Source organism: Phoenix dactylifera, chromosome 1, assembly GCF_009389715.1.
Source record: "Phoenix dactylifera cultivar Barhee BC4 chromosome 1, palm_55x_up_171113_PBpolish2nd_filt_p, whole genome shotgun sequence".
NCBI lineage: Eukaryota > Viridiplantae > Streptophyta > Magnoliopsida > Arecales > Arecaceae > Phoenix > Phoenix dactylifera.
The window spans coordinates 6,235,810-6,379,988 of NC_052392.1; the positions used below are offsets into that span (position 1 = coordinate 6,235,810).

The following is a 144,179-nucleotide window of genomic DNA, read 5'->3' on the forward strand; positions in this document are numbered from 1 at the left end:
CCTCCCACTGCCTCTATCAAGGATAAACTGGTTTTTCAGGAAGATGGCGTGACGGCTCACAAACACATTGTGATCCTCTGAGATGTAAAAATTGTATCCTAATGACTCTTTAGGATATCCTATAAAACGAGCACTTATGGTCCTAGCCTCTAACTTGTCTGCCTGTAGTCTCTTGACGTGGGCCGGACATCCCCAAATCTTGAGATGACCAAGACTTGGTTTCTTACCATGCCATATCTCATACAGTGTGGCAGGAACGGATTTAGAGGGAACTCTATTCAATAAATAAATCGCTGTGAGTAAGGCATCTCCCCAAAGGAACATAGGTAAATCAGTGAAGCTCATCATGGACCTGACCATATCCAATAGGGTCCGATTCCTCCTCTCTGACACCTCGTTGAGTTGAGGTGTACCCGGAGGTGTCCACTGTGAGACTATGCCGTTTTCCTTGAGATAGTCCCAGAATTCTCCACTAAGGTATTCTCCTCCTCGATCTGATCGAAGAGTCTTAAGAGGTTTTCCAGTTTGTTTTTCTACTTCATTCTTGAACTCTTTGAACTTTTCAAAAGATTCAGACTTGTGTCTCATAAGATACACATACCCATACCGTGAATAATCATCGGTAAAGGTAATGAAGTACGAATAACGTCCCCTGGCTAGCACATCGAATGGGCCACATACATCTGTATGTACTCGGGTAAGTATTTCAGTGGTCCTCTCCCCTTGTCCTACAAAGGGCAATCTAGCCATTTTTTCCTTGAAGACAGGACTCGCAAACTGGATATGACTCGGAAGTCAATGAGCCTAAAAGCCCATCTTTATCCATTTTGTTCATTCTGTCTTCTCCAATATGGCCAAGCCTGAGGTGCCACAAATATCTTTGGTTTATCTCATCCCTGGATCTTTTGGATCCTTTGGCACTCACTTCTTGCTCGGTAACATTCACAGATACATCCATATGTAAATGATAGAGACTGTCGATCATAAAACCACGTGCAACTATTTTATTTCTGAAATAAATAGAACATCAGTCTTTGTCAAAAGTAAAAACATGACCTTCCTGTGCTAGACATGAAACAGAAATCAAATTTCTGCTAGCAGCAGGTACATAATAGCAGTCTCTAAGTAATAAACTAAAACCAGACGGTAGTCGCAGATGGTAGGTGCCCACAGCCACAGCAGCAACTTTTGCCCCGTTGCCAACCCGAAGGGTTACCGCACCTTCCGCCAGCCTTCTACTTTCCTTTAGACCCTGCATGGTAGTGCATAGATGAGCACTAGAACCAGAATCTATAACCCAACTAGAAGTAGAAGAAACCGTTAGATTAGTTTCAATTATGAGCAAGTCTATACCTTCTGAAGGTGTGTCACCTTTCTTGTTCTTCAGGCTCTCGAGGTATGAAGGACAGTTTCTCTTCCAGTGGCTGTCGACATTGCAGTGGAAACATTTTCCTTTGTCGTTAGCCTTTTTCTTTTGAACTTCCTTCTTTGGCTTCTTGTCTTTCTTTCGCTTCTTAGCAGGCTTCTTTTTCTTCCAAGTAGACTTTCTCTTGGAACCAGAAGTCAACTCAGCAGCAAGGACATTGCCCCTTGAACTTTTCAAGGCTCCCTCAGCAGTTACCAACATGTTTATCAGTTCAGTCTTAGTGCATTCAATTTTATTCATGTGGTAGTTTACTATAAACTGACCAAATGAATCAGGAAGTGACTGTAGGATCAAATCCACTTGTAATTCCTTGTGCATGTTCATTCCGAGCTTCTCAAGCTCCTCTAGGTCCTTGATCATAGTCAGACCGTGATCATGGACAGACTGCCCTTCGCGCATCTTTGTCTTGAAGAGCCTCTTGGACACTTCAAAACGAGCTGTGCGACTCTGCTCACCATACAACTCTTGCAGGTGTGCCAGTATGTCCCTAGCAGTCTTCATATTTTCATGCTGGCATTGGAGTCCATTTGACATGGATGCCATCATATAGCATTTAACTCTAATGTCATCATCCATCCATTTTTGATGCATCTGACGCTGAACATCAGTAGGACGTGTTGGTAGTGTGGGGCTATCTGAATCGAGTATGTAGCCTATTTTCTCACAGTCCAAAACAATTTTGAGGTTTCTAAGCCAGTCCTTGTAATTGGTTCCGGTCAGTCGGTTGGTCTCAAGAATACGGGTCAAAGGGTTTGAAGCTGACATTGTATCTGCAGAGAGTAAAAATTCTAGTTAGACTTTTGTACTTGATCCTAATCTGTTCTAAGGTCTTTTAGAACAAATGTAACTCCCACTATTTTCTCGAATCCCTCACACTCCCCTGGTAGGGAAAACGGAAATCCCACACAACTAGGGTTTCTAGTGGGTACTGCGGTCCCACCGATTTACATGCCACCTCACCTAACAGTTATTGGTGACACATAGATTGATGAATGTACAACTCTTGTACAATGCTTCTCAAGCATGTTGCAGTGTAACTTGGTCTCTAAGCCATGAAAACCTCACCTAACAGTTATTGGTTCCATTTCTTAGTTAAGTCAGACCCACCGTATAACCGTAGGAATAAAGTCGTCATTGGGTCCTCACCTAACAGTTATTGGTGCCCAACCCCACCTTTACCCTACAACATCTCATGTCTATAGAGAGGTCTTGCCCCCCGATGCAACTTGACCACTGTGTCCAGCCGAGACAAATCAACATCAGAAAGACCTTAGCAGCTCTACTACAGTGGAAGACCTATTGACTTAATATTGGTTAATCAGGTCTTAGTGTTTGCAACTTGAGCTCTTCATAAGAGGTAATCGAACAATTGGCCCGGTAAGCAGGTGGGAGGCTCCCCTTACTCAGAGAGTAAGGTCCTAATTAAGTAACTACCTTTCATGCTTTTCTAGACACCAATTAATCAATTAATCTAATATGACTTGCTCATGTCGGTTCACTCTCGACTTGATTGAGGAGGTTTTGATTTAGGTCTCAATTGAGTTTGCTACATCACATGTAAACCTATCTACCCGACTCTCATTCACATCACATGCAAACGGCACATTGCAGGCAGTTATAATCGCAGCAATAATTAAAGCTAAACTTTAAATAGGTGATGATCATGGATTCTAGTTAGGTCGTATTACAAGCACATGCACGTCAATCGATCAACTGGTCTTCAACTCTTGAATTGGTTCCAAGCCTCCTTGATTCGATCCTTGACCAACTCTTGATCCAATCGCCATCAACCGCTTAGACCCCTGCTCATCTCATGCATCATCTTTGACTTGATCGTTGACGTACATCACATCACAGAAATACAACCAGATATAAAATAAAATAAAAATAAATTACATCTCCCTTTTAGGAGGCACGCAGGCCTCTCAAAACATCAAATAAGATGCATGCAAGCGTCTGAAAAATTACATGACATCACAGATCACATCGCAGGTCATTATATTTGATACCAAAAGGGTTTGAATCCTATGATCATCACCATATGCAACAATTATAATTTTCAGATCTGAAAACTAACTGATTATATCATGACATAGGTTGCTGATCATGCTAATCATGATTCTAAACTTTGTAATCTCATTAACAATGCAATTAGAATCATCATCTTATCACAAAAAAATCAACATGCAAAAATCAGCACCCCTGAAAAATCTGCATGCAGAAATTTTCAGCATGCATGATCATTCAATTTTCAGATCTAATAAGCCTTTAGATAATTAATTCTTATCTTAATCTACGAAGCCTAGGCTCTGATACCACTGTTGGGAACCCGCCCATGCCGCTGATATTTCAAAAAAATCAGATGGCAGCGGAAGAGGCATGTGCGGGATCGACGTTCATCGCATGAACGTTGTTTCATGAACCGTTCGTAGTTAGGCAAGAATTAAAAACTTTTAAAACCTTTAGGAAGATCAGATCTTCACCTTGTGCGGGTAGATGATCACCGCAAACTGATGATCGTGGTTTTGGATGAAGGTTCGCTTGAAGCCGTTCAAGTGCCCGGCCTCTACGGGTATCCACACGAAGCAGAGGACCGATCAAAGCTTTCTTGTCTTCCCGGGGTGCTAGCTCCCTTGCAAAGACTTCTTTTGATGGCTGATTTCCTCTCTTTCAATCAACCCTTGATTGTGCTTGAGAGGAGGAAGAAGAAGGATGAAGAAGAAGAATCCCCACGCAGCCTTCTTTTCTTCCTTGCGTTGGATGAAGGAAGGGAGGAAGAGGATGCCGCCAAGACACCTCTTGGCTTTTCCCTTTGCTTGCGGCTGAAACAAGAGGAGGAGAGGGGGCTCACGGGTGGAGAAGGAAGAGGGCTTCTCATGTTAGCCCTAGGGTGCCGCCCACATCCCCTTTTAAGCATGAAGGGCTCCTACAAGTTAGGAGCCCTTGATTGTTTTCCAAGAGGGGCGCCGGCCCCTCTTGTGTTGCCGCACCAATAAGGGAAAAGAGGAGGGGCGTGCGCCCCTCCCTCTTGGCTAACCCTAGTCCTCCTCTAAGGAGGATTAGGAGGTCTTCTAGTGGCTAAGTCCTAATCTAATTAGGCTTAGTCCAAGGTTCAACCAATTTGGATTTTATACAAGTCCTAATCCAATTAGAACTTGAATGAACCATGACTTAACTTGAACTCTTCAATCCTAACCCAATTAGGAGTCATCTTGATTCATTAGGTTGATGATTAATTATGACTTAAGAAATCCTAATCCAAATTAGGACATATTTGATTTTAGTCCTAATCTAATTAGGACTCTTATTTGAATCCGAAGTCCTAATCCGATTAGGACTCTAGGAATCCTATTCCAAGTAGGAATCCAATTTTAATTCAAAACTCCTAATCTCATTAGGATTGTAGGAATCCTATTCCAAGTAGGAATCCCAGTCCTACTCCAACTAGGATTCCCAGTCCTAATCCAATTAGGACTCTAGGAATCCTACTCGAAGTAGGACTCTTGTTTTAAGTCCAATTAATTCCCTTTGTTCCTTCTTCAACTGAATATCAATCGAATTGATTACTTGTGATTCCTAATCACGATTCAACCATCGGATCGGTCAATACTTCTAGTGTGTGTGACCCCATAGGTTCTATTCTGACTGGTAATGAGATATATTGCGATCTCTATCACAATATCATTGAAAACTCCTTTCAATGGATTGGAACGATTCCAACTCTGCTCATTAGGGTTTATCGATCATCGAGATAATCCCTGTGAGTCCCACCATCCACCAGTGACACCTAGCAGCATGTAGTGGCTACCCAGTAGAATAGAATGATGAACCTCTAGGTGCAGTTATCATGTGATACAGTCTTACTATCGTGGATCCCTACAGGACGGAGGTCATGGACAACTCGTCAAACCCCATCGTCTGTCATATGTGAAGATTTATTCGACTTAAGTTCGAGAGTGGAAAACTCTTTCTCCACTGTGCATACTGCCCCGGCCGAGGTCTTACGAACTCAGTCTTATAAATCACATAGGATCTCTCCTTATCTATCAAGGTCGATAGATTCCTTATAGGTGCATACCCTACTCCTACAGTGAACTTACTGCAGCCAATCTACACTACATGGACCCATATGGCTAGAGACCATGTATGTGTGCAGTCAAACTACAATAACCTCACCGTGAGTAGCCGACGCACCGCAGGTCAAAGGACCAGTCACACTACTGCAACATCAAGCAAGTCACTGACGAGTGGATAGACATCCAAGTGACTTCTTGTCTTGGTCACGCTCAGTACCCTTGTTCTCTAACAAGCACCTGCACTATCACTTCAGTGTCCCTACACTGTGGACTCAAGTCTCGTCCATCCAGAAGGAAAGTGATCTGTGCACTGATCGGATCGATCACCGTCCTCGTGATGATCCATTGATCAGGAGCATTTAGAAATTAATCACCAATGATATATGGCTCAAATTCTCAACTCTTGAGAATATGTATCATCATCTTATTAATTTCTTGGACGATTCATAGACACATAAATAATATGAATGAAAGATGCCTTTTATTTATTCAATAACAAATAGTCAAGTACAAAATTATGTCCCTAGAATTAATAATGTGTCAGCCAGATTGGCTTCTAGGGCATACATCTAACATATATTTGGTTATCAGGTTGGGCATTTTAGCCAGTCCCTCTCATAGCCAACATTGCTGCATTGATTGCAAGTCGGACAATGACAACAGCAACATTTTCATGCATAAAACAATCAACAGCACTTGGTTGTTTTCCTCGTCTCAAAATTATTCACACATCACGGAAGTTCATGGGTCAGATATATGTTCCGGTCATAAATTGGTTTCTGCTGGTCTTCTGCTTGGCATTTGTTGCCACCTTTGGAAGCATAACTGACATTGGCAATGCATATGGTAATGTAGAATCAATTCTGATTCCTTGATATTTCTTTTCCATTCAAACAATAAATTTCCATTTGTCATATTTGTTTCGCAAAGTTCCCTTAACAGAAATCTAAATTAGGCAGCCTTGAGAAACTAATGGCTGCTTTTCGAGGTTTTATATTTGAAAATCATGATTTTATTTTTTCAATGAATATCAAACGTGATATTGAATCCACATTTTGAATTGGGTCAAATTTTGAATCCAAGTCTAATTCATTTCATTTACCTCATATTCAATATTTATTTTATTGATCCATCAGTTTTTTTTTTTTTTTTTGGGGGGGGGGGGGGGGTCAAATCATGTACATGTTTGTTTTTTATATATCCTAAACATATTATTCAACAGAATAACAACTAAACAATGTATAGACATTATTAACAACCCATTCCACTTGGCTATATATTATCATCAAAAACACAGATTGATTATTACCTACATAACATTTATCACTATATACAAATCTGTTTCTTAATGTCGATGTGGATTGTGAAAAATATAATTCATGGTTTTGGGCTATTTGGGTTAAGACAAGTCACTTAATGATCCATAAATTGTCCATATTTGTGATTGGTCATATTTATCGGTCCAAGTGTAGTCCAACTGACTTTGGTTGAAACTAGATCAGATTCTTTTTGTGTAAGTTTTGGATTGCAAGTGGGTCAATGTAATCCATTTGCAGCGCTGACTGCATGGTCCATCATCTTGGAGTAAAATGGACGTTACTGGCAAGCCTTTGGGCTTGATTATGGTTACTGCATTGTGCATGCTGAGGTATCTTGCCTAAGTACTCCAGAAATGTATCTCTTTATTTCTAAACTTTGCACAGGAAATCAGATCCTTCTCTTGTAATGAAGATATTATTTCTTCCTGTACCTGTTGGTTGTACAGTGGCACTATGCTGATTCCCTAGCTCAATCAATATTACCTTATTTGCACGCAAACTTCTTTGATGATACTGTTAAGAAGCATAATTAAAGAAAAGATTAGTAAGAAATCAATGAAGAATATGGTAAAGAAGAAAACTCTTGCAATCTGAAATTATTTCAGCATATATAATACATTCTTTTAGCCATACTTACGTGCATTTCATGCTCTTCCAGCATACACCTTTCAGCCTGACCTGATGCTTATTTGGTTTTTTCTAAGATTCATATCTATTATTGTAATAGGCTATGTAAGATTTTTCCCTAGCTGGCTAAAGAGTCCTTCTGTTGAGGTACTGGAGTCCAATAAGACTTCTTAATTCTTATGATATACTCCATGAGTTAGTATTGAATATCTTTTCATCTTAGGTTATGCATTCGTAATTTTCAGACATGCTGCTGACTGTCAACTCAATGGCTGCAGTTGATGTGTGCTCTGATGTCTTTACTACATGTTCGTGTCTTATACTTCATTTGAACTAATATTTGGGCATGTGCAGTGCACGTGATACAAGGATGGATGTAATCCCATCTAATTCATGCGTTTTTATTAATACACTCCTCATTGTTTCATGCACTTTTCCCCCTCTCTTTCCCTTTAAGATAGCAGGCTGAACCAAGCAAAGCACAATTTTGAAGACGAGGGCATGTCTAGAATGAGACATGGACAGATACCTTAGAGTGAAATTAGACACGGTAATAGGCATTCATGGATGGATATGAACAGATGGAATGTTGTTCTTGTGTCCAAAGTGAATTGCTATAAGTACATCAAAGATTGACTAATGGAATTGGATGAAAAAATTGGAAGGGCTATTCGATTGACTTGGTGCTGAGTAAAGATCAAATGGATCTTCATGATCTCAAAAGAGAAATTGAGAGAATGGACAAGGATAGGCAGATGAGAGTTTATTTTGTTATTTTATATTAAGCAAACATGGCAGGTGGCTTGGAGAGAGAGATGGAGGGACCCAGAGATGGAGGCTCAAAGTGTGTAAAGGTGGACATAAAACTAGTTGTCAGAACCGGCTCAAAAGGAATTGGTGTTGTAAAAGTAGAAATAAGACTAATTTCTAGCACCAGCTACTTTGACACCAAAAATCATATTATAATTAGTGGATATATCTTTGAAACACTTGAGTGATGTAAGCTACAAGAAGAAATTCACAAAAGATGAAAATAATATTTAAACCTTAACTAACTAGCCTCCTCGCTTCTTAATGGGTTAAGTTTTTCAGACAAAGGCGGGGATGAAATTTTATAACATTTTACAGGCAAGTCCTAACCTGATGGCAACCAGCTAGTTGGTACTAAATTCTAGGCCATGGCAACTTCGGGCAAGAGAGGGCTTGCCATGAAGTGTAGGTGGTCAGTTGGCAAGTTGGTAGATCTACTGTATAGGTTTTATTAATATAAACCAAGAAGCCCAATTAGAATGTGATTACTGAAAGAAGAAAAGTAGTTATAGGTAAACTAAGGTATCACAATTTTCTTTTTTTTTTTTAATTTGTTTTCTTCAGTACTATTTTTTTCTTTTTATTGTGTTACATGCAGTTAAATTATATTTTTTACATGTGCTCTTCTTTTTTTCCTGTTTGGGTCTTTTATATATAGAATCTTTTTTTGCAGGCACTGCAGAACTTGGAATAATGATGATGACAACAATTCTAGTAACCATCATTATGCTTCTAATATGGCAGATTAACATCTTCATAGTGCTTTTGTTTGTCATATTCTTTCTGGGGCTGGAATTAGTTTTCTTCACTTCTGTTTTGGGTAGTGCGGAGGCTGGAAGTTGGGTTTTGTTGATTTTTGCAGCAATATTGTTTATGATAATGTACATATGGACTTATGGGAGCAAGCTAAAGTATGAATCTGAAGTTAAACAGAAGCTTTCAATGGATCTGATGATGGAGTTGGGCTGCAACCTTGGTTCCATTAGAGCCCCTGGTATTAGCTTAGTTTACAATGAGTTAGTGAAAGGAATTCCAGCAATATTTGGACACTTTCTGACCACCCTTCCAGCAATCCACTCTATGATCATATTTGTGTGCATAAAATATGTGCCAGTTCCTGTAGTTCCTCAGAGCGAAAGGTTTCTCTTCCGGCGTGTCTGCCCAAAGAGCTATCACATGTTTCGTTGCATCGCTAGGTATGTCGTATCCCAGTGTTTTGGACATGGACATGACTTAATTTTGTTGGAGCATTAGTTTGTGAAAACATAAGGTTATTTGGAGACAAGGTCATGCTTATTGATGTGGTCATATTCTGAAAATGATAATCATGCTGATTTCATATTTCTTGGGTTGGTGGTCTATCAAGCTCAGTTACTGCTGGCCCTAATAATTTATTTTAAGATAATATTAGCGTATGTACGGTCTCTATCACAACTTTAGCCTTGAGGTTGATTTGCTAAGTTGGAATTTTCTAATAGGGTTAAATAATGTAAAAATTTGGAAAAATAGAGAGTTTAACCAATTGATAAGAGATAGAGAGACATATTCGACAAAAAAAATAAGGTTAAATAATTAATTTATGATGTTCATATTATCAATTTTTTACATGTATTTATTTATAATTTGAATAAGTTTTGGGGTTATAATGCAAACAATTATATCTTGGAGCACCATGAAGTCCGAGTTGATTACTCTAGATACCACTACCTGTACTAAGGCAGAGTGAATTAAATTTTATTTCTTAGAGCTACCTTTAGTACCTAAGTCAGTTTCAGCCATATCAATCCATCGTGATAATAAAGCCGTGATAAACTGACAAATCAAAAAGAGTACTAATGAAAAGATGAACCGACATATCCGGATTCGTTATGTATTTGTAAGATAACTCAAAAGAGAAATGTCATTTTCTTGAAATTTGTCAAGTTTGAGAAAAAAAATGGCAGACCAATCAACTAATAGTTTGGTCACCGATAGTGGATACTCAACTCTATGATTAGAGATCCCATAAAGAAGGTTCAATATGGTAGAAACAAAGCTGATTGAGTGATCGAGTCAAATCACATTTCTCGAAGTATGTCTCATCCCATTCTATGAAGTGTACTCTTATTAGTAACAAAAATATATCGAAAATATTGGGTTATACTCTTAATGAGTTCAAGAAAGAAAATCTGTAGGGTATTAGGTCACAAATACTTTTAGAGGATTTATCGATGTGAGAATTGTTGTGCAGGCCGCGACTAGGAGTTTAAGCTAGCCCTAACAAAATTCTTATAAAAAATCAAGGTACTAAGAGCAAGGCATCAAGGTACTAAGTGCAAGGCATCAAGGTACTAAGTGCAAGGCCTTTAAATGGCCATGTGTGTGATACGTAGAAGTTCGAGTCAAACGACCTAGTTCAAGGTCAAATTTACTATGGTTCCTTCAGATAGATACTGTCACGACCCCCGCCCTACTTCCAGCGGGCCGCCACGACGGTCCTAGGGTGCGGGTAGGCATAAGGCTACCAGCCACCACGTAGAACCCTACTACCTATCAATCATCAATAAATTCTGAAAATTTTGGCATGATGCATGCACAAAATGATCACCTTTCCTATGGTGACTTGTCAGGATTATCTCAATACATACAACACACTACCTGTCAGAGCAGCAATCACATAATCTGTCACATAATAAACATGGACAATATATAGCCATACATTATCATAGGCACACAACTGATCTGCACACATATATATATACCTGCTTCCCAATCCATCCATGGTCAAACCCATATCCACAACAGGATCTATGACTGTAACTATACACTATATACAACAGAAGGTTTATAATACACCAAAAGGGTTTAAACCTCTATCTACATTATACTATACTATGGAGCGGCACAGCTAGCAGGCAACCACTAATCCTGCTCCTCTCTATACAATACCTGCCCTGCAATCAAAAACACCAAACTGGAGAGTGAGTATATGAATACTCAGTGAGTGGAGTAGAGAGTACTATGCACATAAGACCAGATATAATCATGGTTCGAGGTGAAATCTCAAGAGCATATGAGCAGTCATCAAGAACAGGATACGCATAACTCAACATAAGAAATATGGAGTAAATCATCACAATCCCAATCAACTCATCTGAAGCATATATAGAATAATCAAATAAGTATGTATGATAACATGAATATGCCCAACAGGTTATAGTACTAAAACATATAAATCGGGTGTCAATAGGCTGAATCATCAACAAGACAGCTATCGGGAGGTGGGTTTTACGCCTCAGGCGAACCAGCAACAACTCCCTACTGTCACATGCATATGCAGGATAAAACACCATACCGATAATATAAATGCTAGACAGCTATCGGGAGGTGGGTTTTACGCCCCAGGCGAACCAGCAACAACTCTCTACTGTCACATGCATATGCAGGATAAGACACCATACCGATAATGTAAATGCTAGACAGCTGTCGGGAGGTAGGTTTTACGCCCCAGGCGAACCAGCAACAACTCCCCACTATCACATGCATATGCAGAATAAGACAAATAGATTACAACACTGAAATATGCAAATCGGGTGTCAATATGCAAGGTCATCACTAGACAGCTGTCGGAAGGTGGGTTTTACGCCCCAAGGCGAACCACAACAACTTCCCTACTGTCACATGCATGCATAGAATATGACACCACACCAATATGTAAATTAGGGTGTCCATATGCAAAGTCCTCACTAGACAGCTGTCGGAAGGTGGGTCTTACGCCCCAAGCGAACCACAACAACTTCCTACTGTCACATGCATATGCAGGATAAGACACCATACTGATCATGTAAATGCTGGCCAGTATTCAGAACAGAAATCCATAGAAACATCTCACATCTATATACTAAACGGCACTTCGCGAGAATTCTACATCCGCGAAAAGCCGTACTGCACCTCGCGGGGTCTTACTATGCCCGGCGGCAAGCAAAATATAAGTCGTAGGACCGGCCGATCCTATGCTTAGGGCCGTGTCCCCCCTAGGAAGGGACTGGGCTCCGCCCACCCAGAAGGCTACTATGTGCACACAGGCTGATGTTCAACCCCATCGACTATAGGTGTCCTGCAGATACTGCCAAGCCATGCATGAATGTCATAATGCACCCTCCCAATACTCTACTAAAAAGGAGTATAATCAAGACTACCACTCACTCGGCCACGACCCAATCATAACTAACATCAGGGTTGGAAGTGAGGAATCACGAGAGTACAATGCAACTCAATATACCATAAGAAGGGCTCTACAAGTCTTTGAAATAGAGAAAATGAAATCAATTTACAAAAGAAGTCATTTCACAATTCGAAATCAATTTAATTACTCATCTACCCCTCGTAATTCTTTTCAATGTTCCCTCAAATGCATGTACAAAATAATCAAGCATAGAGAACAAAATATAGAGGAATCTACCACAACAATTAATCAATAAGCTCAGGTGGAATCAAGTCACACTTGGCAACATTCATGAAAATGAATAAAGAATGTGCTCATGGAGCAAAGTACATGACTCCCACTCACCTGTCAATCCGGCACAGCCTTGATACGCCTCCAAAAATCTACAGCAGGCAGGGGGAACTTCTTCCTCTTGTTCCCTATCTTCTTGCCCAACTGTGACATGTATTTACAATACATTTAGTCTTGTATCAAGGGTCATAATCTGCGTGCCAATTATAATATAGGAAACTTTAATTGATTCAACTCCCCCGTTTCCTAAATTTTTTCTTTTCTTTCTTTTTTTTTCTTTTTCTATTAATTAACTCATCATTTATGTATACTAGGAATTTCCTTGCATGAGTACAAGGTCTCCTTAGCTTAATCTAGGCTTAACACCCTATTATAGCATGAAATCCCCTATTTTTCCACCTGGATGAACAGTAACTCGGACCGACAGCCGGTTACTTCATCCCGGGTTTGATCTATTTTTCATACTCCAAATTTGATGAAATTTTTACCTAACATTCCACACTCATAGGGGATTCCAAAAAGGTAATCACCATCGGAGGCCGTTTGACCTCCGAAATAATTCGCCGAAGTTGGGACTTCAACACAATTTTTTTGTAGTGCCGAAAAAATTTGTCGAAATCCGATTCTTCCTCTTTTAACCACCTCTACAACCCTTATCCGACCCCTCTAGACTACATCCACCCTTTGTATAGCCTAATATCATCAAAAGACTAGATAGGGACGGATATTTACCTTTTTCTTTTTGAAAATCGAGGTCCTTGCGTAGAGGAAAAGGAGATCTACACTTTTTCTTGCAGCTGGCAGTGCAACCGGGATTTCCTTCCCTTCCTTTTTCTTCTTCTTCTTCCTCTTCTTTTCTTCCTTTCTTTTCCTCTTCTTTTTCTTCCTCTCTGTCGCCTGAGACTCCCCCCTCTCTGTTTCAATACAACGCCTCAGCCAGCTCAAACCCATGAATTAAGTCACATCAAACACTATTCACCCTTTGTTTAATTTTATTAAATTTTCATTTTGCCCCTAACACTTCAACAGATCTACTGTTATGCCATTAACTTTTGATTCCTTTCCAATTTTACACTTACCACTTCAACGCATTTATAACTATGCCATTATCTTTTGATTCCTTCCAATTTTATCCCTTATATCAATTTTAAAGGACTATTCTATCCCTTTTTATATAAATAAAAAAAAAATTTGGGGTTATTACATCCTCCCCCCTTATATAAAACTCGTCCTCGAATTTAAAAGAGTAAATTACCTGATTACTCAAAGAGGTGAGGGTATTTGCTCTTCATACTCTGCTCCAACTCCCAAGTGCATTCTTCAACATTATGCCGGTGCCATTGGACCTTCACCATACATATTTTCTTATTTCTTAGCTTCCTGATTTGAGTATCAAGGATAGCTACATGAATCTCTTCATAAGAAAGGTCTCCCTCTACTGTCACTTCCTGCACTGACAGCACATGGGATGGATCCGGCACATATTTTCGGAGCATAGATATGTGGAATACTGGATGCACATGGCTGAGGTTTGGAGGTAGTGCTAGTCTGTAAGATACAGTGCCAACCTTGTCTAATATCTCAAAGGGGCCAATGTATCTGGGACTAAGCTTGCCTCTCTTTCCAAACCTCATTACCCCTTTAATAGGGGAGATTTTTAGGAAGACATGATCCCCAATGCCAAACTGCACATCTCTCTTCCTGACATCTGCGTACTCTTCTACCTACTAAACACTGTCCTCAACCTTTCCTGTATCACTAACACTTTTTCTGATCAGTGCATCTACCACAATATTAGCTTTTTCCCGGAGGTGAGTATAGACAAGGCATAAATTTTATCAATTCCAATCATCTTCTCTGTCTCATATTGAGTTTCTTCTGGGTAAAAAGGTATTTTAGACTTTTATGATCCGTATACACCTTACAAGATTCATCAATCCGAAACAGAAGGTATTTGTTCTTTATTGTTACCTTGTCAATCCTCGATAACCAATACATAACCTCAAACTTCCATCCTTCTTCTTTACAAACAATAGTAGAGCTCTCCAAGGTGACACTCTAAGTCAAATGAAGCTTTTATCAAGCAGATCTTGCAACCGTTCCTTTAATTCTTTTATTTTAGTTGGAGCCATTCTATAGGGGGTTTTTGAAAGTTGGTGTGGTATTGGGAGTCAAATTAATTACAAATTCAATCTCTCTCTGGTGGCAAACCAGGAAGATCTTCCGAAAAAAACATCAAGATATTCATTTACTACTGGAATATTCTCCAATTTGGTCTCCTTTCAAGTATCCATTGCACAAACTAAATAAGTCTTACACTCCTTTCTTAATGCCTTCCTAACTTTCAGGGCAGAATTTAGATGTAATGATGAATTACATTACACAGATGCATCGCTTTGAAAGAAGAACCCTGGTTCTTCAAATATCTCGAATATCACTCTTTTACTGTAGCAATCAATATGCGTGTGGTACTGAGACATACAACCTATTCCCAAAATGATGTCAAAGTCTTGCATGTCAAGTTATATAAGATTTGTCACTAACTCTCCTACCTCTATTTGAATTATGCAATTCTTGCACTAATGTCAACAATTACTGTTTTCTATAGGGGTGTAGGAACATATAATGGTTCTTCTAGTTTCTCATCACAGTCAATATTTTTGACCAATTTAAATTGACTCGATCCACTATACTTTCGCTGCACAACTCTGATCAATATCCTCTGAATTTATTAATTGACTTTCTATCAAAATGCAAATTTTGATTGCAAACTGAATGATATAAAATTTTATGTCTCAAGTAGAGCTAAAAGAAGAACTCTTAAGTCTCATCCCGAAATATATCTTACTCAGTTGTAAATGACTCATAAAATAACATACAGAAAAACCCTATGCTCCATAGTGTAATCCTATACTTAATCCTGACTCACCCGATTGCTCTGACAGGACTCTTCTTAACCTTTGCTCTGATACCAAGTTTTGTCACGACCCCCGCCCTGCTTCCGGCGGGCCGCTGCGACGGTCCTAGGGTGCGGATAGGCATAAGGCCACCAGCCACCACGTAGAACCCTACTACCTATCAATCATCAATAAATTCTGAAATTTTGGCATGATGCATGCACAAAATGATCACCTTTCCTATGGTGACCTGTCAGGATTATCTCAGTACATACAAATACTACCTGTCAGAGCAGCAATCACATAATCTGTCATATAATAAACCTGGACAATATATAGCCATACATTATCACAGGCACACAACTGATCTGCACACATATATATATACCTGCTTCCCAATCCATCCATGGTCAAACCCATATCCACAACAGGATCTATGACTGTAACTATACACTATATACAACAGAAGGTTTATAATACACCAAAAGGGTTTAAACCTCTATCTACATTATACTATACTATGGAGCGGCACAGCTAGCAGGCAACCACTAATCCTGCTCCTCTCTATACAATACCTGCCCTGCAATCAAAAACACCAAACTGGGGAGTGAGTATATGAATACTCAGTGAGTGGAGTAAAGAGTACTATGCACATGAGACCAGATATAATCATGGTTCGAGGTGAAATCTCAAGAGCATATGAGCAGTCATCAAGAACAGGATACGCATAACTCAACATAAGATATATGGAGTAAATCATCACAATCCCAATCAACTCATCTGGAGCATATATAGAATAACCAAAATTCCTTTTTCTTCTTCTTCTTCCTCTTCTTTTCTTCTTTTCTTTTCCTCTTCTTTTTCTTCCTCTCTGTCGCCTGAGACTCCCCCCTCTCTGTTTCAATCCAACGCCTCAGCCAGCTCAAACCCATGAATTAAGTCACATCAAACACTATTCACCTTTTGTTTAATATTATTAAATTCCCATTTTGCCCCTAACACTTAAACAGATCTACTGTTATGCCATTAACTTTTGATTCCTTTCCAATTTTACCCTTACCACTTCAACGCATTTACAACTATACCATTATCTTTTGATTCCTTCCAATTTTACCCCTTATATCAATTTTAAAGGACTATTCTATCCCTTTTTATATAAATAAAATAAAAATTTTTTTTGGGGTTATTACAGATACTATCAGCACTAAGTGAAGTTCAAATTCACAGGATACCTCACCCATTGCATAGTATAAGGTACCCAAATATTCTACTTTATGATTTTTAAAATATTTAAATATTTTGTTGGAGATTGTTGGAGTTTTAATTTTAAAAAATAAATTTTCTTATCTCATAAATTTTAATTGTTTTAAATGCTTTAAAATACCTTTTTGTTAGATGTCTCTTTTAGAAGTATTGTGACTTTTAGAAAGAGAACATTAATTTCTGAAAAGATATAGTATTTCTGAAATATTACGTATATTCGGAACCATCACGTTATTCGGATAGAGTCTATAAATAGACTGCTCTGGGATTAATCCAATACAATGTGTTCTCTCTCGCTGTATCTGTGTTCGAAGAGTTTCTTCTACAGATAGAGTTCTTCCACTCTTTCAAATTTTCTTCTTTCCATCCTTCTCTTTTTTTAGGTATCTGAAGGAGTCGGTTGGATCAAGCTTCCCCAACAATCGTGCTCGTTAGAGGAGGATTGGGCTAAGCTGAATTATTGTATCTTGAGGACAAGATCACCATAGACCCACGTGTAGGGGCTGAATTACATTTGTAGGGCATTGTTTATCGCACCACTTTATCCAGGCAAAAATTTTTCAATCTTTTAAATTTATTTTAATAGATTATTCTTTTATAATAATATTTTATAATAATAATATAGCAATATTTAGGCAATATTTTTTTTTCAACAAACAAGAGGCTTTTTGATGAAATGGATAGAGTGGATTAAAGCTATTATTACTTCCAACGAAGTTGTTGTTTTGATTAATGGAAAAGCTAAGGTGATTATTCATGATTTTATTACTATGGATTCTAGTGATCTATTTAAAGTCATCTTGTTTGCTCATGTATAAATAGATTGTTTTGATTAATGGAAAAGTTGGAAATAGGAGCAGTTGACAGAGCTGTTGGGAACCACCACCATCTACTCAATTAAAATTATACAACTATAGCTCCAATCTTAATGACTATGGCCTTGTTTGGCAGAGCTGTTGGTAGTAGAGCTTTTGAAAATAGAGCTTTTTGAAGTAGACCTTTTATAAAAAACTATTTGCTGTTTGGTAACTATATTTTTAAAGTGATGTGTAACTTTAATATGTGTTTGGTAAACAAACAAAGAAAACACTTTTGGTATGACAAAATAACCATAAAAGATATTGCATATTATTATATAATAGTGCATAATAAAATATAATATATATTAATACATAAATATATGATATAGTATAATATTATTGTAATGTAATATAATATTATTATAATATAGTAATATAATATTGTATACTATACCATAATAATATAACATAATTTGATATTATATAACATAACATATCAATATATTATGATATAATATAATATAATATAATATTATATTCATAGTATAATATAATAATAAAAGTATAAAATATTATAAATTATATATTAAAAGATATTTAGGATTTTTTGTTTCCTTTTTTGGGACTTCTATATATTTCTGTAATATAAAAGGATATTTTCTACAATTATAATATTTTATTATGGGTATTTTGGTTTAACAAGAAAAAAATTATAAATTAAAACAACTTTCTAAAAGTGCCTTTCCGAAGAAGCTCCATTTTGGAGCTTCTTTGAAGAAGCTGTTTTAGTTTTTGGCAAAGCTAAAATAACTTTTCGATATTTTTACCACACCTCTATTCCATCCAAAAATACTTTTGAAAGGTCAAAAAGTGCTTTCTGACCCATCAAAAGCTCTGTCAAACGAGGCCTATATAGCTGGAGCTCCTATGTAATTGTAGAGGCATAGGCTGTGATAGAGTTTATAGGCATTCTTGCAACTTGTATATTGATTGATTGGGTCTATTTTTGAAGTGATTGCAGATTCTATTGACACTTTATAGTGGGATGGGTCCATTTTGTTATAGATTTGTATCTTTTTTTGCAAAGATTGTTCAAGCTGAGTTTTGAAATTCAAGTTTAATGTTTTCTAAGAAAGTAATAACATCGGTAGCTGGATCACAAGTCATTATTGAAAAGCCAAACAAAAATGGGCTAGAATAAACTTGTCATAGCTCATGGAGGCACTCCCACCACATTATAGAACCATGGGGCCCACCGCAGCAGCAACAATAATATTTTGATATAACTATCAATTAGACTTGGATAAATTGTATCAATGCTGCTACAACCCAATATTAAAATCTACCTAAGCTAGCAAAATGTTTGTACCAAAATCGCCAAGCCAAAACTTAGTAGATGATAAAGTCCAACATGGCCTTACACAACAGAGTTTCATGTTGTAAAAAAATTTATGGTCTACTTGCAACGTGATGCCCTTGAATACATACGCTTGCGACTCAAACCGTCATGCATAGCTTTGTGTCATTGACCCGTCTCTCTTCCGCAACCATGTGGGCCTACCACGAGCATTCCTTTCTCCAAAACCTATGCTTGCCGATGTCGACAGACCCCCAATTCGAATTCACAGACCCATATAGTTTCTATGCGGACATAAGCTCTACCGGTCCTACCCGCCCGTCGCCCTCCTGAACGCATCTAGTCCCGTCCATCAGCGGAATCTGATCCAGTTTTCAATAATGGACGGCAGATGTTGCTCCCAAGATCCATATAGCTAAGCGGGGAGAACTCCAACGATCGCAAATCGCAAATCCAATTTCTTTCTGCCGGCTGCGATTTCCTCCCCCCTCCCAAGAAAGAGCTCAGCGGTTCTCTCTCTTCGTCTTCGATCCCAGTTCTTGATTTCGGAATAGATCCTTTTTGAGGCGATCCCCTCTCCCAAGAAAGAGCTCGTCAGTTCTCTCTTTTGCTTTTCGACTTTGATTCCGGCTCTTGATTTCGGGATCGATCCTTTTTGAGGAGGATTTGGATGATTCCTCGAGATAGGTTTTCATCTGCCGGCTGGGAATTAGAAAACCCATCGGCGGATTTCCCTTCTCCAAAGCACTGATAGATAGCGGATGGGAACGCGATTTGGAATACAGAGAAGACGGATGGGGGGTTTTCTTGGTCGCTTCGTACTGCCTCTGCTACTCTTAGCAGGTATTGGTCTCTCTCTTTCTCTCGCATATCATCTTGGATGAATCTTTCGTAACTTCTGTGGTTCTTGAATGATACCTTCAACAAGGTTTCCAAATTTGAGGAGATACGATTCGTTCTTGAATGTTTTAAGGATCTAATAGTGGTTTCCTCTTTTGCAATCATGAGAACATTATCGTGTAATCTGTTCACGTTTTAGTCGGAAACAAGCTATCCAGGAGCAGGATGAATGTTCCTGGTGTACATGTTTAGTTGTCTTGATGGCGAAGTTTTTCATGTTGGTGTTTGTATTGTCGACTTATGGTTTGTATAGTATTAACAAAATTTCCAAGAAATATCCTAGGCTTTTGAGTGATGGAGGGGAAGCTTTTTCTTCAGGGTTTGGCCAATTTTGTGTATTTCTTTATCTGACACTCTCTTACTTAATCAAGACTCCTTTCATTGGGGCTCTGGACCTAACAATCTAGTATTACTGTTAGTTGCAATGAGTGGCAGGGAGAAATTTTGCGAAGCAAGAAACGTCAGCAAGATGAGATAAAATTTTTGAAATAATCTTGGAACGTTGAGTACCAACCTTGAGCTCATCAATAGCTTCTTAACAGGACTAACGGTACTGTTTCTTGGATCGATGTGGCAGTTTGGAGTGATCACATAGAATAGTTCTTTTTGTACCATGGCATCAAAGAGCAGTGGCTAGCACTTGCCTCGGTCCACCGGGAAGGTGATGCGCTCTGGTGTTTTCATTGTTTTCAAAGGGACCAAGTGAATATCTCATGGGTGAAGCTTATTCTCTTGATACTTTGTGCTGTCCAAATTGAATACGAAGATTCTACTCTTCCCAAGATAAGGCATATGGGTGGTTTTGAGTACCAAGGCTTCCTATCTGCTTTGCTTAGCTCCTGGAAGAGGATGTTGAAATTTAAGTCTAGATGTGATGTCCCTACTATATCATGGTTGCAGTTGATTCTCGCATCCATACGAGGAGAAATGAGATGTCTAGGTGATGGTTAACATGAGATAGTAGGCATTGACCATCCTTTGCTTGCTTTGTACAATGGGAACATTGCCTGGATATGGTTCTTTAGGACAGGGAATGCTTTTAAGGGCAGAATTTGTATACCTTCTAGCAATGCACAGAGAATTGACGGTGATATGGTGTGCTCCATCTCAAGGCTTACCTAGGCATGTGTCTTGTGGCATATTAAGATGAATTGACAGCTTGCGAGTTGATACAAGGGCATACCACATGCTGGTACATGACCGGTACACCCCGTACTGTGATATTTGAAACTTTGATCTCCAAGTTACGAGGTAACTAAACTCAATTGGGTTTATCGCCCATTGCTTACTCAGGTCGTTGGCTGCTTGTCACCTCTATATCAATGTGGTAAGATGGGTCCAAATTCCACAATCGAAGAGTCTGATTGCACGGTACATTGGAACAGCTCATAAAAAATAATTTTCTGTAATATAATATGTCCCATAAGGCCTTGTGTTGTTGGTTAGCTATGGGAGTCGATGCATGATAATGGTTTAGTAATCCTCATGTAGTAGGGAATCAAGAGGTTGCAATATGCTGGGCCTTTGGACAGGTTAGCCTTATTTATAGACTTGACCATGCAATTGCTACCCTAAAATCAGCCATCATTATGAAGATCAATGCATATAATGAAAAGATATTCAGGGTGCTTATAAAAATTGAGCATATCTAAGTGGAAGAAAATCTTTTTCTATAACTCATTCATGAGAACACTTATTAAACGTGTAACTAGCTCAATGCCTTCTATCTACATCCATTCTGAAACCTAGAGAGTGGAGGCCCAAGCTTCTCTTGAGCCTACATATGAATATTGTGTTGCTTGGCTTCGCCTTAGGGAGTGCAGATCTGACCTGCTATCAGGTTTATCTTTTTACTATCCAATCCTATAAAGTGTTCATTGCAGTGGGACTTGTATTTGTTATCTCTTTATATGTATATACACAAAAGAAATCTTGCTTCCTTTGTGCTAAAAATGCACTTACCATATGTATTCTTTCTCTCTCTTGAATGTTTTGCTTCCATTAGAAATTGGGAAGTCTTCTTCATTAGGCATGGAAGTCAAGATGCTTTGTAACTCTTCTAGCTAGTTAATACCTCTCACCCTAGTTTAGAGGGGCTGACCTGGCATGCCATGCACAAGCAAACTTACTATGTGGACATTAAGGTACCTCCTCATGGGAACCCATTTGCCACTCGCGATACCTTGACCATTGGAGATTTGACTCACCTAAAACACTTGTCAAATACACTAATTTTATTGATCCTATTGGAGGTTTTTAATTTAAAATCATGACATGATCCTTCTCTAGAATTTTAAAGTTTAGAATTTTGAGATTTTTTAGGAGTGTTGATTGGAGAAGCACGAGAGGATCAGGGGAGACAAATATGAATTTGGAAAGTTATACACAAAGTAGAAATCTCCAATTTCATATAGTAGGATTCTTACGAAATTTATTGCTTAACCAAACACCTCGTATGATAAAATCATAACTTGAAAATGATGAAATATTATGATTTTATAATACATCCAACATCCAGATACACCCTTCAAAACTGTTAAAGCATATCTTAGGTCTTAACCTGTGACTTAGCTTGTTCTGACTCCAAAAACTAAATCTTATAAAAATATTTGAATGATTTTAAAATGATGTAAAAAATAACGTGTGTCAAATGTCAGCACTTCAAAAAATTATATTTTTTAAATTCCATAACAATAGCGACTTGGCTCGTGCATGTGCAAGTTGCACCAAATTTGTATGGGTTACATGTTTTTAGTGCTTGATATACACCTGATTCATGGGCATGAATGGTAGGCCAATTCAGGAACTGCCACTTTCAAGGTTACGACTATCCTATTAATTTTGTTTTGACATATTTGCTCGACAACCTTAAGAGGAAGTGATTATATTAACCTATATGTATGCACACATACAATAGATGGTTGATTTGGACTTGAAGATATACGAAAACATGAATAAGCTGATTCAAATTTATTTGAGTAAGGATTGAATGATTCACGATGATTGAACTGAGCTCAGGACCACGTTGCCATGAATCTTTTTTCAGTTGGTCTCTTTTAAATCTGTTTCTAACTTATGAATTTTGTTCTTTTTATTGGTATTTAATATTTAATTATAATCATTGTCCACATATTGTAGTTCTAACTATGTAATTCTATCATGAATTGCTTTGTTATTTCTCATGTTTTCCTTTTAGCTATTGTTTCAGCAGGTTTCATGAGGGTAATTATTTTCCCTAAAATTTCTTTTGGTTTGTGAAATTATTATAGGCTTTTTGTTGCCCTTATGATTCTGCAGTTTCTAATTGTGAAGTGTAACTTATTAAATTGTGTTTGATATTTTTTCATCTAAATAATGTTATATGGATTGCCTGGTTCAAATTACATAGAAAAATGATTATTGTTTTCATTGAATTGAATCATGAAAGATAAATATTTCCTTTTGTGTGTGTGTGGATGGGGGGGGGGGGTGGCTAAGGTAGGGATTGGAGGGGACCAAATACGATGTATGACAAGGTTGACTAAGCTAAATAATCTTGCCTTGGGGCCTGTCGAGGAATCTAATGCCTTCTTCTTCTTCTTCTTCTTTTTTGAGTTTGGGGAAAAAAGGCGGTGAGAGGGGGGGGGGGGGACAATATCTTTTGCTGCCTAGAAGTTATGACATAATCTCTCACCATCAATGTTTGGAAGGTTAATTTTTGTAGAGCTTTATCATGTCAGTTTATGATCATTTACTACATGCAGAAGTTTATTTCGTTTTTTTCTTTGCAGGTTCTTTGCTCGACTGGAGCTTGATTTCTCTGGTCAATATGTTAATTTTTTTGGCCATTCAATTTACTGCTCCAAAAATAGGTATGCTTCTTGCAGTGTTGCATGTTATTTGCTTTTTTATTGACACTAGGTTGTCTGTTTTTCAATGAAAATTCTGCCATGCATGCTTTTATTTTCTCCTTAAGATGAATAATATTATGCTAACTTTCTTATTCTATTAATGTTTACATTCTCTAACTATATATGGATTTTCTTAGTTTCTTCAACCGTTTTCAGATATGTTGCTATAACATGTTGACTGTATCCATATGGATGTATGTGTATGCATTATGCATTATTGGCAATATAACTGGTGGTGATTGCATGATGCAATTAGTTCATGTTTTAGATTGAACATTTATTACTGTTGCCTTATCTTTGAAGTTCAGTTGATTTGTGAGCCAGTGCCCTACATTAAATATATACAGTAAGGTATGCCATATTGTATCGAACCGGACAATATAGAGCGTATCGTATCATGCTAGTTCGGTATATGTGCATGGTACGGAGCACGTACCGACACTTGGTACACGGAATTGGCCCCCGTACATGGCGTACCAATATAGTAGCAGGGTGGCACCAGTCCGGGGCCTAGTACCAATATGGCATACCTTGATGTAAAATATTTAGTAAAAATTGTCTTATCATCATGCCTTATAGGAACTTTTATTGTATGTCATTGTGTACCTATGTCATGGGTGCATCTGCATGTATTCAATTTTGATGGTTGTAAACTTTTTGTAAAGTTTTTTGTGGACCCTTTCAAAAGAAGATCATTAATGTTTCTTTCTGTAATTTCAATTTTTAATAATTGTTATTTTCAAGAAGTTAATGTATTAATCCTATAGTTATTATCATTAATATTGTAGAACTATGCTTATTTAGGATCATTCATGCATAAAACTTTAGACGTGCATCTTATATCAAGAAAAAAATGGTGAATCTGATCATGGTGCTAACACTATTGATTTTGAGTAACATCATGATAATATGCCATGGGAAATTGAAAAGTTAAATATAGTATGTAGAGTATAAAATTAATATTAGAAAGAAATAGCAAAATAGATCAAGTAACTCAACTACTTGGCTTGTACCTTTTCCTCAGACTCATCTCCCTTTGGTCCTTCTATGATCAAAAAGGAAATAAGGAACCAATCAGAGAAACGATGCTAGGAGTAATACATTAGCAAAACCAAAATAATAAAGGAGAAAAAGCACCTTAAAAGAAAACTTCTTCATCTTCTTGGGCTATGAGGCTTTTAAGCAGTCTTCTTGTGGAATGAGGAGAGCCATACCATGAAATCTGTCTCCATGTACAAGGCCTACTATGCATTAAAGATTGAGAAAGAGGCATAAAGGGATTAATAAAGTGATGGATAACCACCGAAGCTCAAACTAAAATCATGATTGCACCAAAAGTTATGTTAGTAGAAATTTGAAGGCCCATGCCTTTAGATTTATGTCAAGGTTAGTTGGTGGGGGTTGGGACATACCTAAACAAATTCTAGGCTTTATGGACACAAATTAGTGGGTGAATTTGTGATGGCACTTAATTTCTAGGGAAATAATGAACTTAGAAAAAAATGCATTGTTAGTCATGGGATAGGAGTCAGTTTCACAGCTAGGAGTGATGTGAAAACCACCGCCATTGCTGCCAATGTTTGATGGATAAACCAACTATATGAGACATTTGGACAATAAGAACCTATCTATCTAGTCTAAATAGTTGTATGTTGACTTCTAGGTTTAGGAATTGTTGGATGGCCACACGCATGTTGTAAGAGGCTTCAAGTGCGCCTAAGTGCCATTTGACTCCATGAAAGTTGTATGACCACCCTTTTGTGCCGAGTTAGCTAGGGGAAGTAGAATCAAATAATCAAGTTGAATTCCGGAGGCACCCATGACTCACAAATTCTGGTCAATATATAGGGTCTTGGAACACTTTAAGTGCAACCACCTAGGATCTCACCCAAAAAGACTAGCCAAAAGTTGTTATTTTTTTGATCCTTTACCTTGAATTAATGCCCAAAACCTTCCTAATGTATAGTAGATGGGGGACTAAACACAAGCTTGCACGGCTCCTGACACATTCCCCCTATTTAACATTGACCTCCTTGGCAGAGAAGGGTCGAATCAAAACAATCCAATCACATAAACCATGATTGGCTTGTGGTCAGCCCCAAAAGAGCTCATGCTTCAATGTTCCTAATCACACATGGCCGTTACAACTGGTATTGGAACTAACCCAACTTATGACCCATGTGTGACTAGGAGACATTGCAGCACAGGCCCTTTTGGAGCTGACCATGAGCTAATTATAGTGTATGTGATTGGACTGTTTTTGATGGGACCCTTCCTTAGTAAGGATGCTTAGGCTTAAACGAGAGGAGTGTGTGAGGACCTGGAAGACACATGCTTAATCCAATATTAGTTGTGCAGTGGGAAGGTCTTGTGTATTTAAGCAGGGCCAAGGACCCTAAATAACAGTTTCTATCTAGTCTTATTAGGAGATACTGGGTCATTACATTAAGTACCCCATCTACTCTTGTCTTTTGACGTAGTTGGTTAAAATTGATTTAAGCTCATTTGCTTTCCTCTTCTCTTGTTGGGGTGGTGATTTTCTACCAAACTTGTAGTGCTGATTTAGAGGGCATCTTGTTGATTTTAAAAGGCCGACAAGCAACCCTTTTGCAAGTCCAGGTGTCAATTCCACATGCAGGCAAATGTTTTGTGGTGTGTCATGCTTCAAATCCTTGTAGATTGATTCATCACTATCTGTTGCTTTGCTTATTTATTATTTATTATATTATGATATTTTTTACTTGTGCTTGAATGTTCATTTTATTTCAAAACTATAAACCTACTATGAGATCGATAAGGGCTTGTTTTATCTTGTTGGCATCTAGGCACTATTGGTAGGATTGTGGCTTGTTCTTTATTCATAAGCTTCCAAAATTAATGCAAGCTGCCTAATGTGCATTTTCTTCCACTTGTGCTTGCTTTGATCTTTTATAGCACACACCCTTTAGGTTTGAGCCAAGTCAAGTCTCCTTTTCCTCTTCTTAACATGAAAGGAACTCAAATCAGAAAAAAAGAAAAATAATATTACAAAAATGAGAAAACAGTTGATGAAACATAGACAGGAATTTGGGGAAAATTAAGGAAAAAATAAGGGAAAATAACCTCTATGTTGTTTCTCTATGTTGCTGGGTTCCTGTGAAAGCCTCATGAGCTTTAAGAATGTTGTATATATAACTCCTTCCATTCTTCCCTTCTCTCTCTATTTTTTTTTTGATAAAGATTTTGAATTTATTACTTTGTTTCTTGTTTCTTGAGTTTGTGAAGAGCTTTATTATGGACACCCCATAATTATCCTAGCTTTCCAACAATACACCTAAGTCCTAACTATGAAGGGCTAAGATTGAGTGGTTATACTTAGTTAAATCCAAAAGTGGCAAGCCGATATGGCGAAATGGTCAAGTTTAAAATTTTTTAATGGTTCCTCATGACTTGTCAAGCTATGATCTTTATAAAGAAGTAGAAAGCTCAAGAAAAAATGGTAAAGTTAAACCTAACTAGATATTTATCAAAAAATGTGCTGAAGAAAGAAAATCTAAGGAAAGAATTTGGATAAGGATATTCTACAAAATATATTATTGGTTACTCAAATCAGAATATGTGTGGCGGAGATGCCTTAAGTATGACCAATAATACAATGACAAGAAACTAAGATCCTCTAGATCTAATTTTGTAGATGGTGTTATATATGTGTGTGTGTCAGAGAATTTGGATAATGATATTCTACAAAATATATTATTGGTAACTCAAATCAGAATATGTGTGGCCGAGATTCCTTAAGTATGACCAATTATACAATTATGAGAAACTAAGATCCTCTAGATTTAGTTTTGAGGTGTGGGTGTGGGTGTGCATGCATACATGCATGCTTCAATCCTCATTTTCTTTCCTTTATGAACAGATATGTATGTACATATACATATCATTTGTCACATGATGTTCGATTCTTTTTGGTTGAATTTCATATTTCATGGTTGTTTGACACTAACTTTATGTTCGTCCATTGCCAATGCATATATAACTTGTATTCTCTAGTTCATTAACCAAACTTAACCTTTTTTTTTGGTATAAGACTTTCTTGTATGACAGATTAGAAGGATTAAAGACCTAGTCTTTGCAGTCCATCCCCATCTTTCATTATCGATCTATGAGATATTGGGCACTGGGACAATTCTAACCCTGATACATGAAAAACACGGTTCTCTTGTCCCATTTTTATTGGTAATTGGGATGAACATGGATGCTGACCAGGATGGCCGATGCCCACAATTCCAACACTTTGAATGCCTTGGCATTCTTCATTGGAAAGCTAATTCTTTATTATTATTGTTAGTAATATTTCTCTTGTTTGTTTGTTGAAAAGAGAGGAAGACAGGGAGAGAGCCCAAATCATGGGCATCAAACCCCATTCCAAGTTGGAACTGGAATTGGTTTCAACACCATAAATCTGATTGCAGGCTAAAATAATCTCTTGTAATGCTAATTTATGATACATAAACCCGAAAAGCCCTTGGAACAATCTTTAAAAACAAAAAACAAGAATAACAAACAAATCACCGGGATACCAGCCCATTCAAAGTGTCAGAATGGTGCTGTCCTAGTAGTGTCTCGCCTTACTGCCTTAGCCTTGGATCGATATTGAATCCTGGTAGTGGGGCTAGGATTTAAAACCTTGCACTAGTCTGTGTAAATGTATTGTGAAGCAAGAAATGCTGAACCAGCCCATACCGGCCGGTTCAACCCATATCGAACGGTCCAGTTCAGCGTTAAAAAATGGTATCGGCTCGTACCGGCCCGTACTGGTCCGAACCGGTCCAAACCAGCCTCCATACTGGTCTGTACCGGCCCGTACTGGTTGGGTCAACTTTTTTTGGATTTTTGGAGGCCGAACCAGTGGTACCAGTTTGGTACTAGTTTGAACCGATCCGAACCAGTACTGAACCGGTCTGGTGGCTGATTGGTACGCCTACCAGTACCGGTCGGCAATCCTTGTTGTGAAGCCAGAGGTTGCATGTTCTTGATCTTATTCGTAATACCATTTCGAGGTCCTCCATATTTGTTTTTATAGTGACATTGTTTTCTTAAGACCTTTTATTTGTCACCCTTTCCAACATTTCAACTTGGCAGATCATACGAACTTTTTCAACTTTTCTACTTTTTTGTAATACCATGGTCCTTTCCAATTATGTAGTTGAGTTCAAAATTTAATTTGGTTTGATTTACAGTGCATATAGGGGCTTATAAGCTTAGACTTCTTGGTTTGGTACACATATAGTTTACGAACTCATGGAGAGCACAAGATCTCTACTAGCATTATCAGGCAAAGTCTCTGTTTGGAACCGTTATAATATATTTTACATATGTGTTCCGCGATGTCGATGGCATCTTGTTGCATAGTGCATGTACTTGCATAAACAATTGGTTATAGTTTATCATCATGTGTACTGGTTGATATTGCAAGTTTCTTTCATAAGGACCACTGGATGGTTATCTCCTCTAGTTATGCTTTCTTAAGAGAAATCTTAAATTTCAGATTACAGTGAGGTGCAAGTTTGGAAGCACTCCAAGATTAGTTTCTAGATGGATGTTATGATAGGATATATTTATTTGCTGTCTCTCTTCAAGATTTTAAAACCAAGATGAAAGGTGATAGGCTGCTGGGTCATTTTCTAGCTCTTGCTGGGTCATTTGCTAGCTCTTGTTAGGTCCCATCTTTTCCTCTTTCTGTCGTTTTGAAAGGGCAAACTTGGAAGCAGCGTGGTTAAGAACAAGATCTTAATGTAATGTGTATAATGGAGCCTTTTTTGATTAAGGTCCTTCTATGACCTTGATTTTAACAATGGAACTCCTATTACGGTTATAAGTTGTCTTGTACTATTTCTCGTTAAAAATATCCTTTGTCTGGATGGTAGCCTTATTATGATAGCCCGTGATGGTGACAGAAGGAAGAAGATTTGGAACCTTATGATGATAGCCTGTAATAGCGTTTTTGAAATGACGTTCGCATAGTTTGTTACTTTGTTACTATTTTCAATGAATGATTTCTCCTTTCAGATGAATTGTACCTTCCCGCTGAAATGTTCGTATTCACTTTGCAGCTCACTCTGGAACTTGTGTTGCCTTGTGCTCATGTGAATTTTTCTCCTTGTTACCACAATGTATGTCAAAAACCTTAAACTGCTATTAAAAGAATATGTTTAAATGCTCTGAAAATGCTGGACCTTAAAGTCAATTAGGTAATCTCTTAGCCTACTTTTAGTCAAACATACTCTTTTTCATTCATGCTTGGTTTCTTTTTTATGATTGAAAGCTAACTGTATTGCAGAAGCCAAATGAAATGTGTTCCTTTTCTGACATAACAGTGCCATGTGAAAGTGAGCCATTGATTATTATGAACGATTCTTATATAAAGCAGCCATTGCAGGTGTGATATCATAAGTGACCCTTTTAAGTGAGATATTTCATTCAGACCTTGTATTTTTGAGAAATTGTTACAACACTTCTGGACTTCTTTGAAATACGTGTACCTTGCAGTGCCAGCTATGCATCATTTAAAAAATCTACTTTAGGGACTTTCACATGATATGTTGTGTGTATCTTTTTGACATCCTAAACATATATGAAGACCACTGCTTGTGTTGTACATGTAATTGATTGAGCTGCAAAATTAAATAACATAGCGAACCTTTTTTGCCTTCAATTTTCTGTAACTTGTTAGAATATTGTCTTTTAAAATCAAATTCATGAGTTCATTTTCCTTTCAGTGTTTAGAAATTTCTGTATTATAGCAAAATAATATTCAGTAATTTGAAATTGAATGGTTTCAAATGCCAGTATGCAGTTTATTTAATATTTAAACAATGTTTCTCTGACATGCTACTTGACAGGATCCCGTTCTTGGAAGTTACATCTAATATCGTGGTGTACAATCATTTTTTCTGTCCTTGCTATATTAGCACAAATCATATTTCATACTCTTTGGTGTATAGAGGGCCAAGGGTGGAGTGTAGCTGATGCTTGGTGGGCAAAGATGATTGGCTTTGTGAGGTGATATTTAAAGTCTGTTCTTTTATTTCTTGTATTCATGTATTTTTGGGTATGAAACAGAGCAATTGTATTTTATATTTTTCTTTTTTTGCCTATTTGGTCATCTCTGTCATGCTTGTTTGCAGCCACTGATAAACATGATCACCAACAATACATGGTCAAATATTCAAAACTTTTAATTAACCATCTTGGTTTGGCATTTCTTTGTTGGTGAAAAGCATAAGCAAATATGTTTTTCTTTTCTTTCTTTCTTTCCTTTTTTGCTTATATTATTTCAAAACAACAAAAGAACTTCATACCCTGTCCCGTACAATTACTGCAGAATGCCATGAACACGTACCACATCTTAAAGAAAAGAAAGCTTCATATGGTGTATGATATGTCACTTATGGTGCTAAAGTTATCTTGGAGATCATAACTGAGATAGAATGATCAGCTTTCCCTGCCTTTAACTATCTGAGAGTCTAAAGTATAATTATAAATCTTCCTGCAATGAAGGTTAAATAAGAGAATCAACATTGTTTTGCTCTGATATTAAGGTTATTTTATCTCTTGGTACATTTGGCCATACAGAATTATGGAGATTCAAATTTAATCATGTTTCATCTGCAAGCTTACTCTGCATAGAGATTGTTCTAGTTGACATACAATAAACATTTTGCAGTTTCCAGCCATGGGGATCAACATCTGTTATCTACTTTGTGATCATACAGCTATCAGCTGCTCTTGTTGCTTTAGTCGAAGTCGTTGGAAATAGACTTCATCAAGATTCCTGTTGGCTAAAATTCTTTTCTGCAGTTGATCATATAGGTCTGCATACTGACAAGCTTTACTTTCTTATTTTTCTGGATTTATCGTATATAACTGCATTTTATTAATATTACACTATTTTATAATGCTTTAAATTTGTCTGCCTTTAATTTGGGAAGGTGATTTTTTAAGGCTAATAGTTCTAGTGAGCCTACCTATATTGGGTTCCCTTGTAAATTCAGTTGCATTAATTGTCTTAATATGCTTGATCTGGTATATATTATCAGAGGATCATATGCTTGTAATTTTCTAGTTGTTATTATATGACAAGTGATTAGAATCACCGCAGCAATCATGTAGTTTTTACTTCTCTTACATGCAATTTATGATCATAAATTCATAATTATGCTTTATAACTTTCATGATTATTGATTGACCGTAACTTCACGTTGACATGGAACATTGCCTTTCTGTATGTGATACCTGAAACTTTCGTTATTTGTAGGTGGGTCTGGGAACTCGTGTTTGGCTGCCGTGTTGAACACCAAATATGCTTGTTTGAGTGGTGTGCCATGAGCCATCAGAGTGTGACTCCACACTAGCATATGAGTCATGAGTGTGTTTGTAATGAATGTAAAGAGCATAACATTTCTATCAAATAGGTTAAGACCCTGTTTGGGTACCCAAAAATACCAGTGTATTCGTTGATACTCTAGTACTTTTGGTCCCCAATATATAAATATCTTATAGTGGTGTTTGGAAGGTGATTTTGGAGTATGAATACTCTGGTATGCATTTCACATTTCCATTTTGTCATAAGTTATTCAGAATTTTTTTAGGATAAAAAAGAATGAATCAATGAAAGGTTGGTCCTTATTGGAACTTGAGTAAGGAGTAGCTCTTTGTAGGGTAGGGATTTATTAAGCAAAACAAATTTCAAGAATAAGAAAGAGAACCCCTTTTCATCCAATTCGGGAGTATTTTCTTACTCCACCAATACCCATGGAAATAAAAATACAAGGCTTATCAGGCTCTTTGGCTTCCTCCTTGATCCCCTTTTGGCAGCCCCCTTTGACGACCCCAATCCTTTCCGATGAACACGACTCTGATGAACTCCGATCCCTCATGATCGACCCTACAGATGACCCCAACCCACTCCGGCAACCCCAGCTGTCTCAAACGAACTTTGATCTCCTCTTGTTGCCCCTGTTTGGGACTCCAACTCTCTCCAGTGACCTTATCAACCCTGATCCCCTCCCTATCTCCCACTTTGGTGACTCCTATCAACTTTTTTCTCCTCCCTATGTCCCTCGTCGGCAACCCAGATCAGCTCCAATCGCTTCCCTATCGTCCCCTTAGGTGATGCCCTCCCCCAACACCCACAATCATCACCACCACTACAATCACAACCATTGCTGCCTCCCCCGCTGCTATCAACACTATCAGCACTGCCACAATCATCATAATCATCATCATCACCACATCCACCACTACTATCATGACCTTCATCGCCATCAACGCCACCACCATCACACTGTCACTACTGTCATCGCCATCGCCACCGTCATCTCTGTCACCACCACCTCTTTTGTGTCACCCTGACCCAAATTGACTTTGGGCTTCTTCAATCTACTGCAATTCTTGAGGATGAGATCGGTGAGGAAGGTTAGAAATCTGGAAGGAACAAAAGATAAAGGGGTTTAGGGGAGGGAGTTGCACGATGGGGAAAATTTCCTATAAAATTACTGTGAGAAGCCAAACCACTAATCAAGTTGTTACGGGGGAATTTAGCCACCTTGCCCCACGTGACCGGCACGCGCGCCCAGGAAGACTACGGCTGCTCCTTGATCCAGCAATCCGACCTCGGGTCGGATATCTTCGGCTCCGCAGCCCGACCCCGAGTCGGCTGCCCCTTGATCCAGCAATCCGACCTCGGGTCGGATATCTTCGGCTCCGCAGCCCGACCCCGAGTCGGCTGCCCCTTGATCCAGCAATCCGACCCCGAGTCGGCAAACTCTTGACAACAACAGACTGTTCCCCTGAGGCACGCCGCGGCCCCCTGCTCCACTACTCCCTGCAACGGCCGTATCCGGCGCTGTCCCACGATCCCCTGTAACAGCCGTACAAAGCGGAGCTCCACTACGCCCTGCCATAGCCGTACCCAGCGCTGCCCCACGACGCCCTGTAACGACCATGTCAGTGGCAACCCCATCGCGCCACACGATGACCAATCCCCGGAAAAACCTCCCAGCCTGATATATATGCGGCTGGGGGGGGAAGGGGGAGGGTAAGCAAGATTTTCCAGAGTATCATCTTACCTGCTACCTCTCCTTCTCCTTCGATCTCCCCTAACTTGATCGTCGGAGGGCCCCCACTACCCCGGTGGTGGTGCGAGGCTTGCTTGCAGGTTTTCCGGCGGAAGGTGGAGCGCAACCGAAGTAATTCCAAGGGAATCCCGTTCACACCGCTGTGCCAATCGTTCTTGGTTTGGACCCCCAGCAACAGTTGGCGCTAGAGGAAGGGCACCGGATCTCAGAGCGATCGTAATGGCACGGCGAGGTGGTCGTGGAGCTTCCAATGCTTCCGGTCGCGGGGCCTCTCGCGCCTCTGGCCGGAGGGCCGCTGCATCTCCAACACACTCTCAGCAACACTCCACCTCCCCACCGCCCGTTCAGACGGCCGAATGTCAAGCAGCGTTCGACCAGCTCAAGGAATACCTGGCGTCTCCTCCCCTGCTGTCCAAGCCGCAAGAAAGGGAGATGCTCTACCTCTATCTGGCGGTCTCCCCAACCGCGGTCAGTGCGGTGCTGGTTCGGGAAGAGGCAAAGCTCCAGAAGCCCGTGTACTACATCAGCCGGGTCCTACGGGATGCCGAGGCGCGGTATACGAAGGCTGAAAAGATCGCCTTCGCGCTGCTGACCGCGACCAGGAGGCTCCGCCCCTATTTCCAGGCCCATTCTGTCACCCTCTTAACTGATCAACCACTACGACAGATCTTCAGCAACCCCGAGAATGCGGGACGGTTGGTGAAGTGGGCAGTAGAACTCGGTGAGTTCGACATCCGCTACCAGCCTCGACCCGCCATTAAGGCCCAGGTGCTCGCGGACTTCCTCGCTGAGTGCACGGTGCAGGAGGCGGAACCTAGACCGCCGGAAACGCCCAGCCTCGACCTCCCGACCTGGACGCTTCACATCGATGGGTCGTCGAACCCCGAGGGTGGAGGAGCCGGGCTGGTCCTTACCAGTCCTGATGGAGTGATAGCCGAGTATGCCTTGAGGTTTGGATTTCCAGTGACCAACAACGAGGCGGAGTACGAGGCCCTAGTCGCGGGACTCAAACTCACCGGGGAGCTCGGCATCCGGCGTTTGAAGGTTTTCACTGACTCCCAGCTGGTGGTCGGGCAGGTCCGTGGGGAGTTCGAGGCCCGGAGCCCGACCATGCAGAACTACGTCCGGAAGGTGCAAGCACTCATTCCCGACCTCGGCAGCGTCGACCTCCAGCAGGTCCCCAGAAGCGAAAATGCCAGGGCCGACAGGTTGTCCCGCTTGGTGGGTGCAGAGGCGCACAACTTGTCGAGGGCAATCTACCTGGAGACCCTGGATGCCCCGAGCATCGGCGAGGCTGGAGCGGTGATGGCGATTGATCCGGAGCCGTCTTGGATGGACCCGCTCGTCGCCTACCTCGCCGAAGGGATCCTCCCTGAAGACGAAGATCAAGCTCGGCGACTTGTCAGGAAGTCCGCCCACTACGTACTCTATGAAGGGAGGCTGTATCGGACCTCGTTTACCGCCCCCCTCTTAAGGTGCCTCCGCCCCTCGGAGGCGGCCTACGTCCTCGGCGAAGTCCACGAGGGCGTCTGCGGATCGCACTCGGGGGGCTAGGTCCTTGGCGCACAAGATCATGAGGCAAGGCTATTATTGGCCTACCTTGTTGGAGGACTCAAAGGATCGCGTACGGAAATGCGACGCCTGCCAGCGCCACGCCAACGTCCAGAGAGTCCCTTCTGTCCCCTTGGCACCAATCACCGCACCCTGGCCCTTCGCACAATGGGGAATGGATATCCTCGGACCATTCCCCGTCGCTTCCGCCCAGCGGAAATTCTTGATTGTTGCAATCGACTACTTCACCAAGTGGGTGGAGGCAGAGCCGCTGGCCACTATCACGGAGGCGCAAGTCCGGAAGTTCGTGAAGAAAAACATCATTGTCCGATTTGGGGTACCCCGGGTCCTCATCTCGGATAATGGTCGACAGTTCGATAACAAGCATTTCCGTGACTTCTGCGAGGAGTTCGGGATCGAGCATCGGTTCACATCTGTGTCGCATCCCCAAACCAACGGTGAGGCCGAGGTGACAAATCGGACAATCCTCCAAGAAATTAAGGCGCGAATCGGTCGGACGGGGCAAGCTTGGGTCGAAGAACTCGAGAACGTCCTTTGGGCGTATCGGACCACGCATCGGACCCCTACCGGGGAGACGCCTTTCAGCCTAACCTATGGCACGGAAGCGGTTGTCCCCGTGGAGCTCGGACTCCCCTCGCCCCGGGTGGCCGCGCACCGACCCGAGGCCAATTCGGAGCAACTCCGAGGGAACCTGGACCTCTTGGAAGAAGCGAGGAAAATGGCGCAGGTCCGGATGGCGATGTATCAGCGGAGGGTGGCCCGATATTATAACTCCAAGGTCCGACCAAAACTTTTCAGAATCGGAGATCTGGTGCTAAGGCGAGCCAAAGCATCTTAACCCGCGGAAGGTGGGAAGCTGCGCCAAATTGGAAAGGCCCGTATAGGGTTCGCTGGGTAAACCGACCTGGCTCCTACCAGTTGGAGGCCCTAGATGGTCGAAAAATTCCAAGGAGCTGGAATTCCGCTAACCTGCGGGTGTATTACCAGTAGAAAGACAAAGCCAGAAAGACAGTTCGACAAAATATATAGTTCTTTTCATTTCAATAATTCCTGGTTACAATGGCGTGTTCGTGTGATCACAAAGAATTCCCAGAGGGGGATTGGGGAGTAAAGAAAGTAAGGAAGAGGTGGGAACTCCGTGGAGCTGAAGATCTGGGATCCCGAACCCTCCGCCCGAAGCAGCTACAATCCCACTGGCCGTGGGTGCTTCTCCCCGGAGGCGCCATCGACGCCTCACGCAAAAGACGAAGAGCCGGCGCGGACGAAGAAGAAGTTCACACTGCTTCTAGAGGAACGCCACCTCCAAGGGATATTCCGGTCTTCCCCAGGAGAAGGGAAGGAAAGGAATACAAGAGAGAAGAGCGCGAGGAGGCGCGATCCCGGATGAAGCGTCTGGCGCAGAGCTCAATCGGGAGGTGGGACTGAAAAGAGGGGGGATGTGATCCCGGATGAAACGCCTAGAGCGGAGTTCCACCGGGGAGAATCTTTCCGTTGATCCCAGATGAAACGGCTAGTTGGCGGAAGTCGCGAGGGGCGCGCCTCCCGTTCCTCCGGCAGGGATTTCCCAGCCACGCGCCGGAGAGGAGGTCCACGACCCATGACAACCTGAACAGCTCCGGCTTGGCAGGCTCCACCGCACCTACGCTTATATTTATAGCCAAACTGTGGCCCCCCGGTCGTTCCGATGCGGGTGGCTCCAATAAATGCGGGCACATCGAATCCGGAGCCGTTCCGGCTCTCGAGGCTTATCCCCCCACGATCTCCTAAGCGTCGTTCTCCTTAATTGCATTCTTCGTGCAGGACACTCCGGGCGGCGTGTATCCCGCGGCCCCCGTATCTCCGCATGCGCCCAGGCCGCATCCGCCTCGAAGAACGCGCGTATCGCGGCCGCTTAACTGGCACTCCTCGCAAGCAGCAACTGGCCGGTCCGATTTTCCAGGTAACGCCTCAATTAGCATTTAATGGCCTTCTGGTGTTCCCCAGGTGACACTTCGAGAGGAGGAGAAACACGATCGCAGCTGGCCACGGAGAAACCCCGTCGAGCGGCAAGTGATAGGCGCGCGACCAACGAGCGGAATTCCCCGAGGCTCGGCCCTCGGATGCCAGGCTAACCCGATGATCATCCCGGGAGCAGACTAGCCTGAAGCCCCGACCGGTCGCCTCGGCTTGCGCCAGCCTTGGCCGACCAACGAGCGGAATTCCCCGAGGCTCGGCCTTCGGATGCCAGGCTAACCCGATGACCATCCCGGGAGCAGACTAGCCTGAAGCCCCGACCGGTCGCCTCGGCTTCCGCCAGCCTTGGCCGACCAACGAGCGGAATTCCCCGAGGCTCGGCCCTCGGATGCCAGGCTAACCCGATGACCATCCCGGGAGCAGACTAGCCTGAAGCCCCGACCGGTCGCCTCGGCTTGCGCCAGCCTTGGCCGACCAACGAGCGGAATTCCCCGAGGCTCGGCCCTCGGATGCCAGGCTAACCCGATGACCATCCCGGGAGCAGACTAGCCTGAAGCCCCGACCGGTCGCCTCGGCTTGCGCCAGCCTTGGCCGACCAACGAGCGGAATTCCCCGAGGCTCGGCCCTCGGATGCCAGGCTAACCCGATGACCATCCCGGGAGCAGACTAGCCTGAAGCCCCGACCGGTCGCCTCGGCTTGCGCCAGCCTTGGCCGACCAACGAGCGGAATTCCCCGAGGCTCGGCCCTCGGATGCCAGGCTAACCCGATGACCATCCCGGGAGCAGACTAGCCTGAAGCCCCGACCGGTCGCCTCGGCTTGCGCCAGCCTTGGCCGACCAATGAGCAGAATTCCCCGAGGCTCGCCCCTCGGATGCCAGGCTAACCCGATGACCATCCCGGGAGCAGACTAGCCTGAAGCTCCGACCGGTCGCCTCGGCTTGCGCCAGCCTTGGCCGACCAACGAGCGGAATTCCCCGAGGCTCGGCCCTCGGATGCCAGGCTAACCCGATGATCATCCCGGGAGCAGACTAGCCTGAAGCCCCGACCGGTCGCCTCGGCTTGCGCCAGCCTTGGCCGACCAGCGGAAGAATTTCTTGAGGCCTAACCCTCGGATGCCTGGCCTAGCGCCGGAAGAATTTCCTGAGGCCTAACCCTCGGATGCCTGGCCTAGCGCCGGAAGAATTTTCTGAGGCCTAACCCTCGGATGCCTGGCCTAGCGCCGGAGGAACTTCAAGAGTCAGGAGTCGGCGAGACGCTACCAGGAGTTAAAAAGAGGAAGGACGAAAGTGAAATGAGGAAACACTTTGTTTGCATTAACTTTCGTTGCATCAGGGCCGAGACCCATACAACATGGCAAAACGCCAACATACAAAGAAAAGAACAAAGAAAAGTACAGAGAGTCAGCTTGGAGGAACCCCTGGGTCTGGAACGGCGAGCACGTCCGCGAAGGGTAGGGAGACGGTTGGAGAATCGGCAGGCAATGGCATCGGAGGGGAGTCGAGGAGGGAGACCCCACTCAGGTCGATTCCGGGGTATTTAGCGGACACCCTTGCCAGGCCTTCATCGAAGCCTAAGGCAAAGGAGTCGGACCCCGCGTCCGACATGTCACGGATGAACTCGGCGGACTGACGATAGGCCTGTACCGCCTGACGCCCGATTTCCGCGCTCTTCTCGGCCAGCGCCGCCTCCGCTCGCTCCGTAATCTGAGCTTTCGTTTCCATGACCTTCGCCACAATCCGGTCGTCCGCCTCGGAGGAGACCCTCAGCAGATCGGCCCGAGCCTCCATGTGCTTCGCCTCGGCAGCGACGCGAGCAGCCTCAGCCTCCTCCAGGCGCGAATGGAGCTCCTGGTTGCTCGCACGAGTCCCCTCCAAGGCCGACTCCAATTCGGCCAGCTTGGCTTCAAGAGATCGGGTTCGGTTGCGGGCGTTGTCGGCCGACTGCTGGGCCTTCTCCCACCTCTCCCGGAAGTCGGCAGCCTTCCGGGACTGCTTTTCGGCCCGCTCCTCCGCCTTCCTGATCTCGCTTTCGAGACCCGAGGCAACCTTGAGTTGCTCCTGAGCATCCAACAGTTGCCTCTCGAGGGCGGCGAAGCCGGATGCCCGTTCTTCGGCCACCTGGAGCCTCGTCTCGAGGTCCCTGGTCGTCCTCCCCGCCGCAGCCTGGCCTCCCTCCTCTACAGCTTTCAGTCGGCTCTCGGCCCTCGCCAGAAGCCTCGCCTGTTCCTCGTGGCTCTCCTCCAGACGAATCATGTACTGGGCGAGCTAAGAGATAGGAAAAATGAGAGCGTCAGACGGGGATCAATAGAGCCTATAAATGACGAAAGCAACCAAAAGAACACTCACCGACATGAGACAGACGCAGCTGGCAGCTCCGACTTCAGGGATCCTCATCTGCCGGACCTGCCTACGGTCACTCTCCAGCAGCACCGTCTCGACGAGGTTTCGGGCGCCGGCGAAAGTGAAGGCCGACCCCGACTTCGCCCCGGAGCCGGACGGTGGTTCTGCAGCCTTACCCTTACCCATCGCTTGGGGGAGAGTCATGCCGACCGTGCTCGGGGCGGGGGCCGCGCCAGAAATCGACAGGGTCCCGCTCGGCCGGGGCCTCGGCGCGCCCCTCCTTCTCGTATCATCCGAAGCCGACCGAGTCGAAGGCCGGGCTGGGGACCGACCGCGTCCGACCCGGCCGTCTCGGGCGCGCCCGGATGACACCTCCGGAAAAACGGTAGTCTCATCACCGGAGGGCTGATACGGCGTCAACTGTCGGTCCGAGCCTGCGGCGTCCCCCTGATCGGTGGGCCCGGACCCGTCTGTCGGCGTCGGAGTCGCCTGCTGGCGGGGCTTCTTCGCCGGTGGGACCCCGCTCGGAGGAGTCCGTTTCTTCCTCCGGACCGCTTCCAGTAGGGACGCCCTACTAACAGCCATTGCCTTGTCCGACTGCATGACGTCGTCGATTTCTGCAAAAAGGACGAGATGGTTAGAAACTGAGAAGCTGATGGAAAGAAGAAACGAAAGAGGAGAAAAGAGCTAAAAAAGAAGAAGTGGTGGTGGGCTCACGGTCGGCGGGGACCGAGCTCAGACCGACGTTCACCAAGGCATCCTCGGAAATAAGGCTAGCCACCGGGGGGAGCCGGCCCTCGGCAACCAACCCCCTCAAGACGGCGACGCCATCGGACTCCTCCCTCGACAACCTCGATAGGCCGATCGGGGACTTCATCGGCGTCTCCCAGGTTGTCCCGATTCCCCAAGAGGGATCTACGTCGATGAAAAAGAAACGCTCCTTCCAGCCATGAATGGAGGAAGGAGCCTCCTTGACGAGGCTGCACCCTCGCCGCGCCGCAAAGCACCACCACCCTCTGTCCCGGGGGTGGCCGTTCAGGCCGTAGCATTCCCAAAAGACGTTCAGGGTGGCGGGAATCTCGTGCATGCGGCAGAGAACCTGGAAGGCCGTCAGGGTACGCCATGAGTTCGGCACCAGTTGCGTCGGCGCCACTCTTAAACCTCGAAGCACCTGCACGACTAAGTCCGAGAGGGGAAAGCGGAACCCAGCCCGAAGGATGTCCTCATTGATGGCGACCTTCCCTGGAGGAGGATGGGACATCCTCTCCTCTGGCCCCGGGAGCGTAACGTTGCAGGTTTCGGGAAGGTGGTACCGGGCCACGAACCTATCTAGGTCTTCGGGGACCAGCTCCGACTGAATGCGGTCCGCTCTTACTTCGTCCATCCCTAACGGCCAGTGAATCTACGGTCAGGATGGGGTCAAGAGGGAAGAAGGGACCGGAACGACTGGGGTACACTAATACGAAAGGAGAAAGTACGGAGAGCCCTAAATTGAAGAGTGGGGCAACTCACCGGAAGGGAAGGAAGAACGGCTCCGAGAGCGTCAAAGGAGGAGCGAACGAACAGTCCGACGGCAACGGCAGCAGCACAAGGGAGAAACTCGAGGATGCCTGTGAAGAGAAAGGCGGACGGGGGAGGGCCCCCGGTTAAATAGGCGGAAAGGCGGGTGACGCCTCGGTGACGCCAGAGGACGCCTGGCTGCCGAAGGATCGTTCGCGCCCCAAAGGCGAATCGACGCCATTAAGGAAGGATGTCCGCCGAAATCCGCAGACCGCCAGATCAGCGACAACCGCCATACGCCATAAAGAAGGTGGGGAGCTCGGAGCGCGCGCGCCTTTCCGAGGGATGGCGGCAATCTCGAAGCGTCACTCCCTTCACCCGTTCCCCTCCTGGTTCCAGGCTCGGAAGTGGGGGGCTACTGTTACGGGGGAACTTAGCCACCATGCCCCACGTGACCGGCACGCGCGCCCAGGAAGACTACGGCTGCTCCTTGATCCAGCAATCCGACCTCGGGTCGGATATCTTCGGCTCCGCAGCCCGACCCCGAGTCGGCTGCCCCTTGATCCAGCAATCCGACCTCGGGTCGGATATCTTCGGCTCCGCAGCCCGACCCCGAGTCGGCTGCCCCTTGATCCAGCAATCCGACCTCGAGTCGGCAAACTCTTGACAACAACAGACTGTTCCCCTAAGGCACGCCGCGGCCCCCTGCTCCACTACTCCCTGCAACGGCCGTATCCGGCGCTGTCCCACGATCCCCTGTAATAGCCGTACAAAGCGGAGCTCCACTACGCCCTGCCATAGCCGTACCCAGCGCTGCCCCACGACGCCCTGTAACGACCATGTCAGTGGTAACCCCATCGCGCCACACGATGACCAATCCCCGGAAAAACCCTCCAGCCTGATATATATGCGGCTGGGGGGGGGGGAAGGGGGAGGGTAAGCAAGATTTTTCAGAGTATCATCTTACCTGCTACCTCTCCTTCTCCTTCGATCTCCCCTAACTTGATCGTCGGAGGGCCCCCACTACCCCGGTGGTGGTGCGAGGCTTGCTTGCAGGTTTTCCGGCGGAAGGTGGAGCGCAACCGAAGTAATTCCAAGGGAACCCCGTTCACACCGCTGTGCCAATCGTTCTTGGTTTGGACCCCCAGCAACACAAGTATATTCCGAAGTAAAAATTTTGTTTGGTATTCTGTTGATGGTCCCTCAGTTGCCAGAGTTTAATAATTCTCTGGGATTTTTTTTAGTGTTGCCAAACAAGGCCTAATCAGTTTGTCTTCCTTGAAATCTCCTGGTTTTTGCCTTGTTTTGTGTTTCCTACTTCATTCATCTGTAGCTTACATGGGGAAGCACAATGTTGGAAATGATAACTAATGACTGTCACATTTATGGAGCAATATTTTAAGTACGGGCCCATCAGGCCAGCATGTAACCCTGTCAGGCCAGTACCTACTTGTTTGGTATTCTGTTGATGGTCACTCAGTTGCCAGAGTTTAATAATTCTCTGGGATTTTTTTTGGTGTTGCCAAACAAGGCCTAATCAGTTTGTCTTCCTTGAAATCTCCTTGTTTTCGCCTTGTTTTGTGTTTCCTACTTCATTCATCTGTAGCTTACGTGGGGAAGCACAATGTTGGAAATGACAACTAATGACTGTCACATTTATGGAGCAATATTTTAAGTACGGGCCCATCAGGCCAGCATGTAACCCTGTCAGGCCAGTACCTGTGCCCTGCATGAGCACCTATTAATTTATGTTTTTAACTAATTTTACTAAAAAAGATATTAGAGATTGGTTCTGCAATTCAAAACTCTGCAACAATTAGAGAAAGTAGGCTGCATTATAATTGAATTAGGTTTGATCGCTATAATTTTGGTTCATTCTTAAGTCTTCAGTAAAATGTTTTTTACTTTTCTCAAGTGTTTCATTTAGTTAGCCACATCATTTTAATTATAAAAGAATCTTGCAGTTGTCAGTGATGCTCCCAAGGACCCATGTCACATTATAGTTCTCATTTGTTTTATTTTTTTTCCAATTATTCTTCCTCCAAGTAATGTTTACTATTGGAACCTTAAAAAGAGATCAATACTAAGATTTATTATTATTTTTTTCAAACAGTCATACACTTTCAATTGATTGATTCCTTTTTCGAGATATCTATAGCATCTGCATACCTTTTATGACATGTTAATAATAAATATCTTAACCATAATTTTCATCATTCAATTAATTTTCAGTGAGTCTGGACATCTGCTTGCATGTTTGATCATGTCAAGTAATTAGTTGTTATGATGATTTGACTTGGTTTTCTTTCTTCTTTTCCACATTGAAGGATCCCACCTTAGGGTCTCCTGCTGCTTACTGCTTCCTGCTGTTCAGTTGGTTGTGGGTATTAGCTACCCATCTTGGATTTCTCTGCCATTCTTTATTTGTAGCTGTGTTGGTCTTGTTGATTGGTCTCTAACAAGTAATTTTCTTGGTCTTTTCCGGTGAGTTTTAGTAAAGTCATCTCTTTCCTTTTCATGACGTGTGATTAATTTAAACTGCATGTGAGGACCTTGATGTTTAAATGTCTACTCATTGTATGACCTGATTTGTATATATTATATGGCATTTAAAGGTGGTGGAGGCCTCTCCTAGTGTATGCATTTTTCAGTATTCTTCTGCTTTATATCTACCAGCTACCGGTGAAATTCCCAGATGTAGTCCTAGTAATTGCTGACTTCATCGGTTTATATAAGTTAACTGCAACGGCAGAGTGGCCTGAACTTTGTGCTGGAATTTCTCTTGTAACATTTTACTTCATGGTAAGTATCTATTATAGCAATCACTTCTGTCACATATGCGCATAGTAGATCATTGAATAAATTTGTTTTTGTATATCAGAAAAAGGTAACTGTTGATTACCTTTATTTTTGCTTATATCTGAAAGACTAGTTTTTCATCTTAAACAGAATAACATCGATACTTAACGATTTTTGCTGCTTGTAACCAAATGATAGTTTAATTATGTTTCTGATGTAGTTACTTGACTGCATGTACCTAGACCAAGTCTGTAGAAAATGGCATAGTGAATATATCTTTCGGGCTTTTCTATAGAATCTTAACTTGCGCATATTTAGTTTTGCCTCATATCTTAGTATTATTTTTTTCTCTATCTTCAGCCTTTTTTTTTTGGTGCTCCCCCTTTTGTTTTATGCATCATGTGAATCATTGTAAGTTCCATCTCCCTAATTCGTTATATATGTTAATATAGCTACTGATGTAGTAATTAGAGAGTTAGTCGAAACATCTGAATTCTGAAATTTCTAATATATATATATATATATATATATATATATATATATATATATATATATTGAGATTGTACATGGGATCCAGCATAAACATTAGACTTCCTATTTCCTGTTGCTTCCTGAGTATGAGATAATGGAGTATGATCCTTACTGCAATGGTAAATATTAGTGTCTGAATTTAATCAATAATTTAATCAATGATGGTAAATATTAGTGTCAGGGTGGTGGGCCCTGCTGGATTTTGATTGGAGAGGGAAAAAATGTGGCTGAACATGTGGAAGTTGTGGAGTGGTGTTGCTTTCCCTTACTGATCAATGGATTAGAATCTTTAGATACTTGAAAATGGTCGGATAATAGAAATCCCTCTCACAAGACAAGGAGTCCATCTGGAGGGTGATGTCATTCACCGTATCTGTCAGAGGGTTTCTCATCCAAAGTGGGTGTCTTAGGCATTTCCAGCTTTTTAAACATGGTATTCATGGTAGATCGAACTTTCGATATCCCATTATCCCATTGCAAATCTAATCTATCCTGCTAAACTAGATCAAGATCAGTTCAGCATTTTTTTTTTGTCTCCAGAACTAGATCCCGCTAAAGAGGAGGTTCAACCACCCATCTTATTTGAGTCAGGCACGAATTTTCTCTAGATCATTCTGTACAGGTTGAGAAGGAGAGCAACATCATTTTTTTAGTCGAAATTTCTGTGTTTGCTCTTATTTATAAAAAAAGAGAAATGGTTCAGTTGTTCACTAATTTGATTAAGGCATATTTCGTTCTTTAGTTCAGTTCGACACATTAAAAGACTTTCGTCTTTTTTTGGGGGGTTATATGTCATTTGGTTTTGCTTATGTTTATGAATTGATGATATTTATCCACATATTAAGTACTATATATTTTTTTGTAGGCGTGCTTTATATTGAAAACAAAAATTGTCTATTGTGCTCCTTCTTTTATCTTCATGTTTAAGTAATCCCTTTGACCAATAAAAAAGATCATGTATATGATGCCATGAGAGGATATAGAAAACTATCTGTCCATCATATATGTTATGTTTTAATTTTTGTATGCTTTTATTTTTTATTTTTTTATTTCTTGGTGAGGTGGGTAGTAGTTTAGTGATACCTAAGTATCACTCTTTTACGAAGATAAATATGTAGGTGTAGGGCATTAGCTTTGGAGTGATAACTGCAAAATATATCCTTTGCAGAAGGGTATTCATGGAGAATATGAATTGGATGATAATATTGTGAGCTCACTAGCAGAAGCCGTTGGTTAGGTTAGTTTTTGAGAGACAACTCCATAATATGTATTTTAGTCTTTGAAGGTGGCTGTGATTGATTGAAACCATTACATGGCCCTGAGAAACATGATAGGCAGCCAAACTTCATCTGGGTCTCATATTACTTGGTGATGTGGATTGAGAGAGTGGTTTTTGAATTATAGATCGTTGGATAAATTGAAGGAATGGCACTTTGGGACTTTTGCTTCCAGGGATAGCAAACAAAGATATGTTCTTGTACAACATCATAAGTGACCATACCTAGTCAAAATTCCATATAATTCTGATCTGCGGACTGACAAGTGTATGCCTGCAGATTTTTTGAAAAATTGACTAGTAGGGGGAGTGGTATTGTCACGCTCTGAATTTAGAGTGTAATAGACGCCGCATACCCGTATAGCGGACTATACAAGCATGCAAGGCTACAGATCATATCAAACAATAATAATTCTTAAAAATTTATTTAATCAAGGCCGATTCAAATAATTCTTACCATAGTTCCAAAGTGACATAAGTCAACATTTGCTAACTATTAACATAAATCAAATAAAATACTCTAACTAGTATAGCTAAAACTTCAATAACTAAAAGTATCTTCAAAAGATCTAGCGCACTCCCCAAATCCTGAGCAATCATGCATTTGGATTTGAAAAAATAGAGAAAACATAATAATGAGCTACACTAGCCTAGTAAGCAACATAACACCCCAAAGTGGGGTCTAAACATGCCATAAGCTAAAGAGCAAGATATTGACTGAAAAATAAATCAATTCTCGAATAATACATATATCTCTTTTTGAAATATACTATTTGTTGCCTAGAAGACAACCCAAGAGGAGAGGGGTGAATTGGGTTCTAATTAAAATTAGATTCTTTAATTTCATCTATTGAGGATTATGAAAGCTTTCTTGATTTTAAACAAATGTGATTAAATAATCTATAAGAAAGCAGTAAAGAAGTAAAGCAGGATAGATCTCAAAATGTAAAGAAAGAAGCTCTCAAACAGATTACGTTGATGCAAGACTTGGCTTCTTCTTTACTGGATCCTCTTGAATGCGCTGGTAGTTGAGGATCACTTCAATGAGCCTTTAATGTGAGGAGAGCTCTGAAATCAATTGGAATGCAATAACTCCTCTTTTTCACTTTGAAAGGCTCTCACTTCTCTTTGGTGGTTGATAGACTTGAATGCTCTCAATGGAATGTCTCTATTTTTGTTGTTTATACTTAGAACTACCTTTTATAACTTAACTCCTCGAAAACTAGCCGTTAGAGAGGAGAAAAGAGCCGTTCTGACAAAACTGCACGTCCTGACAAAGTATCTGTTGGGATTGGAGTCGATTCGCCCGTCTTGGAGTCGGCTCGGCTGAAGCAGAAGATGCCTCGAGAAAATCTGGAGTCGACTCGAATTCAGGTTCTTACAAAAAGGCTCTCTGTCGATCCTGTAAGAGACGGCTCGAAGGAATCGGGAGTCGACTCGCCCACGACATCTTCAGAAGTGAAATACCAGCTCTTTTCCAGGAGACGGCTCGAGTAATTCCAGAGTCAGCTCGCGTTCTGGTCTGTGCAAAAATGCTTTCGGCCATTTCTTGTAAGAGTCGACTCGTGAACAGTTCGAGTCGACTCGGCCACTGTGCCGAAGAAATTACTTTGCGGTTTCAATTTACGGGAGACAGCTCGAAACTTCTGAGAGTCAACTCGCGCACTGTAGCTTGAAAACTCGTTCTCTGTTTTCTCTGTAAGAGTCGGCTTGTGAACAGTTGGAGTCGACTCGAGCACTGTGCCTTAAAAACTTGTTCTCTGACTTTCCTGTAAGAGTCGACTCGTGAACAGTTGGAGTCGACTCGCGCTCCGCAACTTGGAAATCAGCTCTTTGTCTTTTCTGTAAGAGTCGACTCGCGAACAGTTGGAGTCGACTCGCGCTCTGCACTCTTGAAAAATTGCTAACTGTCATTCCTGTAAGAGTCGACTTGCCTCATTTGGGAGTCGGCTCGAGGAAGTGCCAGACATTGACTATGTGCCAGAGTCGACTGGAGAATTTTGGGAGTCGACTCGAATGCAGACCAAAGACTTAAATGGTTCCAAACATGAGTAAAATTTAACTAAAGATCCTTGAACCATTTTCTAAGGCATTCTTTCAAGTTTAAAAGTATTTGACCTGAAACACTTGAATTCATTAGTACAATATGAAATATACACAAGTGTTTTGGCACTATTATTTTTATAAATTAATACCAGAAATCCAACAACAAACTATGGCCACATAACCCAGTGGCATGGGTCGCACAAAGTGCCAAACACCACTATCTTAACCACCGGTGGTATGGTGTCCAAATACCACTATTCTAATCATAGTGGTATGGTGTCGAAAGCAATTTCTCAGATTATAAGTCAACAGGGCCAATAAATTATCCCATTGGAGGAGCTAGATCATAGCCGTACTGAGAATACGTAGATATAAACCAAATTTTTAATAATTTCCCTAGTCACATTTTTCAAATTTTATAACATAGCATATACCATATTTTAAAATAATTACCATCATAACATTAACATGCTTGACCCGCTTAACTAAGTATAAAACTGATATCATAATCAAATCTAATCAAATAATTATTATTTTATCAAAAATTCGGAAAACACACTTTGAAGCATTAGGTTACTTACCTCTTCTTCAAAAATTTTCACTTCAGTTAGACGGGTCAGGCACAGTTGTTTTAATATCATTAAAATATCATTAATTTCATCATCCCAGAAGCTGAGCGAAGTCAAAAATTAAGATACTATTGGAGATACGATCTCATGCCCAAATCAGGATGGATAAAAGGCAATGTCAATCAGGCGGCAGTGTCCAATTGCATGGGTCGGTCTGAACAAAGTGAACTGAATGTATCAAGATCAAACATGATTTAAGTTACTCAATGAAGATCAATGATGACTGAATTCCAAAGAGATCTGACAATGCTGAGGTAACGGGCCAGCATACTGTTCGGGTACCAGGGTGGTTTAGGGCCTCCACCTAGGGACAACTTGGATCTAAACAAAAGATACAAGAGAGATACGAGAGAGAAACAATACAAAAAAACAAAGAAAGAAGAAAAGAAGAGGAAGAAGAAAGAGGAGGTGAGGGCCACGGTCAGGTGGTCGTGGCGGCCGATAGCCGGAAGACCAGTGACATAGGCGACCGACGGCGGTGACAAGGCGGCCGACGACGAAAAGAAGAGGAAGAAAGGGATGAAAATAGGGGTTTCGACCCCTCTTTCTTCCTTCAAGATCTCCGACGATGGGGCTCCGGTAACGGCCCAAGGCATCAAAGGGGGTAAGCCCCCATCTCCGGCAACAAGTGCTGGCAGCGGAGGAGGCTGACGACGAGGCTGGCGAATGGGGAAACAAAGGTGAGGAGATTAAGGGTCATATCTCTAATTCTGGTGAGGCTTGGCTGCATTTTCCGACAAGCACAAGGAGCTCAGGCTGTCGGCAATCAAAGGAGAAAAAAAAGACAACGTCATATGCGAGGATTTTCCATTGAGGATGAACTAGGAAGGGTCGATGGCTTAAATAGAAGTGGAGGCTAGGCTTATCCTAGCATCCGACAGAGTCCATGGTGGACTCTTCCTCTGCCATGGTTCACCAGGGCTCTGCCCTGTTCTAAATGGAAGTAGGGCCCTCGGGCCCTCACTTGGCATTTGGCCGGGCCAACATGCCGGCTCAACGAGGTTGGGCCTCACATTTGCCCCGCCTTAAAAAAATTTCATCCACGATTTTTTTTTTCTTTTCAAAAAGTTAGAGATACATAGTTCTAATCTCATCCTGAAGTTTCTAATAATTTCTGTTTATCAATACAACATCATTAGTTCTTATTGTAAGAATAAGATCCAATACCTCCAGACTTGATTCTTTTTGTAGATGATGTAAATCAAACTTCTCTTTTATAAACATAAATCAACATCTTAATTCTGAACAAGATTATCACGTTTGTTCATCAAAATATCAATTGCTCTTGATTAATCGATCTATCACAAGGTTAGATCATAAACAACTCTAATCCACCCCTAGTAGAATATTCATCAAAATCGATTGATAACCTCAATTGCTTTTAATCAAATAGAAGGTTAATATTAATTGAAGTACCAGCTTCAGATTTAGGGGAAAAGAGATTAAAACCAAAATATTCCAGATTCAAGATCAAAAATCGATTTCTAGTCTCAAAATGCTAAGAATTTTCTTAGCGAGACATAAAATTGGAGAACCTAAGATAGCACAGTGACATCTAAGAATTAGAACATTTTTCTTTCGTTTATCAAGAAAATTCTATTATACAAGGAAATAAGTCAAGTCTTTTGTTATTAAAACTTGCAGAATGAAAGAGATAGTATTTCTGACCAACTTAGAAAAATAATTCAGACCCCTATATTTTCGCTGCGCATTTTGATTCATGCCACCAAAATTCTTTGGATTCACTAATAATTTTTGATCAAAATACTACTATGTATTAAGAACTAAAAATATCCAAATTTTCAATTTTTAGGCAAAGCCTAAAAAGGAACTTTTGATTCTCGTCTCCTAATTTATCTCGAGCACATCCATCTAGATTAACCCTCAAGTCAATTGATACATTCAAAATCCTCATAGAGGCTAGTTACTATAATTCAAAATGAATTGAATCTTAATTTTCTTATCAATTCAACTAGACGATTTCAAGTCAAACTCCTACAAGTAAAAATAACTAGAAAAATTTTCTTAATGCTCCACCAAATTAGAAGGCTTTAAATCAACACAAATGAGTAAAACCGACTCAATCATCTCTCCTAGAGTTTCCTTCATCGAGATCTTTAGCATTTATCAAAAATCTTCCATCATAACCATATAAGCCTCTAAAATTCAAATTCTTCATGCAAATAGATTTCATCAACAACCTCAACAATATTGACAAAAGATCCTAGATCAACTTATAAGTCCAAACATTGAATTAAAATTTCATATACATTACATAGTGTCCGATAGACATGAATAAGATCTATTATTTGGATCCAAAGACAATTAAAATTATTAATAATTCCACTAAGATGAATACTTTACAATCTCCAATAAAATAACTTCTTCAATAAGAAAATGGACCTATTTGCAATATTCTCAAGCATATTTTTCTTCTACATAAGAGTTTCATTCATAATCCACATACATGTTCAAACCTCGAAGAATATTCTAATTGGGTATCATAAAAATCTTTCATAGCTCAAATCTTAAACAACTTCTTATGAATGGATCCTAACTTGCCACCAAAATAATTAACTTCAAGCTAGAGGTAATATCATAGTATACCCCCATATGTAAATGAACTTCCAAATTAACTAATGATCAATCCTCATGCACTAAATTTTGGTCAAAATCCTAATATCCACCGAGAGAATTCCCAACCAGCTTATTCACACTTGGCTGCCAGCACAATCAGGTGGCAATCTGATTAAAATAAGCATCACAAATAGGATTAAGATAAGATAACAAAAATCTACTAACAACCAAAGCAAACAAACATCAATCTCATTCTCTAATTTCTACCCAACTCTCAAACTTTCACGCGAACCCTAAGGATCCTAAAATCTAAGCTCTGATATGACTATTTCTGCCATGATTTATCACGATCCCTAGTGATCTTAAACCTAAGCTCTGATACTACTTAATCTGTCACGCCCTGAACTCAAAGCGTAATAGACGCCGCATACCTGTATGGCGGACCATATAAGCAATACAAGGCTAGAGATCATATCAAGCAATAATAATTCTTAAAAAATTATTTAATCAAGAATTTATCCAAATAATTCTTACAATAGTTTCAAAGTGACATAAGTTAACATTTGCTAACTATTAACATAAATCAAATAAAATACATTAACTAGTCTGACTAAAACTTCAATAACTAAAAGTATTTTCAAAAGATCTTGCGCACTCTCCAAGTCCCGAGCAATCATGCATCTGGATTTGAAAAAAATAAAGAAAACATAATAATGAGTTACACTAGCACAATAAACAACATAACACCCCAAAGTGGGGTTTAAGCATGCTAAAAAATAAGTTAAAGAGCAAAATATTGACTAAAAAAAACAATTCTCGAATAATACATATATCTCTTTTTGAAATATACTATTATTTTTATAAACTAATACCAGAAATCCAACAAGCTATGGCCACGTAACCCAGTGGCATGGATTGTATAAAGTGCCAAACACTACTATTCTTAACCACCGGTGATACGGTGTCCAAATATCACTATTAGTCATCGGTGGTGCGGTATCGAAAGCTATTTCTCAGATTATAAGTTGATAGGACCAACGAATAATCTCCATTGGCAGGGCCAGATCATAGCCGTGCTGAGAATACATACATATAAAACAAATTTTTCATAACTTGCCTAGTGACATTTTTTTTAGATTTCATAACATAGCACAACATATTTTAAAATAATTATTTTCATAATATTAACATGCCTGACCCGTTTAACTAAGTATAAATAGATATTATAATCAAATTTAATCAAATAATTATTATTTTACCAAAAATTTGAAATATATACTTCGAAGCATTAGGTTACTTATTTCTTCTCGCTTCAAAAATTTCACTTCACTTAGATGGGTCGGGTGTACTTGTTTTAATATCATTAAAATATCATTAATTTCATCATCATCCTAGAAGCCAAGCGAAGTCAAAAATTAAGATATTGTTGGGGATTCAACCTCATGCCCAAATTAGGATGGATGAACGGCAATGTCAATTAGGTAGCGGTACTCGACTGCATGGATCGGTCTGAACAAGGTGAACTAAACTAATCAAGATCAAACATGATTTAAGTGACTCAATGAAGATCAATGATAACCAAATTGCATAGAGATCTGATAATGCCGAGGTAACGGGCTAGCCTAAGGGCAGGGCCTCCACCTAAGGGCAACTTGGATCTGACCAAAGGATGATAGGATCTTAAAACAAGATCCCTAAGCGTACTTAGAGAGAGAGAGAGACGAGAGAGAAATAATGCAGAAAAACAAAGAAAGAAGAAAAGAAGAGGAAAAAGAGGAAGAAGAAGAAAGAGGAAGGAGGAGGTGAGGGCCATGGTCAGGTGGTCGACAGCCGGAAGGCCGGCGAACGAGGCGACTGGCGGCAGCGACAGATCGGCTAGCGGCGAAAAGAAGAGGAAGAAAGGGCCGGACACAGGGGTTTCGATCCCTCTCTTTCTTCCTTCAAGATCTCCGACGATGGGGCTCCGGTGACAGCCCAAGGCATCAAAGGGGACAAGGTCCTATCGTCAGCTACAAGTGCTGGTAACAGAGGAGGCCGAAAAAAGAAGAACAAAGTGGTTTTTGGATCGAAAAACAGGGGATGAACAAAGCCCCATCTTTCACAGATTTTTTCAGCAAAAACTTGGTCGGCGACGAGGCTGGTGAATGGGGAAACAAAGAAGGAGATTAAGGGTCATACCTCTAATTCCGGCAAGGCTTGGCTGCATTTTTCGGCGAGCACAGAGCTTAGGCCGTCAGCAATCAAAGGAGAAAAAGAAAAGAAGACGGCTGCATAAGCGAGGATTTTCCGGTGAGGATGAACTAGAGAGGGTTGACGGCTTAAATAGAAGTGGAGGTTAGGTTTATCTTAGCCTCTGACAGAGTCCGTGGTAGACTCTTACTCCACCATGGTTCACTAGGGCTCTGCCCTGTTCTGAATGGAAAGGGGGCCTGGGCCCTCACTTGGTATCGGGCCGGGCCAACAGGCTGGCCCAATGAGGCTGGGCCTCAAAGGTATTTTAGGAATTTCATGATCTGCCATATGTGAATTATAGGCTTGTAGAACACCTTAGGCGGCTGCTAAAGTTCATCAATTGGATTTGTAGATACACACAGTGCATTCTATTGTTAATGAAATTGATAATTGATAAAAAATAGAGATGTTTCTGGAATTCCACTTTCTGTATTAGATAATTAATTAAGAGAAAGAAGCCTGCAGGCTTAAAATGTAGTTGAGGACCACTTTGAAACTTTTCTGCCACATATAGTCAAAAACAAACTAATCACTGGATGAAGAATGTAGTTCATAATAATGGATAGTGATCAACCGGAGTTACCGATAGTTGGGGCATCTGGAGTAATAGGTTTGCTTCCATAATCTGAACTCTGAAGGACCATCAGACCCTTAAATAAGGGAAATTATCTATAACAACCAAACTTATATTTAGAAAAGAATGCACACATGTGAATATCAGAAAATGGATCTTGGGGAAAGACATGGCAGGCAAATAGGATGCACAGCTCTGAGTGAAGACAAATTTCCAATTCAGGGGGAGTCTATGCCAAGCTATCAAAGTAACACACTTGCGGACTTCCTCGCTACACATCCGGTGCCTGATGACTTACCTTTGGACACCGATCTTCCTGATGAAAAAGCACTTGTCGTTGAAGACATTGGACCTCACTGGGAGATACATTTTGATAGGGATCCCAAAGAGCTCCTGGAGAGGCAGAAATGCACCAAAGATACGAGTTGGGCCTTTTCCCCTAGCTTTGTCTCATATGGTATACATACTTTTGTTCCTCCATATTGCGCATTCGCCGGTGTCACAAAACACAAATATTAAGGTTATGGTACCATATAGAACCGGCCGCCGACCGGTATGGGCCCAATATCGATTCAGCAGTCCTTGCTTTGGACGCTAATTTATAAGATTTTTCTAACTGGACTTTTAGGTTTTAGTAATGTTTAGGTTTACAGAATTTACCATACCTTAATATTTGAGAAATATCTTAGCATTTGAAAGTTGAAACTGACCGAAGCAAAAATCAAGGTTTTGAACTGAATTTGGGAAATCATTTTTTTTGTTGAGAAATTTGGAATTTTTAAGTATCTTTATTGTACTTGAATAGGGTTACTTCATTGTTTATACATAATGTCTTAAGTAGACATTTACTCTAATGATATTACATGTAAACAAGCCTCTTTGTTTGTCTTTGTCTACTTTGTCTATTTGCTTGTCGAGCCTTGCTCCTAACTGACCTAACCTAGCACCTCGCCTGGCCAACTGACATGCCTAAATACAATCGACCGAGCTAGGTGACTGACCTAATTGGCCCTGCCAAACTGAACCGCCCTTGCCTATAAATAGGGCTAAGGAAGGCTACATAGTAGGAGGCTAGGTAGGAACATGTGGGCCTTTGGAAGAAGGTGAAGGAGAAGATTATAATTTGGATAAGGGTTTCTTTTGCATAATTAGGTAAGGCATTAGGGCTATGTGAAAAATATCTATTGAGGTTTGGAAATCATGGGAGGTATTGGGTTAAATTAGCTTACTAACTTATTTATGAAATTTTAGAGTCTAAGAAAATGCCAAATGGTGTGATGTCCAAAATTGTCCTAATTATTAGGGAATTAAGCTTATGAGTCACTGTACGAGATTTCGAAAAAAGATAATTCAGTAAGGTTATGGAAATAACAACTATTTCAGATAACCAATTTGAATTTATGTTCGAAAGATCAACAACGAAAGCTATCTTTTTACTTAAATATTTGATAAAAATATAGAGAAAAAGGAAATGTCTATATATGGTCTTTATTGACTTGGAGAAAGCTTATGATTGGGTACTAAGAAAAATAATTTGGTGGACTTTCAGAAAGAAGGGTGTACATTAATGTTATATTGAAATAATCGAGGACATGAATGCCGGGGCATTTACAAGTGTGAAGAGTTGTTGCAATAGAACAAGCGTTTCCATCTATTATAGCTCGCATCAAGGATATGCTCCAAGTCCATATCTTCTTGCACTGACTATGGATGAATTTATTGCTAAGTATGAAATACTAGATAGGTCTTATGGAGAAAAAATTTAGAGGATAAGGGTTTAAAAATTAGTGGAACAAAGACAAAGTTTATGGAATGTAAATTTAGTGAGAATGGAAATAAAAATGTAATACCAATTAAGATTGATGACTAAGAGATACCACAAAGTGAGCATTTTCGTTACTTAAATATATTATACAAAATAATGGGGAGATAGATGAAGATATATGTAATATAAATAGAGTTGGTTGAATGAAATGGAGAGATGCATTTGAAATATTATGATAAAACATAAGGGAAAAATTTACGGAATAGTAAGGGCTGCCATGTTGCATGATTTAGAGTGCAGAGCAATAAAGAAAGTATATAAAAGAAAGTTGAATGTAGTAGGATTGTGAATGTTAAGATGGATGTATGGTAAAACTAAAAAGGATAAATAAGAAATGAATATACTAGAGGAGGTATAAGATATGCGTAGGTTAAGAAAAAAGCAAGGTTAGCTGGCTCGATGTTGGACCACGTACCGGTGCCACACTAGCATAGTGTTGGTACGGTATGATATAACATTTTTTGGCATACTGAGTGTCGGTTCGCCACTTGTATCGGTACCAGTACCGAATCGATATGGTATGGTACGCTCCGTACTGTCCGGTTTAGGCCAGTACGACATACCATGGGAAAAAGTGATGGAAAATAGTTTAAGATAGTGTGGACATGTACAACAAAGATTGAGGAGGCTCCAATAAGGAGAGATACTTTGGTTTGTGCTGGAGGTGATAAGAAAATGATGGGAAGACCTAAGGTAACCGAGATGAAGGTTGTAAGGAAAGATATGGAGAAACTTGGAATAATGTCGGAGATGACTCTAAATTGTAGTACTTGACGAATGAGGATCCGTAAGGCCAACCTCAAATATTTGGGAAAAGATTTGATGACTATGATTGTGGTTATGATTATAGGTAAGGAACCTTCACCCGGTTAACTAAATTTAAGTTTTGATTGGTCAGTGTTATTGAACCTCATAATCACATTATAGCTTATGAGTGGTTTGCAATTCTAAGCTACATGTTTTTTTTACTTTTTCAAAATCTATTGTTTTCCTCTTAAGTATGCTTTTTATCTTTTCGTTTCAAGCTTTACCTTGTCTTTTTGAAACCTAGATGTTCTTTTAAATAAGTTAGTTGCAAACCTAAACAGCATTTTAAAACTATTAAATCCTAGTCAATTTTTAAAGCTTAGAGCATTTAATGTTCTCTGATCCTTGTATCGATTTAAAGTTCATATTATTATTTTATTTTTGGTACATTGGATTCTTCGATCCGCTTCATCTTCAGAGTTATTTTGGAATTTGGAACCTATGAGCTGTAAAGATTTTTGAATATTTGGGCTCTAAACGTTGTTTTTGACTTCAATACTTTTAATTGATTGTCGATTGCAAATATTTTGAATTATTTTCCTCTGAAAAGTTTTTTACCATGATTGTTTGCACTTATATTTTGACTTTGATATGGAACTTCTAAGAGTATTTTTGAATAGCATTTATGAAATCCTTTCAAATCATAAAGTAATATCAAACTTGAAACATTGAAAGATATTTGTAGACCTCTAGCTAGGTGGTATATGTAGCCTCATTCAAGTTATTAATGAGGATTTGTTTCAGCCCCTAGCTAGATGGTATATGTTGCCTCATTCAAGTCCTAGATAAGGATTTATTTGGACCCTTGGTGCGATGAGCTCTCCCCTCGATTGTGAATGAACGGGAGAAGAAAAAACTTCATGTGCAATTGGGGACAAGACCGTAACTTTATCAAGCGGGCAATTCAACTGAATCAAGAACTGAAACAACCATCATGGGTGATCCCGCAACTTCCAATTCAATGGTGGTCGTTGACTATGACAACATTCACGGCCGAGTATAAAGATCTATGTTGGTAGTTTTGTTTGCCCAATGCCAAGAAGTCCACAGGAAGCTTTGATCCACGGTGAGGTCAGGGACCAGAAAGACTCGGTCGTAGGAACTTAGACCACCTAAGAAGAAGAGAGAACTGGCCCTACCAGATTGGTCTTCACCAAGTCCTAGAATTGAGCCAATTGTCGTAGCTTCAGAGAACTCGTATGAATTCGTATATGGACCTTGGATTTTCTTTTGGCCTCATTTGCATTAGCATGGCCTCATCCAGTTTAGTTGTGACGATTTTATATGGCTTTGTCAGCAGTGAGGATTCGTGTAGTCTTGAGGTGTAAGTGAAACATTGTAGAAAAATATAAAACTCTGTGAACGTAAGAGTTTTTGATATATAAATTTTTCTTTGGCTATTTGATTTTGAATAAGTATTCAACTTGTGATTTTGTATAAATTCCTTGGAATCTCTTACTTCAAAACTTTGCTTTTGGGGATTTCATATTGAAATGATTTCAGTGGGTTTCACTCAAGCTTTTCGGTGATGGTTTGATCATGTATTTCGTTTCAGAGTCATTTATTTTCTATGTATCCTCAATTTCTTTGATCATGGTGAGAGTTTACTAACCGAGCTTTGTATCTCTCTTCATTTATTTTACATTTTCCAGAGTGATTAGTGAGAGCTCTTGTGGAAATATTTTGAAGTTGAAATTTATATCTAATGATTACTGAAGCTACATTAGAGACAATAGATTTTCTTCTATTTTTGGAGGTAAAATATTGAGTACAAAATATGTTGAATTTGTAAGTGGATTTCGTTATTGTTTATGATACAATTGTAGTCAGGGTCCATTTGATCATATCAATTTTGTGAGGATGATTAAGTTTGGATGTTAGTTTCGAATTGATTACAATGACCACAACTCGATATTCAGATAACTTCGAGTATTGGGTCATGACATTATCCACTCATAAAGCATTTGAAACTTGAAAGTTGAAACTCCATCTATTACAGTCTTGAAAATCATCATGAGAGCCTAAACTTGGCCATAGTTGACTATGAATTGGAAATTTTGATTAAATTATTTAAACGTTTCAATAATTTGATGATTATTATAATAATGAATCCTATTCCCGTAGAAAAATATTTACTTTGATAAATAGTTATCATGTATGTTTGATAAATAGTTATCATGTACGGCATCCAAGGCCCTCGATACACCTTGAGAGATGAATAACATTGTTCATCACTTAAAATACATTATTTATGTGATAAGTCACCTATCTTCTCCAATGAATTATAAATAAAAGGTTATGTGGTGCTTAAGAAGCATATGTTGCTTGATATTTTCCTTTTGACTTGTTTATTATAAACTTTCTATCAAGATTAATGTTCATGCAAAACTGATTCTTTTTCTGTCCTTTTTCATACTACTGCAGTTATCCTCTGTTAAATGTGATTTGCAAGAAATGGATTTTATCATGTCAATGGAAACTAACAGTTTGACTGAGCGACTTCTACCATCAAAGCATTCATTTTTCATCCGAGAATCTCGGTATGTGGGGTATTCCATATATTGGCAGCAGTGATGATATTGTTCATGGCAGTTTAATCATTTATCCAATATGTGAAGATGACCTAGTTGATCTTTAAGGGACTTTCTCATGCTACTCTTACTACTGAACTCAAATGTTTTCTTACATTTGTTTATGAGATAATTCTTTTCTGCCAATATTGACTAGATATTTCAATGAGTCTTGATTAATCATATATTCCAGCATGTTATTTTGTCATTTAGCATCCTAATCCCAAAAATCCTGAATGTAGTCATGGATACTAATTTATTCTAACAAATATGTTATAGGTTCAATCTGGTCAATTTCTTTACACTAAATTATCATCATCATCGTCATTATCAAGGATCGCCGAACCGGTGCCGGTAGGCGTACCGGTTGGCCATTGGACTGGTTCGAACCGGTACCACGAGTTCAGCCTCCAAAAGCCCCAAAAAATTTGGCCTAGCCGTACCGGCCGGTTCGGACTTGTACGAACCGGTATGGGGGCCGATATGGGCCGGTACGGGCCAGTACCATTTTTTAATGCTGAACCGGTTCGGTTCGGTATGGGCTGAACGGGCTGGTACAGGCTGGTTCAGCATTCCTTGATTATTATTATTATTATGGTGATGATGATGATCATCGTCGCCGTCGTCATCATCATCATCATCATTAAGTAGTAGTAGTAGTAGTAGTAGTAGAGACTAGGATGGGCTATTCCTTACCTTTTCTGCTCTACCCACACCCCACCCTTCTGCTCGACACACACCTCACCCTTGGGTGCCGACTCCAACTGAATTGAGCCCCTATGAATATCGGCTGATGTTAGGTGGAGCAACTTGGTCGAGACCTGGTTTGATATGCAGCACAATTCATTTGATGAGTGTACTCTTACTATTAATCTTCTCTGTTCTCATCATTGCTTAGAACATTTTGTGGTGCTTCAGTTTGAGCTACTTGTGATGTCATATGCTGATGCATGCTTTCCTTCTGTTTATCCTGACAATCTTATACTGGGTCTTGAAAATTGTTTAATAAATGCACTCTTAACTATAAATCTTTGCTTTTGACCCCGACATATCGTATAAAACAGGGTGAGAGGTTGAATCTTTTGATGTGCTAGTTAAACTAGGGCAACCAATTATACCATTCTTGGCATGAACTTTTTCAGTTCTTTCGTATCTTGAAAAAAATCATGTAACCTCTTAATTTTGTTGTTAATATGTATGCTTAGATTTAATGTCCGAGCTTTCTTGGTTCTCCAAAATCTTCTTCGGGAATTCTAACATTTCTGTTAATGCTCTTTGCCCTGTTATTGGTTTCCTTCTCAATTTATCTATTTTTCATTTTCTTATCTATTCTCAATACATGCAATCTTATCAAACTGTTTGTTAATTTCCAGATCTGGAAGAAGGCATGCAAATGTGCTATTGGGGGGATCAGTTTTCCGGAATTTCAGTATCAACTTCTTCACTTACGGGTTTCCGGTAGGAATTTTCCTGAATTCAAATGCTTTTGGTGTTTGTAACATCCTTTAATCTTTGGTATAGGGTATCCATTTGTTTCCTTGCCGGGCATTAGGGGAAAATGTGGGAGCTGTGATGTCGAGGGCGAAAGGGGGCTTGTCATGGTTTTGGGAAGAGATAAGTTGGGCTATGGGTCAGCCACATTGTTTTGTTTTCTTCCAACAAACATGTCTTGAGAGTTGCATAGTCCTGGAATGAAGATACAGTTGAGAGTCATGGTTATATATTAGAATAGATGCGAATTCAATATTTTAATGATCTCTGGTTTGAAATAACACTTTCTACCTGTTCTCAGTAAATGGACTATAACTTAATTGTTTGACAAAAGAATTGCTACCCTATGGACCAAATTCAGTTTAATTTAATCATAAATTATAGATCATGTGAGAAACACCATCCCACTTGTTCTTGTTGATGGATGTTTCTCTGTAGGGATTTTTTTTTCCCAGCAATTATTTCAAAGTTCTTATAGTTTGTCATTTGCTCTTCTCTAAACCTACTGGCTTCCACCTATATTTGAGGCCTTTTTCTTGTATGGCCTTTTGTTGAAGGAGCATTCAACTGCTACATCCTTATTAAGGATCCATTGCCTCACTACTACCCTACAAGTTGCAATTAATTTCTGTAATGCTCGTTAAGTGGCCATAACATTTTTTTCCCCTTTGGGCACTGTCTAGGAGATTACTGATCCGTATTTAGAAGCATCATCAAATTAGCCAAAGGTTCGCAGTGCTAATGCAGCCCCATACCGGTACTAAACGGATACTCAATATGGGGAGCGTACTGAGTGTCGATATGCCGAACCGATCCCATACCTTGATTACTGACACTGTACCATATGCTACTTGTACGTGGTCTAGTATCAAAATCGCAAACCTTAAATTAGCCTTTTATTTAGTAGTCAAAAGTGATAAATCTTATTTAGTTGTTTATTAGATGCTTTCTCTTATATTCATTTTCTATGTCTGTTGCTTCCATACTGTGATACCCAAATCCATTCATTTTTCTTGCCATACTGTTGTCTCTGCTTGTTCTTTGTTTTAAGATATCCTACTACTTCAATTAGTTGTGATATCACTCATTAGTGGATATTGGATGCTTTCTCTTATGTATTTATTCAACTCTATCCGTACTATCTGTACATAATGCACATCCAATCATTCTTCTACTTCTAACGCTCGTTATGTGTTTTGATCTTCTTTATTAAAATAATATTTTGACCAACAAAAGTTACCAGCTCTGCTGTTTCCTTAGAGCATCCTTTTGCTCAGTGCATAGGTGATAAAAGTAAAAATCCAAGATGCTCTTTCCTTCAAATAACAATATTGCTCCAGATAGCAAGCTTAATCTTGCATTTGTGACTTTGACTCTTCAATTTGTGGGCCAGCATTTAGTGCATGTAGTGAAAGGGACTTCGGCTATCACACATTTGGGTGTATATCCTAGCATTGTTAGACATAGGGTTATGTAAATCATTTGGGATAGTGGCGACATGCGAATTGGAAAATTTCAAACCAACTTAGAATAGGATTTGCTGTAATTCAGAGCAAAGGTGGAGATTAAAAATCTTTATTCGCATGGGTAAGACCTTAGTTACCCAAAGTGGGGCGGGTGTTGGTACAGGGAAGTGGGTCTCTTAAAAAAGTTTAGTAAGAAAGAACATACGAAGCAGGTGTGTTAATGAGTTTCTGAGGAGCTTTGGAAGCGGGTTTGCTACCCTAATGTAAGCTTCCTGCTAAGGGGAAGATTGGGATGACTGCATTTTAAGTCTTTGAGTACTAAGGATTTATAAGATGAGGAGACCAATAAGAGTAGGAATCTAGACCTAGGAGAGGAAATAAGTTGATAAGGTTACTTTGGCAACGTGGAAAATTGTGGAGATTTTCTATAAAAAACAAATCATGGAGAAGGGGGTGGGAATTTTTTTAAATTTCTCAAGTAGAATTTTATTCAAATAAAAAATCATATAAATTCTCTACAAAATTACATTTTTTATATCTAATTTTTAATCCTCAATACATGTATTATTTATTTTTTGTATTAATAAACTAAATTTATTTAAACGAAGTCTAACATCCATCTTTGGGCATATGGTACCGAACCTCTATACATTGTACCATACCATACCGACACTCGGTATACCGAGTTGTACTGTACCAAACTGCATGCCAACATTGAAATAGGATGGCGTTGGTACAGGGTCCAGTATCAAAACGGTGAACCTTGTATAAATCTAATACTTAGATATGTTAACTTATTAAAATGACAATTCCTTTGAAGTGTAATACATGCTCAAATTTCAAGTATTCTAATGGAACTTTAGAGTAACAAATCTACAAATTATCATTGATGAATATGAAATTATAACTAACAAGAGTAAACTATAGGTTGCAAATAAAGCATTACTAACAGTCTAGAACAAAATTTAAACTTTGATGTACATACTTCATAAACAAAAGTGACAAAACATGTATCTAAAACAAGGTTTAAAGTTTAAACTATGAAAGTACATTTAGATCATAAACAAAAGCAACCTCAACCCACTTGAACCCAATTTCAACCTGCCTGACCCGTATGAGTGGCGACCTAGCTCACATTACTTGGATCCTTATAAAGCGGCATGCATTCTACCTGGCTGCATACATGGTCTGTGGACCGACTATGCAGCCCAATGCGTGGCCCCACCACATATGGGTAACACAATCCTATAAATGTGCAATTTATAAACCACCTAAGCATATGCAACTGTAGATTGTGCCTTTTGAAAGCACCGGACATGATACTACTATGACATTTAAAACCATGGTATGTCGTACCGCACCAAACTGAATGGTATCAGGCATGCCGTATCGATTTGGAATGGGTACTGGTATCGGTGGTGTACCGACACTCAATACGCCAAAAGAACTGCGTACCGTACCATACCGACACCATGCTAGTGTAACACTGGTACGGGGTCTGGTACCGAGAAGGTGAACCTTGTTTAAAACTCATAATATGATGACTTCGGAGACTACCAACGGGCCTACAGGCCTATATGTATAACTATGATAGTCCATGGAGTATGGCCCTGGTTGTCTAGTTGATTGATGATATAATGCTAGTCATGTCAACATACTATAGATTTTTTGATCATTTTTGTGCAAGAATTTCAACTATCATAATACAGTAGGAAATGGCACATTCCAAGTTTCTCTCCTAATTGTACATGGGCCGTTTTCTCCTGATCGTAATAGGTGAGAAGGGCGGGCCGAATTGAGTGGCCGTTCCCCTTTCTTTGTACATATAGGAGAGCCGGGTGCTCCCGGCCCTTTCTTTCAACTCTTAGTAGAGTGAACTGGCATAACCTGGTCTCGTCTTTTAGGTTGATGCCATCCATTTTGTATTTAGCTACTTCAAATCAAAGCTGTGCATGGCTCCAGTTAAGAGATTTTTATGTGTACTAAGGGTAATTAATTAGCAACACAACCTTTTAAAGGTTAAGTTGAGGAGAAGCGTGGTTCTTCTTATGGTGTTTCTCATGAATTAATAAAGCTGAACAAATACTTAGAGATGTCAGTAAGAGGAAAAATATGATAGCTAGTGATTTATAAGATAACTTTTCTCAGTGGAAAAGGTATCTTGGTGGTGAGGTGACAGGAAGGTTATACTTAGAGTTGAAGGAGTTTTTTTTTATAGTTTGGGACAAATGCTTTTGGATGATAGTCAAGGTGACAAATGTGGTGTTGTGCATAGTTAGGCAATTTAAAAATTTGTATTATTGATGTAATATTTAACATGCAAAGGAGGTTAGTAATCACATAGTTCTATATGAGCAGTCTTCCAAGAATTTTTTATCACTTTCTGGCTTTCTGCTTATTTGAAATTGAATACTTGCTTTTCCAGTTTTACTGTTTAATCTTTAGATTTAGATAATGAATGCCCTTCATCTGCAATCAGACTCTGTGATGTTGTATTTGGATCATTTTACCATGAGCTTCAATCACGAAATATATGTGATAGTTTCATTCCATGTTGTGGGATAGTCCATCTTGCATCAGACATAATCTGGTAGTTTGCCAAATAACTGAATGTTTCTTGGTCGAAGCATGCAAGTTTGGTAAACCACCAGAAAGTCATTAATTGTTCCATAGAGCAATGCCAGGATAATGAATGTCGGACGAATGAATCACAGGTGCAATATGACAGTGGTTTACATGTAGAGTATGTTGGATAATAATTCATGGTTGCCCATGTAGCTTAGCTTCCAAAGAAGTTTCATGCCTGCTGAGATGAGGTTGTAGTATAACTGAAGTGGGAATACCTATGCCTTGTGTTTGCCATTTGAAAAAAGGGGTGGCCAATGCACAAGTTCCCACCACTTTGGGGTTTGGGAAGGGTCAGATACAGAGCCTTACCCTTGCATGTGGAGAGGCTGTTTCCATACTTGTGATGCCCAGGTGAGAATGGAACACACATGAATTTGTCCTATCGAACTTGAGTTTCAGTGCACTGACAAATGAACATTTTCACTTTTCTAATTCACATGATCAGATAGTACAAGAGAGATCTGCTGTTGTCTTAATTTTCTTCGAGCATAAACATGGTATGCCTGCGAGTATTTCTGCCTTACTATGTCTGCAGTTGTCATGTTATATTATGTATTTCACAGCCCAAGTTTCATATAGTTTTTCACATGCAATCATGTGATGTATTTTATCATTACACAAGTAATGAATGTGATATTGGGCTGTATATTTATTTGCAAGTTTAGATATTTTTCTTTAATGCAGTTATTATTGAGATCCATCAGATACTATTCGGCTTATTTTTAAACATTTCAGTGCTGATTGTGACAGGTCTTGTTGCTTGCTCTTTCGTTTTGGAGTTTCAATTTCACTAGTTTGTGCGCTTTTGGTCTGCTAGCATATGTGGGCTATGTTTTATATGTCTTTCCATCTTTGTTTCATTTGCACCGGTTGAATGGGTTACTTCTAGTCTTCATTCTCCTATGGGCTGCTAGCACGTATGTATTCAATGTAGCATTTACATTTCTTAACAAAAAAATCCGAAAGGTATTCTTTCTTTCCCATGAATCTTTTTTAATATCAGACACAAAAGATTGGAATCTTTTATAACATTTTTCTTTTTCCAGGACATGATGATTTGGGAAACCATTGGATTGTGGCATTATCCTATTCCTGGATTATTTCTACTTGCACAGTTCTGCCTTGGAGTCTTTGTAGCATTATGTAATCTAGTGAATAATTCTGTATTTCAATACCTGTCTGATGAGGATAGGCAATCCTCTAGTGATGATCACACAGTTGAAGGTGAGAGTATTCATGATGCAAATGTTTGGATTTGAGTTCTGCTTTGTCTAGGTATCATGCATTGGTGATTTGTTAGTGTTCATATTGTTTACTTTGAACATGAAAATAAGCTATGAGGGAACCAACAGAGTACAAATTAATCATCATACAAATGAGATGCACTCTGTTTTAGGAATAATTATAATATCTTCTTCAAGAGTACCCCATCCCCTTTTCTCCATTTGCGATTTTCGGTTACCAGATGCATCAACTGTGTTGTTTGATTTCTGATGCAGTCCTTTCATAAGCTAATTCCTTCATGCCGTGCTTCTATTTGTCTTTTAAGAAGAATCTTGTTTTCCTCATTATGGTCATTTTATGTCATAAGTCTGATATCCTTATGCTGATTGATATTCGCTGAAAGTTTTAGTTTCTTATTCCTAAAATGTATAATTTACTCAACAAGCCAGCAAGCATTAATAATATAGTTCAACATTAACTTCTATTATGTATTTTTTTTATCAGGATATACCATATTAGAATCATGGTCGTCAGCCTGATTCGGGGCGTCCCGAGTCGTACCGGCAGCGGACCGGGACGGTTCCGACAATGAAAACGAGAACCGACGATGGAGGGGAGAAGGAGAAGAAAAAAGAGGAAAAGAGAGAGAGAGCGGGGGAGGGAGGGAGGGGGAGAAGAAGGGGAAGGAAGAGAGAGGAAGGAGGCTGGCCGACGGAGGCTAGGGAGCCTTCGTGCGGAGGAGGTGGAGGCCGGGGAGCCGTGGCGAGGAAGCAAAAGAGAGGCTCCGCCTCCGATCCCCTATTTCGTTCGAAACAGAGGCCCGGAGGGGGCCCTTTTTATTTTTGAGATTTTAAGTGAAAGTCGGCAAACCTTTTGCCAACTTCACTTAATCTTTTTTTATTTGGACCGGAGGCGGAGCCCCTCCTCCGCGTAGCGGTTCTCCAGCCTCTGCCTCTTTCGCACAGCGGCTCTCCGACCCTCCACTGGCTCTCCGCCGGCCTCCATCGGTCTCCCTTGGCCTCCCCCTTTCCTCTCTTTTTCTCTCTTCCGTTCTCCCTCTCCCTCGTCTCTTTTACTGTGTCGGTATAGGTCCGACACGGCACGGCACAGGGCTGTGCCGATCCGTGCCGCTGGGCAATCGGTCCGAGGTCAGGTACCAACACAACAATCCTTGATTAGAATATTTATTAGATTTAGGGACTAGTGATTTGTTATAGGTGATTGTTTTAGTGGTGTTCTTGTGCATGGGTGGTTATCAAGGTTAGTTTTCATCAGGTGCAGAGCCAAGTGTACATGAGTGGAGGGGGCCATGGCCCCTTGGGTCCATAGAAATTCCTTTTTATGTCTAAGACTTTGAGTGCAAAGAAAGTACTTTTGCAATTTAAATCATTATCACTTCTATTAAGCTTTTCAATTACGATAGAGTTTTGGTAATAAAAAAAGTATTTGCACTTTATATTACGAAAAGAAGAAAAGAAATAAGCCCTAGTTTTTCTATCTCCCTCCAATTTCTATTGGCGGCTTTCCTTAACTTGGCACCATAGAGATTGATGGTTTATATTTTTCTATTTATATTGCACAAAAAAAATCAGACAAGAGACTTCTATCTCCATAAATTTGATTGCAAAAAAAAACATCATGTATTGATTTTGTTACGTAATTCAGTCAGTTTATAGTTCAAAATTTGTTGCAAAACCAAAAATTATAAGCATGCTCTATGAAAAAATCTAGTTGACTAACAATAGTGTCATTTGACTTTTTAAATCGTGTAACCATTATTTAGGTACATGATTAACTAGGAAAGTCCTATCTTCTTTTGGATTAAGTAATTGAATCAAATTCTAGAGGCTCCTACAAGTCCCCATCAATTTAAGGTGCTTGATTACACCATAAATACCCCATATACTGTGCTTTTTTGGTACAAATTATAGTGAGCTATATTCCAGCTTTTAGTGCTTTTGTGTCTTTGGTGGTATGACTCCGAAATTTGCTGTGGTGCAAGTCCATGACAATCCTTAATGTGAGTCCAAGGCTCTTTTTTTGGTGCAACTGAGGAAGAGCCTCTCATTGAAGCCAATGTGATGTCATTGGAAGTTTGGAAGCTCCAGTGATGACCGGTATGACTATGTTCTATTGAGAGAGTTATCTATTATATTTTAGCCAGTTATCATTGTTGAGAGCAAGGAATGCCGTACCGGTCCGTATCGGCCGGTACGGGCCGGTACGTACCGGTCCGGTCCCTGACCGGTACCGGACACAGATGAAAACCGGTATTTCTGGTTTTCTTCTGTGAACCGGCCGGTACCGCTTGGTACCGGCCTCGTACCGGTGCGAACCGGCCGGTTCGCACCGGTGCGAACCGGTTTTTGGGAGGGGGGGAACCACAGCGCCTCGCTGTGGTTTTTTTTTTTTTTTTTGATGGGAAAGAAAGTGGTCCGGACCGGTACGGTACCGGTCCGGACCGGTACCGTACCGGTCCGGCCGGCCACCGGTACGCCGATCCGGACCGGTACGGCGGACCTTGGTTGAGAGCGTGAGATAATCCCATATAAGAAAGGGAAAGGACTCTTGTGGTGCCTAAGTATGCATTGGCCCAGTGACCTACATGTTCGGACTTTTGGTTGGACTTTTATCATGGTATCAGAGCCCACCAATCCTTCGTTCCCATCCATTGCTCCAGCACCCTCACCATGTATCCACATGTCGACCGTTCCAATGGCCCTACACATAAGAGGGAGTGTTGAGAGTGTGGTATAATCCCACGTTGGATAGGGAAAAGATCGTTATGGTCAAGGTCCACAAAATTGGTACACTACTGGTTCCGTACAGTGTGGTACATACCAATACAGTTTTCGAACACCTTTTTCTCATTCCTAGCCATGGTACAGCCCGAAATTGGGTAGTATGGGCAAGTGTGACATGGTTCAGACTTGTACGGACCAGTTTAGCTTGCATACCGAGCTGAACCTCGTGCCAGATTGGTAACTTACTAGTACAGTATGGTATGGGGCGGTATAGGTTGGTATTGTTGATCTTGTTTGTTGTGCTTAAGTACTCGAGTCCATCCACCATAAGGCTTGGTTTTTTGGGTCAGATTTTATCAATCATCTCATAGGATTTTACCTTGCATCCATAAGAATCCTAAAAGTATTATCTGCCACCATTTTTTTTACTTGATTACAAATTCCCTTTTGGGATAGAAGAGGTCTGGATGGTCTTGCTAGTGCCAAAACATTGTAGTTCGAACTCCAACTTGTCTTCTAGTCATAGGCATTCTGAACCTCTTGCTTCCACATCCCAAAATTAATTAAATCCTTGCTTCTACTCATGCTCACACTAGGTTCATGTTCTCCATTCCTCGATTCACCAGGATCTGTGCCATGCCACTTAAGAATTGCTAACCACCTTATGATAAATTTCTAGTGGACCAACCTCTTATCATACGATGGGGTTGCACATTATGGTTCTTTTGAGTAAAATGATTTTTCAAGTCATTATTTGTTTGAAATATGTTTACTCATGCATTGGACAGATCATGCTTAGATACAAAGTCTTCCATTTATCAATGTTCACACTTTCATCTACAGGACTTTTGATGTGCTCTTCTCAGTTCTCAATAATACGGATTCCTGTGATCCAACATTTATGTCGCTGAATGAATTTTGAAAACAGCAACGCTATAAATCATATAGTTGTCCGATTCATGTGTCAATAACAACATGCTGGAAGTGGTGTATTTTCCTTTGTGGAATGTAATGTGTTGTGTACATGATTCTACAAGGAATAAAGTGCTTTCATGCATATGTATATATTTGGCTTCTTAGTTGTTTTGTGGCCACTCTGTGCTTGTTTTGGATTCTGTGTTTGGTTTAATTATATATTATTGCATCACTTTCTATATCTGCAAGCTTTCATTTTATCCCTTCTCTCTTTCCTTTTGCAGATAAAGGAGACACAAAAGTTTTAATTGTTGCTACAATAGCTTGGGGGCTACGCAAGAGTTCCCGTGCAATTTCTCTGGCACTGTTGTTTCTTCTTGTTATGAAACCTGGCTTTATTCATGCTGTTTACAGTATGGTGAAACATCCTTTTTCTTTTGTAGCTTCTGATTTCTTCTGCATATACCAATCTCTTGGAAATCTACAATTTTAGGGATGTGTCCTGCATTTCAATTTTTGTGGCTCTAAGAATACTACTTACCAAATATTTAAGTATTGTAGAAAGATATAAAATAAAATCTTATATTTCTTTTTTTTAATCTGTTAATATATGCACTGAGGCTCATTTAACATATAATAAGATATAGATTCAATTGGTACATAAATGTTACTTTTTTTACTCAATAATATTTCTGTTGCCAACCATTGAACTCATGATGAGAGATTTAGAGTATGACCAGCGAATACCTATAGAGAACATGTTGGAATCAATATGTGGCCATTCCGCATCCACCTCAGCAAGGAGCAAGCAAAGGAAATGATCACCAAATTAAAAAGAAATACATTTGACCTACCCTCATACCAAGGTACAATGAACTAAAGTCTTCTTATTTTCTGATTTCAGCCATAATATCACCCATTGATCGTGAGAATACAGATCCAACAACCAATAAAATAACTTTGACTGTCTTTGAGATCTTGTTTCTCTTCCCAATGACCATGTGGCATTTATAAAGTAACAACAAACCTGGTATTATCACATACTATCGTTCAAGAATCTTTGAATGATCAAAACTGTAAAAAGTCAAAAAAATATTGCAAGTATGTGATCCCACTAAAGGAGCTCAGTGCAAGCAGTCTTTGTCAGATAAACTCACACAAGAAGTATTATACATATATAAAGATCAGACAATGAGGGAAATGTATATGTTGGAAGACTTTATGATTGGAAATACCCTTCAATTTAGCCTGAAGTACCCACACAAGACACTTAAACATGGATATTGTTATGATGCTTGCACATAGCTCTGTAAAGAAAAATTCTTGGATATTAAAAGGATCAGACACTTCACACGCACCTGCACACAACACAGAAACTTGAGTCCGTGTAGCATAGACTTTCTTCATGCTTCTACTCCACCAGCCAGAGCTACTAAAGTACTCCATATATTTCCTACCATTACCTGCGAACTTCCTACTGTTACCTGCAATCTGTTGATATGACAGTTGGAAAATGTCTAAATGTCTACACTTTATCATATGAATGTCATGAGCCATTCCAAAATCACAAGCAATCTTCAAAACATTGTCCCCATATGCAATCCCATCTAATTACTTAAACTTACATTACCGTCTAAATTCCAATATGAACCTCAAAATAATAAAGAAGTCCTTTCTCCATTAGGAGATCTGCAAATATATCAATCTAATGCCCCCCAAGATACTTAATTCTCCGCTATCCTTCTGTCAGTGCAAGTGTACTAATGGCTGTAATTATCTCCCTGTTTACTGTTTTAACAGCTACCATTTTATTATTTTCATTTATTATATCTTTATTCTTAATCATTATATTTTTTTCTTAAAATTTATAAAGTTGTAGCTATCACAGTTATGTGGGACATGTTTTTAGTTAGCTTCCATCTTTGTGCCCACAAGTTTTTATCTCTAGTTATTATCCTCTTCCCTGTGGTGAAACCAAATCATTTTCTTATGTGGTGTGCAATTTTCTTTTCTGGGACAAGCTTCCATCTCTTGCCTTGCATCATTCTTCATATCATTCCAACTTGGCTGCCCTAGGGAATGTGTAGTCAACTCATGCATATTTCACCATGACCAGCTTATGTGAATCACTTGTGTATACCTTTACCAACTATGCCCTATTTCTGATGACAGTTTGATTAAATTGTGAAGCATTGCTTCTAGGGGATGACTAACCCAAACTTTGACCATTTCTCATCAAATCCAAAAGTTCTGGTGAAGTGGCTGCATTGGAGGGACTGGTATTAGGAATTTAGTAATTAAGATAGATCCAATCATATTTATTCATCATGTGATATTTGTTTTTCGAGCCAGCCTTGTAGAAAATCAAATACCAGTGAATATGAGGTTTTTTTTATGTGCTTTTTGTCTTTCTGCGATCTGCAACACTTTCCAGTCACTGATCAGTGCAATTCATCTTCAGCTTAATATACTGAGATTGAACCACGATATCTTGAAGGTCCTTAGTATCATTAACAGTATACCATTATTTTGTAAATTTATTTACATTTGTCTTCATATACTGTACCATAGACTTACTGATGAATGCCAAATTTTTCTTTTTGCTTCAGTGTGCTTCTTCTTGGTGTTTCTGTTGAGCCATTCCATTAGTGCAAAAATGCGTCAATCTTTAATTCTTTTTTGTGAGGTGCATTTTTCACTGCTATATATCCTTCAGCTTAACCTAATCTCAAAGGCTTTGGAGCAGAGTGGTTCCTTAACTGCGGTAATTCTCTCACAATTAGGTAGGACTTCATGTTCATTTATTATCTCTTCTTTTTCCCCTCCACTTCTTGTATGAAAAGTAACTGAAAATCTCTTATGGTTATCCAACTTTCTTGGATGTTATTAGATTTTCAGAGCATATGAAATTTTTTGATATAGAAAAGGAATCATCTATTTCTTCTTTTAATTTAATTAATACACATTAATGAACTAATTTTTTGTACCATGTTTTATGAATAGTTGCCCATAGTTAACAAATGTTAGTATTCGTATGTCTACAAGTAATGGTTAATGGCAAGGGGGTTTATGACATTAGTTGGTGCTACTTTATTAGGATTTTAGGATAACTAAATTAAGAATCATAAATTGTTTATAATGTTATATTCCACAAGGATAATAGTTTCTTTAGCTGACTAAATCATTTTGAATTCCTAGAACATAATTCGAAGTGATTCTATGAAAAAAGTTACAACGCTACAAAGCATCTTGTATTCATCATTTCGTCACAAGGATTGTGAAATATGGCATGTTGTGTCATCGTCCCCTTTCTGCACTTGCTCGAATCCTGAGGTGTCACTGTCATAATTGATAATACGATTGAAATTCAATATCATTAATTGAAAGCATATGATCAGACCATGTATGACTAAAGCGTTTAATGTAATCAATATCATTTACACAATATTTCCACATATAAACTTGACATATCCTCTTATACAAAATATTGTATGGACACTTAATACCAATGGGATACATTGCTGATGCCACTTCAATAATCATTAATCCAAAATGTCAACTTCGAGTCACCTCCTCGAATAGATCCATTACAGCTCTCACTAATCACTCTATAAAATTATATAAAAGACAAGGTGAGCTACAAAGCTTAGTTAGTAAACTTCAACTATGTTTAACAATTTAAGTTTCCATTGGTAACATATGACTCAGATCATAACATATAAACCAGGTTACTGTTGGAAGTCCAAGTATGGGTTCACTGAAGTAAAAATAAATCCTTATGCGCTATCAATTATGAGTGAGTAGTTATGCTAATATGATAACAGTAACATCTCAATAGTTGCTCAAAAGCAAGGTCCATTGAATCGGTACTTGATGTTGTCGCCAAATGCGGTGCGGGCTCGGTAGCATACTTACACATGGTACGATATGGCATACCGGTCATTTGACTAGGATGCTATTTTGTTTTATTTTTCATTTTTTATTTTTTTAATCTTTTTAATAATTGTGGTTTAATAGGATTTTGATGTTGTTTTGATATCTTTTTTGGCATCCAATGGACTTGGATTATAATAAAGTACATATAATTGAATATACATATAATATAACAAATGGGTTTAAAGTACAAAATACATATTAACATCTAAAATTTTGTGAGTGTTTGTCCCTTGTAGACGTCGAGATCACAATCGTTATTCACGCTTGGGATATTATACCAAGCAAGGTTCGCTACTAGTGCCACACTAGCACAATGTCGGTACGATACTCGGTACGCCATCCGTACGGAGTATCGGTGCCAAACTGGTACTGTACGGTATGTCCCATACCGTCTAATTCGGGCTGGTACAACATATCATAACACCAAGTTTTTAGATAATCTGTTCCATATTCTTGCATTTGATAACCTGCACCTAGTGGATGGCTACGATGATTTTAATCCTCTATTTGACACTTGATTAGCCATCCGAAGATCACAACAACAAAACTTGATCAATAAGGTGCCTAAGGTTGTGGAGGGTAGTAACCCACTCGAATATGAGCCTATTTTTCTACCTCAAGCTTGATCCTTGCTTATTTATTAAACGAGCCTATTTTTCTATCCCAGCTTGGTCTGACGGGCCTAAACCTTTGGCTCGAGCCCACCCAAAATGCTTTGGGCTCAAGCGGGCCGAGCGAGTCGTCCGACATATGAACAAATCTAACTGGGACTCGCCAGTGAATCGAAGATCCTGGGTCTATGAGTCATATGCAGCTGTGCAATGTTCATTGCTACCTTCTTGACCATTCGATGCATTATTGCTCGTCTGTTATTGTTATCATTGTTGGTATCGCGAGATGATCTGGACAACTAGTCATTTGAGAGCTCACTAGCCTCTGAATTGGAGTGAACAAGCTCCTCATCCACTCTCCAAGGGAACTACAATTCCCTTTCTTTTCTTGCTAACTTGAGAAATTGATTTCTTTCTCTCGATGCCTCTGCTTGCTTGGCTTTGTTGGGTTGTTTGACTGCACCCACCATCTTGACTAGACTAGGTACCATGGTAGCCTTGTATCGGCATCTCTTTGTCAAATCTTTGGAAGGATATCTCGGACATGGAGCCGTAGGATGATCAGCTCCTCTTGATCTCTATGGCTGCTCGATTGAATGTGGGCATGGCATGTGTCATTCCACCCATTGTTCCTACATCCACCCCGGCCTCCTTTGCTATGAGACCCCCGGTTGAGGAGGCGATCCTAGCTTATCTAGCTCTAGCTACTGTTGGCCCTGAAGTTGCCAATCATTAGATCATCTTCATCATATTCGAAATCAATGTGAAGTGGATTATCATCTTGTAATGAACATATACAAGATCATTTAGGCAACTTCTGCGTGAAGCAATACTTCTATTTGCTGTGGATCAGGGTGAAGAAGATAGACCACTTGTGCTTGCGGTGACTAGAGCAGACCATCTGCGAGAGGTCCAGATTGCCAACCCCCTTAGGGTTTTGGATGATTGCTTGAAATGGAATCACCATTCAACTGCAAATGCAATTACGAAAATTGCATATGGGGTGCTACTTATCATTTGACATTAGACTAATTATAGTCGGTGTCTGAAAATACCTTGATTTATGCTTTCTTTGCTTGCCATAGTTGGCCTATCGCCGAAGTTGTGGGAGCTATCCCTAAATGCTTTAGTCTGTGAAACACGTGTATTATTATAATGTAAATGATTTGCTTGAGTTGACAAAGTAATAATCCCATATGCCATTAAAATTAACTTACCTATTCCATGCATCGGGCAGCAACCAATTTTACAAAAAAATTTTCATCATTATTTTATCTATTATTATTTTTAATCCGAAAATTTATTTTTTAATGTAAACATTTATGTACTTAGTGGAAAAATATGATTTTGGTTGCATTACATTCATCATCCATAGATTTACAGCATATCATAAAATCATGCTAAAATCCAAATTTGGACATGACTTCCCTTATTTTCTCCATTTTGGCCGATTTTTGGCATGACAAAGAAAAAGAAAAAGGGAAAAGAAAGAATGGGAGAGGACTGCCTACCTAATTTTGGGTTGGATCTGAGTGGGAATCTGTGAAAATCCCTTTTTTTTGGGAAAAAAATATAGAGAGAGGTAGAGGAAGTGCCACCCTTTCAATTATTTAAAGGCAAACTTGGCTCGAAAACCCCAGAACTGAGAAGAACTGGTAGGTTTATGCTTGATTTAGGTTGGAACTGCTTGGTTCGGGCCCTAGTGTCGAGCTAAGGGAATGTACCATCCAGGTTCAGGGGCCCTATCATTTGGTATGCCTTGGACCAAACAATTAAAGCTGCACTGTTGACCTTGCTCAAATGTATTCAGCTATAACGTGATACAAGTTATGAGGTAACTCCAAACTCATAAGGGGTATGTGAAGTACAAAATTCAAATTTCTGTCTGTCCTGAGGTTTCCCTTACTGGATCGTACTGGTTGGCACGAGGCATACCCTATTAGTGTACCTGGTAAACCCCTCCAGACCAGTGTTGGTACCAGGGGTGTACCATGCCAAGTTTCCATAACATAGTACCAGGTGGGCTGGTTGGATATACTGGGTGAATGCACCAAAACCAGTATACAGATCCTTTGTCATGACCATATAGGTTAGAGCATCATATCTGTACGGGCTTTGTTAATCTGCATACTATAGGCACATAAATATTGGACTTTGTTAATGCACGTTCTATATATATAATGATAGATTACAAAAAACTAGCCTTTTAGAACAAGGATGATTTTCTGCAGCTTGGTTGTTTTTGGTGGACATGTTTCAAACTAATGATTTTACACCAGAAAAAAATACAAGATTACACTTTTTAAGGAATCCATATTATACAAAAGAATATTTTTTCTAAAAAAAACAGATTGGGTGTTAAAATGTTTACATGTATGATGTATCTATACCACTGGTAACATACTGCAAACTATCGTAGCAATACCACTTGTCATGTTACAATTCATAGTGACACTGATCATTACAGGTCGACATGGAGCTCTCAGATTTGGAAGTTTGTGTAATGCCTAGTGAGGCCATAGTGTTTACATGCTTTATATCATAGTGTTTTATGAACTTTAGTATCCTGCTGGTATCCTTAAAACGATGGTTACCAAACAATACAATATGATTTGATACCTTGTTTGGTGTATATTGCAAGTTTTAACTTGTGCTGGATGAGTTTTCCTTTTTGACATGCCCATCTGTCCCACAACATTATAATCATCATGGTTAAGGTTGGTCTTATTATTAATTTGAATTCTGAATGTCCAAATTAATATAGAAAGCAAAGTCTGCCGTACCGCCCGATATGGGGCGTACCGTATCGTACCGGAAGAAAACCGGTACGACACACACATTCAAGTTGGTACAAGCCCCGTACCACCCCTACCAAGGCATACCGCCCTGTACCGAGGCAAATCGAGGTGCGTACCGGTCTGTACCAAGGCGTTTTGAGATGAAAATTGAGAAAATGGGTAAGAGAGATACTTCGGTACAGAGGTGTACTGTACCGTACTAAATCATAAGGCACCGATACGGTACTAGGTACCAAGATTGCGGATCTTGATAGAAATACTAATGATATCTATTTTGTGGCTTTCAGGTCTCCCAAATCATGCTTCTTTCAGGGATTTTATGGAAATAGGTGTCCTAGCGTGCTTTTGTTCAGTGCAGAACCATGGTTTCAAAATGCTCTTTTCTTTTTCTGCTATTCTGCAACATACTCCTTGTCCTCCACTTGGATTTAGCATCTTGAAAGCTGGTTTAAGCAAATCAGTTTTGCTGTCAGTTTATGCCTCATCAAGTTCCAGAATTGGTTATTCCCTCAGCTTTTCACATGGTACATCACTAAACCTAATATTAAAAGTTTAGCAGATTAACAAATAATATTTTGTCTGACCTCTCGACCCAAAAGAAAAAGGATGATCATATTTTTTACATGTTTCATTTTCTTAGTTTAAGATAATGGCATTTATCATCTCTGAGTTTAAAGTCATTTGTTTTTCTATCTTATAGAGCAAAAGATAGCAACATATCTCAGCAAAGTCAGTCAGATGTTTTTATCTACATACCGCTCTTATGGGACATATGTGGCATTTCTAACCATTCTTTTCACACTATACTTGGTCACTCCAAATTATGTATCATTTGGGTACCTTTTTTTCCTCCTGTTTTGGATAATAGGGAGGCAGCTTGTGGAGAAGACAAGAAGGCGGCTTTGGTATCCCTTGAAAGTCTATGCCACTCTAGTGTTTGTTTTGACCTATAGCTTGAGCATTTCTCCCATATTAGCAACATGGATGTCCAAGCTGATTGATCTGTATCCTGATTTGGGGTTCAATCCTGAAGGATCTTTATTGAACAATGTCTGGGAATCCTTGGCTGTTTTGACTGTAATGCAACTTTACAGCTATGAAAGGAGACAGAGTAGGTACAGAACAGTTGATGCCTCTGATGCATCCGAAAATGGAATTTTTGGGTTTTCCAGAAGGTTCCTTATTTGGCACGGCGAGAAGATTTTGTCTATAGCTGTATTTTATGCTTTATTGTCTTCAATCGGTGCATTCGGCTTTATTTATCTCCTGGGTCTCATTATATTTTCTACTTTACCAAAAACTTCTCGGATTCCTTCCAAGTTGTTTTTAGTTTATACAGGATTACTTGTGACTTCTGAATATCTCTTTCAAATGTGGTGCAAACTTGCTTATATGTGTCCTGGTCAACGGCTCTATGGTTTGTCACTGTTTCTGGGCCTAAAGTATTTTGATTCTGGATTTTGGGGCCTTGAGTCCGGTTTTAGGGGAAAGGTGCTGGTAATAGTTTCTTGTACTCTTCAATACAATGTTTTCCGCTGGCTAGACAATATGCCAAGTTCTCTAGTACATAAAGGTAAGTGGGAAGAGCCTTGCCAATTGTTTATCTCATCAGAACAATCTTCAGTGGGTACTTTGGTTCATCATGAAGAAAATAAGGCGCCAGCAGATGTCACTCTTCCTTCTGCAATGCAAAAGGGTGCTAGTACCGATTCAAGCCCATCCTTCAGCTCTAATACCTATCAATCATCAGAGTCGGTCCCTAATGTGACAAGAGCCTCAGAGAATAACACTAGGAAATACTCATTTTCCTACATTTGGGGAAGTACTAAAGAGAGTCACAAGTGGAACAAGAAACATATCCTTGCTTTGAGAAAAGAAAGGTTTGAAATGCAGAAGACTACACTAATATTCTATATGAAATTTTGGATGGAAAATCTTTTTAAACTTCGAGGTCTTGAGATTAACATGATTGTGTTACTTTTGGCAAGTTTTGCTGTGTTGAATGCCATTTCAATGTTATATATCATATGCCTTGCCGCATGTATTCTTCTGAAACGAGAGGTTATCCACAAATTATGGCCTATATTTGTTTTCTTGTTTGCTTCTATTCTCATTCTTGAGTATTTTGCCATTTGGAAAGATCTGATTCCTTGGATTCACTCTCCCAAAGAGATGGAAATCAACTGCCATGATTGCTGGAGTAGCTCAACCCTTTACTTCAGTTTTTGTGCAAAATGCTGGCTGGGTACTTCTCTCTGCAGCTTTATGTTCATTATATTCCATGGGTTTTAGCTGCTACTTGAACTGAAGCAAGAAATTGTTTACTAACTAAAGCTTTTTCATTTAATACAGGGATAATTGTTGATGATCCACGAATGCTCGTGAGCTATTATGCAGTTTTTATTTTCTCCTCTTTTAAACTCCGTTCTGATCATATTTCTGGTTTCTCAGAGTCACATACATACCGTCAGATGATCTCTCAGCGGAAAAATGCATTAGTTTGGAAAGACCTCTCATTTGAAACGAAGAGTTTCTGGACTTTTCTTGACTATCTGAGACTATATCTCTATTGTCATTTACTAGACATTGTTCTTGCTTTAATATTAATAACTGGAACTCTGGAATATGATGTTCTGCACCTTGGCTACCTTGGCTTTGCTCTGGTTTTCTTCCGAATGAGACTTGAAATATTAAAAAAGAAGAACAAAATTTTCAAATTCTTGCGGATGTATAATTTTGTGCTCATTGTCCTTTCTCTTGCCTATCAATCTCCTTATCTTGGGAATTTCAGCTCCGGCAAGTGTGAACAGATAGACTATATATATGAGGTCATTGGATTTTATAAGTATGATTATGGGTTCCGAATAACATCAAGATCTGCATTGGTTGAGATAGTAATTTTTTTGTTAGTATCAATGCAATCATACATCTTCTGCTCTGAAGAATTTGATTATGTAGCAAGATACCTTGAGGCCGAACAAATTGGTGCTATGGTCCATGAGCAAGAGAAAAGGGCTGCAAGGACAACTGCACAATTACTGCAAATTTGTAAATCAGAAGAGCAAAAACGGCAGCGTAACTTGCAAGTGGAGAAGATGAAATCTGAGATGCTCAATCTGCAAAGCCAGCTCAATAGCATGAATTCCATTACGACTCTTGGTGGCAGTTCTCCACAATCAGAAGGTCTTCGACGTAGAAGGAACTCTTCCCAAAGCATGGATAAAGTTAGTAGGATGCCAGATAATGAGACTGGATCACCAAACAAGCAATATGAGAATGTCAGTACAGAATCATATCATTCCTTTGACTTTGCTGTGTCTGATATGCAAAAGAATGTACCATTGCCTTGGGAAAAATCTGACTTGCAAAACTCACCTACTAGTATAAAAAGTGAGAGTCCAATCTCGATGGATTATGGGAGGCATTCCTTGGATTCTATTTGTGAGATAAGTGAACTTGGAGACAAGGGTGATGATCATGACACAGCATTTTCAAATGCAAATAGAAGAGAGAGAGAAAGGGACAAGCACAAGGAAAACCCAATAATGTCTGCTGTCCAGCTGATAGGTGATGGTGTTTCTCAAGTTCAGTCCCTTGGGAATCAGGCGGTCACAAACATTGTGAGCTTCTTGGACATTGAGCCTGAGGAATCTGATTCAAATGGGCATTCAGAAGATGGGGTATATGATGAAATAGAGAGCCAAAACATCGTGGAGTGTGGACACTTGGATAGGATCTCCTCAGTTCATTCTGCTACAGGGGCACGTCCTGCTAGCCTACAAATTGGAAGGATCTTTCGTTTTATATGGTCACAAATGCGATCGAATAATGATGTTGTGTGTTACTGTTGCTTTGTACTTGTTTTTCTCTGGAATTTCAGTTTGCTGTCAATGGTCTACCTTGCAGCTCTTTTCTTATATGCTCTGTGTGTAAATTCTGGTCCTAGTTACTTGTTCTGGCTTATCATGCTAATTTATACGGAGATCAATATTTTGCTTCAGTATTTGTATCAGATTATCATCCAGCACTGCGGGTTAAATATTCACATATCCCTATTGCGGAGGTTAGGATTTCCTGAACATAAAATAAATGCATCATTCGTTATCAGCACTCTACCTCTCTTTCTGGTCTATATATCAACTCTTCTGCAAAGTTCAATAACTGCTAAAGATGGTGAGTGGGCACCAGTAACAGAATTTAAACTATTAAGTGGAAAGAAGCATTATAAAGAAGAACATAGTTTCAGTCCTGGTTGGAGGGATAGGCTACAGCAGTTAGTCTCACCAGTAACAAATCTCTTAAAGATAATAGCAAGAAGCTTCTCTAGGTACTGGAAGTCATTAACACAAGGATCAGAGGCTCCCCCATACTTTGTGCAACTGTCAATGGAAGTTAATCAGTGGCCAGAGGATGGTATCCAACCAGAGAGAATAGAATCAGGAATAAATGAGTTGCTTCGTGTAGGTCATGAAGAAAGATGTGAAGCCAAAATATCTTATTCATGCCATTCGGCTAGCAGAGTTCGAATTCAAAGCATTGAAAGAAGCCAAGAAAATACAAACGTTGCTCTTGCTGTTCTTGAAGTTGTTTGTGCCTCTCCTTCTGTGGGATGTTCAGCAGCAGAGTGGTGTAGATCACTAACTCCAGCAGCGGACGTCGCAGCAGAGATTTTAAAATCACAAAAGGAAGGGTTACTGGAAGAAGTAGACTTTCCCTACCCAATATTATCTGTGATTGGAGGCGGCAGAAGAGAAATTGACCTATATGCATATGTATTTGGTGCAGATTTGGCTGTTTTCTTTCTCGTTGCCATTTTTTATCAGTTTGTTATGAAAAATAAAAGCAAACTTCTTGATGTATATCAGTTTGAAGACCAGTTTCCTAAAGAGTTTGTGTTTATCTTGATGGTAAGAAAATTCATACCTGAAATTTTGTCTCATGTATTATTTTGGGAAAGCAGCTATATATAAGAAAGTATATGCAGTATCTTGATAGGACAAATTTATACTGCTGGATCAATTCTTGTGGCATTCAATTTGGGAAGATTAATATGAGTTGTTAGGTCTTTAGTGTTGTGAATGTCTTCCCTAAATTTGTTTCTGTTTATATTTCCTTTGCAGGTTCTTTTTTTCTTGATTGTGCTTGATCGCATTATATATCTATGTTCCTTTGCTGCTGGAAAGATTATTTTCTATCTTTTCAATCTTGTCTTGTTTACATACTCAGTCACTGAGTATGCTTGGTACATGGAGCCATCTCACCAGCATATAGGACGACTTGCACTCCGTGCTATCTATCTCACAAAATCAGTTTCCTTAGCCCTACAAGCATTACAAATTCGTTATGGAATTCCTAACAAAAGCACTTTGTACCGGCAATTTTTGACTAGTAAAGTTACACATATCAACTATTTGGGCTTCCGACTTTATCGTGCTTTACCATTTTTGTATGAACTACGATGTGTACTCGATTGGTCCTGTACATCTACATCTCTAACAATGTATGATTGGCTGAAGGTAAGAGCTTTGCACCCGTTAATTTTTATTGTATGATATCAAATCATTTATCCAATGAATTTAGCCATGTATTTTACTAAATAATAACAAATGCCTCGATCGAATTGGTGAATTTTGATTTTTAGATGAATTATTTGTGGATATTTTTTTTTCTATCAATATGGCATCTGCCCAACAAAAAGTTTTCTTATAATCTTTAACTTTCACAACATTATATGTCTTTAAAGTGTGCAATCATGGCTTAAATGATACCATTTGGTTTTTGTAAAATATGGAGCATGTGCTACCTTGAACCACCTTTTCTAGGTATGAAGATTGTAAATGGCGGGAATTATTTGCATATTAAAATAGAAGATCAATTACTGAATACTTAGAGATTCCTTGTTCCTTAAACATGGATTTGAATTCTTGTTTGTTTAGAATTAGATAAAATCAAATTAAGCATCTCTTGGAATCTTATATTGAAAAGTATCATGATTAAAAATCAGTTAAACCATATTTTAGGTACTCAAGTTAAATTGTCCTAGAGTAACTTAAGATAAAGCTATTTAGGTGTCTTTGTATATGACATATGGAACTCGTACTTTGTTGTTTGTCTGTACGCCACTTCCCCCCATGCTACAACTCCCAACTTCCTTTCGTCCTCTATTTTTCCATGGGTTCTCCTTCCAGTATATGTTTTTGATTTTCCCTTCTAATCTCTCTTTCTTGTTTATAGTGTCTTTTTTTTCTAATGAAATAGCAAGCTTCTTGGCGCTATCTGGTGCAAATCATGAGTGGTATTTATCTATTTTGTCCTTGATTTTTAAAGAGGATGAAATGTGAAATTATATGTGGTCAGCTAAAGAAGAATTTAGTTTGTCCGCAATCGTTCTTAATGCTTTCATATATCCATATTTTCAGGTATCAAAGTAACGTTGGACTCCTTTAACACAATTTGACTTAAAAATATGGTTCATAGCAAACCAAAATCTCCAAAACATAAATGTAATCCTAAATTATTTTCTTTTATAGGTTTCTATGATTTTAGACTAGCAGGACTAGAATAACCAATATAAGAAGCTAAAGCCTTTTTTCCTTTTGCGTGGAACAATTTCTTTTCTCTTAGAACTAGTACACCATGATTTAAACTGTCCTAACTTATTTGCTTATAATTTAATGTTATAAGAAGCAGTTGCGACAATTTTAGAACTTTTTGGGATATCCATTCGTCTCTTTTTTTTAGCAAGAATTCTTATAATTCTTGTGATTCAACGCTACTTCAAATTTTATAATTGGAAACTGCATTATATTCGATGGCCTCAAGTTTCATGTTGTAAGAAACTTCATATTTTAGGTTTTACAAGGTCCGCCAAACCGACACTAGGGGTCATCTAACTGGTTGCCTATTCGGTACGGTACCAATACATACTGTACCAAGTGGAGGTGTACTAGGGACGAAGGATCGGGAGAAGAGGGGAGAGAGGGAGAAACCTTGACCAACGAATGTCGAACTAACCAAGACCCGACAGTTCGGCCCATACCAAGTCGAATTGATGTTAAGTCGGAACGGTTCAACAGGTTGGGTCGGTTTGGCTATAAAATCCCTCTCCCTTCCTTCTATTTAGTGGGCTGAGAGCTTGAAGGGGCTTTCTCTTTTGCTGTTCGATCCTCGTCGTTCACTTTACTGGTAAGCCTCCCTCTCTCTCCCTCTTGCATCCATGGCAACTCTCTCCTTCACTGCCATCGCTTCGTCGTCGATGTGCAGTTGCTAGTGCTAGGGTTTGAGATTGAAACAAGAGATTCTTCTCATGTCCATGCAGCTCCATCCTCTACTGTTGTTGCTTCATCATCACTATCGGGAAGATGCTAGGGCTAGGGTTTGAGATCGAAATAGGGGATTCTTCTCTCTATCTTTCTCTCTTCGCATCAACGGCTGCACTTCTTCTCGAATTTTGGCTCGCTCCCTCTCTCTCCCCCCCTTCCTCCCTCTCTTCCTCTCCCTCCCTCTCTCTTCCTCTCTCTCTCTCCTTCTCCCTCTCTGCCTCCCTCTCTATTCTTGATACATCCTGGAACAGCACGGTACGGATCCATACCGTATTGAACTAGTCACCTGCCGGTACAAGACCTAGTACCGGTTCGGAAAACCTTGACTCTAATCGTAATCCTAGAAGGAGAACCATGGGGGAAGAGAGAAGACAAAGGGAAGAGGGAGAGGGAGAGGGAGAGGGAGAGGGCAAAAGAGAAAGAGGCATACCAGTTTGAATGCTCCGAGGATGACGACATCAACCTCGACATCGGCGTTGATCGAGGGTAATGGCATCGGCGTCGGCATCAATTGGGGGCGACGACATCAGCCAAGGTTCGAAGAAGGAGAAGAGAGATCCAAATGTGATTGAGGATGTCAAGGTCGGGATTGTGGTTTTTAATTTATGATGAGCTGAACCATTTCAATTGGCCGAACTTTCCCTATTCCTGGCCGGTTCAGTTTGATACACCTTGAATCCCTCGGTTCAGGATGATTCAACATACCTTGGGTTTTAGTGACTTATGCCTCTGAATGTCTGCCATCTTCACCCTATTTTGCTGGATTTGGACATCCATTGCTTTTATTTCAGCAAATACCACTTAAGTTAGACTGAAAGTGTGATCCTTAATCTATGTATTGTAGTTCCTATTCAAGAGCTACGAAGCTACATTATTGAACATATATATAGAATTAGACTCTTGTTTAGCGCTTATTCTAGCATCAAAGTTGAATTGGTGCTAGAAGGATGCATTTTAAGCTCCACTTGCATGGCTGAAACTGTGCAAGGTCTGAAGAGTGCATTGGAAGAATAAAGAATGTATTACAGAAAAAAGGCTGAGTGGGGAATAGAAATGGATAATAAAAAGAGAATGTGCGCAAAGAAAGCCAAGAGAAAGTAGTAGGATGAGAATAGAGGAAAATTAATGACAAAAATAGATCAAGATGAGGAAAAGAAAAAAGGTGAATAGATGAACATTAATAAAAGTAGATTGACATTCGTTAGTCTCTATCTTTTACAATGCTCTGCCAGGCATTCCATAAAGATCTCCAAAATTTAAATTACTAGTTGGTCTTTTTAAAAGAACAGATCTGTGTGATGAACTCATATTAGAATTAACATCCAAATAACTAGTTCCTCTAACAAGAGATAACTGAAAACCAGAAACCAAAGCTTGTAGGAACTTCTTAATTCTTGAAAGGTTAGAAATCAAAGAAGGGATTTTTAAAACGGTAATTTGCATGTAGTCTTAAAAAATCTTTACTCCACATTTGCCCTTCAAATAGTAGATAATACATATTAGTTCATGTTTTCAGAAAGTTGCTAATATTTAAATAATTGTTTTGTTTTTGCGAAGATTTTGCAATATGTCCATTAACAACATTTCTTGATTTAGTGCAATCTGATACTAATTTTCTGCATAGTTGGAGGACATCTATGCAAGCCTGTTTCTGGTCAGATGTGATGCTGATCTGCATAGATCAAGGCACCAGCAAGGACAAAAGCAAACTAAAATGACCAAATTCTGCAGTGGAATATGTGTGTTCTTCATACTAATATGCGTCATCTGGGCCCCTATGTTGGTAAGAAAATCTGGTACCTTATCTGACTTTGTAATGTATTCTCATTTGAAGAATTTGAATGACTGAAACACTTTGGCAGCTTCTTAAAATATGAAGTTGACACTTTATCTGAAGAAATGGGAATTGGACCTAAAATTGGATTTTTTCTTGATTAATTTACTCTGTGCCATTGCCAATAAAATTAACATTGTATTCTATTTCAGTACTATCTGGTCGAATCAATTTTGGCCGTTAAACTGACAATTCTTTTTTGTATTTGATTCATTTATAAGACTGCTCTTGTATAACTCTTTCTGTACTATGAGAGGGAGTGGAACTTTTCTGCTAATTAAAAGTTATAATTGATCCATATTCTTGTTGTTGTAACATTATAGGTAGAGATATTAAATTTCAAGGGTACAAATTTGTGTTTAAGAGTTTGGAGATTGCACTGTAGGATGGTTGTACTTTTTTAACTGGTTTACTTATTTTCCATCAATGCAAATATTTGAGAACTCACTTCCACATAATGTCAACCCTCTGTGGGTTGTTTCCTAATTCTATCCAAAAAAAAATGGCTAATGGATGGTCCTACCATGAAAACGAGAAGATCATCATACAATTTAAGGACTTAGAAAAAAATAGAGAGTAAAATGGGCAAGAATTCCCTGTTTAATTTATACTGCAATTATTTGAGGCACATATTATAGGCCTCTAGACTATGCAATATCAATTTTATGGATTCTACATTAGTTTTTACCTTGCAGTGCATTTTATTTTTTATTTGCTAGTGTTGTTATGTTGGGTCTAGTGGATATACAATCATTACATGGTGATAATGTTTCCATATCTTCAATCATCAGAATTTTCCCAATTTTAATTCTAAGGAAGAAAATATATTGCTTATTTCCTTTGAGGCCTGAGCTTCGTATCGGTGCTTGTGATTTATAGTTATTGTTGTGTATTCTGCTCAATGACAGTCAACATGTAATTCATAATATCTCTTTCTAGAATTGCTTTCCATTTTTTGGTGTAATTAACTTCGACATCCGATCATAATGATAATGACAAAAACTTGAAAATTACTAACTGATTTGTTGTTTTGAGTTAAAACAAGATGCCCACAAATATGCCATAAAGTAGAATTACAAGTTAAATAAATGGTCAGGCATTTCAAATGCCATAAAGTAGTTTTACAAGTTAAACAAATGGCGAGGAGCCCCATGATGTTGGAATTAAGATGGTGTGAGTGTTGAGAAGTAAATTACTTCCTCTCTAATGTAAGATGTTCCTCAAGGAATTGGATCTACTAGGATTTAGGAGAGCTGTACGTATAGGTAGCTGGAGACTTGAATTCAGACTTGGATTTAAGTTAAAATTAATATCCTGACACAGTTTATGGTGATGAATTGAACCCAAGGAATCTGGAACTACGGTTCACTTAGGGAACTAAGATATACTAAATGCTTAGAAGCAAATCACAATCTTGCTATCCTATAGCGTTTTGTTGCAAGTGAAGAAACAAGGTGAAATTCTTATAGGAAATAGGAAGAAGTAGAATGAACTCTAATCAAGGTTTTGGCATCTGTGGCTTAAGTGGAGAACTATGTTCTGAAATTTTAAAAAAGAAGGGGAAACTGAAGGGCTGAAAATTGATCATTGTGGTTAGATTAAGGTTCAATGAATCATTGGTAAGATATCAAGAGAAGTAAGTTTAAAAGTTGATCCTTGGAAATACGTTGCTCCCACATGCTAATTAAATGCTAAATAGAAATGAATTGCTTCCACATCACCCTTTGATAGACAATGGATTTTCTCACTATCTTATCATAGTGGTTTTTGAGTGTCCTATCAGTATAAAGGCATTTAGGGATGTACACCTGTTTCCTTTGATATCAGAAACAATTGTTGTACCTTGAAGGTTGTCAACAGGGTTTGTCGTACCGGCTTGTATCGACCATATCAGAAACTTACCATTTTGGTAAGTTGCCGGTGCGGTACCAAGGTTCAATTCGGTACATGAGTTGAATCGGTTTGTATTGTTTCGAACCAAGTGGAATCATCCTGTACTGCTTGACTTCCAGCTTATCATGGCTAGATGTGAGAAAAAAATATTGGAAGCCTATTTTGATATGGGATGCACACCGTATTGTACCAATCATGCCATACCAAGGTACCAATCGTACCATAGCAAACCGGTAACGTACTAGTATATTTTTTAGTATTGGTCTTACTGATCTTGGTTATCAGCAAGGATTGCCAAACCGATACCGGGTGTTGTACCGGTCGGCGCCCGGTTCGGTGCCAGTTCGGACCAAACCGAACCGATATCGAACCGATTAGCTTGGTTCACGCATCTGCATGCTCTAATTTTTATTTTTTAGAAGTTTTCTCTTTTTCTCTCTTTTCGAACTTTTTCTATGAATTTAAGTCTAATTTAATTTTTTTTATTTTTTAATATTTTTTTGATTTTTTTTATGTTTTCTGATGTTTCCATGATTCTGGTTTAAGCTAGATGATGCATCTTATTGCTTTAAAATGAAACAATTCATAAAATGAACAATATAAAATATCTTCAAATCAAGATACAATCAATTACATACTTTTAAAGTCCAACAAATATACATAATATCTAAAATCGGATCGAGTGGCAATGCCTCTCGTAGATATCCAGATCATCAGCATAATCAAGAGGCACATCAATCCACCCCTCTATCCAAGCAGCGTTGTAGTCTTGTATGTTTATTTCATAAGAAATGCGCGCCGGATTCTAAGCACTCTCGGATCTCTCGTTGAAGCTCTGACTCTGAGAGGTGCCCTCTGGCTGATAATACGGCTGTGGAGGGTCCATCCGAATATGTCAGCAGCAAAATCCGACCTGTGAGATGCTTCGGGCTACGTAAGGTAGTAGCCACCGGAAGATGTCTCAGATGCACCATTTCCATATCCGTATGCATATGGGTTATAGGCTGCCTGTGGCTGCAGATAATAGGATCCAATATAAGATTTGAAACCTGATACATCTATGGATCCAACTCCACGTGCGAGGTTATCTGCAGCTACATCGTGTCCTCCTGAATGACCTCGAGGAGCCCGTCTCCTATATACAATAATTGCCACAGCGGGCTCGCTGTGGCAAAAAAGGCCATAGCGCATGCGCGCTGTGGCTTTGGGCCAAAGGCCCAAAATAGCCCCAACTCGGTGCGAACCGACCGGTTCCCACCGAGTCCTGATTGAACCGGATGGAACCGTCCGGTTCTGTCTAGTACTGGCCGATTCCAGCCAGTGTTATTGTGGTTTCAGCACCTACAAGGCCAGAACCGTTTTCCATAAGCAAACCGACCCGGTTAGAGATGGGGTCGGCCCGGTTTGGCCATCAGAGATGGGGTCGGCCCGGTTTGGGCCAACCGGGCGGTACGGCCCATTTTGGCAATCCTTGGTTATCAGTGTCACTAGATTTGACTGAAGCATCTCATGAACGAGAGATTTAGGTTGAAAGATATAGAACTGCAAAGCTGAGAAGTCATCAATTACATAAAGGGGATATATGTCAGGAATTTCACGCCTAAGGCACCTAGCTGGGATCAAGTTAGTCACCTGATGTATTTCAGGAATTTCAGGTGATAAGTTGGGCTATGTGACCTGTAAGATAGACGACCTAACAGAAATCAGCAATCACTTTGGAGAGGAAAATTTTCATTTGTGGCCCAAAATACCTGGTGGTTAAATTTGACTGAGGTTTTCCATGGTTTGCAAGTCTAAGCAGATGAATAGCAATGCAAAAATTATTAGTTGCTTATCAAAAACTACGGTTGACTGATCTGATGGATTGAGACCATTGATTGTTGAAATATGGTTTTCTGCAACTGTAACCACACTATTCATTTCAGCCCAGCATACCTGTGTCGACACGACATGACACCACATGAGTATGGGATATGGATCTTTCACCCTCATGGACTGGTTGTAATGCCACTCAAATCGGCCGGGTGGAGAAAAAGAAAGAAAACAGCAACAAAGGAAGGAAGAAAGGAAATAAAGAAGTCGAAGAAGAAGAAAAGAAAGGAAAAAGGAAGAAAGGAAAGAAGAAAAGGAAAGAAGGAAGAAAAGAAAAAAAGAAGAAGGAATGAAGAAGCAAAAGAAAAAAAGGAAAAGGAATAGAGGAAATAAACAAAGAAAAAGAAAGAAAGAAAGATGGAAAAGAAGAAGGGGAAGAGAGAGAGGGGGTACCTACTTGGCAATTTGGTGGAATGCGGACAGAAGCAGGTATTTTTTTGGAAGACATGGCAGGATCGGTTAGGATATATGATAAAAGAGCTAGGTTTTGTTACGCTTAGCACTTGTTCTGCATGTGGCCCTATTTCAAAAGGCAAAATTCATGTTTAATTTTTGAAATAATTGCTTATTATTGTTTAGCCCTGTCTACTCATTAATATGTATGAACAGACTGTGTAGAGATAATGCCTAATTTGTGAAAGGATTCCAAATTCAATGAGAACTATATAAAACTAAATGCAAAATAACAGCCAATACCCGCATACCTGCATTCAACTTTTGCATCATTTTAAGCAGAGTCCCCATTTCCTAAGATTTGGGAATAACACAAATCTGACTCCTAGACACATCTTCACCTGACACCCGTACCCGAGTCCATGTAAAATAGCTATCTAGAACTCGAGTGTATATGTTGAGATGAAGTTTGTTCTTGAAAGACATACCATATGCACTTGTATGAACTCATCATAAAAGTGCTCGTATGCTTTAGTTTTTTGCAAAAGGTTTTATGGTGAACCTCTAGTTATGCGGCATCTTCAAATGCTTCAACGGACATATTACCAGCAAATATTACTGTAGATAGCATTGGGCAACTTCTATTAGCATTTGCTGTAATCAAAGAGCACTTGCATCTAGAGGACAAAATTTTTGATGTAGAACAACACTGAAATATTTCCATTGAACAATAATTGGATTAGGCCCTGATAGAAGTTGGAATTCAGATTAGCCTGATAGGTGATGTCATGCATCTCTAATAAAGGGGCAGTAGTTTCCTGTCACTGCTTGTAAATAAGCCTGCCTTGGACATTTTTGGCCTCATTCTATTGCAAAGATTCCTCTAGATTCTCTTGCTTTTCTAAAAGTGGAGTTCAGCGTCCCTGATGAAGGCTTGAGTCTTTCTGGACTCTTTTTGCTGATTTTGAAGGAATTAAATGCCAGAAATCATTTTGGAGGTGGCTTAGGCCTCCAAGTTGGAGAACTGAAGGCCCTCCCTTATATAGTTCCAACTTTCCTTTTTGTCATTTCTATTTCAAATGCAAATGTGCCCCTTAGAGCCTTAACGTGTAATCATATTAGCTATTTGATGTTGTAATTGACAATTTGCATGTTTTGATATGATATGAAATGTGTAATATTTTTCTGCAATAGTGCATGAAATGAAATTGTATATATTGTTATATTCTAATATCCAATATCTCGTGATAGAATTTTGCTTGTAGTAGTACTATAGAACCAAATTTGGATCATACATTATGTCGTGGGATGTGTAAATAAGCATAACATATGAATGTAATTTTACTACATTTAAGTTGTCTAAATTATATATTTGTATTTATATTTGCTTGTTAATTTTTAGCTTCTTATATCTAGATCTTGGGTGGAAAACTAGGATAGTATAATGTTATAGATGTGAGTATACTGTAGGAGCTACAGCAATGACGATGGTGTGCCTTATACATTAAAGATCTAAGGGTGCTCTAGTGAGGAGGGTACAAGGTTCGCTGTCTCGGTACCGGAACCCCGTACCGGTGCCATGCTACCACAGTATCGGTACGGTATGATACGGATCTTTTTTAGCGTACCGAGTGTTGATACGCCATCCGTATCAAGTTCTGGTATCGAACCGGTACAGTACGGTATGCCTCGTACCGCCCGGTACGGCATACCGTGGGAGGGTACTCAAATTGGATTAGAAAATATAAGGGAAGGGAAAGACCAATGGCAATCATGATTTTAGTTTCCAGCTATGCAAATCCATGCTATCTGGCACATGTATTACACTAGGTCAACAGGACACATACTTAAAACTTTTTCTTGATATTTTTTAATTAATAAGGTTTAATTTTTTTTCGGGCACAATGGTGAAACATTCATGCTAGCAAATGACAAGCAAGCCTACTAGCACTATGACTTGAATACTTGAAAGTAACTTGGATAGAAGTTGTGAGAAAAAGACTTGAAAAGGCTTAACTAACATCACTGGTAGCCCTAAATAGTGATTATTGACTGGGGACCCACACTAAGAGGGGTTTTGCTTTCACACGGACAAAGAAAGATTTTTTGTTGGGATTTCTTTCGAGTCACTGCACTGAACACTTTTAAAGACTTCCGCTTCAACTAATTGAATTTTGATTCAAGGGAAAGAAACTGTTTAGCTGAAATAATTGTGATTCGTTAAGATATGCCAAATTCCACCAAGTATACTATGGGAACCTAATGATACATGCCCTCCAATTATATCTTCTGAATCGTCCACACTAACAATTTATCCTCCTTCCTCAAAAGGAGATTTTAGTAAATAACCAAATATAATGCTTGGGCTAAGTGTTAAGTGGGTTATTTTTCTTACACCCTCCACACCCCCCCCCCACCCAAACACACACACACACACACACCTTGGGGCCCTCTTCTTTTGACCCTATGAATCAATTGAAATCTTTGATTCATACTAGAACCATGGGGAATCCGAATAGCGTGTTATAGTCTTGACCCAAATATGTTCTTTAATTTCCAATCTTTCGCCCCTAGCTCTATCATAAAAATACACATATGTCCATTTAAAGATTGGGCTTGTCTCAGTTGAGTTGTCTAGGTGGATCGTTTGCTCTTCCAGGTCGTGTAGTTCGCCAGCCTGGTGCTATTTACCATGTTCCGATTCAATGGTTTCAATAAATTCTCTACAATAGTTCGTTCTGGCCCAAATCTAGAACTGCCTTCAACGGTTTGTGTAGCTGAAGGAAAGTTTTGTTGATGCTTTCCTATTTAGAATGGACAAGAATAGAGAGTCTTTTGAGACTAGGATTTCTAATAATAAACCAAAATATTCTACACGATTAGTTACAAAAGCTTTTTGACAAGCACTTGTAGCAATCGGTCGTGTGAACCAAAGCCCTATTAATAAATATGAACACATTCCCACAAATTCCCAAAAAATATTATTTTCTATTAAATTAGAGCTAGTAACTAATCCCAACAAGGAAGTATTGGAAGATTCCTTTTTGTACTAATATTTTTTTTCGAATGAGGATCCTTAAATCTGACCCAAATAGTTGGTAAAAGGCTTTGTGGTTATGGTTGTAATTTTATGTTCCTGTGCAAAATGAATGCTGATCCGTGAAGTTTGTATAACCATAATTACATGATCATAACATGGGATTAGAATTACTTCACATGTGTATTGAATATAGTTAAAGCTGTAAAATGAATGCTGATACTTGAAGTTTGTATGATCACAATTACATGATCATAGAATGTGATTAGAATTACTTCTCATGTATAATGTTAAATATAATTAGTGTTGCTTCAAGATTGTTTGTGCAATTTCTGTCCTGCACTCCATAAGTAGATTATTGCTCACAAATTATGCCTTTTTAAACAAAGCTTTGTTAGAGAATAGTGTACATGATAATGCTAGAATAAGTCCTTCCAGTGTCCTTCAGCTGAATGTACTGATATCTTAAAATTCATTCTTCCTTTTAGTTTCTCAATGTATATTGTTCTTTTTGGTTCATCTAAGGATCATGAACTTTAGTTGTTTTGAGATGGTTGTCATGATTTTCTCTAATCATTGATGTCTCTAATGTCCTCACAGATTTACAGTAGTGGCAACCCAACAAACATTGCAAACCATGTTATAGATGTGAGTGTTCAGATTGATATTAAAGCAAAAAGCGGAAGGCTGACCTTGTTCCAAACAACTCTGTGTGAAAGATTTCCATGGAACAACTTACAGTTAGATGATGATCTGGACCCGCAACATTACCTGGATAGTTACAATGTACAGGACATTCAATTGATCTGCTGCCAACCTAATGCAAGTACAATGTGGCTGGTCCCTCCAGTCGTTCAAGATCAATACACCAGATCCATTGACCAGGACAACGATATGGAAATAGTTATAACATGGATCTTTTTAAGGGAGAGGCCAAAGGGGAAGGAAGCAGTAAAATATGAAGCACCTGTTGAATTTTCTCCAAATCAGGATGATGTCAAACAAGTGCTTAATGGGACAGCTAACAGCTTCAGGATAGTTGACGCATACCCTAGATACTTTCGATTGACTGGCTCTGGTGAAGTGCGGTTAATTGTACCAATAGTATGTAGCAATATCTACACTTATCCTATCTATACTTAATAGCACCATACATTAATATTTAAATGCTGATTGACCTTCTAAAGGTTACCATCTTATATATGCAGGGAAACTCAGTTAGTGGGGATCTTCTTTTGAATCATGAGAGTCCTCCATGGTGGTCTTTCTATGATATTGATGTATCAGATGGAGCAGCATGTAAAGGGTTGACTGGGCCAATGGCTGTCGTTGTATCTGAGGAGACACCACGTACATATCTCGAACTCTGTTTTCCCCTCGAAGTATTCATAGCTATAGCTTTTACCACTTGTTTATATTAAATTTATAAAGTTCTCTTCAATTGTGGAACCAGGAACTTCGTGCAGGGGGCACCATTATTTTCTATATTTGATTACTAAAATCTAATCATGGTTTTATATAAAAATATTAAAAGTTAAAGTAAGATATACCTGAGATTGGTAACAAACATGCACTTTATTTGGTCATTGATGCTTCTTTTTGTTCATTGTTTCAATTATCCAGGTACAACTAAACAAATTAGTTCATCGAAGAATTTTTTTAGTAAAACCCTACACTTTAGTATTAGTCTATTAGTACACCACTAATAATAAGCTTAAGATTATTGCATGGACCGATTTCGAAATCAATCAAAAGAAAAAGAAGTTATACATATCATTTTGTAAGCAAAAAATTAATGATACTTAATAATTCTCAATGAGAACATAGTTGTATCTTAACATGTCTGGTAAAAAAAAAGTTATAAGACATTTCCCAGAACTGATTAGATCTTTATATTTCCGGCAATGTAACTAATAAACAATCATAAAATATAACTTAACTAACATGCATTGAATATGCCTTCATATTTCCAACACATTCTTAAGCTCATTATGGGGTCTCCTGTATACCATTTCTTTCCTTGGTAGCCTAACAACATGAATAGAACTTAGCTAGGAGCAAAGTGATATATGGAAACCAAGAGCATCCAAAAAATAAATAAATCAATGTTTTACATGGTTTATGCCTTAGGTTGTTTTTCACTTGAATTGACCAGAAATCAAGCAAGTGCATTCTCAATTCTCTCTACTCATCTCTTCTCCAAGAAACCTTGCTGTTTCGAGACTGAGTAGGGATATTTCAATAAGGGTTGTTGAAAAAATGGTAGAGCCTAGGAGGAAAGGGTGGCGTCATTGTAGGACAATGTTTCTGTTGTAAATAGCTAAGGATTAGAATAAAAGGATAAAGAATAAGAATAAAGAAGGCAATGAATGGAGAGATTAGTAATGTAGAAGTAGAGGGGGTAAGGTGGCAGACCTATCCTGGTTTTTATGAGAGAGATCGTAGTTTGGAGCTTGGGTAGACCATGGAGGGGAAGAACCATGTTCTTAGGAAGTAGCTTACAATTTTTGATGTCGAATATTGTCATATGGTCTAATGACCCAGGACCTCACATAAAAAGACTACTCAGAAGTTGTTATTTGGAGTCCTTGGCCTACCTAAATGCCCAAGACCTTCCAAATTGACAACCTTTGTGGGACTAAACACTCTAGCATGGATCCATGCACACTCCCCATTTATTCCTGACACCTTGGATACAATCCAATCACATGCACTTTGACTGGCTCGTGGTCATCCCCAAAATGGCCCATGTTGCCTTGTCTTCTTACTCATGCTTGGGTCTGGGTTGGGTTGCCTCCGATACCATTGTGACGACCCAAGACCTCATCCAAAAAGATTAGCCAAGGGTTGTTATTTGAGTTTCTTGACCTTGCTTAAACGTTCAAGGTCTTCCCAATTCACAATTGTGGGACTAATATATGCCTTATAGGTGTCATATACACATGGGTCATGGGCTAGGTTAAGCTCTGATACCATTTCAATGACCTAATATCTCATCCAAAAAGACTAGCTAAGAGTTGTTACTTGGGGTCCTTGGCCCTGTTTAAATGCCCAAGACCTTCCCAATGCACGATATTAGACTAAACATATGCCTGCATAAGTTCTCATATATGGTGTGCTATGATAAACAATCATGCTTATCAGATGTTGTTGAAGCCCATATCTAAAGTAGTATATCTATTTATTGTCGTATTTTAGACACTATATCCTAATTTTTCAAGTTGTCATATAGGATATCCGTATTGTGGGTGTATCGGTATCCTGTATCTGTAACCATGCTTCCTGGATTGTATTCTATTGTTCAAAGTATTCTTTAGAAAGTACTGAAATTAGGGCCTTTTCAGAGCCATCAGCCCATGAAAGGTTGTTTGTATTATTTATCCAATCTTTTAACTGAAGAAAAGAAAAGAAAATATATTGAAAACTAGAAATACATGGCATATGCCTTTAATTTTAAACAAATAATAAATGACTATAATATGACAACAAACACCAAAACATGGATTTCAAAAAGCGTCTATATCAAGTTTCAGTCAATTTTGGCCAAAACTGCCAAAACTAGACTAAGACTAATCAGTTTAATCGAAACTCCTAGACAAAATTGTCAAAACTAATTGAAAACCAAAACTATTTAGGTTAGGTCTTGATCGAATTGATCAGTTTCAACCAAGGCACAAAACCTTGCTTGGAACTTGGATGCTTTATTATTCATGTACTAGCACAAGAAAGAGTTCCGTAAGTCAGGTGTGAAGTTAATTAATAAGAGCCTGGTAAGTCTAATTTATTGATATATTTGGAGCTTATTTTTAAAGTTGTTTGGTCTCAAATATGCCCTATATCTGTTGATATTTGATCATTAAAAGCACATCCCCATCTTGGTTCATCTATCTTTTGGCCAACTAAACAACTTATTGGCGTGCAACAAGGACTCAAGTCCTAGTGAGACATTCTGCGGGACACTGGAATGGGGTACCATCCCTAGTATCAGGACAGGACTATCTCACCATTGTCCTAGCATCCCGGTTGGTGCGTTTTGGGACATCCCTGTCCCAAGTGTCGGGACAAGGCAGGACGATGGCGCATCCCATTCTATTGAAAAATTGGGACTGCCCCATCCCACAGAATTTAAAACCTTGGTGTGTGAAATATTTATTGATGTTTATCCTACCTCTTCGCCATTTCTTCAGATCTCTCAATTTCTCCTTTGGTCCTTTCACATTGATGGTTTTGTATTATCCTCCTAAGGATAAAATTCCCCACAACATAAAATCTTTGGCCTTAATTGGAACCAGAATCACGATTTCATCAAAGTTTCTCAATCTAGATAAAAGACTATAGTGATGATTTCTTAAAACCTATTTCGGAAAGGTTCCATTATTCCTAGCTTTGTTAAGTTCCCTTTGCCTCGTCCATTTGATCTATTAGCCTTTGTTTGGTATGAAGAATGGTTAGGGAAGGATGGATGAGGGAGAGGATGGATGGGTCTTCCATCCATCTTCCTATGTGTTTGGTGAAATATAGAAGGATGGTTGAGAATGATTTTCTTCTCTGTTTGGTATAGGAGGAATGAAAGGGAGGATGGATGATATTTGTATGACATTTGTACTAAATTACCCTTTGATATAAAAGGTGGGGCATGGGTGTCGTCTTTTGTCAAAAAATTAATGATGAGGGGTAATTTTGTCAACATAGAAACCCACTTCTCACATGCTCCAACCCATCCTTCCTTGCATGTTTTCAATTTGGGAGGATGCAAATGGTGGGCCAAGATGGATGGGCAATCCCTCCTTTTTTATCCATCTTTTCTAAAATTTTTGAACCAACCGGTGGATGGGGCCCATCTATCCTTCCAACCCCATCCATCCTCCCTCTCATGACCCAACCAAACATAAGGTTAGGGCTTATTTGTTCCATAAGGATGAGCATGACTCCATAGATTAAAAGCTTTTACATTCCCCCTTCATCTTGACACTTCACAAGTTTAGAGAAACTTTTTGGAGGATTTGAGCTTAAATATTGACAAAGAAGGTAGATCTCCCTACGCGCATCTCTTGCCTAAGCCATGAATTCAGGATTTTTCAAGGGTCAATGATAGGCCATAGGATCTACAAAGACCATCCATAGAGCCTTCTTAACGTTTTGCTCATTAGTTTGCCCCCAACCCACCGACCCCGACCACCCCCCCTCCTTTTCACCCAACTTAACAGTACAAGGCTTGGGGATGGTGTTGGTGATGACTTTTGCACTCTAGTTGATATGAGCTCCCTCAAGTGATAAAGTTCTTCACAAATTCGTGCAGTACATAATCTTAGTTTTGATCAACAGAAATTCTAAAAGACTGAAAGTAATCATTACTGTCCTAAATTAACCACAGTCTGAATGACTGTAACCATTTTTTATCTTAAATTCTTAATCACAAAAAATAACTTTTTTTAGGGATGCATATATCAGCAAGTTGGACATGAGCAATACACTTATTTGATAAAAGATTGATTAATGCTTAAAATATTCTTATTTTGATGATTTGTTATATACAACTCCTTATCCATTTATGCAATGCTTTTTCTTATAAGAGAATAAACAAAATTAATCAAGACTTGGTGATGGAATATAAATGTATTGAGATGCACTAGTCTTACCAAAAATAATTTAAAAATGATGCAATATTAGTTTTCTTACCTTTACCAAACTTGAAATTTAGTATTCTTTGGTATGGGGATCTAAAAGCAAAATTTTGAAGGTGACATTTTTGGAAGAAATAAGTTTGATGGTGAAATTTTTGACAGCAAATTCTCTTATTCTGATGAGGATGTATGGCTGATGATATTTCTATCTTGCTAATAGTTTTAGAATCTTTAATTTTTTTATATAATAATTATCAATTAAAGTATTCTTAGTTAGATACAAAAGGACTTGGGTACTGTTTTTTCATTGACATAATAGAACTGTATAATATAGATTCATGTTGTGATAGACCTAAAACCTCTGGGTTCTATCAGAGTTTAAAATTCTTTTTTCGAATTTTATTTTCAAATTTTGTGTATGAAAGCATTTTACGTTCTCTATTGTTCAGGCTATTGTGGAACAAAGATTTTGCTGGATTAATATGGGCAGAAAGGGGAGAGGAATTTGATGTTTAGTTTGGATAGGAATTACGGGCTCAAAGAAATCTGTGTCATAAAGACCTATTGATTTCACTAGAAATAAAAATAAAATTCAATCATTCTTTGAGACCTATTGGTGAAATTTCAATTGGTACTTCTAAATATTGTGTAAATATATAAATTCTCCTTGAGCTAAGGTAAAAGGGTATGGTATGATAAATAAACTGCCTCTTTTCAAATTTCTTGGCATTAGAGAACCAACATTCTAATTCTGCTTACTTTGAAATAGTTTTTCCAACTTAATTTAAAATGCCAGCAACTTTTCTGTCCATGTGTGTATGTCTTCCCTCGAGAGCTTATGCTGCACAGAATTTTGGATCAGTAACTTGTCCATTATATTTGCTATTGCAAAGCATTTATGATCCTTGTGTATTGGAAGGATGATCACACCCCTAGCCAAGTTGGCATGGTTCAATTCAAACCAGACAGGCACAGGGTTGAGTGTTCCTTGGTTTATCTTTTTTTTTCAAATAGAAAAGGAGAATAATAATGTTGGCAAGATTTTACCATTTTCAACCATTATCAGAAATACTTCCCTGCCTTATATTTCTTTGGTTTAAGTATTCCATGCGTAAGAAAAGATTTATAGTTCCAGTTATTAAGGCATAAGTGGTTTTTGTTTGTTTGAATTAATTATTCTTTTTTACTGTTCAGAGGGTATTCTTGGTGAAACTCTTAGCAAATTCAGCATTTGGAGTCTGTATCTTACTTTTGTTCTAGCTGTTGGTCGATTTATCAGGCTTCAATGTTCCGACTTGAGAATGAGAATACCCTATGAAAATCTTCCTTCTTGTGACAGGTACATATGCCAAACTTTTCTGTATTTTGAAGCTTAAGTTAGATATATTATGTGCTGTTCTTGGAATTTAAGATAATCATTATCTTTGTTGTGCTTAATTGGTATAATGTTTTCCGATGTCATACTTTTTCCAAGATGAATTCCATCCTATAAAGTCATTGAGTCAACTACATTCGGACATGCATTGACAGCCATACATGTCAGATAATATCTTATTTGAGGACCATGATCTAGCACAGGTCATTTCTTACTTGGTGGATTTAACACATAATAAACCACTGAATAGTCAATTATGAAAAATCGTCATGTCATGCATTGGACATGCGCAAGTGTGTATAGTTGTACTGTGTGTACATGCAGTGACACTTGCTTATATTCAGTTATGTCTTATATGAGCATCATGATATAGCGTGGGTTATTTAAACACAGTGGATTTATTACCCTTCTGCTTTATTCTTTAACATTTTAAAGTTACATGGTATGAATGATAGATATTGTCTGCTTAAGATTGTTAGTGACTTAAGAGATGCATTGTGCAAGATAACTGAGGAAAAATTTTATTGCTTGTGAAGTCATTTATTCTGCCCTTCCAACTTCCAACTATTCTCAGATTATATTTTGGCTTTGCCACCAGGCATTCAGACCACATTGGTATTGATCCTAATCCAAGCTATAGAACTTTCAAATTTGTTTCATTAATGCTTACCACTATCCTAGCATTTTCTGCCAAGTTGTTGTGATTATACTGATCTTTTCCCTCCATAATGAAAAGATCTAGCTGGCGTAGCTTGAATTTTCTTTAATTCTACTTATTGGTGAGATCAGTTGGCTTCACTCAATATGATCTTTCTCTTCTTCCTGTTCTCTCTTTTCTTTATCATAGTATCGTTTGTCTTCTATGATGGCTGATAGTCACAGTTTTAGCAACCCTAAAATCTCAACTAGTGCTCGAATCAAGATGCATGCAGTCCTTGAAAACATACCATTATGCTAGGACGGTTCCTCCTTTATTGGCATCTCCATATAATTTTGGGTTTTAACATCTTTTATTGGCATCTCCCACTACTATCATTGGTATCCAGTGCTAGAATTATTGGCCCAAACTAACCATATATGGTTCAAATCTCATATCAAAACATCTCCATTGTTTTTTGTTCTCCAAGTCCCCTACCATCATATTCTTTTCTAGTCTTTAGCCTCAAAATTGGTGAATTTTGGCCCTTCTCCTTCTTATAGTGATGTACTCTTCATTCTTTTCTAGTAAACTGGGAGGAAGGTATAATCCTCACAACTTCACCAGGTCAAACCGGCAAATAATACTAAAAGAGAGAAGGGAGAGCTTCGTTATAAGTTCTATAAAGAAGAAGGGATGAAGGGAAGGGGATTGGTTGGTGAAGGGGGCTTGTGTAGCTAAGAGAGAGCTTGTGGCCATGACATAGGTCTTGATCATATTGGTGCTTCCCTCCTTGGTGGTTGTGATGAGGCATGGCAACATATTTGAAGAATCAATCAATTAAGAGGGAGAGTTGAGGCTGGGCCATTCCTGACCCTTTTCCCTCCTCTTCATCCAGTGATTTTACCTGCAATGTCAGTGACAGTGGCGGTGGCAACAAGAGTGGAGCCATCTAGGTCTATGAAGAGAAGAGTGGAAAGAAAGCATGGGGTTTGTGGAGGTGGCGCCTGCGATAGGATTGAGGTCTGGAGATGATGGCAATTGTCCGAGCCATACGGATGGAGAGAGGAGACAATGGGGATGGCCTAGGTCTCACTCAAGCAAGTGGATTGCTGGGGCTCAGGAACTAATGGAAGCCCGTTGATGTTGCTCACCTCCTTCCACAGAGCACTTTGAGATTATCAAATATGCTGGCTTGTCGTCTTTCAAAGGTTTGGTATGTGAACTATTGTAGGAGGTTATGAGTTGATATGATCACCAGAGGAGATGGGAAGGAGGGTGTGAGGTAACTCTTGACATCAGCAATGTCAAAGGATAGGACTTCAATCATGTCGGAGGAACCATCGAGCCAATGTGCAAAGAGAGGCGAGATGTGAGAGAGGAAACGCAGGATAGGGGGTACTAGAGTAATTAGGATGGGAATTTGAATTTAGGGTATAAATTTTGGCCATCTATTATCATTTTATGGAGTCCAAATCTTGAACCAAAAAATTTATGTGTATATGTAATTTATATGAAACATTTATTTTCTCGAAAATATATGTTTGTTTTAATTTTCAAGCTTCAGTCTGGGCATGGTCCAAGCCAAGGCTTTGCTTAGATGCAGCCTGAAACTCATTTGGGTTTTGGATTTCAGACCGAAGCCTGTTCTGAACTTCCATTAGCTTGACCCGAAACCCAGCTTGAAGCCAACCCGGTCCACAGGTTTCGGTCCTGTTTGAGCCTATTTCCAGCCCTATAAACAACGGAGATATATGAAATCAAAACCAAAATGTACATAAGAATGAAGGAAATAGGAAAGATAATATCAGACCCACTCTGTACCTCAAGACTTTTAGAACCCTTAAAATACTGTCACAAGAAATGGTTACTGTTATTGTAGTGTAAATAGTACCATACAAATAGTGCTAAATAATAGACCTATGAAGTTACTAAACGGTAGGAGATCTTTCTTACTCGACACTTGATTCAGAGCAACGCACGAAAAACTAAAAGTAACCAAAAATGAAAGAAAAATACCTCAAATTGACAATGGTAGGAGATCTTTCTGACTCAACGCTTGCTTCAGAACAACCCACTAAAAACTAAAAGTAACAAAAATGAAAGAAAAATGCCTCAAATTGACAAAAAGTCTCCAAGTCTTGAAGCCCTCCACTGCATCATGACTCATCTTAGATTTCCATCATTTTATGAACTAAAAAGTTGTTTCTATTCCAATAAAAGATCTAAAACTCTCATCATATAGTTTTTGCACCAAATTAACTCTCCCTTATCCTCTTTTTAATGGAGGGGTTTTAAGATGGGTAGCTTGTCTTGTATCAATAATAAATATAAGTGAATTTTTTCTAAGTATAAGATCCAAGTATAAGCTATAAACCATCAAGTAATAATAATTAATCTCCAACTTCATCATTGTGTAGACTAAACTTTTTATATGCAATTCCAAGCTTCTGGCTATTATCCCATTCGTCATCATCATGCATATCTTTTCTCATCATATATGGGTACAAGGCAACTCTAAGGTGAGGAGTCTCCATACAAGGATGATTAGATTTTACTACTAGATGTCTACCTGATGTCTTTTGCAAAGTTGCTGCTGAATTCATTGGGCAGATTTTGGCAAGAGAGTGATGTACTATGAAATCTATGAAGCCAGTTGACAACTATATAGATCTACCTTGTGGATTTCAGTTTAAACTGGCCTCCAAAAACCCTGTAACTCTGGAAAGAGTCTAGATGGAGGGGGAGGATCATCACTTATGTTATATGGGGCTGTTTTCATATTCTCTTTTTTGCCCTTTTGGGATAAAATTATGCACTCCATATTTTGTTGTTTCTTTTTCTCTATCTTCTGGACTTTTCAGCTGCAGCAAATACTTAAATTGCCTATGCTATAATGTCATGTTGATATTCTGTGTTTCTGCCTATGCTTCTTTAAAGATTCAGAAGATCTTATCATTTCGGTGTAGGTTGATAGCGATCTGTGAGGACATCTATGCTGCACGGGCAGAGGGTGAGTTAGAAGTTGAAGAAGTCCTTTACTGGACACTTGTGAAAATCTACAGGTCACCACACATGCTTCTGGAGTACACCAAGCCTGACTAAATTCGGAGTTCATGATGGCTACTTTGGAAATGATGGAAGACATGCTGATTATTACCAGTTGAAATACAAGATCACGGTGCAAGGGAGCAAAATGGAACCTCCATGGGTGAATTTGGTGGTGTTTCTGTCTCATCAAATCCAGGTTTTATATGTACATGTGTCATTGTATTTCTCTTGGATCCCTTTGTCAGATGAGTTGTGCGCATCAAGTTGCTTCCATGGGTGCAAGGCTCTGACATGTATACCTGAGAAAGAACTTGCAGTTCAATTTTTTTTGTAAATATGATGTTTATATGGAAAAGTAAAGAAGTTCAGTTCTTTTTGAAGGTTTGCTTCTTTCACATAATTATATTTCTATATTACTTTACCACTACCGATATGTCCTTTGGAGGTTGATGCGTGCATCTTCTTCCCTGCAAAGTCGGTAGTTCATTTAGAATTGTAAGTTTGTACCAGGCTTCTTTTTGGAATTGTTGATCATGCCATCTTCAAAGTTATTTCTGCAGTTGCCATACATGCACTAATGTAGAAGAATACAAGGATACAGATATGCATAACACTACTAATGCACCATGCTTTAACACATTTTTTTGGACTCTCATTATTACATCCTTCTCAGGTCTACAGATGCTGAACATGGCGTTTGACATTATCAATGATGGGAGCACGCCAACCAGTTGGGATTTGCAGCTGCAAAAAAAAAAAAAAAAAAAAAGGTTGATTTATGTGTTACTGCATGCATTTGGACGAGATTATAAATTCAGAAACATCTGCATATTAAAAGAATTCTATGGCCAAACAGTTGTTCTATGACAAAGGGAAAATGTCGCTGCAGCAGTACTTTTTATTCCCTCCTGAACATATCAGCGCTCAGAAGACATGTGAGCTGTAATCCCTAGAATTTTCTCCATCTGCTGGTTATTTATGAAGGAACCTTGTTCTGGTGGTGGTAGAGATTTGGGTGTGCAGGCTGGCAATGGTATTATCTTTAAATTTTCGGTTGTTGGTTGTCAAAATTATCTCGCCTAGTTGTAGAATATATTCCGGCGGAATAAGGGAAAGTTGTTTGGACAAGTTTGGAGGGTTGAGCTATCCTCTTGAATAGAAGTTCTATACATTTGGTTGGATGAATAAGCCTGGGAATCTGGGCTTTCGGCTCCCTATGGTACTTTTTTTTTTTACGCTGTGGAGAATATATGCATTCTTGCCTGTCATATCAACCATCTCAGAAATGGAAGGCTCTCGCTTAAACCCCACTTGTGTATTTAGCTACAGGTGTATTTGGCATCTCAACATGACGCTCCCTTAGTGAGAGTCATCCATTTTTTGACGTGGGTAACGTGGCGGCAATCCAAGCATGCACCACTCACTACTCAATGTGGTGAAACAAATGCACCGCAGACAATCTGTGTTTTTCAATCCAGGGGTTATCTGTCATGATATTATTCATTGGAAGGAAAAGTGGGAACAAAAATTCTTTACTGCACGCTAAAGAAAATTATATGGAATGGGCTTCTTTTTTCGCCATAGCTCCTTTAATGTGCATTTGAATGTAGAAACGGAAGAGTTGTATTAGGATTGAATTTTTGTACTAATGGAGCCCGTCTATTTCATAACTTTAAAAATATATATATATATAAAATAGAAAAGAAAATTATGATACATATGTGAAGAGTTTAGGCCGTTTCAAGCCATCTATGTTAACCGAGAGGTGAATAGTGCAGCTGACTGGATGGTCTCCTTTGTGGTGTATCATTCTATTTGGTTCTTCTAGGAGAACTAAGCGGATGTTTCTTACATTTTCTCAAAAAAAAAAAAAAAAGTTTAGGCTGTTCGTCCACCCGCATTTTCTCTTCTTTCTTGTCAAGTTTCTTTATGTCTGTTTAGAAAACTTTTCTCCTCGAGGTGTATATTGAGTTGCTGGATGACTAATTTGCAAGGTATGTGTTATCTAATTGCGGACTATATACCAACAAACATTATGTTTTAGAAACTATATATTAATTTGCTTAGAGATGTATGTTAGGTTGTTGCCTGATATCCAAAAAGCTTACCGTACGTATCAGAAAGCTGACAAGCGTGTATCACCAAACTATGTACCATATTAGCAAACACAATATTCTGAAAACTGTGTATCGATTTGTCGAAGGTATGTAATAGATTGTTGGATGACTAATATGCAAAATGTATATTATCTGGCCATGTAATACATACTAAAGAATATTCTGAAAATTATGTATTAATTTATCTAGAGATGTATATTGAGTCGTTGCTGGGTGTGTATCAAAGAAGCTTAAAGTATGTATCAGCAAATCATCAAGTATATATTAGCATCAAACTTTGTATCACATAACTCCAATAATGTATTTGAAAAGGAATACATAACTTTTGCAATTCTTGAAATAATCTACTATTTCCACTTGAATCAAAAATCCTATGGATGGATGGAGGAAATTCTCACAAACGGACGAAGACGGCCTTGAAGATGATTAAAAAAAAAAAAAAAGGATGCAAGCAGTGGGCGGCCCCTACTCATTATGAGCATATCGTGATTTTTTTTTTCTTAAGTTGCGGGACGGATGAACTCTGTTAGTAAGAGAAGATGGTCCCAATATGACTCTTGGTTCCATGTTAAAAAGCACGCTATAGGAGACGTGGAAAATAGAAACTGCTCCATATAATTATTTTTAGTACGCGCACCAAATAACTTTTTGTTGAAAAGTGGTGACTTTAACCGTATGTACAGAAATGCCCGGCTTCTCCACCCTCGAGTAGTTTCTCCGCCCTCCCTTCTTGTGTAGACGAAAATGGCCGAGATTTTAGAATTTGGAATCTCAACAGTTTCTCCACCATCTTTCCGTTGGACCTCTCCCGCTTTCCCAACAATTTCTTCATACCGTTGGCCCCCATATGTAAAGCAAGATTTTTTTTTTTTTTTAACATCGACTCCTCACACCAAACTTATATAAGTACAGCTAAAAAAATCAAAAAAAAAAAAAAAAAAGGTTAACTAAGCGAGTAGAAAACATCCACCTGGTTCACCCAAATAAAATCCTCCGAGTAATGCACCGCATAGGAGCTTACTCTGTCAGCAGCTAAGTTGGCCTTCCGATACACATGTGTGGCTTTGAAGGAGCCACAGTCCCCTACCATTCACCATATGTCAAGGAGTAAGTATTGCCCATCCGACTCGGAGAGTCAACCGCAGATTTTCTCGATCACCGAGGCCGAAGCAAATTTATTTTTATAAAAGAATTAATATTACATACAAATAACGTTGCAAGTAATGGGTCCGTGATGGGGTTGCAAATTATTATAATCTTTCTATCCCTCTCCGTGATGGAGAGGACTAATCTGGGTGACATCCTTCTCATCAAGCATGAGGACGAGGGTGCAACGGTCTTGGAAGAGGGCGGCGAGGTAGAGCTGCAAGGCGGGGTGATGGGTGGCGTCCATGGTGTGGACCCGATGCTTAAGGTTTTCATATCCCACGAACTTGCTCCGTCTCCTAAATGAATCAACAAGGGAAATAATGAGATATAAGGGCGTGTTTGGTTTGCAATGAATCAGAATCTGGATGGATTAGAATAAGGATCAGAATGGTCATATACTTCGATGTATTTGGTTCGTGACTGGATTCAAAATTGAAATCGGAATGGAATGTAAATACTAAAAGATAGTAGAAATTAGGGTTTGGAAAATTGAGGCATTCTCATTCCTATCTAAAATCGAAATGAGAATGGAACTTTTTCTAACCAAATGGTTAAAATAGGTGTCACTCAATTTCATTTCTATTCTAGAGTCTAATTCCTTTCAACCAAACATGCTTTAAATAATGTATCAATTTGAACTGGCTTTCTCAAAGTAAACTTCGATGGCGGCACAGCAGAGGACGGGAGATGTGAAGGTGTGGGATTTGTCATCAAGGATCACGACGCTAGACTTGTGGCGGCAGGTGGGCGGAGGATTTTTGACTCGTCAGTAGTGACCGCTGAGCTTCGGACGGCCTAGGAGGGTGTCTCCTATGCGAGGTGGGTACTAAGTGCAGATCGCAGATTCGATCACGGTGATTGAGTGGATCTAGAAACGGGGGTGCTCAGCTGAGGACCGACCGCTGCTCCACAATATTCGTAGAGCACTGGAGGAGGCTGACTCCTACCAGGCCACGCACGTATATTAGGAGGCGAACAATGCTGCAGACAAGTTAGCTTCCTTCGCGGCTCATCATTCGGAAGGCTTTTTCTGGCTAAACCACAAGGTTGTGCCTATACCTTTGCACAACATTTTGTTTTCTGATTTTGTTGGCTATTTTCACACTCGTTACGTATGAGCTGTCAATGTACCCAAAAAAAAACTAAGTTTTTTCCTATCTCAAAAAAAGAAGAAGACATTTGTTTCTTGTACAAGATACGACTTTGTGGGCCAACGCAATCCTCCTCGAAGGTGATTCGGCTGGATCTAAGGGTGCACTAGTGATGGGGACATCAGAGTCGTTCGATCAGACGATCGAGCTATCAGAACCGCTCGCTCGCATCCGCACCAGAGATTGATTTCATTGTGGCTAGGAGATGCTCTTGAGCCACCAGATTGAGTTGGGCTCTAGATTGGGTCCAATTTAATCTGCGTCATGTTTCTTTTATTGTCTTATTAGTTACTTTTGTTTGAGTCGATTTGGTTGTTGAGTCAAGTGATTGGATTAATTGATCAATGTAAGACCTAATTATAAAGGTCCATTTTTTGAGTACAATCAATTGGTTTAATGGTCTAATGTTAGTAAGGTTTAACTTGGTATGTAATCAAATAATTAGTCAATTAATTGAAGAGTCCAAATTTGGTTAGTTGTTAATTGTTTGACTTGGTCAATTCATGATATAAGGTCTATATAAGGGCCACCTCGCTCATGAATTAGGAGAATTGATGATTGAATAAAAAACCCTAGCCTCTTTCTTCTTCTTCTTCTCTTCTTCCTTCTCTTCTCTTCTCTTTTTCTTGCATCTCTATAATCTTTTCTTCCTCCTCCTTCCTTTCTTCATCCTCTTTCTCTCTTTTTCCTGCGGTGGTCCACTATCAGCTTGGTATCAGAGCTTTGGCAGGCTTTGCCTCTATTGCCAAAGCCCTCGATCTGGTTTATGCTAGCTTCGTCCATGTTCTTCACCGCTAGAAGCCACCTTTGGCCGCCGCAGTGACCGGCCGCCCCTCTCAGGCCGCTGTCTGTCGCCACGAGCCCACAGTCGTTGCCGCGACCCCCGCCCCACCCTGCCGCCGCTGCCACGAGGATCGGCGTGTTCTCCCGAACCCATCGAGAGGTTGAAGAAGACCTTAACGGGTAAGCCCCAAACCCACTAGCCCGTCACCCGCTAACCCGGATCCATTCCGAAGGAAAGAAAGAGACCGCCACCGCGCCGCCCATCCGTGTCATTCCTCCGCCGCCGTCTTCGCCGAGCTGTCGAGGTGCCGCCGCTTCCTCACGGTGCCTCCCCGTCGCCTTCGAGCCCCTCCTTGTCCTCCGTCGTCCACTGCCCGAGCCGCCGGTGCCCGAGCCAACACCGCCACCCCACCAGTGCCCGAGCTGCCGCCGCCTCCCAGCTCCTCCGAAGTGCCGCCGCCGTCCCAAGCCCCGCCCCTCGTCGCACACAATGTCGTCCCCTCCACGCAGCCTCCGCCGCTTCCTCTCCGATGGCACGCCACCCCACTGCTGCTTCCGCCTTGCCGCCAGCCGCCCGCGCTCCATAGCCTCCGCCGTCATCACTAGCAAGCAGAAGTCCCGCGCTGCCGTCTCCCTCCTTGCCCAGCCGCGCCGACCGAGCCTTGCCACACCGCCGCTCCATCCCTTTACCCCCCGAGCGCCGCCTCCGCCAACACCTCCTCACCCGAGACGACCCCTCCCCCCCCCCCCCCCCCCCCCCCCCCCCCCCACCCACCCTTTCTTCTTCATCTACCCCAAGACCCAAACCTCCATAACCCTCTTCCCATCCCTGTTCTTAGAACATAGGACTTCGATCCATTCCACCGCCCCGCCTCCTCTTCCGTCCGCACCACCAGCCCTTTTCCTCCCCCCTTCCCGAACCCATTTTCCTCTCCAGAGGGTTTCGAAACCCTGCTTCATCGCCCCAAACCCCCAAGCTCCTTCTCACGAGCCCAAATCATCAGGCCCGCGCCATCACTTAAAAGCCCAATCCACTCCCCCTTTCTTTATTCCTTGGGCCCAACAGGACCATTTTTACATCAGCCCACACTGGCCCTTCCACACCTCAAGCCCATCATTTTTTTCCCCCCTCGATCTATGGTCTTAGAAAAGTAGGTTTTTACGATCCGATAAAGAATCAAACTTATTTAAATGTTCCTTTTATCTTTAAAACTGACTAGGCCCGTAACTCCCTTCGCGCGCTACACCCCCGTTTTATGAACAAAGACCCTACTTACTACCGATACAGCAACAAGCAAGCCTTTTTATCTTAGATAGTCAGGAGAAGAGATACAGGAAGAGGAGAGGGAAGGAGGAAGTTTACGACCGACTTCCCAACCCCAACAGGCCCCATTCCCGCACATCGCACGCCGCACACCCCTCCCCCCCCCCCTTTTTGTTCGGACGCCACTTAGGCCCCACGAGTTCCCGAGATCAGACTCGCCGATCCGACCCGATTTGACCAGATCCGTCGTGTTGCTGTGGTCAGATCCGATTTGTTCCATTTTATGAGCCTACTTGATGCGACCGCACCTTTGATGGTGCCCCGACCCAGTACGGCCGTCGGCCAGACCTACACTCGACGGATTGAGTTTTTTCCATCTGAGAGGAGTTGATGGAGACATCAGATCCGTTTGATTAGACGATCGAGCCATCAGAGCCGCTCGCTCGCGTCTGCACCAGGGATTGACTTTATTGTGGTTGGGAGATGCTCTTGAGCCACCAAATTGAGTTGGGCTCTGGATTAGGTCAAATATAGTCCGCGTCATGTTTTTTTTATTGCCTCATTAGTTGCTTTTGTTTGAGTCGATTTGGTTGTTGAGTCAAGTGATTGGATCAATTGATCAATGTAAGACCTAATTATAAAGATCCAATTTTTGGGTGCGATCAATTAGTTTAATAATCTAATGTTAGTAAGGTTTAATTTGATGTATAATCAATTAATTGACTTAGTCAATTAATTGAAAGATCCAAATTTGGTTAGTTGTTAATTGTTTGACTTGGTCAATTCATGATGTAAGGCCTATATAAGGGCCACCCCGCTCATGAATTAGGAAAATTGATGATTGAATAAAAAACCTAGCCTCTTTCTTCTTCTTTTTCTTCTTTTCTTCCTCCTCTTCTCTTCTTCCTGCGTCTCTTTAACCTCTTTTTCCTCCTCATTTCCTTCTTCTTCCTCTTTCCCTCTTTTCCCTGCAGTAGTTCTTCATCAACTGGCGACACGGGTGGCTACCGTCCACTACTCTAGAACATTTGGGGCATAGTAGGCAAAGACATCGTCTTCCGGGCTATGTCTATAGAGAGACCAATGGAGTTATATATTAGGTGGCTTCGTTTATGGCAAAACACTTTAGGGGAGTCCTCTGAACTAGTGAGAGGGAGCTATCTAGAACGTTCCAAGGCTTGTACTTTCTGACTTTTTTGGATGTATTCATACTAAGGCTACAAATGGATCGGCTTGACCCGTGACTCAACCCGACCCGACCTGCTTAGATCCAATCTGATCCATTTTGGAGGACCCGTGGGGCTGGATCGGATCCTAAAATTGGACTTGTTCCATTTTTCGGGTTGGGTCTAAGTTTACTAAATTCAAACTCGATCTGACCCATTTAAAATTTAAATAATTTGAAGTTTTCAATTCTACAATTCTCTCTAATCCAATCAGATTATTTGGCCTACTGGTTGCATGGTATAAACCAAATAAGTGAAGTCTAGAATTTCAAATGGAATTTGGCCCGGCACCCGTTCTGGAGCCAAACTGCTTAGAACAACTCTGGGCCCAATGCCTCGTTGGAGCCGGCAAGACTTTGGGCCCAGCACCTGTTATAAACTTATAATATGCGATCGCTCATTCGCTCGTCGTTTCCTTCCTTCTTCTCTAAAACCCTACTAGCTCTCTGAAACCCTAAACCGCAGGCCATGGCGCTCTCTCTCCACCTCCGTCGAGCCCTTCTTCTCGATCGCCTCCTCTTCTTCCCCTCTTCTCCCTGTCTCGCAGCCGCGCGCCGCCCCAACGCTCCTCGAAAACCCTAGCATTCGGCCCCATTATCGCGTCCAATCTCTCTCCTTCCAGTCGTCGACGATTCTCTCCGACCGCCAGGAGGAAGGCGACGAGGAGAGGAAGATATAGCCGGACGAGATTTTGTTCGAGGGCTGCGACTACAACCATTGGCTCACCACGATGGACTTCCTCAAGGACCCCGCTCCCACCCGCGAGGAGATGATCAAGACCTACATCCAGACCCTCGCCAAGGTGTCGGCAGGTAAGCCTTAATTCTTCTTCTGGATTTTATGAAGTGATTTTGGTTTCGCCATACCCTATCTCTGTTTTTGCCGAGAGATGTAGCTGGGACATTGCCTGAGCCTTAGAGCCTCAGCCATCGACGAGGGAGCTGAGGCTCATAACGAGCCCAAGACCACTGTTTTAGCCTCCCCTGCTTTTTTAGTTTTCCTTTTTTTCCGGTTACCCGCCGCCACACCCTGTCGCCGGTTTTCCCGCCGTGACCCACCAGCGCTACCGGCGGTTCTCCGCCCTTTCTCTTTCCCCCTCTCTTGCCTAAGCGAGCCCCCCCCCCAATCCTTCTTCTCTCTCTCTCTCTGGCAGAGCGACCCGGACTCGAATTATTTTTGGGTCGGGCCTAGGTTATACATGGACCCGACCCAACCTGAAAAATTCGTTACGCCAAAAATTGTAGCGGTTGATTCGACCCAATTCGATCCGATCTTTTATTGTGTATCCGAGTCCAAAATTAGAATCGAAAAAAGATCGGGGTCGATAAAAAAATAAAAATATAAAAAAATAAAATATAGATTTTTGAGAAAACCTCACCGTCGAAAGCAGTTTCGGGTGTGAGGGCTGTCAAGATGAGCACCAGGAGCCAAAAAAAAGAATTTGGGATAATTGTGGAAGGAGTCCGATCCATTCTTGGTGCTCCAGAGCATTCCTAAACATTCACTAGTTGAATGGGGAAAATCCTCAAAAGCGACGGTCGATTAGTGTTGTCTGCTCTATTTTTTTTTTTGTGGTGAATCGATTGCTCACACTACTCTAGTATAAGTACAGCCAACTGCATCAGCATCAAGTAAACAACACAACAAAATAAACGAAAGATTGCTGAGTCCAAAGAAACTCTCTGGAGTGGTGTGCAATAAAGGAGGCGACCTAGTCAGTAGCCTGGTTCGCCTTCCGAAGGACATGCCTAATCCGGAGAACCCGACACTCCCGTAGCATCCGGCGAATGTTGCCCAAGAGCGGGTGCTCTACCTCCTGCCACCCCTCCTTTGTAAGGCAAGCCATTAGGAAAACTGAGTCACCCTTCAGTGATACAACCAGCCTGCAGAACATATCTCGTATAAGAAAGCCCCTCTCAAGCTGCCTTAAGCTCTACCCCAAAAGTCGGGGCCTTGAAGGAGCGATATCCTCCAGCGGCAATTAGCCTGGCGCCATGTTCTCGGATGACAAAAGCTGCTCTCGCCCGATTGGCACCACCGGGCAGACTCCCATCGAAGTTCACCTTTAGATGGCTAGGGGTGGGGGCTTCCAAGACAAAAATAAATCTGGGCGTTGTGATAGCGAAAAGGGGGTACCAGATGTTCTTAGCCATCGTAGATAAATGCAACTCAGCAGCCTCCATGATCTCCACCGCCTAACAGAGAGTCCATTATACAACAGATCTCCGGGGAGCCCTTCTCTTCTCAAAGACTCCGGCATTATTGTCCAACCAAATATGATACACCAAGTAGACAGATGCAATACTCCACCCTGCAGTGCTCGGCGATCGTAGCACAATCTTCACATGCCGTAGAAAGTCCTCCACACCAAAAGTAAGCCCTGGCAAGGGGAAAGATGTACTCCAAACCTGAGCTGCCTGTTGGCACTCAAATAGCATATGGCTAATAGTTTCCACCGACTCCGGGCAGGTCACACACATCGGAGAAACCCCTATTCCTCTCCTAGCCAGCATCCTCCTAGTCGGCAGGCAGTTCCAAACCACCTTCCAAATGAACAGTGCCACCTGCGGGTGAGCCCGCATCCTCCAAATCCACCTGCTATCACAATGCCTGGCCAGCTCACCCTCCAGTAGTGCAAGTATATCAGCTGCCCTCACCCTAGTTGACCCAGTAGCCGCCCACACCTGCCTATCCATCCCATCCTGTGGAATTGGAGTGACGAGTACCTGCTCTGCTAGCTGTGTCCTAAAAACCTCCCTGATCAAGGCCTCATCCCACTGGACCTCGCCAGGGATCATTAGATCACTGACTCTGCGACCGGCCAATCTCGCAGAGTCGACCATCGTCGGCATCCTGCAGAGCAGGGTAGCTCTGCCAGCCATCAATCCTCCAAAATGTCAATGGACTGCCCATCCTCAACCATCTACCTGATCGTCGGAAACACCGAGGGCGCGGAATAGCAAATCTTCCGCCCAATGAAGGAACATTGGCGCCCATTCCGGAGCTCCTCTCGCATCGAGTGGCCACTATACTTCGCCCTCAACAGGGCGCACCACAGAACAGCTCAAGAAAAAAATCTGGCGGCGCGCTGTGCTGCTAGAGTCCCGCCGCACCAACAATGATAGAATCCCTATGCCCCCAAGTCTGAGAGGCTGACAGACAACCTCCCATGCCACCAGATGAATACCTCTCCTGCTCTCTCGCCTGCCTCACATGAAGTTTCTGAATAGCTGCTTCAGAGCCCTCAATAGAGAGATCTGGTCTAATTCTAAGATCAAAGAAACCACTTCATATCCCTCTTAAAGTGCATCTTGGTGAAAGAAGATCATTGTTGAACTTGAACTAGGGTTGAAACTGGATCGAATATAAGTATGTCCATATCCATATTTATTTTGTTTGACAAATATAGATACAAATATGGATATTAGTCGGATGCAAAACTTCGTATCCATATTTGTTTTAGTAGAAGTATAGATATAAATCCAAATTTGAGTTGGATAATTAAAACTTATAACCATAAAATTAAAGATATTTCTAAGTAAAAGGTAAATCAAATTATAATAACAATCGATGTGGTCATTTACTTTTCTTAAGCACTCATTTGGTTCGTGGGAAGAATTTTTTCTTATCGAAATATTTTTTTGGGAAGATAATTCTTAAAATATGATGCCTAAAAAAATAGTTTGGCATGTTTGGTTGACCATGAAAATATGGTACATTACAAAATGGCTTATGTTTCGTTGATCATCTACTTTTCTAGGAGAGTTGTGTGAAATATCTATTAATACCCTTAATAAAAGAAAAGACCTTATTTGTGGATTTTGATGGCCTAAAGATAGTTTTGAAAGAAGAAAAAATCAAATTCTCAATCAGTAGGAAAGTAGGCTAAGTAGCTTTCCTATATGCCTTATGTATTTTTCTTTTCTATGAAACACGAAAATCTTATTTTTATAGCAATGCTATTATTCCATCTTTCTTATTTGAAAACTCCTACCAAACGAGGTCTTTCTTTATTTTTTCGTTGACCACATTTTTCTTTCTTCTTTTTTCACAAACCAAACGAGCCCTAAAAGTTTATGAGCGTTATATATAATTAAATAACTTTATAAAAAAATCGGATATTCAGATATGGATAGGATAATTACTTATCAATATTCATGTTCATTTTTATTCGACGGATATGAAACAGATATGGCTATTAGTTAGGATTCTCAAATTTCTAGCTATATCCAGACAGATTGGAATATAAAAATGAATCTAGATGGATATTATCCGACCCACTTTCATCCCTAACTAGCCAAATATAATGAAATTTTGGAAAAATAGATTAGAGAAAACTCTTTCCTAACGTTAAATTTAAATTTAGCCATCACTTCAAATGGTCAAAAGGTATAACTAAGTTTGCCCGCTAGGTAGTGGTGCTTACAAGACTGCATCATAACACACTTATGCTGTCAAAGAAGGGAATTGTGGAAACGACGCATCTTATTTATAGATTAAAAGAGTTATTGTGAAAATTGTAAGGGGCAAGAAAAGCATCCATCCTATCCTACCCATAGCAACCGTTCTTCCTACCTTACCCGCTTACCCACTCAACCATCTTGATCGAACCAAATCCATCTTAAACCCATCTGATGCTAAAATTCCCAAAAAAATAAAGATAAAAGAAGATTTTGCTCACTCGACTTTATCTTACTATAATATAAATTTACCTTTATGTGAATCACTTTAATACCAACAATGATACAGTCATTATAATAGCAACCATCATTCTAGGATACCTCGGCCTATCTTGTTTATCTACTGGAACGATATGATTTCCAGGCAAGATGATATGGTCGGAACAAATCAGGTTCATCACAATTATTCGAGTATGTCCCAAGTGTTGACATGGTGAGGATGGATCGAATTTACGGGACATCCTAGTTCAAGAGAAAGTCATTATCTAGCATGCTGGAAAAAAAATCATGTTTGCTATCACATATAATGAAGTAATTAACATAAGATATATAGTGAAATAAAAAATAAATAAAAATAAGTTCCAAACATATCAATGATTCCAAGCACGCTATGGATAGAACTCCTTTTCAGTGCAATTTGTCCTGTCCTAGCATAAATGTTTGTTCTTTAGCAGAAAGCATAAAATGTTTGATGACGGTCTCACCTAATATTCAATGGTCTGTTTCATAATTATCTTTGCGCACTCCAATTATATGTCTCAAGGGTGAATTTGAACTAGTCTTAAGCCCAAAAGTTGATAGAAATAACATGAGGCAAAACTCAGAATAGATCATGAATATTGTGAAAATTCCCTCAATCTTCTTACGCTGTCACTTGAGTAACCTTATGAACTGGTATTTATGAGTTTCCAAAAGATGAAAGCAAAGAGACTTGATGCTTTAGAAGCATCTGCCTATACAACTATTCTAATGAAGACTTGGTGCCAGGCCTCCGATCCGAGATCGCGAGCCGGAAGTTGCGGCAACTGCCGCATATTTATAGGAAATTTACCCCACGAATATGCAAGGCATCTCAACATGATATCATAAATATATAGCGGAATAATTTAACTAATAATATATAAATTTTATTTCATTAACTAACTCAACATACGATGTCTCCCAATTCTAACATTAATCTAAGATAAACATCAATTTAAATAAACTCTAATCTAATATAACTTATGTCATAGTTCTTCTAGTCGCTCTCTCATATTGAAAATTTCGATAGATTAGTTTTCTGAATCTGTAAAAAAAATAAAAAATCGTATAATAAGCTAAACAGCCTAGCAAGTAATGAATACTTTAGCTAGATAAATTAGGCTATTAAATAGATAATAATATGTAGAAAATAAATATATATGCAACATTGTTATACGAATCATTTTTTTTTAAATATTAAATTTCGTTCATGAATTCATATTCTTTTAAATACTCAAATTATATTATTGATTCTGAGCTATGACGACATATTTCCTGTGGTGGCATCATAACACCGACTAATCTTTTTGCAGTGAGCTGTGCATCATCTTGCAACCAAGTTCTTCAAGATCGTTGATCTGCTGGCAATATATCGCTAATTATCTTGGACGCAACCTTCAAGACAAATCATATGCCAAAGTATTAGCCTCTATTGGCAGGGTTCTCAATATAGCCAGGTCGAAATTCATCTAGTTCTAGATTTCATATTTTAGTTCTATAGTCATGAGGTGTCAAAATCAATCGATCAAATTCATAATAAGATCATATATCGTCATAACCTTCCAAAATAATATATTTCATAATAATATACTTTGCATTAAATTCATGCATTATGAATAATACCACTCAAAAGTCATGAATATAATAATTTAATGATTACTGATAAATTTAGAAAAAAGTGATACATTACTTATGCTAAATTTAATTTTTCTCAAAATTCAATATCGTTCATAAATTAATTTTTTTTTTAAATCATCAAATTCAACTCAACAGTCAAGAGCTATGAATACATCTTTCTGGTGTCAGGGTCATAACATCGACTAATTTTCTTGCAGTGAGCTGCACATCAACTTGCAGCAAAGTTCTTTAGGCCCACTGGTCTGCTGGCGGTATGTCATTAATCATATTGGACACAATCTTCGGGACAAATTATGTGGCAACATATTAGCCCCTATTGGCGAGATCCTCAACATAGCTTGACTGCGAGTCTAAATCTATTTCGATTTAAAATCATTTTTCTCAAAATATGTTTAGTATCCCAAATCGAAAGATGCAATATCGGAATCAATCAAACTTAATTCATTTTTAAATCAATACATTCAATTAAGAATCATACAATATTGTAGAAAAAGGCATATAACACCATGCATCAATTCATAACTCAAGAATAATTCAATTCAAAAAAAATATTTATAACTTATCGATAAATTTAAAGAAAGAATACATTACTTACCTTACAAATGCAATCTAACGCATATATTCAATTAATCTCAAAAATTCTTCTTAAAGCCTAATATTTTAAAATTATAGTTGTTATTAGAATTTTATCATAATATTAAAATAAAAAGGATTTTTTGCATAGATATCCTTCTAAATATCAGATTTTGCGTGAATACACTTTGAAAATTGGTATTTGCATGTATACCCTCGTAAAACTTTGTTATTGTACAAATATCCCTAATATAACGGTTGTTCTAATGGTGTTAAAAAAATCATATTTTTATTAATTAAAAATAAAATAAAAATATGAAATGATGTTATTATCGTTGCTTCCTTTCTCCCCCCACGCTCCCCGTGCCTGGCTTCCCCATCACCACCCCCCTCCTTTTTTTTTTTTTTGTCCTCCAAATTTCATCTCACACTATTTTTTATCTATATGACTGATTGGACGGAACTTGGCGTCTCCCAGCTCCCCTCTCACGAGGACAAAAAGGGGGGGGGGGGGGGGGGGGGGGGGGGGGGGGAGTAAGGATAATAACATCATTTCATATTTTTATTTTATTTTAATTAATAAAAATATGATTTTTTTTAACATCGTTAGAACAACCGTTATATTAGGAATATTTGTACAATAACAAAATTTTACGAGGGTATACATGCAAATACTAATTTTCAAAGGGTATTCACGCAAAATCTGATATTTAGAAGGGTATCTATGCAAAAAACCCAAATAAAAATTTTAAATTCTAACTTCTTCATGGAACTGACCAAGTAGGAGTGCCTGATATCCAAGTCGATCCAATCTGGGTAATTTCATCAAATCTTGCTTGGGCTAGGGCACAGATGGCTTAACAAAGATCGAGGTGATCAAATCTAACAATGATTGATAGAGGTCGGGGTAGGGGCTGACATGCCGCTCGATGATCCTAGATGAAGACCCTTCAGAAGGATCAATCCAAAATTATTTTGAAGAGTCTCTACTGGATCCAACTACCCTGGAGAAAGTAGAGAGAGAATCTTATTCCGAGTTCAATCAGGGGTCTGGGTTTGGTTGTCAATGGCACGATCAACCTAAATCAATTAACATATCTGGCCATGAATCAAGAGAGAGAAACTTTGTAGAGAGAGAATAAGAGAAAAAAAAGATGGAGAAGAGAGAGGAAACAAGCTCCTCTCTCTAATCAAGGAAGAGAAGGAGAAGGGAGTCGCTGCAGGTGGTGCCCGGGGTCAGGGACTCATGGAAGCCCAATGTGGATGGCGGCCGACGACAATCGGTGGCCGACGGCAAGGAAAAAACTCTCCTAAAATAGGAGTTTAAGCCCCCCACCCCAAAACCCATGAAACTGAGACATCTCGGCAATGGGAGCCCCAATCATGGTTGCAAACCATTGTGAGGCACCAGCGGAAACCTCGGCAACACGATTCGATGGCATTACCAACCGAAAAGATCGAACGAAATCAGAAAATCCAATGAAAACAGGAAAAAACAAAGCACTCGTTATTCTCGACCAAATTTCGGTGATCCCAGCCAGAAACAAAACTCCAAAGGTCACGGAAGAGGGAGAGAAGGGTTATCTATAGATTTTCGGGTTCTTAGCTATCTTCTCGGCGGCAAATGGCGACGGCGGCGCAAACGATTTCTAGCAATCGAAGAGAGATTCGAAGAAATCGGGTGACGGGCTTCAATCAGAGGCTTAGATTTTCTGGTGGGATCGAAGAGAACCTTGAAAGAGCTCTAAATAGAGGTGGAGAAAGGTTAAAATCTGACATTTGGTCGGATTCCTTCCTATGAGGTCGGGAGGAAGAAGACTCTCCTTGGCACACATCTTATGCACGTGCGGCCTTTTTTTTTTTGGGCCGAAACATACTTCTGGGCCAATCAAATAGACCTAGCCCAGCTTGGTATCAGGCTTTAAAAGGCTTGGGTATTATACTTGATAGCATCTGTTTGAAACATCCCAAAATGAAACTAATATAAAATATAAATAATTTTGAGGCAACAAAAGTTAAAAACCAAAAGTAAAGAATATGAAAATTCCAACACCACAACTATCTCAGACCCATTTTAATGTCAGAATGGTGCAATATCAGAGATATCATCTTGTTCTCATGGGATCTAAATCCCGAATCATCTTGTCTAGTCTATAGCTATAAAAGATCTTAATTGTTCATGAATAGCTTAATATCAATTGGCTAATAGACGTCTTTCAATTCGGCTTAGCTAGAAAACAAGTAAGCTCAAATAGGTTCTTAACCTGGCATATAAATGAGCTTGGAAGCCAAAGGCTTGTAAAAACACATAGGAACTCAATTTGGCTGACCTTGATAGCTAGCTTAGATATCGTAAAAATAACCTTAAGCTTGGCTTGAACTTGACTAGTTCTTCCACATGGCAGACCGATTTAGAGAAGCCGGCTCCTTTGCAACCCTAATGTGTGCCAACCCAACTTGACCCATAAAATCTCTATTTTTATCTGGCTCAATTCATGCCTCAATTGAACTCTGAATCATAAAAAGTTCAATTGGCTCTTGACCCGAACCCGAACCTAGCCAAAATAGATTAGGGTCAGGTCGGACCTTTTGGCTCTGGTCGGTCCTAGGGTTTGGTCACCACCACGAGCCCAACGTGGTTACGAGCGTCTGCTAACACCTGACACCAAGCGGTGACACGTATGGAATGACATCCTTGACAACCAAACCCAATGCAGCGAAGTAAATAGAGACAGAGATAGAGAAACGAAAAGGCGGAGGCGTTCTTCTCTGCGAGCTCCAGCAGAACCCTCATCGCCCCTTCCGTCAGTCCCTCCGCCCGCCGATCTTTCGCCAATCGATCCAGTTCCCGTTGTTCCAGAACCGGTGGGTGTCGATCCTTCTCAATCCGCTTTTCTCTGGATTTATTCCGATCTATATTCAATCCAATAGATTCTTCTTCTTCCCTCGTCGATTTCTTTCGTGTATGTTAGATTTCCTCTTTCTCGAGTGTTTTTTGATTGATTTTTGTGTTTATGTTTGGAATTTTATGAAAGCTATTCTTTTTTTTTTAGTACTATTGCAACGAATTCGTCTTTTTTTTTTTTTAGATTGATGCATGATCCTTTGATTTTTATATTTGGTTATTGCCATTATTGATGGAAATCGACTGTTTTGATGCAGGGATTTCACTCGGATTATGCGATAATCTCCACATCGTAAGGTTGGCTCGTCGCCCATCTCTTGCTCGAGTTAGTTAATCACGATGATTCTTTTGATTGGATATTTCTTTTTTTGGAAAAAAAGGGAGATCTCGGGATAGGTTTTAAACGTTGGCACCTCTTTCTGATCATGTTTCTTTTTTGCTTTCTTTTCACATGTTTTTGTTTGTCTGGATTCTGGATTTGGGTTTCGCGTTGATGATGCATATAGATAGAGACTTGTTGCGGGATCAGTTGTTAGAATGGCGACAATGGTGGCTAGGGGTAGCAGTCCTCTGTCTTCCTCGATCTCTATTCAAGAAAAGGGTAGGAGGAACAAGAGAAAATTTCGAGCTGATCCACCTATAACTGACCCAATTGCAGCCAACCCTCCATTGCAAACCAAATGCTCTAACTATGATGAATTATTCCCCATTGAGAGGAACTCCGACGATCTCAGCCTTGAGCACCATGAAGGTGCCTGCGGTGCATGTGGGACGCTTATGTGCGGTCCTCTAGAAGGGCTTGGATTGGAGGAATTCCAAGACACAGATTGGACCGATCTCACGGAAACCCAACTTGAGGAGATCTTGTTGAGTAATTTGGATACCATCTTTAAGAGCGCAATTAAGACTATCACTTCTTCTGGATACTCTGAGGAGGTGGCAAGGAGTGTTGTCTTGAGGTCCGGGCTGTGTTATGGATGCAAAGATACAGTTTCTAACATTGTTGACAATGCATTGGAATTTTTGAGGAGTGGGCAAGAGGTTGAATCTTCTAGAACAGAGAATTCATCAGAGGATTTGCAGAAGTTGGCAAAGACTGTTTTGGCAGACATGATTACCGTGCTTAGGGAGGTCCGACCATTCTTCAGTACAGGTGATGCGATGTGGTGCTTGCTGATCTGTGAATTAAATATTTGCCATGCTTGTGCATTGGATGACAATCCCTTGAATAGTGTGGGAAATGGTGAGATCTCAGGCAATTCTGCTTCTCCTCGAGTGGAATCAAGCTCAAACTCCAATAATATTTCTTCTCCAACCGTTCCTGTATCAAATGCTCCTGGACCTGAGAAGTTGAAAACTGTTTTACCTTATCCTGAGAATACTCCACAACCTGAAATGTCCTCTGTGGTAGGGATCCCAAATTTACCTTATGGCAGGTTCCTGGCCTCGAGCAATGTCCATGACATGGTTCCAAATCTTAACACAGGGAAGGAGAATCCAATTTCTTCATCTGGTCATATTGAGGAATCCTCTTCTTCAACCATTTCTCAATCTCTACGAGAAGGGAAGCCAGTAGGTAGTAGAAGGGTCCATGTAGGTAGTTCAAAGAGGGAATTTATTCTCCGGCAGAAGTCCATTCACTTTGAGAAGAGCTACAGAGCATTAGGATCTAAAGCAGCTTTTAGAGCATGCAAACAGAGTGGTTTGGGGGATTTAATATTGGATAGGAAAAGCAAGCCCATTTTCAATTCTAAAATTATAAATACGAAGTGCACCTCCATTAAGGTAAGCAAAGCAATGGGAGTAGATAAGTCAAAAGCGGAAATGACACTTGACCTTTCTTTTACTGCTGGACTCTCCTCCAGTGCATCATGCAGTGCACAACCAGTTAGCAGTCCATCTCCAACACCTGCTGCAAACACTGAACTTTCTTTGTCTCTGCCTTCTACAAGCGGCAGTGGTGTTGGTTTTAAACAAGACTGTAGTATTGAGGCTTCCAATTGCAGTAATTTTGCTGCCATCCCCTCCGATAAGATATCTAGGGATTGGGTACCACGGGACAAGAAGGATGACATGCTGGTTAAACTATTTCCCCGGCTACGGGAACTGCAGGCACAACTGCAGGACTGGTCGGACTGGGCCCAGCAAAAGGTGATGCAGGCTGCCCGTAGACTGAGCAAAGATAAGCTTGAGCTGCAAACCCTGAGGCAGGACAAGGAAGATGTCGTTCGTCTCCAAAAAGAGAGGCGAAATTTGGAAGATAACACCAGAAAAAAGCTTGGGGAGATGGAAATCGCAATATCCAAGGCGAATGACCAGGTTGAGAGAGCCAGTGCTGCTGCACGCAGGCTTGAAGTTGAGAATGCCCGGCTGAGGCTGGAAATGGAAGCTGCAAAGTTACAGGCTGCAGAAGCGGCGGCTAGTTGCCATAAAGTTACAGGAAGGGAGGTCAAGACTCATAAAATGTCCCAGTCATGGGAGAGACAGAAGTCATTGTCTCAAGAGGAGCTTGTGAGTGAAAAGCAGAAACTCTCTCTGCTGCTGCAGCAACTAGAACAAGCTAAAGAGCAACAAGGTCAATTAGAGGTCTCTCTCTCCCCCTATGCTTGTTCAAGTTTTTGTTTTGGTGCATTGCTACATGTAACTCCCTTTGAACAATCTGACTGCTTTTCTTTAATTCATGCAACTATTATGCTCTAGCACATGTTTTAATGTTTCAATCCTGTATCTAACAACCTTACTTTCCTCTAAGTGGATTAGTCTATATTTGTATTGGTTTTGCTTTTCCTGTGTGAAAATGTCTTTGGTTTGAGTATCTCAAAAAGATAAGGTGAAGTTCTGGTGAAGTTCTAGTTAAGTACAATGGAAGCTCTTCGCCTCCCTCCCTCACCCTTCTCTCTCTCTCTCTCTCTCTCTCTATATATATATATATATATATGATGTTTATGCGCCTTGTGCTTTTGCAAATGAGTGGTGTGGTGTATGTGCCTTTTGCTTGTGCAGGTGAGTTGTGTGGTGCATTACATGTAACTCCCTTTAAGCAGTCAAAATTCTCTGCTTTAATTCATGATATTATTATGCTCTAGCACAGCACCTTTTTCAATCCTGTACCTGAATATCTTGCCTTTCTCTAAGTGGATTAGTTTATATTTGCAATGTTTTTTTTTTCTTTTCTTGTGAAAGTGTCTTTGGTGTATGTCAAAAAGATAAAGACATTTTTTTTGTGTGAAAGTACAATGGAGGCTTATTTTACATAGGGTAGCAAATTAGATTGCGAGTATATTGCATAGGAGCATATTTTACTCACAGACTGAGATGTTTTTTGAACATATGGAATTGAAATCATTCTTCAGTTTCTCTTTATGCCTTAAAGCAACTTTTGTCTGCGTTCTTGCTGCCAAGTTGTTTGGAAGTGTTTGCAGTGATGAAGATGAAGAATGATTTATTCATAAGTGATTAGCCTTTTGGATAAAAGGATGTGGTAGTTGAGGATTTGGTAAAACATATTGTAAGTTCACCTGTTTCTTTCACTGATAAAGGATAATTATTAATGTTCATACCAAAAGCTTTGACCTGATCTCAGCCTTATATTGAGCTGTTATTTTCTTGAATTGTTTCACTCTAGTGGTATTTGAAAATGAAAAAAATCAACAACTATTTCAGGAAGGAAAGGCCAAAACCTTTTCTTCTTTTTGATTGTTAAAAATATTCAAATGAAAAGAACATATTGGGAAAATCTATGAAGAGTAGGCTTGTCTTTGGTATCTTATTTTCCATTACCTTCTCTTTTTTCTTTTTCAATCACGTTCCTTGAAGAGCAGTGACCTTTTATCTTGAATTGCTAAAATCCTTTTCACCATCCATAACCATCTCTCTGTTTTGGTTCCACGTTCTTTAAATCAGAGTTATCTAATTCTTTTGTTTTTATTACACCTGAAAAATATTACAGGCTAGGTGGAGACAAGAAGCAAAAATGAAGGATGAAGCCCTCTCACTGTCCAACTCTGAAAGAACTAAGCAAGAAAAAATTGAGAGTTCAGCAAAATCACAGGAAAATGCATTAATAGTGAAAGAAGAAAATGATTTACAAAAATACAAAAATGATATCAGGAGGCTTGAGCAGCAGACTGCGCAATTGCGGCTAATGACAGACTCCTCAAAGTTTGCGACATTAAAATGGGGCGCAAATAAAAGTTATGCGTCATGCCTTTCTTATGGAAGAAAGAACAGTAGTGCACATTATTTGATGAAGATTATTGCCCAGGACCTGGGATCTGATGACATACAGCCCGAACGAGAGTGTGTGATGTGCTTGACTGAAGAGATGTCTGTTGTTTTCCTTCCTTGTGCCCACCAAGTTGTTTGCACCAAATGCAATGAGCTTCACGAGAAGCAGGGTATGAAGGACTGTCCTTCATGTAGGACGCCCATTCAGCGAAGGATTTCTGTACGCTCCGCTGACTCTTAGCTTGCATATACATTGTGAGCTCAGTTGAGTTAAAGAGTTCAGAAATAATGATATGTGAGACTTTAAAATGAATAATGCATCCTTGAACATTTTACATTGGATATGGACAAACAATTGCTCAACAAATTGCGAGCTTTCTTTGGTACATCTATTGTTCCTTCTATATTCTGATGTTTATATATAAGTAGTTGATGCCTTGAAGAGGATAGAGATGCCACTTACAAATTTTCATTTTATAGAAATGTCATGCAAAAAGCATGGCATATGCTGGTAGTTTGTCATATTAATTCTTTTAAATATTTTAATTCTAACATCATATTTGTTAGCAATACCACCAAACATCACCCAATTCTGATTGTTATTGTTTTGTGCTGTTATATTGTCCTTATTCTTTGATCTTCTTTCCCCCTCTCTTATTATTCATTGTGCCAACAGGTACTCGAGACCTTGTGTTTTGTATTTTTTCTAGCAAACTTCACTCATTCTGAATTGGTAGTTCAACACTTGCAGCTGCATTGACGTGCAAGCAATTTTATGTGATCCTTATATAGCATTAGGGTACGAATGGCCACTGGAAAATTTATGTTTGTATTATGATTAGCACATGTTTGTTGTTTGAATTAAGATGTGGATTTGAATGTGTAAGGGATCTACAAGAGTAATGCATCTGAATTTTTTCTTGGTGGAGTTTAAACAATATTCCCAGTTGTTCCTTTGCTTTGTTATCTTCTAATTCTTGTTGTCCGATACTAGGATTTGGTCTTGAATAGGAACAATCTGACCTTCAGATAGGTGAGAAATGGCATAATCAATTATGTCAGTCCAAAGAATAGAAAGGAGTTATGGATTCAGTATCCATATCTAGGTATAATCTAAATACTAAATGAATGTTTCAATAATTTGTATCTATATATCGATCTTTAAAAGGAGGACAACAAGAAGTATAGTTGGAATTGGCTGGTAGCAGTCACCTTGTTTTTTATTTAGTTATACGACCAGTACTTTGAAGTTCAAAAAAGACTTGAGTAGGGTCTAGGGCTTATGTAGCTGAAACCGCAAGGGAAAGAAGATGAAAAGACTTAAGAAAGCAAGCCTTAGGTTCATGATATTGATCATCAGTTATGCATTCAGTTTAATTGCACCAGACTTGTATGAGGAAAAATTGCCTAAATATCAGAAACCTGGCAATATATTTTTACCCATTTTCTTTTAAATTTAAAGCTTTATATAATAAGTGAAAGGAAATAAAAGGAGTGACAACATACACGGTTTGTGTCACATGACATAGAAATGATTGTTATGGAAAGCAGCTCAAACAATTCATTAACATGTAATCTAGGATAGGATTTAAGTGTTGTTAATTAGATCAACCAGATCCTTGGATAGATATATGGTCAGCGTACTTGCATATACTCAGCTGCCATTATGCATTAAAAAAGAGAGAAAAAAAATGTTGTCTGATCATGTTTCTCTCTCTCTTTCTGCGTGTCTGTGTGTGAGAGAGAGATCTAAAAGGATCTAACTTGATCAAAGTCACCAGCGACCGAGGAAATGCTGAGATAATTAGCATTCGAGTAGCTACTTCATGCTAAAATGATGACATTGTCATGCTCCTGGAGCCACTGCTTAGGGGCAGCATGTTAGTTTAGTAGTTATTGGAATGTTGGAGTGGCAGAGGGGGGAAGAGTCCTATGATCCTATCCCAGTTCTTCCATTATAGTAGTAGGACACTTGCATGCATAAAAACTATGAATCATTTACATGCATAATTTCTTTTAGTATTGTTCATTTGCCAACTTTATGATATTTTATGCTCGATGTTTGATTTTTCAAATAATAATTTTAATTTGCAATTATGCTACTAGTACAAACTCATGTTTAAATCTGCTAGAGTTGTGCAGCAAAATTAATTTCTTTCACACCTGAACTTTACATGTAGAAACATACAAAAGAATTGTGACTAATTCATAAGTGATAAATTAATGGATTCCAAGGAATTTTGTGTATAGAAATTTATTGCATTTGAGGAAAGATAAAAGGATGTTGGTACATGATAAATTTAGTGCATGCACCTATTTTCATTTTCCTTGGTTCTCTTTCTATCTTTAAAATTAAAATTAAAAAAAAAACCTTAAAAAGAGATACTGATTTCTTTCCAAGTTGATACTTTTTAGATAATAACGTTATTCATTCCATAATTTCTCAGATTAAACATGTGGCAAAACACTTACTCATATATCTCCAAAATTGGGAATATTTTTTCTGTCAAACCTATTCTCCATGATAGATTACTAGAAATTGTTTATAGTGTATAAATCCTAGTTGTCATCTTCAGATGAAGAGATATATGGAGTAAGAATTATTAAACAATTTGCACAAATATATGGAGAGACTTTTGAGAATTTAATTTGTAAAGTGTCTACATAGCTCCTCCAGTTATTTCAGTAGGCATCTTTCATACACTTCCATGTTTAGGGCTATTTCTAATATATTAGAAGATCACCTAATAGATTTAGGCCCTGTTTGGGGGAGCTGTTGGCAGTAGAGCTGTTGGAAGTAGAGCTGTTGGAAGTAGAGCTGTTATAAAAAGCTGTTTGCTATTTGGTAACTACATTCGTAAAGTATTGTGGTACTTTGTTTTGTGTTTGGTAAACAAACTGAGAAAGTACTTTTGTATGACAAAATTACCATAAAGGATATTGCATAGTATTATACAACAAAACGTAATAAAACATAACATATATTAATACATAAATATACAATATAATATAATATTTTTGTAATATAAATAATATTATTATAATATAGCATAATAGTAATATAATTATTAGAGTAAATTAATATTTGGTAATATAACATAATATTAAATTATTTAACATAACATATTAATGTATTATGATATAATGTAATATATATTATATTTATAGTATAATATAATAATAAAGGTATAAAATATTATAATTATTAGTATAAATTAATTTCTCATAATATAACATAATATTAAATTATTTAAAATAACATAATAATGTATTATAATGTAATGTAATATAATATAATATTTATAGTATAATACAATAATAAAGGTATAAAATATTATAATTATTAGTGTAAATAATTAATATTATTGAAATATATTTATTTATTATCTTATTTATTCATTCATTTATTCATTTATATAAATATTTATTTATTTATTTATTTATTCATTTTTTATTTTTAAAATTATCTTTTCTTCTCTTTTTTCCTTTCCCTTTCTTCTTTTTTTTCTTTTTCCTTTTCTTTTCTTTTTTTCTTCTCTTCTTCTCCTTCCTTCCTCTCCCCCGTTCTCCTTTCTTCTCCTCCCGCGCAGCCGGCGGCGCTGGAAGAGGGCCAGGCTGCTGCGGCCGCGGGAGGGGAACGGGCCGGGGCCACCGGCGGCCATGGGACGGGGCCGGGCCGTGGCCGGCAGTGCCCGCGGCAGTCTCGGCGGCCGCGGCTGGCCACCTGGGAAATGCTCTCCTCCCGCGAGGCCGACAGCGCCGGGCCGTGGCGGACGCGGGAGGGGGGCGGGTTGTGACCGCCGGTGGCCGCAGGAAGGGGGAGGCCGCCCCCTTCTTCTTCCTGTTCTTCGGCCCCTCCCCATCGTGGGAAGGAGGAGGGCGCCGGGCCTTTCCGTGACAGGGGCATCATCGCCGGCGGCGGCCGCGGGAAGGGGAAGACCACTCGTCTTCCTCTTCTTCGGCACCTCCCCACCATGGGGGCGGGGGAGAGTGAGGGGGTGTGACGGCGGGGCAGTGGAAGAGGGTACGGCGGCAGGGGAGAGGGAGTGGGGTTGGGTGGGAGAGGAATAGACGGTGAGAGAGAGGTTTTTGGGAGGAAATTTTTTTTTTTAATGGGGGTATTTTGGTCAAAAATACAGCTTTGCGAAAAAGCTGAAAACAACGTTTTTGGAAATCTCCAAATTGGAGCTTCCCTCCAAAAGCTGTTTTCAGCTTCCCGCAAAAGCTGAGCAGGCGAGGTTGGGGGATCCCTGCGGAGTGCGGGACATGTAGTGTTGAGGAGTCGACCGACCACGTGCTCTTCCAGTGTATGTGGACGAGGTCGGCATGGCTGTGGGCAGGGTTCCCGCAGGAGGTTTGGTGTGGGAGGCCTCAGTTTGTACAGATGATGTAGCAGTGGCTGGCCCGGCCTCGGACATGTCAGGAGGCTATTCGAGCGACCTGCACAGCACATCAGATCTGGCTGGCGAGGAACGCCCGCACCTTCGGTGAGCGCAGGGTATCACCGAGGTTCGCTGCGGAGTTCGCGCGAGTCCAGGCATTGGAGATCAGACCTTCTTCAGATAGACCTCTGATAGCTCGGGACACCTGGGGTTCCCTCTCTGCTCCGGCAGCTCCTCAGCAGGTGTTTTTCACCTGGGAACCCCCACCCCCGAGCTTCCTCAAGGTCAATTTCAACGGATCGGTCATGGATGGAGGCGCGCGAGGAGGTGCGGGTTTTGTGATACGGGATCCGCACTCCAGAGTGGTGGCAGCAGGAGGCTGTCAGCTTTTCGGTACATCGGTTCCCGGGGCAGAGCTACGAGCCGCCTGGGCGGGTCTTCGATATGCGAGGCAGGTACTGCAGGCTGGCGCGATTGTCTTGGAGGGCGACTCAGCCACAGTTATCAGTTGGATCCAGGAGGAGCTGAGGGGTGGGGGCTCAAACCACCCTTGGTTCGGGATATAGGGACGATGTGTGGGGTTGGGGTGGCCATCCAGGCCAAACATGTATTCAGAGAAGCCAATGGGGCAGCCGACTGGGTGGCTGCCTTCGCGACTCATCATTCAGGGTACACCTTTTGGGTGGGGGAGGGGGAGCTGCCACTGGCTCTCCGTGAATTAGTCTTTTTTGACTTTATTGGGTGTATTCGTACACGTACTGTATGAAAACCCGTTTTTAGCCACAAAAAAAAAAAAAAAAGCTGAAACAGCTTTTTGGAAAATTTACTAAACACCATTTTTTAGCTAAAAGTACTTTTGGAGGGCCAGAAAGTACTTTTTGGCCCTCCAAAAGCTCCTCCAAACAGGGCTTTTTTTTTTTTTGGTAAAAATGGCTACTCATCTCATATAGTTCGAATGTGAGTACAACCCTCCAAATCACAGGAAAGTAAAAAGTACAACTGTGAAGGGACGTCTGCATCAGACGTCCACAGGAAATCACCGGAGTGCCGGGCGACAAAGGAGGCGACCCAATCTGCTACCCGGTTCGCCTCCCTAAACACATGTACCGCCTGAAAGTCAACCATCATCTGAGCCATCCTGCGGGACTCTCAGATGAGGGGGTGGCCATCCCCAAACCGATCCACTCCCCGAATCCAATCAATCACCACCGATGAATCACCCTCGAGGTACACCCGCTCGGCTCCAAATATCTGCCTCGCATAGGATATACCCTCCCAGGCTGCCTGCAACTCTGCTCCAACCACTGTAAATCCTAGCGTGCGCCGCCCTCCTGCTGCTATCATCCTGCCAAGATGGTCCCTGATCACAAATCCGACCCCTCCACACATACCATCTACCGACCTGCTGCCGTCAAAGTTCACCTTGAGATAGCCAAGGGGTGGGGGTGCCCAAGAAATAAGGGCAAACCGTGGCGCTGAAACAGCGTGATGAGCACCCCAGATGTCCCTGACCAACCCAGAAGTGACTACCGCAGCCGCCCCGATAACCTCCCTCGCAAGCAACATCGCCCGGTCTACTACCATCCTCGGAGGCGCCCTCCTCCCCTCAAATATACCGGTATTCTTGTCCAACCATATATGGTAGGACAGGTACGCCACAAAAATCCCTGCCTCAACAGATCTGGGACGCCGCATGGAATCTCTCAGCAGATGGATCAGATCCTGCGTCGAAATCACCGAGGCCGGTAGCGGAATCAGTGAGCTCCTCCATATCTCTTGGGCCCTAGGGCACTGCAAAAGAACATGCTCCATAGTCTCCTCGATATCTGCACATTCCTCACAACACTGAGAGATCCTCATACCACGCCGAGCTAACAAACTCCTAGTCGGGAGGCAATCCCACGCCACCTTCCAGATGAAGAGTGCCACTCGCGGATGAACCCGCATCCTCCATATCCACCGCCCCTTAATCTGTCGTACTGGCTCCCTACTGATCAATGCATGAAGATCCCTAGCTCGCACCCGTGACCGCCCCGTCGATATCCATACTAGCCTATCCGCCTCCCCCCTAGGGGTCGCTCGGGCCAAGACCAACTCCGCCAACTGCTCCCCAAATACCTCCCGAACCAACTCCTCCCTCCATCGCCCCCCCTCAGCATCCAATAGGTCACTGACCCTCCACCCTGCTAATCTCGTCGAATCCACCATGGTCGGCATACAGCAAAGCGGTAACTCAGTCACCCACCTATCCTCCAGCACATCGATAGACTGACCGTCGCCAATAGCCCATCCGATCTCTGGAAGCACCACCGTAGCTCTGGCACACATCTCCCTCCACACCGGGGAATGACGACGTCCCACACGCACACCCGGTACCAAGGCGCCATACTTAGCCCTCATCAGCGAGGACCATAGACTCTCGGGCTCAAGCACAAATCTAGCCGCATGTCTGGCTACTAACACCTCACGCCTCACTGCGAAGGCTTGAACCCCCAGGCCACCACAACTAGTCGGCTGGCACACCACCTCCCATGCCATCAAGTGAACACCACCTCTACCACTGCTCCTCCCCCATATAAAATCCCTAAACAGCCGCTCCAGGGATCGCAGGAATCTCACCGGGACAATGGCATTGGAAAGTAGATAGACAGGGACCGATGTAAGAACCGAGCGCACCAAGGTGATCCTCCCTGCCATCAATAGTGTATGCATCTGCCACCCCGCTAATCTGCGTCTGATACAAAGCTCGCTAGGCAAACAATCCCCACTCCGCAACCGCCGGTCGGACAATGGAATGCCCAAATACATCATCGTGCCCACCTGCTCACCCACCCCCAAAGTCTCCAATATCAAGTGCTTCATAGCCAATCTAATCTTCGGGCTGAAAATGATGGCTGACTTGGTCAAGTTGACCCTCTGTCCTGATGCTGCACAGTAGTCCTGAAGAATCTGACCTATAACCCGGGCCGCCTGCCGCGTCGACCTGGCAAGAAGCAAACAATCATCGGCGAAGAGCAAGTGAGATATCGCAGGGGCCCCAGCCGCCGGTCTATAAGCCTCCAACTCCTGAGTGTCCACTGCCTGGCGTAGGGATCTAGACAAGGCATCTACACAAATAATAAACAATAGCGGGGATAGGGGGCAACCCTGGCGCAACCCTCCAGATGACACAAAGAACCGGGATGGCGAACCATTCACCAGAATGGCAAAGGAAGGGATCTGAATGCAGCCCATAACCCATCTAATCCACGTCTCATGAAAGCCAAATCCCTGCAAGGACTGCTGCAGGAAATCCCATCTCATCCTGTCATAGGACCGCTCCATATCAAGCTTGATCCCCATCAAGCTTCCCCTCATCGGGGCCCTACCGAGATCAAACATGAACTCCTGGGCAATAAGCACATTGTCAGATATGCTCCGCCCCTCCAGGAAGGCCCCCTGCTTTGGACCAATGAGTCTAGGGAGAACAACTCTTAACCTAGCGGCAATGATCTTCGTCGTAGCCTTGTACAAGGTCGTACAAAGGCTAATCGGGCGATAATGACTCGGCTCCGTAGCGTCCTGCCGCTTCGGAATCAAGGTAATAAAGGTCCGCTGCCAATCTGCCGCCATCACTGCTGTATCGAAAAACTGCTGTATGGCCGCCGTCACATCTCGTCCTACAATCATCCAGTATCTCTGGAAGAATAACGGAGGAACGCCATCCGGCCTCGGGGCCTTGTCCCCCTCTAGGGACCACATCGTCTCTCTGATCTCCCTCTCCGACACCAGCTTAATCAGTGCATCAGTCTCATCCTCAGATACCCCTATCGAAGGCGATGGAATATCCACAGTGCTCCCTCCTGTAGTCTGCTCAGTCCACCTGGCCCTGAAAAAACTAATCATAATCCTCTGAATCATATCCGGATCCTCTGACAGCTGCCCATCCTCACCCCTGATGGCTCTGATCCTGTTCTGATGCCTCCTAATAATTGTCGCCTGGTGGAAAAATCTGGTATTTCTATCCCCCTCCACAATCCACTGAGCCCCTCGATTTCTGTCTCCAAAAAATCTCCTGCTGTCTAAGGAGGCAATCATGCAATGTCAAAAGTGACCTCAACTCTACCATCTCCCCCTCCATAAGGCCCCCCCTGAGCCTCCTGCATCTGTAATCTGGTAATAGCATCCTCTGACTCCTCAATCCTCCTGAAGATGTCTCCAACCTCCTCATGATTCCACCTCCTCAACCGTCTCCTCGTCAGCTCCAATCTTCGGGACACTCGGTACATAGCATCACCCCTGACTGGTGTACTCCATGCCTCCCTCACCATCCCCCACGACCGCGGATAGCATAGCCACATCTTCTCAAATCTGAATGGGGGTCGAACTGGAATGTGTACATCTGTGCTCACCAATAGAGGACAATGATCAGACGCTATCCTAGATAGATGGCTCACCCGATGATCCGGAAAGCACTGAACCCAACCAGCGGTCCCATAAGCTCTGTCAAGTCGCTCCCACACTCTAGCACGACCCTGCTGATTATTGCACCATGTATACCTGGGGTCCAAGAATCCCAGATCTATCAATCCAGTCGATGTCAGAAAGTCCTGAAACTCCGTAATCTTCCTCTCATAGGTGAACGGTCTTCCCCCCATCTTTTCAGAGGGATCTGTAATGCAATTAAAATCACCTGCTACTAACATAGGATAACCCAAACTGATTAGCTGAGGCACCTCCTCCCACAGTATCCGTCGCACTCTAAAATCAGTACTGGCATACACCGCAGCAAATACCCAAGGCCTCATACTGCCCTCTGAAATCACCATAATCACCTCCTGGGTACAAACATGAAAAATATCCACTTTACATGGTCCCTGCGCCCAAGTAACAATAATACCTCCTGATAGCCCTTGAGACTCCACTGAATAGAATCCCCATGACCTCGGTACCGCTCTCCTAGCCTTCTGTAGGCTCTGTCCCGACAACCGGGTTTCCAATACTACACAAATGTCCGGATTGTGCTGCTGCACAACCCTACGAAAAGCCGGGGCGAAAGAAGGCTTTCCCGCGCCACGGCAATTCCATAGAAGGACCTTCATAATTCACCCATGGATTTATCACAACCCCTACCCTGGGGTTGCAATCGTGGAATACCGCCTCCTCGGAAGTCCCTCCACTTGCCAAGTCCACTGGGTTCACCTGCTTCACAGCTGCCATCAATTGGGACAGGATATGGTGATGTTCCCCTCCACCAGCAGCTTGTGCCAAATGGTGTGCCGTGCCACAAGAAGCTTTAGATCCTGCCATAGTACCCGCCTTCGTTCCCTCACACAACTCCACTCTGGTCCCCCCATCCCTGCTACTACCTTTGGGATCCACACTGGAGCTTGATTCCCCCACCTCCTGCCTCCCAGGACCACACTCTTCACGGCTTGACATAGTGTATGCCGTGCCATGGCCCATAGGAATTGGCTAAAATGAAACCTTCACAGAGCCAAGCACAGGAACCTTACCTCGCCTGGAGCCGTCCGGAGCCATCCCACTCCCTTCCCGCCAGTCCGTACACCCCACCTCATCGGACGTCCTAACCGGAAAACGCCATCCGGAGGCCGAGAGACTCGCCGCTGCCGAGCTTGCCCTTTTCGTCTTCCTTCCGGAGACCGCCATCACCCCACGCCGCGAGGTGTCACCGGCCCCCCTGCCGTCGCGCTCCGCCCGAGGGGGTCGGTTGCCTGTCGCCGAGAACGGTGGAGGGGAGCTCCAGCTCCTCCGATGGCCACCTACGTCCGGCCATCCTTCCGGACATGGCTGAAGGGGGATCACCCCCGATCTAGAACAGCTCCCAGTCGCACTCCGACCCCTAGACACAAGCCCTCGGCATGGGCTTCTGGATCTCTTCCTCGGACTCAGCCTGAGCCCGCCACAGCCCAGTCCAACAACCAGCCCAGCCGGTGTGTCAGACACCCGGCTCGGTCCATCAGTCAGCCCACACTCACCTGGGCCAGTTCCCCGGCCCAAAGCCTCATCGAGTCGACCCAGGCCCAACCCGTCGCCTAACTCGGCATCTGCACCGGGTTGACTCATCCCACCAGTGGCCGCACCCGCACCAGCCATCGTGACATCCTTCTCCGGCGTCTTTCGCCGGGCCACCTTGGAAGGTTTCTGCCACCCATAAAGGTCGACCGGCGAAGACTCCCCGGTTGAGTTCTCGCTGGACCGGTAGGGAGTGGCCGCCGGGTCCGGCCGAAATGCAAACTCGGTTGCCTCCTTCCTCTGTACCATCTTCTTGGCCACCGGCTTATGCCAGATACGGCTTGTCACCATCCATGGCCCATACGCCGCCGGCTCCTCCACTGCATCAGCTTCCCCAAGCTTCTGCCCTTCAACCCCCTGATCATCCGCCCCTATGCCAGGCGTCTTCCTCCCCCCGGTCTCCGTCGTCTCCCCCGTACCAGCCACTGGAGGGAATCGGCCACACTCCGGCGCCGAATGCCCAATCCGGCCGCACTTGGAACACGGAGCAGGTAGATTCTCATAGATGAAGCTTTGCCAGAAGGTCTCCTCGACTCCTCCGGTTCTTCCCCTCACCAGCGTCCCCGGTTTAAGGGAGCCAGAGCAGTCGAGCTCTATTTTCACCCTTGCGAAACCAAACCTCCGACCCTGTTCCGTAAACCCATCTAGAGCCAGTGGGTTTCCAGCCCTTGCGGAAATTTTATTGATTGTCTCCTTCCTCCAGTAATCAAGAGGTAGTCGTGGCAGCCGGAGCCAGACGACCACCCTACCCACCCCCACAGCACCAGGCACGAAGTTTGGTCGCCACCTATCCATCGCCAGAAGCTGCCCAGCCACCGTCCAGGGGCCGTTCATCACTGCAGCTTCGCGGTCACCCTCCTTAGCAAACCGAAAGACAATGAAGCCATCCATAAGCGGGAAGTACTCCACACTGTAGTCCAAGCGACCCACCCTCCTGATCTCCTTCGCGATCCAGTCACCTGGAACTGTCCTCCCCAGGCTTCTTACGATGACCGCAGTGCTCCGCCATTCCGCCCGTGCACCCTCCAACTCCTCCTCCGTGATGTCCACCACCTCGGAGAATCTGTTCTGCAGCAGCTCCAGCTCACAGGAAGATAGCTGGTGACAGGACCAAGCTGGCTGCCGGACGGTTCCTTTCGCAACGTCCGCCCAAGACCGGTCCTTCATCGCACCCCCCACACCCTGCGCAGCATATCCCCCATCCTTCCCCGCCCCCGGTCGAGCCGAAACCCCCTTCCGAGAGTCCATACCACCACCCCTATACTATTCGGCCCCACACCAGGTGTTTGGGGAAATACCCCACCCACCGCACGGAAATTGGCGCACCTAGGTACGCATCCCGAGTCACTCCCTCTCTCTCCTCTCAAGTTGGCTCTCCCTTCGTCCTCGCACTCCAAACAGGGCCTTACTTTGACCATTTGGGACTTTGTCTAAGGTGACGTGCACTATATGTGCATAAATACTGATAAAGGGCATGAAAAGAATCACCTAATAAATTAAGTATCCTAGGACACTCTTTTTGAATCTCCCTTTTCAATTAAAGTCAACATCTTCAAAATTCAAGAATTCTACCTTTACGATGTGGAGTCGGCAGTGCATGCTACGTGTGGCTGCTCAAAATAAATTATAAAATTTATATTGAAACAATATTATCCATAAAATCTTATGAAGAGAACCTCCAAAGGTCATTAGTTAGGTTTGAATAATAAAATTGAGATCCATCGTAATTATTTATAAGTTTTAGGACCCTTTTATTTGAATATTACAAGTTCCTCTAGAATTTAACTGGACATTAAGATACTACAAAAGGAAGGGCTAAATCTATTCAAATTGACACAAAAAAAAATAATCTTATGGCAGGTCTAGCATCTAATAATAGACTTTTGGTTGTCAAATGCTTCTAATGGCCATAGGGTGCTATCAAGTAGCCTCCAACATCTAGAACTTGGAATAATATTTAAATTGTCTGGATCATATTATCTAATTGTCATCATGCAATGTCTAGTTAGCAAAAATAGCATGTCAATATAAGCTGCATCACTTTCACATTTGAAAATGTGCCTCATTAAAGCTTGACCTAACCAATTGAACTAAAAGAATGATGCATAAAGAAGCTCTTGAATCAATAGTGAAACTATTATAGATTAGTAATATGAGAATAAAAATGTTCTTTGTACGTGCAATATTCAAAAAATATGAATATATTCACCTTGTCTAAATTCAAAATAATAGTAGCCAAAAATCAAAACCAATAATCATAAAAAAGAGTCTAGCTAATTATTATGTACTTATCTAATCAAAATAAATGGAGTCTACCTCTTGTGCTAGAATATAGAACATTTTTTAGTAATTTTAATAGTTTAAACAAGCCCTTATGATTTGGAAGGTTAAACAAGCTATAAAGATCTATCGGTTTGTAATCTACATAATTGGAAAATAATGTGTATTCTAATTATTGATCCACTCTAGTTCTTGACATATGTAAATGGCTTCCTTTACAAATTTTTTTTTAGTAATATATGATTCTATATATAAATAGAAAGCTAAAGCCGAGGCTTGGCCCAATTTTAACCGAGCCTGCAAACGTCGGCCGTGCTTACTGCTTTCACCGTTGACCCAAAAGAAGAAGAGCTTAAGCGGCCTGTCTGGTTACCGAGTGGTTTCATCTGATCACCATACAAGTAATGATATGCAGCGGTCGTCGATATGTCCGAGTGGTTAAGGAGACAGACTTGAAATCTGTTGGGCTTTGCCCGCGCAGGTTCGAACCCTGCTGTCGACGAACTTATCGTTTTTTCCAAATTAATTTTTCTTATATATGATAATATTTTATATATACTATTTTTCCTGATGATAAAATGGAAAATAATGTAGAATTTTGTCGTTTAAAATCACTTTCGCTCTGGAGTCCAACCTCTCCCTTTCTCCCCGCCGCCGCCGCTTCTCCCACCACCACCATCCACCATGGCCGCGGCGCCGACGGCCGCGTTGGAGAGCCTGGTACTTGTGCACAACGTGGCGAAGCGGCACAACGTGGGGACGCTGGCCCGCAGCGCCACCGCCTTCGGCGTCTCCGAGATCGTCCTCGTCGGCCGCCGCGACTTCAACGCCTTCGGCAGCCACGGTTCCACCTCCCACCTCCGCTTTCGCCACTTCTTCTCCCTCTCCCAAGCCCGCCTCTACCTCAAGGCATCTCTCTCCCTCCCTTCCCCCTTCCTTCTTTAGGGTTCGTTTCTCCGTTCAATTCGTTTGCACTTTGCTTGTTTTGATTTCATTAGGAGGAGAGGGATTGCGACATTTGTGGGGTGGAGATCACCGACGGCGCCATCTCAGTGACCCAACATCCGTTCAAGAAGAGTACTGCTTTCCTCCTCGGCAACGAGGTGCTGTTCTTGTTTCTTGATTTTTAGCATAAAGTTTGCTCCTTTTTTATTTATGGTATTTATTCCATTAGTTTTTACTGAGGTTTCTGTCTTGCTTCCGAGAAGGGTACGGGTTTATCGGAGAAGGAATGCGAGATTTGTGACTTCTTTATTTACATCCCGCAGTATGGTGGTGGGACTGCATCACTCAATGTTACGGTTGCAGCATCAATTGCTCTACATCATTTTGGAGGTAGGATTGATTCTTGATCTCATTCTTTTTTTTATTTACATCGACAGAATTAAATTGTGTTTATTGCTTTTGATCTCAAGAGCGGGCAAGGGTTGTTAATAAAAACTTGTTCTATGCAATTTCTGGTGAAAATAATAATTTCTCCCCCTCTTTCCTTGTATCAAATGGAGTGAGGTTGGAATAAGAAGCTGGTACCAAATGATAAGAAATTCTCTTCATGACATGAGGTCTTGCGACTTAGATAGGAATAAATTTCTATTGACAAATAAGAATCTTTTCCTCTTTTTTACTTTATATCAAATGAGGTTGGAAGAAGATACTCTTTATGACAGGAGATTTTGTAACTGTAATAGGAACAAATAACATCCAGTGGATATAATCATGTGAAAAGTGACGGTTACTCAGTTACCAAAATAAATTCAGAAGGAAATTCTGATGAAATTACTCATTGCTTCAACCTAACGTGTATAGGGTGAAAACAAAATTATACTAGAATGGAGCAATGCAAATCTGAATTGCATAATCAAATCTGAACATGTTAGCGATCGGAAGTAATCACATTTTGGCAAAACCTTTCTAGTGATTCTTAGCTTCTTTATCAATCTCTTCATTTTTGGGGTTCTTCGTAATCTCCCTCTCAGTAATGGATGTTCATAGAATGACAATTGGCAGCATACCAACCATGTATGCTGCATCAGGATCATTGAACTTTTTCCTTTGAGATCCACCTATAGGAGGCTTCCTTGATCAGCATTAAGGACCAACAGCTCAGCATTGTCCTTCATGCTGTTGCTGTTTAGGGGGGTTGGCAGACATGTATAAATCGTTGCTTACCAAGAGGTTGGTAATGCGGCTTCAGAACTAGCTTCCTAATGAATTGGAGGGTGAAAGCTTTTTCACTAGTTAAGTTTTCTTATGAAAAACCTGTGCATGCGGGACGAATTGAGTACTGGGTCATTGGTCACAATTTTAGTCATGTTGATAATGCAGTAGAGGGTGTTTGCCATTGTTAATTCATATCTTGTGTAAATTGTTGGACTTTCAACAGAGTCTACAATGATCATATCTGCTTAAAATGAAATAGTTGCTTAAATATTTGATTCTTTTAATCATGGAGTTCATACCTTTTCTTTTAAATCCTATCTTCCCAAGTTAGAGATGTGTCTGCAATGACTAATTTTGTTCATACCTTTTCTTAAATATTTGATCATATTTATTTAAAATGAAATAGTTGCTTAAATATTTGATTCTTTTAATCATCGGAGTTCATACCTTTTCTTTTAAATCCTATCTTCCCAAGTTAGAGATGTGTCTGCAATAACTAATTTTGTTCTCATGTACTTGTTTAAACCAAAGTAGTTGCTTGAATATTTGCTTCTCTTAATCATGGAGGTCATGCTTTTCTTTTTATACCTTATTTCTTCCAAGTCAGCATTGACTTTGTAATATCTAGTTTTAGTTCTTCTTTGTCTCTTTATTGGGTTTACCCTTGGGCTTTGAACTTATATTAATCAAACTCAACACACTGACAATCAGACATTGCAAAATCTATTGATAATCAATTAATCATCAGTAAAAACCAGCCTATCGAAGATCACGTCTAGGTTAGGTTTTTTCCCCTACACATTCAATCTGGAAACATGAAACACATCAATCCTAGCAGTTTGAGTAGTCAATCCTCCTAGAATTATTAATACATTGGCTTGAGCAAATGTTCATATTCTTGATCATCGTCATGCTGTCTTAAAAATGCTTCATGAGGGATTAAAAACACTGAGCTCCTTTTTGATTATGGGTGGGGATAAGTGGAGTTTATCCATTTACGCAGCCAAAGATGAAGCATTAGCCAAGAAGTCATTATTTTGGTCAACGGGTCATTAACACATCTAACTAGGCTAACTTTATCCTGTCTAAAAGGTCCTTTCCCTATTAATAGCTTATTCTCAAGTTAACCCTTATTCTGACCAAATAGCATTTCCACTTAACCTGCAATGGTTACCAGCAATTATATAACTCTGATGAAATATGATTTAGACTTAACCTAGAAATAGAAGCACTTCAAGGGGATATTTATGGCTATGCCACCTTTCATCTTGTAACCAAACACAACCTTGATAATTTTCTTTTGGGTTTACCATTCCTTATGTTCCTTGGGATAGTCAATGTAGGTAAACTTTCCACTATGTTGACTCATACTTTCTAGTTGAGCTATGCTTCCTCATATGTGCATGTAGTGGTTGGAATCATGATACAATGGTGAACCTATGTACTCATTGTGGGGTCCATAATGCACAAATACTATTAGACCACACTAGGAGTTTGTTGCTAGAAAGCTTGGTACTTTTAGAGCATGAGTCACTTGAATGTGTTGATTGCTTGCTTTAAGGCTAGGCAATAGCATCTCTTATCCAAATAACTAAGTATCGTGCCATGGCCAGACCATAATTCAATTGTTCTAGTGCTTACGTTTGATCAAGGATTACCACGTTGTGTCTAACATCCTGCCAGTGTTTGCACAATATACTTATTTTGCAGCATAATTCAGGTATATTACAAGCTCTATATGGAAAATAAGTATGTCTGTTAAAAGTTTCACAACTAGCATGCTGATATATACCACATATTCTGTTTTTTCAAACATTTAGCCTATAGACATGATCTATTAGTCTTAACTAACCTCTAGAAATATAAGATCATAAGTCATTGTATATATTTGTGATGGTTGCAGTTTAACATGTGCACTGCGCAGCTTCAATATATGTCATATAAAATGGTGTCATGCCTTTTTACATTAATAATAGAAGTAAGTTCAAATATGTGATAGAAACTACAAAGGAATGTAACTTGCTCTGCAGTGCAATATATCATTTACAAAAAGAATACTTTACTATTAGAAACTCAGATAGTATGGAATATCATGTTTCATTTGTATATCAGATCCTTAAAGCCTCATGTTATATAAAAAGAATGAAATTCAAGAGGAGCCTTTGCCTATAGGGTCATAGTTTTGCAAAAATGCTAACCTTAAACTTGCTTTTAGCCAAAAGAAAATAAAAGGGTCCCTGTAATATTTTGTAATTCTCCTTAATGTTGTGATATTGAAATCAAGTCATAAATCATAGAGTCAGTTAGATTGAATCAGATCATGGATTAAGTTGCATACCGTAAGTTTTTTTTTCTAATTTTTCTAGTTTCTTTTCAAAATATCAAAAGTATAAAAGAAATTGTAAGAATTTGAAATCTGAGTCAACTATAAAATAGGTAAATAGAGGATAAGGGGCCATGCATATATGGTCTAATCTTCACCATCATAGACCCGTATATAGTATGTATTTAGAATCAACCATTTTCTTTGATTATTAAAGATATTTATATCCTACCTCTCAATTCAGTTATCCCTTTTTATTGGTAAGAACTTCAATTATTCATTTAAAACGAAGGTTTTAGAAACACAAGGATGAGATTTTAGAATATGGTTGTAAATAGTGTTATCAAAGGCACTCTCAACACTTGCCTAGGCGCTCACGTGAGGCAAGGAGGCCCTTGAAGCAAGTTTACAAGGGAGATGCCTAGGCAGGTGCCTAGGGCAAAGCAAGAGGTGTTTAGGCAAGTGCCTCTCCAATGTCCATTAGTGTTCTTTCTATCCAATTTTTGCCCATTGTTCTAGAGTTTATTAGCTTTATTTTGACAGTTATTTTGGTATATTGAAGTCCTTAAAAATAAAAGGGCTACTCTAGGTTATTCAATGATTTACCTTTTGGTATTATGTTTTGTTTGAAAACATCAAACTTGTCTTGGAAAGTGGTATTTACTATCATATTTGAATTTTGAAGCTACTAAAGGATGTCCAATATCTGATTGTTTAAAAACATGGCATAAGGAGTGATACTTTGTTGTGATACTTTGAAAGATGTGAAGTAAGATTTTTGATGCTGAAACTTGACTAAGTAATCTTATAATGTTTGTATCTTTTTCAAATGCATATAATATTTATTTCTAATATATTTTTTGAACATTTTTAAATTAGCATCTTGCAAGCACTTTTTTGGTGCCTAGCGCGTAAGGCAATTTGGTGTCCTGTAGCCTTAAGGGGACCGTTTGCTATACACAACCTTGTTTATAGAAGTACAAATGTTCACTTCTTACTTGTAAATCCATTAACTCCTATAACAGGTTTGCTAACTTTAGTACTCAAGAATTACTAGTGATAGGTAGGAGTGCAAACAAGTTGAACATGAGCAAGCTAGGCTCATCTCAAGCTCAGTTGTGAATAGATTATGCCTATATTGAGTGTAACTGAGCTAGGAAAATCATGCTTAACTCAGATTATTAGACAAACTAGCTTAAGCTTGGCTTGGTCAGGCTCAAATT

General features: G+C 40.5%; 4 protein-coding genes and 1 non-coding gene across 12 annotated transcripts in view; all 5 read left to right on the forward strand.

The window, feature by feature from the left end:
* The first annotated feature begins 6,096 nt into the window (after positions 1–6,096).
* Positions 6,097–9,584, forward strand: LOC120110305 (potassium transporter 7-like). Its single transcript, XM_039124943.1, has 2 exons — positions 6,097–6,348; positions 8,932–9,584. The coding sequence occupies exons 1-2, from the start codon at positions 6,156–6,158 to the stop codon at positions 9,510–9,512; spliced, it is 774 nt and encodes a 257-aa protein (XP_038980871.1). The 5' UTR covers positions 6,097–6,155; the 3' UTR covers positions 9,513–9,584.
* A 9,912-nt stretch (positions 9,585–19,496) lies between these two features.
* LOC103716184 (piezo-type mechanosensitive ion channel homolog) lies at positions 19,497–104,443 on the forward strand. Of its 5 annotated transcripts, none has more exons than XM_039124948.1 (21): positions 19,500–19,913; positions 23,741–23,821; positions 30,745–30,904; positions 31,569–31,714; positions 43,674–43,830; positions 43,962–44,148; positions 59,067–59,182; positions 60,586–60,670; positions 65,548–65,763; positions 65,844–66,021; positions 69,965–70,093; positions 72,290–72,463; positions 77,313–77,549; positions 77,726–79,270; positions 79,378–81,932; positions 82,146–82,541; positions 85,972–86,130; positions 93,977–94,480; positions 94,585–94,726; positions 100,195–100,339; positions 103,982–104,443. In XM_039124948.1, the coding sequence occupies exons 1-21, from the start codon at positions 19,832–19,834 to the stop codon at positions 104,115–104,117; spliced, it is 7,530 nt and encodes a 2,509-aa protein (XP_038980876.1). In that variant the 5' UTR covers positions 19,500–19,831; the 3' UTR covers positions 104,118–104,443. The 5 variants fall into 5 exon arrangements, 4 of the variants coding, with proteins under 4 accessions (XP_038980876.1, XP_038980881.1, XP_038980886.1 ...); XM_039124953.1 differs by having other exon boundaries at positions 77,894–79,270; XR_005511215.1 differs by lacking the exons at positions 94,585–94,726; positions 100,195–100,339; positions 103,982–104,443 and having other exon boundaries at positions 19,497–19,913; positions 85,944–86,130; positions 93,977–94,231.
* A 16,928-nt stretch (positions 104,444–121,371) lies between these two features.
* LOC103716183 (putative E3 ubiquitin-protein ligase RF298) lies at positions 121,372–126,240 on the forward strand. Of its 3 annotated transcripts, none has more exons than XM_026808138.2 (4): positions 121,372–121,529; positions 121,827–121,894; positions 122,076–124,155; positions 125,519–126,240. In XM_026808138.2, exons 3-4 carry the CDS (start codon positions 122,107–122,109, stop codon positions 126,035–126,037), a joined length of 2,568 nt encoding a protein of 855 aa, XP_026663939.2. In that variant the 5' UTR covers positions 121,372–121,529; positions 121,827–121,894; positions 122,076–122,106; the 3' UTR covers positions 126,038–126,240. The 3 variants fall into 3 exon arrangements, with proteins under 3 accessions (XP_026663939.2, XP_026663938.2, XP_026663941.2); XM_026808137.2 differs by having other exon boundaries at positions 121,827–121,866; XM_026808140.2 differs by having other exon boundaries at positions 121,827–121,866; positions 122,080–124,155.
* Positions 126,241–138,893: 12,653 nt separating this feature from the next.
* TRNAS-UGA lies at positions 138,894–138,975 on the forward strand. The gene has a single exon. It is a non-coding gene; the product is annotated as a tRNA-Ser (tRNA).
* A 77-nt stretch (positions 138,976–139,052) lies between these two features.
* Positions 139,053–144,179, forward strand: part of LOC103716182 (putative TrmH family tRNA/rRNA methyltransferase) — an 8,233-nt gene continuing 3,106 nt past the window's right edge. Inside the window, exons 1-3 of one of the 2 annotated variants that reach the window (XM_008804082.3) lie at positions 139,053–139,382; positions 139,472–139,576; positions 139,682–139,808. In XM_008804082.3, the coding sequence (XP_008802304.1) occupies positions 139,158–139,382; positions 139,472–139,576; positions 139,682–139,808 (457 nt within the window). In that variant the 5' untranslated portion in view covers positions 139,053–139,157. The remainder of the gene's footprint in view (positions 139,383–139,471; positions 139,577–139,681; positions 139,809–144,179) is intronic. The other variant, XM_008804083.3, reaches the window with a different exon arrangement.

Coding starts and splice junctions, on each gene's coding strand:
- LOC120110305 (XM_039124943.1), top strand. CDS start 6,156: ATGACAACAGCAACATTTTCATGCATAAAACAATCAACAGCACTTGGT. Junction 6,349..8,931: donor TGACATTGGCAATGCATATG/GTAATGTAGAAT, acceptor CTTTTTTTGCAG/GCACTGCAGAACTTGGAATA.
- LOC103716184 (XM_039124948.1), top strand. CDS start 19,832: ATGGGAACGCGATTTGGAATACAGAGAAGACGGATGGGGGGTTTTCTT. Junction 66,022..69,964: donor TGATGATCACACAGTTGAAG/GTGAGAGTATTC, acceptor TTCCTTTTGCAG/ATAAAGGAGACACAAAAGTT. Junction 81,933..82,145: donor AGTTTGTGTTTATCTTGATG/GTAAGAAAATTC, acceptor TTTCCTTTGCAG/GTTCTTTTTTTCTTGATTGT.
- LOC103716183 (XM_026808138.2), top strand. CDS start 122,107: ATGGCGACAATGGTGGCTAGGGGTAGCAGTCCTCTGTCTTCCTCGATC. Junction 124,156..125,518: donor AGCAACAAGGTCAATTAGAG/GTCTCTCTCTCC, acceptor AAAATATTACAG/GCTAGGTGGAGACAAGAAGC.